This window comes from Microtus oregoni, unplaced genomic scaffold (genome assembly GCF_018167655.1).
Source record: "Microtus oregoni isolate MIOR12 unplaced genomic scaffold, Mior012 000049F_ref0000343, whole genome shotgun sequence".
NCBI classification, from domain to species: Eukaryota; Metazoa; Chordata; class Mammalia; order Rodentia; family Cricetidae; genus Microtus; species Microtus oregoni.
In genome coordinates this window covers 16766817-16907205 of record NW_024543223.1, presented here as the reverse complement: position 1 = coordinate 16907205, position 140389 = coordinate 16766817, and the positions used below count along the sequence as shown (strand labels likewise).

At 37.6% G+C, this 140389-nt stretch overlaps 1 protein-coding gene and 1 non-coding gene across 2 annotated transcripts; both read right to left on the bottom strand.

The window, feature by feature from the left end:
* Positions 1–33519: 33519 nt before the first annotated feature.
* Positions 33520–90054, bottom strand: LOC121436511 (slit homolog 2 protein-like). The gene is made up of 5 exons (XM_041636482.1): positions 89058–90054; positions 86346–86417; positions 85126–85197; positions 73951–74022; positions 33520–33671 (listed from the first exon to the last, which is right to left on the bottom strand). The coding sequence occupies exons 1-5, from the start codon at positions 89234–89236 to the stop codon at positions 33668–33670; spliced, it is 399 nt and encodes a 132-aa protein (XP_041492416.1). The 5' UTR covers positions 89237–90054; the 3' UTR covers positions 33520–33667.
* On the bottom strand, positions 57395–57501 carry LOC121436609. The gene has a single exon (XR_005972711.1). It is a non-coding gene; the product is annotated as a U6 spliceosomal RNA (small nuclear RNA).
* Positions 90055–140389: the final 50335 nt, after the last annotated feature.

Below are 140389 nucleotides of genomic sequence, written 5' to 3'. Positions count from 1 at the left end.
ATACTGGCTTTGTGGCAGCCTAGTCTATTTGGATGCTCACCTTCCTAGACCTGGATGGAGGGGGGGAGGACCTTGGATTTCTCACAGGGCAGGGAACCCTGACTGCTCTTTGAACTGGAGAGGGAGGGGGAGGGGGGGATGAGGGAGGGGGAGAGAAATGGGAGGAGGGGAGGAGGTGGCAATTTTTAAGTAAAATTTTTTTTAAATGTATAAAAACTAAAATTCAGCAAGTGAACAATGAAAAAAAGAAAAAAAGGGGGAAAACATAAATAAAGTATTCAAAATATGCTAAATAAATATACCTATTTTTAAAGGGTATGTTTAAATTTAGATTCTGGCCTGAGAGCTTGGTACTTTATTTTATGCCTTGTAGCCTCATATAAATGTTTAGAAGATATATGAGCCAGCTGTATGTATAGCATTGGTCAAAACACATGCCTACTAGTTTCTACATCTACAGACACGTAGATAAACAGTTAAGGAAAATGGCTGGGTGGGACTCCTGTTTGGGTGGCATATGTGATGGGTTTTATTTACCCTGATATCAAGAATTAAATAAACAACACACTCGTTTGTCATTGTTATTGAATATAGTAACATGAAATATTGGAAACTTACCTTTCTTCTCATTATGTTATTATGTATCCACTAATCAGAAACAGGACCTATGGAGTTTACTGCAACAATCATAGATTTTGGCACACAGTGCTAAGCAGATGTGAACATAATTTAATGACCTAGTGGGATGAAAACTTAAGGGACATTAACTTCCTAGAAACACGATTAATCATTAGTGTCCATGTGTATGAAAATCATGTCCCAATCTGTCCAGTTATATAAGAAATTTAACAAAAGAATTCAGCCCTCTGAAATGAACACAAGTCAGGTGTCATGGGGACTTTCTAACCTAATACCATAACTAAGAAAATCCATTTTGGATTTTGACTTCTGGAAACAAACAGACTCCAGTAACCAAATAGACCAAAATGTAATTTCAAACCAAAATGATAACATTTCAGTTTTATAAATATTAATTTAAAAAGAATCTAACACCAGTGCATTTATAAATGATTAAGGATTTGGTATCAATAGTAGAAGACAAAATTCAGATTATTTGCCTTACAACAATAAAAGACAAGGCAAATTCAATACTTGATGTAGCTAAGTATATAGGCCACTAATAGCACTAATCTCTCAAAAACCGTGTCTGTCAATAAAATTTAGTTGACCTTGTGGCAGGTGGTGTTAGTTTTCAACCTCTCACAACTTTTGAATGACAGGATGTTTACCAAAAAGCTAAGCCCTCAAGACTTCCCTGATACAACTTTTCCCCTTTCAAATGCCTGCACTTGGTGGCAGTTAGAGCAGATCAACTTGCAGATAGAATTCTTTGCTCTTTCCTCACTGCCCCAGGTTCCTGTGGAAATTAGCAATGACAAATGCCTCAAAGGAAAGTTTCTTTTACCCTTTTCAAAAGCAAGAATCATAGAATGCTTGTGAGAATCTATTGACAAAAGTCCAAAAGTTTCCATACACAAAACAATAATAAGTGCAATTTTGTACAGCAGAGACTAGCTGGCTGTATTAAGAAAACAGCATGGCAAACATTGAGTCGGTATAATGTCACATCCAGTTCTATCTTAAAGAACAAAAGACACATTATCTATGGGTACTGATGGGAAAAGCAATTCCTTTAGCTTTGGCTCAATTCCTGCTATTTATAACAATACATTTAAACACACATCTACCAAGAGCAAGGTCTTTACCAGTGAGGATCCTGTAGACTGTCCTTCCTTAATTCCCCTGTGCTGGCTGCATCTGCCATCCCTGAGTATTTGTATTTCTTTCTGCCTTAAACAGTGTGTTTATATTTCATACTCTTAGCCAGGTTGTTCTCTCCACTCTGTCAAAATTGAAATCAACTAACCAATAATCTCATTCTTCATTTTTTTCTCCCAGAAAACTATCATCTACTAATGTGTGTCAATACACAAAAATCAATATTATAAATATCAATCAATTACATAAAAATCAATGAGGGTAGTGCTGCTTGATGTTTTGTTCATTAATATTTTGCAAGTACCCAAAAGAGAGTTAGTACTGTAAGATTTTCAAAATACTATTTCATGAATAAACAATATGCAAATACACCCTTGGTTAAGAAGCGAGTCCTATAAATACACAGCAAACTGAAATAAACATTTGAGTACATCCAGGGATGTTTTGTTTGTGTGCTTATCATTTCTATCAAGAGACCAGAAGCGTATGAAAGACAGAGGTAGCACAAGAGGGACAAACTTTAATTAAGGGAAAGAAAGAGCAACAGAGTTCCCAGATACGCAGTAAACACTAAAAGCTATTGCAATTACTCTTGGTTGCTCACCAGAACTAGAAAGTCTCTGTTGCTGAAGACATGATAGACATAAACTATTTTTTGATTGTATCTAAGTTCTGCTCCTTGGTAAGGAATGCACATATGCTTGTCTATAAACCTGAATAAGATAGGATGTTACAGGATTTAGGTAGGAATTTCCTACTGAAGATTTGTTAAACAAGTATCAAACTGTGTTCTACATATGTGTGTTTCTATCCACAGACTAGAGCGGCATTCAAGTCTGGATCAGAAAGTTTTCTTTGGTGGCGGGCAATGACTAATATGGAGATCCAGAACTGGTCAAAGTGCTGGAAACAAAAGACTGGTGAGTCCTCAACCATATAAGGGGTCATTAATAATATTCCCTTCAGGACCCAGGGAAGACCACAAAATAAGGACCTAGGATCTTCGAAGACTTGAATCTTGGGGAAATTTTATGAAACCTTGTCATCTGGATATTAATTATGTCGCCATTTAAACCATAAACATATAATAGGGGGGATTAGGTTAGAAAGAAGGGATTCCAAAGACGTAGGAGAAAGGTGAGGAAGAAAAAAAGGGAGTGAATATGATGGCATGGTATTGCATTCCATTTTTTTAAAAGTTCTAATAAGAATGGGGAAAATAGGAAAAATTATCAACGTTTTGGGAGAGGGAGGTCTGTGGGCTTTGTATTTATAACACAGGATCAGCAATGAATTGTAATAATTTACTAATAAAGAGAACTACAGTAATTCTACATGAATTTGACAATGTATTATAAACCATGCTAGGGACGTTGATTCTTAGAAAAGTAATAATTACACCAAGACCCATAAGAGTACATCTGAACCTCAATTAGACATGACTTTCATTGCTTTCTAATTGTTACAACTTAGGCTGTTCATGATAGAAATCCAAATCAAGTGATTACAAGTCATTGCAGAATCAGAAGACAATTTGTCTTTCCATTAGAACTTGATTATTGTTACAACCTTCAAAACAATCTGTATTTCAACCACACCGAATCCTGTTCGTACCCAGAAAGGGCCTAGTCATCTTATCTTCTTTCAGTTTATACTTGCTGCTATGCTTTCTTAAGGTGGCCTTTGCCCCTTGCCTGCAGTTTTAAAGTACACGTAAATTAACTGACGATTCTTCTATACATCTATAAAAAATCAGCAAGTATAACTTTTATACCTATCATGGTATTAAATTCTGAGTCTCTTGAAGTCACTGCTTATTTTCCTGCCACTGAAATTCTTTTTGCCATGCAATGGCTTTTAACAAATATTTATTGAATGCATGAAGAAGTAGACTTCTGAGAAACTAAAATTCCTTATTCAATTAAAAAAATTAAAATCAGGTTCTGCTCCACTGTCATGCTAAAGAGTTGTTCATTGTTTGAATATTAGAAACATTTGCAATATATTAAGAATATATACTATATGTCATTTTGTCAAAATACACAATTAACCATAATGGATAGTCTATTTGTTAGACAAGAGAGCAATAAAATATTGGTACGGGTTCTCATAACAAAGTCATTGTATAACTAATGGAAGGACCTCTCCCTGTTGTCTTCAAACAATGCATGCATTTTTTTTTTCCTGGAAAATGCTCTGACAGTGGACTCAGGAGCCCAATTTCCTGAACATATGTAGCGATTATCCCAAAATAAGCTTCACTGTATGTGTCAGGGAATGAAGTGAATTTGCCTTGATGTAGGAATGCTTGTCCATTTCTATTATTTACCATGAAAATCTACAGAAGTGTGATGTGTAAATCATGTTAGCACAGACCTTTCATATTCCTGCCTAAATGGGATGCTGGGCATATCCTGCCCCAAAGCTGACATCAAAGAATCCTGTTCTGAATCTTTTTAGGGACAAACTGCAGCTTAATGTATTCTGATATTATCATGGAAATACTTTTCGGCATCAAAACCAGAGTCACTGTGACCAGCAACACTCTCTGTGGAGTAAACCTGACTGTTGTGGACTGGGTAGCAATAGATATATAAAAATACTTTCATCCTCTGTAATTCTAAGGTAATGAAGAAAAGGCCTTTACGGCAACCACAACCCTGTCTGGATGGGAAAATCTGAATAAGCTTAATTTAAAAATGTATGAGGAGCCCAAGATGAATCATTGAAATACACCCCCAAACTCTCTTCTGGTGAGTGATAGTTATGAAAAATTACCCAATAATTTATCCAAAATGAGTAAGCCCTTTCAAATGAGTGAAATTCGGAGGTTCTCTTCCTTTTTCCCTCAGGTTTACAGCTAGTTTGTTAATCAGCTCTCAAGTAAGTTTTCTAAACTCAAGGCGCTGGAACAACTAAAAAATAGTCATATTTAATAATACTGTTTTTAATAAAGTATAAAATAGCCCTGTACCTCAAATACTTTTGTTATTATTTTAAACAAAAGAATCAGAAAAGGAAAAGTCCAAAATTGAGTAAGTTGAGGAAAGAACCAGAAAGCCACTTGTTGACTGCCCAGATCAATCTCTTCACTTCTTGTCCACTCAGGTATATGTGAGTCAGAAAATACAGAAAGGTCCAAACTTAACTTGACCTTCATTTTAAAAAAAAAAAAGCAACACTAGCATCTACTTCCTATTACTGATTATTGAAAGAAATTCAGCAAAATTCTTTGAAAATACTTAGGACAGAAACAAGCATTAGTAAAGCTAAAAAAAAAAAAAGATCTGAAGTTTATAACTGCTTCCTTAGGGGCCAACTCCAAATAAGGATCTTATCAAGATGACAACTAAGAAATACATTTACACATATGTATGTGTGCATGTGTACTTATGAGATAAAGGGTGGGGGGAAGATGAGAAAGGGGAGGCCAGAACTTTAGTACAATGGGGTATTAATTCTTTTAATCAAAGATGCTTCAGATGATGGTTAACTAGACACAGTAATAATAGGGGAAGGAGAGCAGTTGAAAGGTTAGTAGTCTACCGGCAATCCATTCACAAAGGAACATATGAGAATTTTTCATGTTGTGTTCAGGGCATATCTATAGAAATTCACAACTCTAACTTCTAAAGTAGAAACTGATTAGACCTCATTGCAAGAAATACTAGTGAAGTTTCTCCTGGGCAACAGAAAAAAAAAAACATTAAAAACTGCATTATGGAGGAGAAAGAAAGAGCACTTAAGGGTTAAAAGCATTTTTTTGCTTTTGCAAAGGATCTGGGTTCTGGTCCAAGCACTCTCATGTATCAAAATCTTCTGTAACTGCAGTTCCAGGGGAGATGATGCTGGCTTCCAACCTCTGCAGTGACCAAGTATTCACATGGTACATACAAGCATATAGAAGGAAAACATTCTCAAAAATAAAAAAAATTAAAAATAGTTGTATAATACTGACAAAAAACATTTGATCTGTGTACAAACTTCAAAGTGCCTAAATGTTGCCAGAGAATGGAAAGTCATATATTGATTTGTGTACATGACATATAATTGACTGATGTGGGAGTGATTTCTTTCTAATCTGTTGCTTTCATTGGTTAATTAATAAAGAAACTGCCTAGGTCCATTTGATAGGCCAACCCTTAGGTGGGTGGAGAAAACAGAACAGAATGCTGGGAGAAAGAAGCTGAGTCAGTGAGTCACCATGGTTCTCCCACTCCAGACAGATGCAGGTTAAGATCTTTCCTGGTAAGCGCACCTCATGGTGCTACATAGATTATTAGAAATGGGTTAAGAGGCTGAAACTAATGGGCCAGGCAGTGTTTAAAAGAATACAGTTTCCGTGTAATTATTTCGGGTAAAACTAGCCGTGCGGGCAGCTGGGTGGCAGGAAGCAGCCTGCTGCCCCTATTATTTTTAACAATTGACATATAAAATATTCTTCAGGTAAACTCAGTATTTCACTTCTTTGCATGTCTCTTTGTTGTTATTGAATAGACCATGTGGCAGAACAACACTGATTACTAAGGACTTTAGTAAAAAAATCACTCAAGAATCAAGTTCTACACTCAAGGTCTTTGAACTTTGCAGAAGCTTCTCCAGGATATTATTTTCCCCAGGCTCACTCTTTCTTCACAGATATCACTTCTTGGAACTAGCTTTTTCTGAGTGTCCTTTCTAAAATACCATCTCCACTGATTATTTCTCTTCTTTTATCCTTTATTTATTTATTTATTTATTTATTTATTTATTTATTTTTAGTGGCATTTATATGCTGACTTTGCAGTATGTTGTTTTACATTTTCTTCTGATTCTTCTATCTCATTGCAGGAAGGTAACCATCATGGTTTGGGCTATTACTGCTTTGATGAAACACTAGGACTAAAGCAACTTTGGAAGAAAAGGTTTATTCAGCTTACACTTCCACATCACGTTTCATCATCAAAGCAAGTCAGGACCTCAACTCAAGGATGGCAGGATCCTGAAGGCAGAAGCTGATCAGAGGTCATGGAGGAGTGTTGCTCAATGGCTTGCTTCACATGGCTTGCTCAGTCTGCTTTCTTATAGAATACAAGACCACCAGCTCAGGGATGGCACCACCCAATATAAGATGGGCCTTCTTTAAATAAGATACTTATGTCAGGGGGACATAAAACTATCCAGCACAGTAGCCTATGTTCTACATATAAAAATGCCAATTACGGCTAGTCCTTAACACATATCAGACTATCAGTCTATCCTGAGATCACAAAGTCAAAAATAAAATCACAAGCCTCACTATTTCTCAAAGTTATCAGTGTAAGGTGGAATCCAGCTTATAGTGTAACAAAACCCACTATGGACCAGTCACTGCAGAGATTAAGATGACAGGTAAGACCTAACACCAAGAGCAAGAAGAACAACAGGGCAATGAAGGAAGTTAAAAAGAGCTTACTGCACTGCAGGAAGTAGTTGAAAGGGTTATAGAAAATTAGGGAGAAGCAATAACCAATAGCTTTCACCCCATTGGTCACTTACCTAGTCTATACTTCAGATGCCTGCCCTGGCAAAAACAAAGAAAATCTTGCAATTTATTTCAGAGTATGACTGTAGCTAGAACTAAAAGCCTAGGCTTGAAGTCTAGATCTAAAAGTTTTAAACATACAGTATCTCTGGTATATCATCAGTCCTTCAAAATGTTACCTTACTAGTAATTCCATGTTAGTTTTACTACCACGTACCAATCCTAAAACAAACGTTTTTCCAATCTGTAAGTCAGTTATGTATAAATTTTCAAGCTACTGAGCTTTTGGAGAGTAGAGGGTTAGAGTTTGACTGTCCCACCCTGGTGTAACTGAGCTGTCACAAAATTCTTTCCCAAGAAACAGGAAGTCTCCTGAATTGTTCAGTGCTTTACCCAAGAATAATATGGGGGCTGGCGGTCTCGTAAATCCAAACTGTGAATAACTAATCATGTTTCTTTCTTTCCTCCATTTCTTTAGAAAAGCTCTCTAACACTTAAAATACATTAATTCACATCACAATAACGGTAATAAATTACATAGTGTCAGATTTCTCACACATTCTTTTTTTTTTATTTTTTAAATTTATTTATTTATTAAGGATTTCTGCCTCGTCCCCACAACCGCTTCCCATTTCCCTCCCCCTCCCCCGATCAAGTCCCCCTCCCTCATCTGCTCGAAGAGCAATCAGGGTTCCCTGACCTGTGGGAAGCCCAAGGACTGCCCACCTCTATCCAGGTCTCCTAAGGTGAGCATCCAAACTGCCTAGGCTCCCACAAAGCCAGTACGTGCAGTAGGATCAAAAACCCACTGCAATTGTTCTTGAATTCTTAGTATTCCTCATTGTCCGCTATGTTCAGCTAGTCCGGATTTATCCCATGCTTTTTCAGACCTAGGCCAGCTGGCCTTGGTGAGATCCCAATAGAACATCCCCATTGTCTTAGTGTGTGGGTGCACCCCTCGTGGTCCTGAGTTCCTTGCTCGTGCTCTGTCTCCTTCTGCTCCTGATTTGGACCTTGAGATTTCTGTCCGGTGCTCCCATGTGGGTCTCTGTCTCTGTCTCCTTTCATCGCCTGATGAAGGTTAATATTCATGAGGATGCCTATGTGTTTGTCTTTGGATTCACCTTCTTATTTAGCTTCTCTAGGAACGTGAATTATAAGCTCAATGTCCTTTATTTATGGCTCGAAACCAAATATGAGTGAGTACATCCCATGTTCCTCTTTTTGGGTCTGGCTTACCTCACTCAGGATAGTGTTTTCTATTTCCATCCATTTGTATGCAAAATTCAAGAAGTCCTTGTTTTTTACTGCTGAGTAATACTCTAATATGTATATATTCCATACTTTCTTCATCCATTCTTCCGGTGAAGGGCATCTAGGTTGTTTCCATTCTTTATATATAAAGCCACTATTTTATTTTTCTCTATATAGACTCAATGTCTACTCTTAAAATTAAAGATTGGCATTCCTTAAGCACACTAAAGGGCCTGTTTGCCTTCTTTCCCAGTATTCAGGCTCCATTCCAACATCTTCTTTATCCATTTTATGTGAGTACCACAAGTTCCCTTTGATTGGCAACTTCAACTGTCAGCTTTATTGGACTGAAAGACAATTTTCTAAACGACTAGAAAATTAAAGAAGCACACCTTTGGTGGTTCTCTGCAGCCATTTCCGTAGAATATGAAATGAGTGGGTAAGAAGTACCCTTGCGCAGTGGTCCCTAACTAAAAAGAGAGGGGGTTTGGGAGGAGAGGAAAAAAATCCAGCTGAGCATTCATCTGTATCTACTTTCTGACTATCAAGATGTAAACAACCACCCTTCCAATCTCCTGCCATACCCACAGCTCACTCCTGCTAAGATGTCTTCCCAACAGGATGGACTATGTCCCCTGAAATCACGAGCCCAAGTAAGCTTCTCATCCTTTTAATTGCTTTTGTCAAATAATGGTCATTGAAAATATTGTAGCTAATATATTCATTACCTAAGGTTCAGTTTTCCAGTATAGTCCATCTATAAGATGTGCTACCGATAAACTTTTAAACACTTCCCAACTGTATTAGCTACTTCTATGCCACTGTGACTAGTGCCCCTGGCAGGAACACCTAAAGGAAGGAAATAATGTACTTTGGCTCACAATTTCAAGGGGCTTCAGTCAGGAAAGCGAGTGTAGCATCTTCGTTCCCGGCATAGCGGACATACAGAAGAGGCTGTTCCCATCATCCCCAACAAAAAGCAAGACATGAGAGGTACCATCTTCAGAGTTCTATATCTAGAAATGTATTTCTACCAGGTGGACCTCACCTCTCAAAAGTTCTACATCTTCTCCAAATATTGCTGCTCACTGGAAAAGAGACTTTGAAATCATGAGCCAGTGGGCAGTGTTTCACATTCAAATCAACACTGCCTTCTCAGCTTGCTTCCTTTCACTCAGGATTTTTCGGATTTGGTTTCTCCACATTTAGACAGTCCTTGCAAATGAAACATTAAATTCAGACTTATGAACCTCTGCACCAGAATTTTAATTTTATTCTCCATTCAGTTTCTTTGATGATTTTTTTTATTTTAATGGGGTGGCAAGGCACCTAATTTATAACTTAAGGTAAAATTCTTTCTATAACTAAGATTTACTGACAGGGTTCCTTATTTTTCCTCCACGTTTCTATCCCTCCCTCCCTTCCTTCCTCTCCCCTCTCTCTGCATATCCAAGAGAGCATTTTATTGATCAAAACTGCTAGATATACAAAACTGAATGACTGGCATAGTTAATGGGCTAAGCTAAAAGACTGAACTTGGGCTGAGTATATTGTGGTCAGTGAGTAAAACACTTGTTGTATACACATGAAGAACCAAGGTCCAATCCCCAAACCAATGTGAAGTCTATCATTACAGCATGGGTGTATAATACCAGTAGTTTTATAGCAAGATGGGAGGCCATGATTGGAGTACTCCCAGAAACTCATGAACCAGTCAATGTAGCATATGTAGGTATGAGATGCTATCTCAGAAAGGTAGAAAATCCAACCTGGAAAGCTGGCTTAGGACCACTGTAAAAATATTCATGTTTACTTATACACACACACACACACACATGCACACCAATACATGCACACATGAGATCATGCTAGTACACATACACACACTTGCACACCTTTACATGTGCACACATGTAGTCACACTAATACACACACACACACACACACACACACACACACACTTTTAAAAAATTGAGCCCAAGACTTTAAATAACTCCTGTAACTTAAGTGCTTGAGAAGCAGAGGTACTAGAATTAAGGCTTTGCAAGGTCATTCTTGTCTTCACACTCAGTTGAAGTCAGTCTAGACTATATTAGCACTTGTTTCAAAAAGAGTCTTGGGGTGAGGACATGGGGATGAGAGATTACTCAGAGGCTAAAGCATGACTTTCTCTTCTAGAGGATCTCTTGTCAATGTCCACATCAGAAAACTCATGAGTGTTGTAACCTTAGCTTCAGACTGGCTGACATCCTGTTCTGGCCTCTGCAGAGACGGTAAGTATAATAATTAATTAATAAAACCTGCATTCTTATTCATGGTTAATATATCTTTGTGATTCTATTGAATATTTATTTCTCTTTCTACGCTAAGAAACATGTGTTCAGGTGCTTTGCCCATATTTCAGGTGTACTCTTGTTTTCTCACTTTTGAGTTGTAGTAACTCATTATAAATGAGTGATATTAACTCCTAATCAGATGTGTGATCTGCAAATACCGTTTTTGTTTTACCTTGAGATTGTTAGTTATTTCCTTGGATAGGGACAAGCTTTTATGCTTGATACAAAACAATTCATAACCTTTGAAATTTGGGTGTTACCATTTCCTAACATCAGATCTAAGATAAACTTGAAACCCAGTATTATCTATTCTTCCTGCCATCATGAGTTTTGTTCCCTCTATAAAGTAATTTATTATGAGAACATATGAAAACTTACATTAAAAATTTTACTGAGTGGGCTGGAGAGATAGATCAGTGGTTAAGAGCACTGGTGGCTCTTTCAGAGGTCTTGAGCTACTACTATATGGTGATTCACAACCATCTATAATGAAATTTTGTGCCCTTTTCTGACATGCAAACATATGTGCAGACAAAACACTTTATACATAACAAAATATAATTACAGTATGACATTCAGTTTTTTAAAAATTATTGATAGGTCATTCTTGGAAAATCTGAGTAATAAGCTAGCTATGGTAGCACGCTCCTTTGGTTATTTGGGAAGCGATAGTAGCAGTAAGAGGATTAGTTGAATCTTAGTCCAGGAACCTAAGACTAGCCTGCCACGTTCTGAGATTCTATTTAAAACATGAGCAAATAAAAGTATCCCAAGAGGACTAGAGAACAATGCAGCAAACATTGTCTCAAATCATCCAGCTGTGGAAAAGCACACCCACTCTATATCACCACTTCATGTATTAACTCTCAATGCAGAGCTAAGCTCCCTTCTATGGGAATATAACAGTCTAGGATAAGTTGATTATATTTTTTTTATTTATCTTTTTGATAAATTCCTTTTATGTGCTTTAAAGACAGCTCCAGTTGGTAAACAGATTTTCCTATATGCAAGGGAATCAGTCTCATCCTTCACATTTGATATCCGCATATGTTGAGACTTCTTAGCTGTGCATGGTGGTACATGTCTTTAATCCCAGCCCTTGGGAAACAAAGGTAAGTGGGTCTCTGAGTTTGAGGCTAGCCTGGACTACATAGTGCATGTCACTACAGTCAGAGTTACATTGTAAGATCTAGTTACACAAAACAAAAACAAACAAAAACCAGAACTCTTCTTTGTGGAATGCTGGATTGCATGATCTAGAAAATTCTAACTCTACAAAGTCATGACTTGGTAACTTAACTTCTAAATGCTTTATATTTTAGTAAAAATATTCTTCAGTAGGTTGTTCTCTCATCACTATATTTGAGAAAATGAAAATATGCTTGCCAAATAGAAGAAATCCTTAAAGCATGAGAAATTATATTTAATACTAATAAAGACTAATAATTATCTAGTAAGAACATGTAATTATAGAATATATAACACTTCATGATTCCTAGGTGCTTTAAAGTGAAAAACTAGAAAGCAATGTTGTCATTAAATGAGGGACACAAAACAATGGAAAATAAAATAAAAATAGGAAAAAAAAGGCAAATGTAGGATTATGTTGGCCTTCTTTATCACCTGTTAGGAGAAATCCAGACAGTAGCCTGTCCCTTTAAGAGACAAGTTCTGCCCATTCTCAATCATTCCCTTCCTGCCAAGCCAAACTGGTATAGGCTCTCTTCCCTCTCTCCCCCTTTAATTCTGAAGTGGTTACTCTCTGTCTCTGTGCTCCCTCTGTCCTTCCCTGTTTCTCTCTGTCTCTCCCTTTCTCCCCTCCACAGCCCCCACTAATAAAACTTCACACTCAATCTCCATCCCCATGGTACCCTGCCTGTCCAAGGTATCCCACCCACAGTGGGACTTGCAAGGGTCACTCGAGCTGTAAATCTTTCATAGGATACTCCCTACTCATAAAACCTGATAAAACAAGGATAGCAGCAAGTAAAGACCCCGAGGAAAGCTGACTGTATTTATCAGGATGTTGAGTATTTGCTAAAAAAACGGAACCATCCACTAATGCAATTATAAAGTGAAATCTATCAGAGGCAAATAGTTAGCTCTTGTCTGATTATCCTCAGTTCACATGTGCACATGTAAATATCAAGCATTATTTTGTGCTCACCTGATCATGTCAGCTCAGAGTACAAGAGGAAGCAGAAAGGCATTTGCCATAAATGAGGCCGCACTAGGGAGCGCTATACAATATCACTTTTCATTGTTGTTTGTTTGTACATTTGTGTTTCCTCTCTGTGTGCAAACCACAGGTTAACACTATCAATTGTGATACTTCCTCAATCACTTTACTTTTTGAGAAAAAAAAAGTCTCCTGTTGAACTAGGAGCTAAGACAGGAATATAGACCAGACGGTTTCAACTTGTGGGTCACAACCCCTTCAGGGGTCAAATGATCCATTCATGGACCTGCATGTCAGATATCCTGCATTTCAGATATTTACATTATGATTCATAACAGTAGCAAAATTACCTTAATGAAGTAGCAACAAAAAAATTTATTTTGTTGGAGACCACCACAGTATGAGAATAATGCATTAGAAAGGTTGAAAACCAGTGATCTAGACAGACTAGGCAAAAAGAACTGAGAATTTTGTGCCTCTCCGCCCCAACATTTGGATGGCAGGTCTTCACCTTGTCTGATATTCATATTTAATGTGGATTCTAGGGGTTATATTCAAGTCCCTGAGACTGCAGGTAAGCGCTTTGCAGACTGAACACTGTAACTTCTCCCTTCCGTTACATCCAGGCTTGATTGGTATAGAACACAGACTTGACAGGCAGTTTCACTCAAATGCTCATACTGACTTTCAGTACTGTTCATCAATCCTTGACAAAAGCAGCCTCTACTGTGATGTGTTCTAGACAAAACAAGTTGCTGCTTCTTCTGTTCAATAAATATACTTTAAATGTGTTACCGTTAAGGCAATTATCTATTCTAAAAATGAGGTATAATTCTGTTGTTTAAAACTAAAGAAAATCATAATTATTCTAACAAGACTTCCACATGCCTTAATTGAATTCTTTTTTTCATAAATTGTTTATTATAAATCTTTTAACTTTACTGTAGTGTTTTTACAAGTATGTCTCCTTGAGGGATTATAAATTAGGAAATAATCCCTTTCTTTTCTTCTTTATACTCCCTTTATTAATACTGTCTATGAAACTGGAGGTACAGTTAACAACCAGTACTACTTTCTGAATGAAGAAATGCATGATTGAGGATTTCCAACCTTTACTACTTGTCTAATGGCTAAGCTCCCTTTTGTCTACCATGTCCCTGGAGATAATCAGGAATTCAACATGACTTACTCTCATCTACTTCCAGAGCTTTAATGACATCACCATGAATCAGTTAATCCAACCGTACAGAAGTCTTTATTCTGTTTTCTGTTTTCTCATTCTCCCTGCAACACACAGATAGACAGATCCACAGGAAAACACACGCACACACACACACAGGAACACTCACACACACACACACACACACACACGGACACAGACACGCACATACACACACACACACACACACACACACATTCTATCTTCTTTCTGGTGCCTCTGATTTCAGTTGAAAGCTCTGTTGACTGTTATTTTTTCATAGTAGAAGTGTCACCCGGGGCCACCACAATGACTGCTTACACTGCCTTGTTAATTGAATGGTGAATACTTCTTTGTAGAGTCCTTATGTACTCTTTATTAATCTACATTGTCTATCAGGATGACTAGTACATAAGAAATGCAAAAACAACTTCTGGGATTTTTTTTTCCGAAGCTCTATATGTTGACAGGATGTATTTTCAAATATATCTTCGAACTTACTTTTTATTGTAACAAAACTTAGCAGTTACTGCTCAGTGCAGATAAAGACTAGATAGGCCACAAACATATAATTTCTGTTTTCAACAACATTTTTAAATTTTAAATCATGTTTGAGGAATCCAGTATGTTACATTGTTTAAAATCATTTCACTTGGTGATAAAATATTTAATATAATTACTCCTCTCTAATATGAGTAATTATAGAATGTTCATTGTGAAGAGAAATCATTTATAAGTTTACGGCTCTGGATTCAAATCAAAGCTTTGGCAAATATTTACAGATAATGTTTACCCTTTTTACTTCATTTGCCTTTGCAATTTTTCACCTACAAAAGAAGCTTTTGAATAATGTTTTAATCAACACTTGTATGCAACTTGAATTAATATTTTTCTTACACTCATTGAAGAAACTAAATTAGAAATTCCCACTTGACTAGTCCCTCTCCTGCCTGGAGACCCCTAGAGTATTTCCAAGAATAGTTGTCAGACCTGGTCTACAAGAGCTAGTTCCAGGACAGGCACCAAAGCTACAGAGAAACCCTGTCTCGAAAAACCAAAAAAAAAAAAAAAAGAATAGCTGTCAGAAAACCTTGAATGGCCACTGTATCCTATATAGTTTTGCAAGATTCCTTAATAGATAATCTCTCTAAGCCAAAAACATTGTGTTTCATGAAATCAACAAAACACAAAGGCTCACATTCAGAAACAGCTTTCAGTTTATTACTCATTGAAAAGTTTCAATATATATTTAACAGATATCAAAGGGCTTGGAAGAAAGAAGTGCCAAATTGCCAATGAGATGGGTAATGGGAATAGTGTGGTAAGCAGGTATTTACTTCTATATTGATATGGGATATCTTTCTAAATATGTGCTACTTTTGCTTGATAATAAATAAAGCTGTTTTGGCCAACGGGTAAAGCCAGGTTGAAAATCCGAACAGAGACATATAGAGAGAGTAGGCAGAGTCAAAGTGCAAGAGCTAGCTAGGAATATGCCTAAGCTTTTGGCCAAACAGTGTTGGAATGAATATAGTTTCTATGTGATTGTTCAGGTCTGGGCAGCTTGGAAAGAAACAAGCAGTCTCTGCTTACAAGATGGCACCCAATGTTTGGCAACATACAACCACAGAAAGCCTCATAAAACTTAAAATAATGGCTTCTAGACTTACAAAAACTAGAGTTAACTGGAGCTTGGTAGTTTCATTTTTTTTTTTTTTTTCAGATAGGCTCTGTTTGTTGGCTGCAAGCAGAGGCACAGCTCCTTTAAGAAACAGCTTCCTGGTTTGTATTGGCAGCAGGAACAGCTCTGTCTTTTTTGGGAGTTTCAGCCTCAGACTATTTAAATGGGGATTGTGAGCAAAGTGCTACAAGTTGCTTAATGGTCACACAGACCCATTGTGCCCCTCAAGCTGAGGCAGTGAGTGTGGTTCACAGAGACAGTGAAGGTACCTCTGCTATATTGAATGGTCAAGAGAGGCATAGCCAGCAACCAGGGCTGCCATGAGCACACTGTGTATCATTTTAAAATACTTCTTGCCAGATAAGGATTTCAGATACACAATAGGACAGATTCAGACATAAAAGATCTCTAAACGAGAAATAATATGTTTAAAAAATGCATGTAGGCTTGGGAGAGAGAAGAAAACAAAGATAGTTATAAAAAAGAAGTAAATGCTTTTAAAAATAAACCAAAGTCTTTAAAGAGACAGTAAAAGTAATAAAAAAGAGTACAGATAATCATAGATTAAAGGAGGAAAAAATAAGTCACATAAAGATGGTATATACACAGACAATATAGTGTATAATTTAAAAATACAGATTAATAGATAGTCATCTATGATAGTTAAACTGTAGTCATGTTAGTTAGGTTTTCTGGATATATAAAAATATATTTCTGATGGAGAAATATTCTTCAATTCTTTCAAAGACATACAGAATACGGTATGTAAAATATTTTAAAAACTTAGACTTTTCTCAACAGTGAGACATGCCTCCTTCTGACAGTACCAATTACTTCAGAGAGGTTAATGGGTACTGAAGAAACTTGCTATGGAATTTGCCTTCAATGTGACAATGCTAGCTGTTTGGGCAAGAAATTGCTCTTGCCTGGACTGCTTGATGGTATGCTGTATGAACTGGACATGCTGGACCCTCAGAAAAATAACTGCTGAATTTTGCCTAAAGAAGGTGAGACAGTCCTTCAGAGTTCCTGGTTCATGAAAGAGTCTGCCAGACATTCTGTAGGACACAGAAGAAAATTACTTAAAAACTGACAATATAAGCAAAACAGTCTTTAAAATTTCCTGTTTCATGGAAAACTCTGCCAGATATTACGGGTCTGTAAGCTAAAGATGGATGCCCCAACATTACAGGAGAACTTTAGGTGACTGTCCAGAGAGCAATATGTCTCTGTCATTTCAAGAACTTTAGAAGTTACTTACAATGCACTTCCTGTTTATACAGGTACTATTATATTGTTCTGGAATCTCTGATGGAATTGAACACTAGATAATTATAGCTTTCCTTAATTATGATAAAAGATAAATTATATATGAAGCTCTAGATTCACAAAGAAGTATTTTAACTGTAATTCTTGCTTGATAACTGTTTAATTATATGTAATTTGCTATGTTAAAGTTAAAAACATTATCTTTTTATTTAGACAGAAAGAGAAGATGATGTAGGATATCTGACTGTATATGTGTTCTTTTATTGGATAATGAATAAAGCTATTTCAGCAAATGGCTTAGGAGAGTAAAGACAGGCATGAAATCCAAACAGAGATGGAGAGATGGAGAGAGAGAGAGAGAGAGAGAGAGAGAGAGAGAGAGGACAGAGTCAAAGAGTCAAAGAGATGCCATGTAGCTGACCTAGGAGAAAGATGCCAAATTTTACCGGTAGGTCACATCCTCATGGTGATACACAGATTAACAGAAATGGGTTAATTTAAGATGTAATAGCTAGGAATATGCCTAAGCTATTGGCCAACCAGTGTTGGAATTAATACAGTTTCTGAGTAAATATGTGGGTACTGAACAAGCAGTCTCTGTTTACACTATATGGTTTCAGATGGTTTCTATACTATTTTGATGTATGGAATTGGAGACATTAAAGGCTCAGAGGCTAAGAGACTCTACTACTCTTGCAATGCTCTCAAATTCAGTTGTCATTATCCACACTGAGCAGCCCACAATCATTAGTGAGTAACTCCCGCTCCAGGGGATCTAATGCCTTCTTCTTGCCTCAGGTGGCACCCACACTCAAACATGCACAAGCCCACGCATACACACATGAATAAAAATAGATCCTTAGAGAACTTGATATTCACAAGGTGCAAATCTTGGAAAGTATATTATTTAAATTGTTTATAATTTTTTACCTTATTTTTTAAACATAACACAATGAAGTTTTACTTATTCTCTAGTGAAAGGAAAGAAACCAGTTTTAATATTAAAGCTTTTTAAGCAAGTACTTGTCTTTGAATAATTAATCAAGGAATTACAAATAATGTTTGCTGATTCATTAAAGAAGGAAGGAAAACACACAGTCAGTGTTAATTTGAGTTTCATAGGCTGCATATAACAGCAACAAAGTCACATTTAGTCATTTTGTTAAATAATTTCTCTTAGTATTTTTGTTTATTTATTTATAGGATTTCCCCTAGCCTAGCTATGAATATTATATGACCAAACTCATTTATAGTGGATTATGAGGTTTCATTTTCTAACCAAAGCAAATTAGCTTCCCAGAAAATAAACAAGCAGTTAGCAAGAGAAAGGCATCTTTCCCAATTAGCCAGACCTCTGCTGGTTCATGTTTAATGTCATAATGCAATACAATAATCTGGCACACGTTACTGCTAGGAACGAGCTTCATTAGAAAAGTCGGGGGGAAGACTGTAGCTCTGCATGGCCTCAGCCTCTACTTGATAATTAAAGCCATATGCCTCAATCGATCTGGAATGAATATGAATAATGGGAGGAGAAACAAAGCCTCACTGAGAAACCTGTTGCTTGGGATGGTTTGACACACAGCTCCATCCAAAGCGAGGTTTCACTTATTTTTAAAATGAAGTTAATATGGTCCAGGGACAACTGCCATATTTTGCCCTAATAAAACGTCTGTTTAGGCAAACATAATCGATGTTCTATGCTTTAACCAAGAACCTAGGAGCCAATAATATTTAACAAGCATTCCTTCACCATACAGAACACTGAATTCTATGAACTGGGGAGAATAATAAAAGGTAAAATAGATACAATATCAGAAATCACTGTCAAATCTTCCAACTAAAAAGCCAGAACTCATTTCAGTACTTAAAGGAAAAGGAATCGTCCTTCAGTATGCATTTAACATGACACATAAATAAGAGGAAATTAATAACATAAAAATTTAGTAAAGAATTCCAAGGAGAGTTACAGTAAGAGTCACTTAGAGTTCATTATGTACCTCTGACCAAAGTAATTAGACTTCAGCCTGGTTTTGAAAGACAAGCTAGAATGAGAATCACTGAAAAGCAAAAACAAAGGAACAAATGAACAAACCTAAATATAGTGGAATCCTAAAGAATAAAGAATAAAAATTCAAAGTTGTAAAGGAGTGAGGCAGGCAGCCTTCTGTCTGGAGTGCAAGTATCCATAACAGAATGAACACAGTGTGTCAAATGTTAGGACTTAAGACAGGGTTTACGGGTGTTAACCATCCTTCAAAAGATCTACTTCATAAATAAACTCAGCCTAAATCAGACATATTTGGGCAGTCAGAAATATTTTCTGATTAGAAAGAAAAACAACCAAATAAGAAATGCTAGCCTGAAGGGATGTGTGACAGTCAAAATTATCTAAGCATATTTTAGACACGCTGCTAATAACTTTTCTTACAAATTGAATCATCCCTAAAATGGAAATATCCTTACAACTGTAAATGTCAGAATAAGCAGTTTATTTTTAAAGCTATTTATACGGCAGCTACTTCCTAAACAGACTTTTAAAGGGCACAGATAGGGGAAAACTGGAAAAAGAACAGTTAGTTGGAAGTGAGAGTAAGCTAACATAAACCAGGAACATTTGAATGCAAGTGGAACACTGAATTTCTGGAGGCCAAAGCAAAGCTAAATAAGGTAGCTTTCATTCATTCCTTTCTTTATTCCACCTTGAAACAGATATTTACCAAGAAAACACTAGGAAAATACGAGGAAGGTAACTGGTTCCAGCTTTGAACTCAAAGTGACTTTTACTGACATTTTAAATGCAAGATACTATAACAAGAAGCAATGTTATCTTTCAAAGTAAAAAAAAAAAATCAAGTGTTTCAGCTAGGGTTGGCGTCTAAAATGAAACCTCTGAGAAACTTAGTGATGCATGACTGGCTGGAATGGAGACAGACAGCTTTTAACCTGCTGTGTCAACATGTTCCATCATGGTGATCTTAAGTAGAAATGGGAAAGGATGAACAAGCATATAATACCTTAGGAGGACATTTACTGAGACCCAAATGAGACACTTCTTTGTTTTCTTTCTTTCTGTTTGCACTACTTTTCTATTCCTTCTCCTTTTCCTCTCCCCGCGTCTCTCTTTCTGTCTCTGGTTTCTCTAGGATCCAGGGGTTAAGTTTGTGCTTCCAAGCTTACGTCACTGGCTATAGGCAATCATATCAGATAACAACCCGCCTACAAGATTCCTGTTTCTCAGAGCATCATTCTGAGACACTCTTCCTAAGTTGAAGTTGTTCCCATAGAAAGAATTAAGATAAATTTGATGCCCTCCGAAGCAACCATGAACTACAATCTCTGAAAACAAAACTCAAATGAACTTTTTCTCTTTCATAGTTGTGTGGTATTTTGTCTCAATGGCTGAATCCCTCTAATACACAGAGTGTGAGAAAAGGGAAGAGAGTAGGAGGAAGTGAAGAGACAAATGAAAAAGACTGCCTGGTGTAAATCCCTATGGTATTTAAACTCCTGGTTCCATCTGCAGGCATCATGAGGCCTTGCAGCTTTTGCCCTTTAGTTGCACATCTCTGCTATCCTTTTAGGATCACTGAAACTAAGAGCCCATAATCATTTCCCCCATTTTAAAAATCCATGCAAGGCATGAAGTGATAGGAACTAAATAAGCAATAACAAACCAAAACTCAGTTCCAGCTCAACAAGACTGGCGTAATTCTCAGGATTCATGGAAGCAACCAAAGCTGGAGACATTAGCCCAAAATTATGATGCTGGAAATTCCACTCCAAGTAGTCTAAGCACCTTGTGATTTGATGCACTATCTGGTCTCTTTGATCTGTGGTGAGGAACCAACCCTAGAACAAATCCAGTTCAAGTTCTCTACCCGTAAACTCTTAATCTGTCTCTCCCTCTCTGTCTGTCTGTCTCTGCAGCTGCTACTAGTGTTTTTATGTGTCATCTCATTAAGTGTTTAATGTTTTTGCCTAGCAAGATTTTAGTTGACATTAATCATAGGTCCTCCATTATGCCTTCAGGATCATATTATAAAATTCCAATTTAATAATATTTAGGAAATCTATTAAATGATTCAGTAGGTAAAAACTGACCATATTATATGAGACATATACAGTACAAGGCATGTGGGAAGAACTGAAGAAGAAAAATTCACAACAGACAGTCATATCACAATTATTCAAGTGGCATAACCTAATTCAGCCTATAATCTAATCTTTCTGTTTTTCCTGTGATGAGCTTAGGTGTCACATGAAGACGATAATGTCTTTATGACAACATTAAGAAACATCTCCATCTACCGAAGGAAGTAAACTACAGGATATGGCAATGGCACTAGAGATACTTCAGCTATGTTATGAGAATGAATGACGGCAGATACCCAAAGATAGCACTGCTTGGAGGAGTGCACAGAATATGGCAAAGAAGAAGGCCCAAAAATTGTTGGATAGACAGCATAAAGGAAGACTGTGGAACTTTGGATATGACAGTAACACAAGAATCTAGGACTGCCCAGGACAGGAACAACTAGAGAACTGCCACAAACAGGCTGCCCATGCATGCAGGGCATAAATGATGATGATGATGATGATGATGATGATGATGATGATGATGATGATGATGATGATGAATTTACTGAAGAGAAATTCAAGAAAACAGTAAAGGAGAAAATTCTGAGTAGCACAAGTAAAGACCACAGTTCTTCCAGCTTCTCAGTTCCTTTTAGCGCTTACACAAACTGCATTGAGGACCATCCCTGAAGTCTTCCTTACAGGCTTCAGATGGAGCCTGAAGACCTGCTCCTCTAAAAATCCCTGGCAATACTCATGCTGCAATACATATAGGCATGTTTGAAAGTCACTGTACCGATGGAGGAGGGTCATCTGTCTATTTGTTACTTTCATTGGCCCTTTGATAGGACAGAAAATTAGGTAGGCGGAGTAAACAGAACAGGATGCTGGGTAGAATCCTTCCTGGTAAGCCATCACCTTGTGGTACTACACACATTAATAGAAATGGGTTAATCAAGATGTGAGAGTTAGCCAGTAAGAGACTAGAGCTAATGGGCCAAGCAGTGTTTAAAAGAATACAATTTGTGTGTTGTTATTTTGCGTGTAAAGCTAGCCTTGCGGGAGCCGGGCGGGACAAAAAGCAGGCCTGTTCGCCTCATCACTACAATGAACTTTCAGAAACATGAAGCTACTAAAAACTGAAACAAGATAATAAAGATTAAAATAGTTCACAGAAAGATTGATTTGGTAGATATTTTGACTAGAGGAGAAAAAGGGAAAATAAAGCAATATGTATGTATATATGCATGCATATATGTGTGTGTATGTATATGTGTGTATCTGTATATATAAATAATAAGGGCACTCAATTCACAGAGGCATATATATATGTATATATATATATATACATATATATATATGCATGTGTGTATGAAATTCTAAAATGAGTTGGGAGCATCTGAAATAAGTAGTAAGATATGTGAATAAACAGGAAGTAGTCAGCTCATTAGATCTCTTGGTTATGGGGACAGAATCTAGTCACTGGGGTCCATCACCCCAATTTGAGTTTACTTTTTTTTTTAATTTTTATTTTCTCAAAACTAAAAATGATGTGGTATTGGAGTTGCTATCTACAGAGTCAAAAAATCAAAGAATGATGAAGTGTAAGTATAGAGGGAGGGAAGGAAGTGACAGAGAAGTAAAAGGACATGATATCAACTGACTTTCAAATTCCTAACTGCTTGGTCTAAAGGTTTCTCTTCAGAGAAATTAAGATCTTTAACAGGAACAAGAAAACCAAGTGGAGGTAAGTGGATGTGCCACCCACCCTTGCCATTCCCCGACAAAAGGGAGGACAATATCAGTCTCAACATGGGAATTAAATGAGTTAAGTCGGGATACAACGTGGAGAAAGGTATGCAGATCTTTATAGCATGTATATAATTGAAAGCTTGACCTTGAAAAGTATGAGGAGAAACTGAAAGGAATCAAAAAGCACATAGGGATATACTTCTATTAAATTAAAATAAAAGTTGAAGAATAGGTCCCATGAAGGCAAGACAAGAGAAATACTGGAGCTGGAGAAGGCATGCTGTTGATGGTCATTGGGTTTAGCAACAAGCAAGTGACCAGTAAATTTGGAAAAGCAGTCTTATCCAACAGCCAGGAAAAAGAACGTTCAGAGAGCAAAGGAGGAGAAAGGGAACAAGAGAATATTGAGCAGAGAGATGAAGAACAATAGCAGAACCTGGAATCATAAGCATGCACAAGATTGGAAAAAATTTAAATAACAAATATTAGAGTTTGGTTAGATTAAAGGGCAAGTAGAGACAAAGTGGGAATTGGAAAAGCAGGCAGAATAAGTATAAAGAATTAAGTCAGAACACACGTAAGCCACCTCAATGAAGTCTCACAACCTGACTGCCATGACCTGAACAGCAACAACAGATAAGCCAAGTTAATGTAGGAAAGCCCAGGAGCCCTCAAGCCTACACAAAGAACTGCAAGCAATAAGGACAGCTGAGAGCAGTAGAAATAGCCTTCCCTAGATGGACAATACCAAATAGGCAGCCATGAAACCACACATACAAGTAACATTATACAGAATAAGCACATTAAATCTAGGAATATACATGTATGTGCACATATAACAACAACTAATAAAAAAGAGTCCATGATTTGAAAGAAAGCAAAGGAGGGTGCATGGGAGTGCTTATAGGGAGGAAGGCAAAAAGGAAATGGTGTAATTATATTATAATCTCAAATCAAAAAGAAAAATATTTAAAAAAGCACCATCTTGTGCTGAGGTATAGCTCAGAACTAGTTCAATTTATAGAGTTCCGCTTCTGATTCTCTATCTAGAGTGCAAACAAACAGAACAAAAGAGGGGATCAATATTTCTTAAGCTTTCCATGTATAATACTGGCAGATCATAAATATAATGTCTTATTAAATGGATTTGAAAAGCAGTACTTCATGTTGTAAATCAAAACAAAACAATATTATTCAGGGGAACTTTTAATAGCCACACTTGGCTAAACCATTATAAAGCAATCGTTTATAATAACAAGAAGAATATTAGTTGTCATGTTATATTAAGTATATGTTAAATAGATAAGATAAATGTTCACTCAAATTCTACCAGTTTAGTCTAAAGATTTTTCTTATTTTATATCAAAGGAGCTTGACACTCAGAGAAGTTGAGTAAATTGACTAGGTTGCCCAGCGGACAGGAGGTTGTGAAAGACTCAAATTGGCCTGGTGAGCACATTGTGACATTGGGATCCTCCTTATTGCTTACTGAGTGAGTAGCTCCAGTCTTGCAAACACAATTGAGGTGCACTGTGGAAGATCACAATGGAGCTGAAGGAGCGAGCACACTAGAGCCCTGCATACCTCAGAGAATGTAGAAAATAACTTCTGGATACAGGCAAAACACATCAGTAGTATAGCTGACATAGTCTCTTTCTGTAGCCACACGTTTCCCCCTAACAACACCCCATTTATAACACAGTCAAGGGGGATTGTGTGTCTCCACAACAGACCATAAGCCAACTAGAGTACCCGGTGACCACATCCCTAGAAACCAGCCTGCAGTGTGGGAAGGCCCTTTGATCACTGGTGGGGATCGAGACAGCTCTAAGTTCTCTCACGGCTCTCCAGGACCCACTGTGTCGTTATGTCTGTGCCTTGCTGAGAGACAAGAAACATCTTCATTATAAAAGAAAGATGTCCCAAGCCTGACTTCTTCAAAGATATTCCCAGGAACGTTTTCTGGCTTTGGGTATTTATTGTTGCTGTGTTTTTTTCACTTTGTGTGTGTGTGTGTGTGTGTTGTTGTTGTTGTTGTTGTTCCAAAGTCAGCAGAGCACTGCCTGGACAGAGTCTATAAAAGCTGAGTCAAGTCCTGAGAAGATGAAGAAATCCTTCTATAAATTTATTACTTTGGCAACGTTAGAAATTTCGTATTGAGTACCCATTAAGAGCACGAGAATGTCTCAGAAACTATCCTGACCCTGAAAGAATTCTACTCAGATTAAAATCAACTTTAAAGAACACAAATAAATATCATGTAGACCTATTCACATAATATAACTATTGTTAACTGCTTTCCTTTAAAGTGAAAACTAAAATGCTGTATCTATCACATTCCAAATTTAAATCGCAATATTATAAGCTGAATATATAATTTTCAAGCAAAGCACTTCGAGAACATGGGCAGTACATAGTCTAACATTTACATCTTGTCTCTGAATGCCTTTAGAGGTCTGCTCACACGTGCAGACCCAGCAATACTTCTATAATGGTGCGGTGCATTATGAAACAAACTTAAAAACACAAGTACTTTTTAAGAGAAATATTTAGATTGTGTCTAATTGAGATAGATAGTCCTCTGGGCAAGGACTATGTCTAATTCTACATTAGGTACAGCACATTGCAAAATGTTGGCACTCAATAAATGTAAAATAATAACAACACTCTCCCCCCCCCCCCTTTAAAGTATATAATTACATCTACCCCCTACTGGGAGCCGAGCTTGGTGACAGATCTTTTGTTTATTAAATCCACAGCCCTGAAGGCATATAGTACTGCAGCTTCAGTATGAATTGCAGCAAAGATCTCTCTAGTTTAAGCAAAGCCTTCAACGTCTACAAATCCCCAAAGAACATCTTAACTTAGCTGTCGACCACGCATGTAACTTTACCAAACGCAGGAAACCTTTTCTAAGTCCCCAATGTAGAATCTAAACGTGATGTGGAAATGTGTTCTCAATGTTAGTTTGGAAATATGTCATAGAATAAAATTCCTTTCGGCTAATTTACCATTTCTCTCTCCTAAAGAACTACATCAAGCTGCTGTGCAAACCCCTGAAGGCTTTCTGCAGGAAGCATTCAATAGCCCCCCCCCCCCCCCCCCCCCCCCCCCCCCCCCCCCGCCCTTGTGTTCAAAGTGAGCTATTATCTAAGTAGCCTGAGGAGGGAAAAAAAATGACTCATGTACAGCTTTATTTGAGACATTTGCACTACAATGAACCAAGAAAGCAACAGGTCAATTTAAAAAATATTGCAAGAAAACAACAGCAAGCCAAAGCACATTCACTGGGAATTTTGGAAGGGAAAGCACTTTTGATTCGTTTCATCATTATTTTCTTCTAGTTTGCCATGTTTGTGTTTGAATGCTCGCACTTGAACATTAGAGTCACAATCACCTATTCTGCTTTGGGTATTGATGAGGTTCAACATATGCTCAGCAATTCACCACTGCTAAAATAAGAAATGCAAATTCAGCTAAGTGTGCTCCAAGTCTAATGTGGAGCTACGGCCCCAGTTCCTTTGTAGTTTTCAAGGAGTATTATCATTAGCAGAGAAGGGTTAATGGCAGAGGCCTATGATTGCTTTCAAAATTCACATTACCAAAGTGGATTACATTGCATCTACTCAGGGGATCAACAATGTAAGCTTCCACTAAGCCGTTATTGCAGAAACAAAGCTTTCATTTTAAGTCCTTAGAAACAAGCATAAAATGGACAAAAGGAAAACTTCTTCTGTTGTAAGAACAAGGCGAGGACTACATGCTTTTCATCCAAACTCACAGTTTTAGAACTACGATGAATACACAGAAAAATGGACCATCTTCCCAAAGAGCGCATCATTAAATGAAAACACACCAGTGTTTTGAAGAATGCTTCTCTTTTATTGCTAGAAATCTGATGGGAATTCTTTACCTAAATGTCTTTTTATCCCTGTGAAGAACCGGCCCCAATATGGGGTTGTACACTCTCTAAATTGCTTCATTATATGTTCTTTTATCTTCTAATGAGAATGAAAGGACAGTTTGGGGAAATACATTCCTGGAGCCAGAATCATAGCTTTACCCTTCGCAGTCGTGACTCATTACCAATAGTTCTGTAATGTGACAATAGAATGCCAAACCACCAGTTCCTGGCAGCACAGACACCAAGCCTGGGCTGGAACCAGTTGATAACTATTCATTTCCCATAACAAAGTAGAAGTAGATTATTGGTATCCTAATTTGCAGACACAGAAACGGATGCTTATTATGTTTAGATAACTCTGTTTACACCATCTGACAGGAAAGCAATGATTCAAATTCAGGTATAACAGAAACTGCAGCATCAGCACCAGTAACCATTAATTCCCACAGAGGCCGCACACATACAGACATGTCTCTTCAGTGCAAGTTCTTTTTAAACAGCTACTTGCATAATTTGTTGTGCAAGAGGAGCTTACAGTAATTTTTTTTTGAAGTCTCACTCCTCTAATTCTTGCTTAGAAAATACCTGAAAGTGAAAGCCCTCAGGTAATTTTATTAGTAAATGGGAACTAAAGAATGAAAGGGTTTTTTTCTTTGTTAACTAGATCAAACTGTACTATGTCATGATTAATGGTGCATGATAGATAAGTGGGGTGAGGGGTGAGGTAGCTTCTTAACAATCTCAAGGGGTCAGAAAGCACTCTGTGTCATTTATCCACAAGGTAAGAATCTGACATCTTCATCTCCCCAGAAGCTGAAGGCACACGTCTCGACACATTTTCCCTGTGTGTTTTATAGGTAGCAGAATTCTGTGGCCCTCCTTTTGGATCTATCTGCGGTTTGTGCCAGGTTATCCTTGTACAATCTATAGAGCCTCTGCCTTCTACATATCATGGAATTGGTGGTTCACTTATTATCTGTAGATCTAAAATCTGTTTTAAGCAAAATACCAGTGAAGAAGCCCTTGAGGTTCCCACAAAACTTAGCAGGCAATAAGCCTTGGGATAGCTGAGTGAATGAATTTATACCTGTCTTTCCACCTTGGCCAACTCATCCTTCTTAAGAATGAAAAGATACAACAGAAATGGGTGTGCTGTGGCTGCTACAATCTCTGTTCCACTCACTTTGACTGAATAGCCCAAAATAATAGAAAGAAAATTATCATTATAGGAACTCCCACACATAATATTCCTCAAAACATTATGTGTTAATATGTAGATAATGACATTGTAGATTTTGGATGTGTTAATGGGTGTTGAAAACCTCTAGATACAGAGTTCTTGATACATTTCAATTAAACAGAGACTAAAATATCCACTAGACACCTCTTATAATGCAAATCACTACTCTAGATGTCTGCCCTGGCCTGCTTGTGGGTAAGAGCCATATCAGTGTATGCTAAAATAGGCAGCTTAATATTTTAACATCATTGTGGTTTTTTTTTATTTCAATACTACAAGTGATAACTGCTCTAATTCTGAATCAGAAGGACATAAAGGGTGGAGTCTCCCCATATTTCTTTAAGGGCCTTCTCACTGAAATGACAAATATTAAGAGTTTGATTAATTTCCTTGGCTTTTCTCTATGTTTATAAAACTGTGCCAAATTTGAAAAAGAAGGTGAAAATAGACTTTTTGAAAGTGTATGGGGAGATTTGGGATACAGCTTAGTTGGTGGGGTGCTCAACCCCAGAATCACACAAACCAGGCATGACAGGGAACACCTGTAATTCCAGTATTAGGGAGACGGAGAAAGGATGATCAAGAGTTCAAGATCAATGTTGGCTACATAGTGAATTTGAAGCCAGCCTAGGATACATGAGACTCTGTCTCATAAAAAAATAAAACCTGTGGGGTCATAGCAACTTGTCAGCAGGCAATCTTTCTTTTTTGTTGTTGTTGTTTTGTTTTTTCGAGACTGTAGCTTTGGTGCCTATCCCGGAACTAGCTCTTGTAGACCAGGCTGGCCTCGAACTCCCAGAGATCCGCCTGCCTCTGCCTCCGGAGTGCTGGGATTAAAGGTGTGTGCCACCACCGCCCGGTGCAACCTTGCTTTTTGACATAATAAATGAGAACAGACACTCACCTTGGGGTTGAACTCACTGTCATAGTATGATGTTGTATACTTTGCAAACACCAGAGTTTATTGAAATTCACTGGGACTACCGTTCATTTTTTTCATGTTTCTTTTATTTTTCCCTCAAAGTCACAAAAGAAGCTGTTTTGCCTTGGAGACATCTTTTCATGTATGGGTTACTTTGTCTTGTAATGGCTCTTGGTGAGGAAACCTAGCTTTTTCTTTTGTAACTCTTTTCTATCTCAAACTGCAATGCTGTGTAGTGTTAAAGACAGTTTTGCATCTTGGTGTTTCAAACTCACAACACAAATGACTGAAGTACAAACTGCTGAATCAAACCAAAAGTCTGGGTCTCTTTTAGCTGAAGCTTGACTAGGTGATGCAAGGTACGTTCCAGGAAAGTTTCACTCCAGATCTCTCTCTAGAAATGTGCTCATTTCCCTTGCATTTCAGTAATGCTGGGCAGTATCAACAGTTTTTCCTTTTACCAGTTTTATGAGAGAGGGAAAAAAAAGCGGATATCCTCACTTTTATTTGCATTTCCTTGATTGCTAGTGAGTTTGGGCAGCTTTCCATGAATTTATTAGCCAGCTGTGTTTCTTCGTTTGTATTTTACCTGCTAACATCATTTACTCCACTTCCTTTACATGGTTTCCCATTTTTTAATCAACTCATGAACATTGTTTTATATGAGAAATAAACGACATTCATTCTGCTCAAGTTTTTCTTTTATAAACCAGGCCATGAGAATCTGAATATATTATGAGTCAAGAACTTAGCTTGAAGGCTTTAAAGTAAATAGGATGGACAATGAAGGAGAGCTTACACGGCTAACTCTGATTTGTCTAGGTTTAGAGAAGAAGGTTATTTGCTTTGGTAAAAGACCTGTACAGATATTACATAGTATCTAAAACAGAACCTGGCCAACACAAGGTCTCAGTAAATAACAACCTACACAACAATAGAATATATAAATATGTTGCATATCTTATAATAACTAAACTACATGAATTCCACGGCACTCAGGCATTGAAGACTGATGTTGAATGATGAAACAGGAGAAAGAAAGATATCAGGATGCTACATCTTGCAAGACACTAAATGCTGAGAAAAGAGACTCCAGGAGAAAGCAGTTAATCAAATCAATGTGATTTACAAACAAAATTGTATAACCAGTCTAGAAACATTATCCCAATTGCAAATGAAGAAAAAAAACCTTAATCATGACAAGCTACAAACTCAGCATTTAGTGTCAGAGATATTCATAATATATAACACAACTATGCAAACACTTGAGGTTATAAGATAATTAAACAGTAATGAATGATGATAAATATATTAACATCATAAAAGGACATATAAAAACTTCAAAGCACTAAATGTCATGCTTTAGCATAACCCCCGAACAAAATGGAACTATACCAGGTTAGAATATTTTCCATAACTCTAAAATCTAGTACTTTGAGGTAAGTTAGTAAAACATTTCGGCTTTTAACTTTTGAATTGTATATCATAAAAAAAAGTGAGGATTATCAGTAGGCTATTACACATTTAGCTGTGTGTTTAAAATTAGCAGAAAGGGTAAGCTATTCTTGGTTAGTTTTTGTTGTTGCTGTTGTCAACATCTCTGATATTTAGACCCAGATTGCTCTCTTTGCATTATAGATTTTTATCAAAACAAGAATTTCTCATCTAAAAAACTGATACAGGCAGGAAGGAACAAAATAAGTGTTGGGGACAGACCAAAGGCCATCATGCCTGAAGCTGGACCCAAAAAAAGCCATTGCTGTAGTAAAATGCCACTGTGAAATCCATTGACTCACACCACGAAATGAAAAACCTGCTTCCCAATGACCACATGGCTTGCCATGGCAATTCAGAACCTGTGCTATTCATCTTTGGCACTTTCCTTTCTTGTCAATCTCCTTAATATGTGAGAAAACACTCATTGACAGACCGAAAACAAAACAAAACAACAACAACGAGTGTATGAAGGTCTAAGGTTGAGCACATAAACAGCTGAATAACAACAATACCATCTACTGAAAATAGGGTTGGAAAAGTTAAAATGAATTTCTGATAACACGAAGCCAAGACAATCATCAATAGCACATAAATTAAATTTCCACTTTTCACTTAAAGTGATGGGGATATGTAAGGAGAACTTTACTTTCAATGTTCATGTGATCTGTAAAATCTATTTCAACCTACGTGTCATTTCTCTAAATTTATAAAAAAGTTTAACATAGTGCTGATTATGTACTGAAAATGACAGTGTTAACAATCCACACCCTTAAAATTATGAAGCATTATTTTCTCAAAGGAGAAAATTTACCTTAATATGAAGTTATAATACATATGAGATATAATTTACCTTTCATTTCTTAGGCATATTAAGATTCATCTCACCCCCCATACACAATTTCCTGGTGATATAAAAATCATTTCTCAATAGTCTATGCTTTTATTTTAGGATATACTTGTTATTTATGAACTGGAGTTAATTTAGTAAGCCACCAAAGTGACTGTAATTGGAACACCTATTCCAACCATTGTTTCTGGTGGTCTTAAAGTGTCCATCTTTGTCTGTGAGTCTGTGTATATGTGTTTGTGTGTGTGTGTTTCTGCCAGTGGTTTGTTTCTTTTTCTAGGCTTTTAAAAGTTCTTTATGACAAAAGTGACTTTCTTAGAGACCAAGAATTTCAGTGGAAATTGTCAGTGTTGAAATACAAATAAATAGTCTTGACAGGGAAGCGTAAATTGTCATTCCGTGGACACATACTCTATCCTAAGAAGTGGCTGAGTTGCCAACTCCTCAAAGAAGGAAAAGTGTCCCAATCTGGTGTTGGAATTGAGTGTCACACCTCTGCTTAGTCCCCAACCATGCTCCTCCAGGCTCTGGAAAAGCTAAACTGAAGTAGAAAAAAGGGGATTTGAGGAAGAGGACAGCAAGCTCCAAAGACAGTCTGCAGAAGAGGAAATGGGGACATACTACACCACAATAAAGAAAAAAGTCATGATCACATCATTTGTGCCTAACAGTTCCAGATAATTATAACCATTAAACTTTTCTTGGGTCACAATAAAATATCTACATAGGTGAATAGACCTAATTTTCCACGCTGTAACTTAAAACTAGATATTTAACGCAGTTAGTGGAAACCCAATATCAGATTCTGTAAGAAAGAGTTTCGTTTTCCCTAAAATAACACTCGGAGAGACTGTTCAGAAAACACAGGCTCTCGTGTTGCACACCTCAACTGTCATGGTCATAAAATGAGACTAAATTCCTTAGCTAATCTTATTCATGAAATAGTTTATGAGCTTTTAGAAAACACCACATTGTGACTAAACACTATTATTCCATTATGCCCGGAAAACGGGGAAAATACCAATAGCTTATGGCAGCAACAATGTAAATCGCACTCCGTGTGTTGGAAAGCCAAACTTCTCACGGAAATAAAGTTAATTGTAAAGGTTCCCAAGCACTCAGTAAGAACCCATCTGAATACTAACTCAAATAACTTAATAGGTACACATTTAGAGTGTCTTAACAGAATCTATTTTAAAGAAAATTAAATTAATTCTGCAAGGAGTCAAGCTTCTATAATAGCATGCACAATTTAACAAGTCTTCTATAAATAATATTCGATTTCTTACCAGGATAGAGACACACAGAGTCACTAACTAGATGCTTTTCTGTTTCTATGAAATGTGAGTATTTATCAGAATAAAATCTCTAATCAAACTAGTACTATTTGGAGACAATAATGACATGTAGTGTAAAAATGAGGGAAAAAGTTAAAAAAAAATTATAGCAAAATTTATAATACTTTTGAATTCCTAAACCAATCATTTCCTAACCATTTTTTTTTACTTTCCAGGTTTTTTGTTTTTAATTTTTGAGATTTTAATGTGATTGGAACCTTTCTCCTTTCATTCCCTCCCTTCAAAGCTTAACTTTTATTAGGAAAAATAACAGGATGATGAGCGATGATGCAGCAAATTTTCTACTAAGTGTTCTAGAGAGACTACCTCATTCTTTATATAGAGTGCTAATATTCAGACATTTTTAATCAACATTTCATAATTTCAAAAAAGGGTATAAAATTTGCCTTTTGCACAAGAATATCTGTTGTTATACTTTGTTTTAACATCTTGATAATAAATGAGATGGGGTTTAAGTTGGGGCTGTAACTCAGTGGCAGAATGCACACATAGCTCATCTAGGCACAAAACTCAATTCCAAAAACTGAAGCAGAAAACAGTTTGCAAATTTACCCCATTTATTGTGTAACTTTAATTTCTTCATCATAATTGCAAATATGTGCGCTACAGTTTACAAAAATAAACAAACATGGATATGTGTTTAGATACAGCCATACATAGACAAAGGAACAACTTCCAGATTACATGGAAGAAAAGGTCACTAAAGCATACTTTGGTCTTCTTAAATAGGGTTTCAATGCTTTTATCCAATGTTCTTTAGACATTATTTCAGTTCATGGATCTGACCTTTCTCACAGGTACAGTTTTAAGTATTGTATATTTGGAGTTGTAGCTAAAACTTTAAAATGATATTATTCTTCAGAAAGCATTACCTAGAAGAAAAGAGCATGAGGAAATTTTAGAAAAAGCAATGCTATATCAGGAGGCAATAGTAATATATTTTTCTTAAAATAGTTGATAAAGACCAATACTCACCCATCACCAAATTTAGATGGAGATTTAAAAGTTTAATAACAACGCTAATTGGCTCAGGAGGAAGGGAAGAAATAATCACAGTGAAATGGGCAATTGTTTTAAAAAAAATAGGTAGTAGACACAGACACATGATTACAAGAAGCCCAAGTGTAGAGAGGAGATAACATCTTTCCAAATGGGGCTGGAGAGATGGCTCAGTGGTTAAGAGCACTGACTGCTCTTCCAGAGGACCCGGGTTCAATTCCCAGCACCCACATGGCAGCTCACAACTCTCTGAAGATCAGTTCCAGGGGATCTGACACTTCACACCAATGCACATAAAATAAGTTAAATAAACCATAAAAATATTTTTAAAAAAAACAAAGTTGGGAAACATCTAATGAACAGTTGTTTCATTCGATCTGATGGTGATGTATTGGTGGTTTTGGAGGTGAAGGTGGCACTAGTTCGGTTTTGACTATACAAACAGGCTGAAGAAAGGAGCTAATGTAAATATGCTAAAATGGGAGAAAATGAAATAGGAGATTAGAAAATTCTGTGGAAGTAACCAGATGGGACTGAGAAAGAAATAGATGAAGTAGGTATAAACAAGAGGCATTTCCTGTGCCTTCTACAGAAATTGAACATGAGGCTGCAGGCATGTAGAGTTTTTAGCCCAGGGAACGCTAAATTGGAGAAGTCCATACTTTATTTAGTGTTTTTACCTAAAAAGAATCAGAAAATAGCCAATTTGTTTTTGAAGGTCACCAGAATAGCTTCATTGTACAAGTGCACCAACCATTTTAACTTTAAAAGTGTGTATAATGTAGCTCAGGGCAAATATCATTTCAGTAGCAGAAAAAAAAACTAATGTTAATCATCCACTCCTGCAAACCAAAGAAACTGCACTCCTTGTCTAGCTTTGAATTTGAAATTCAGGATGCTATTATGAGTCTTATGATAAAATACTAAAATTGGGCATATTTTCAAAACATCAAAATAAGACGCCATGGAAAATGAAAATGGCAGAAAAGCATAAAGCATTTTCAACTCTTCTACTAGCTTTTCACTAAATTACATAGAGACATGTTTAAAAATAGACTGCTCTCTAGCTGCAGGTTTATGTGTATTTATCCCAGTCTGTAAGTATAACTAGAGCTGCATTCCAGTTTATACACCAATATATAGAACTTCATTATCGTCAAAACATAACCTTGTTTGGGAAACACTTTTATTAACTTACATTGGAATATAGGAAACATAAGCACAGAACAAAGCCCATGCTGACTAAACCCCTGTCCTGTTGGGCATTGGTTGCCTCCTCAAATTCTCACCTGTTTTTGAGGTAGTGATTTCCTCACTTAGCAGAGGTAGTGACTGAAGCTCTGACAAGTTGGCTTGTAGTTAAGATTAAAAGGTGTGAGATCCGGTGCCCAAAGCTTGTCTACTTGACTTCAAAGCTTATGTTTTCTGTACTGGTGATATACCCTCCCAGAATTGACCTACTGACCTTATGATGTCAGTATAAAGGACCTCTCTGATAGCCTATTTATAGACTATAAACCTCTGTGCTCACATGATTAAAGACAGCAGGTTTTCTACTGACACCTTGGAGTACTCTGGGGACTGTGAGTCTATGCTGAGGTGGTAGCCTTTCGCCCTTCATCGCACACACACAATCCCTGAGTTCCACTTGCAGCCAGTGATGGATTGATCATCCCTGCTGTGATGCCCAGTTTCTTGACCTCAGTCTCTTTGGCTTGAGTAGCCTTTCTGCACTTGCCCTTAGTAAACTAGCAATCCTCTATGATTTTTCATCTCCAAACTCTGATTTACATTTTGGCGTGACATGCACCTCTTGGCAGATATAACTAATGGTGTCTTTCTTGGTACCCATAAGATTTTTTTTAAGTCCTTATCACTGAGAATCATAATAATTACCTTAATCTCTCCCTTGCTGAAATGTAATCCTTTCAAAGACAGGTTAATATTGTCTTCAATGTGGAATCAATAGTTTTAAAGCCATGTGTGGCCCAGAGTAGATAATAAATAACTTCCAGGTAGCGAAAACCTTGTGATCTCTGGATGTGTTTGGGGGAGGGGCTGATCTCATTTTCAGTGCTGCCCTATGCTTTCACTTGAAGCTTGGGCAAGCTTCAGCCTGTGAGCTTCATGCCCTCTATAGTACTGGCACAACATTGCCTGGTTTGAAGAGTTGGAATGAGGGCTGCACAAGACCTGACATGAAGAGTCACGGAAACACACTTAAGCACTTGATGAATGTCGCATCCTGTCTTGTCATCCCTATCTTCCAGACTATCTCAATGTAACACTTGGAAGATTCAGTGAAAGGAATTGCAATTACGGTCCAGACAAACATCCAGCATTAATCAGAAGAGAAGTCATACTGCAGCCTGTGTGCCCAGAGGCTGGTATCTACATCCCTTTAAGGACAACATACATTCTACTTAAATGATCATTTTTTTCTGTGAACGGGAACTCATGCATCAGAGGCTGGCATTGAACTCCTGATCCTTTAACCTCAGTCTCTCAAGCCATGTTATTGTTCTTTTACTCTTTTAAATGTAGACAATTGAGTATATGGAGTCTAGATATGAATAATTCTATTGAGAATTTAATGAAAGATATTAGTATTTTTTCCTTGGGAAAATAAAAGAAGTAGTCAACAGCAAACTGAAATCAGAAGTCAATTCAGTAAATGATTCCAGCTAGGACTCATGGAAACACAATAAAGAGGATTCTAGAGAAAGATGCAATCAGGAACAAAGGATGTCTGTGAGGATGGAATGAGATGGTACTGATATTAAAACACAGAAAAAATTACATTAATGAACTCGAGCACAGAGAAAGTCTGAGCACTCCATTCCTTATCACATTTATAATCCACATTTGTCTCACTCTATCCTTCTTATTAAGACTGCCACACAAACGTACATAGGAGTAGAAAAGGGGGTCCAAATATGAATAGGTATTATATTTTGTGAGAGAAAATGGATCCTGCCTCGGATTTAATTAAGAAAGAAGCAAAAGTTATTTCTCTGAATGAGTAGCTTCTGCTTAATATTGAGGTTCATTATATCTTGCTATCCCCCAATGCAGTATTGTGAGAAAGGAGACGCAGGTAGCAATAAAGAATAGTCTTTTGGAATAAAACAGAGAGAACATTTCCTGAGGGAAGGTCGGGTCTCTCTCCACTGCCCAGCTCCAGTCCTCGGGACCAGACTAAATGTTTTACTGCCCCCTGCTGCTTTCAGATGCTGACAGAATCCTGCCTATCACCTACTCTCTGCCTCTTGACTTTTTCATCGCTTTAACTGTGGAGCATCCCCTTTTTGAGGATGATCAGGGTTCGATGATTTGTTTTGTGGCAAAACTGAGCTTTTGTATTCCTGAAGATGTAATAACTAGACAAAAATATGTAGGAATATGTTACAGTTTTGAACACCCGGTGTACACCTAAAAAATGCTCCATTCACCATTTACTTACAACTGCTCAACTACACGTTTTTCTCAGGAAGTGATCACTAATCCCACACACATCATTTGCCTTCACTTGATGGTAACCCAAACTTTCTCACTTAAGTACACAAGCTGTGTATATAATTACAGATTTCCCACATCTAATATTTCATAGTTTAGATTCAGCAGAATATAAAGTATGACTCTGGCTTTTCCTATGCTTCAAATATCTGTGCATTTTTATTTTAATTTTAGGTTGTTTTAACAGGTGGCGAAGGCCTTAATTTTCTTCTAACCACGTCCAGTTTGATAAGCACGTTTTCTTCCTTCTTGGTGTGTTGTGATGGCTTGGGGATTATTTAAGTGACAAAAATCTATGATAGCCAAAAAAAAAAAAGCAAATGAAGAAATAAAAACAATAGGACCCCTCCCCAAAGCATTCAGTCTTATAATGAAATGTAGCATATAAGTCAATCCTAAGTATGGCTTACTTCCAATTCTGCATCCAGCAGATGTTTTTTATATATCTGTTGGTGCTGAAATGAGATGATAAATACATATTCTTTTTCAGGAGTTCAGAGTCAAGTGCAGGAGCAAGCAGACCATTCTTTTTACATTTTCCATCTTCAGTGCATGAAGGTGTCCACCACCCCATCCACTTTCAAGTCTATATTCAAACTTTTCATGCTTCCTTTTAAAGTTATGCATTATTTTGTAAGAAATGACGAGAATAGTAATACCTTATAAAACTACAGTCTGTTATTTCTAAAACTTCTATGAGCCCCTTCATGCTTGGTTTTATGGAAGTGGGGTACTGAGTATCTGCAGTTTATGAAATTATGTAGATGTTGGTACTGACTGGGGTTCCAACTGTGGTATGGCTGAATCTCCATTCTCATCGATATCGTGTCTTGATGTTCCTCACACTGTAGAGCTATTGTCCTCTGAAAGACACTTTCCAATATTTACATCCTAGTAAAGCTACTGCTTGAACCTCACTTACTCACTTGGCGATATATCTCAGCATTGGTTTCAGGAGAGAGAAACAAATTTGGGGGATGTCTTTCATTGTTACGAACAAACTAGTCTACTACACTGTCCCACATTGCTTTACAATAAAGTTCCTTTGGATTCTTCTTCAAGAACTCCTTTAAATGCATTGTTTTATCATTGCCAAAGTCTCATAGTTAAAGATTCATTTTTCTTTCATCTCACTCAACTCACACCAACTCACTGCACTAGAATGTGACCAACAAAACTTAGTAAATCTTTGCCTCTGCCAACTTACCTCTGCAGGGAAGAATGTATGCTCTGTTCCTCAACACCATCTCAAATGTGAAAATCATATCCTCTTCACTTCAAGCATGATACACCACCTCGTTGGCATTTTCCATGGTTTTTCCATAGTAATAGATGAAATCCAAAGGCTAAACCTCCTTTTCTCTAGCCTTTCATGCTTCCTCTGTGGCCACTTCTGTTACAGTGCTACCCACTCTTTTTTGTAGGTGAGTGTGTGCATTCATGCCTTTCCGTACAGCTAGAAGGCTCTTTCCTGATTTGTCTTCAGTCCCAAGGACATGTAATCTTACTAGATCTACATTCTGTCCTCCTCTGCATAGGCCATTTGGGAACACACATCTACCTGTACAGATGAGGACCATGCCTCTTCCAGATGCTACTACATTCACTGTGACTCTTCCCAAGACAGTAGGTGTCAGTTCCTTGAGGGCCTGTGCTCAGGACTACAGAACCCGGCTCTTTCAAACACAGACATAGAGCAAAGGAGAAATAAAACCAGCAGTAGGACAAAGTGAGTGAGAGTTAGAGACAGAGAGTGAGAGAAGAGATTGTTCATTTCTGGGAAATGTTCTCTATCATGCATTATCCTGTTCATAAAATATTGGTATCAGATTTAAGACCTCTGAGACGCTCCAAAGAGAAGTATGTTCTAATGATGAATTGAGGGTAATAATAATTACTGAGTTAAAAAGTTAAGAAATAAAGTAAAAATGGAGACACCACACTTTAATTCAGCCCTTGTATCAAAAAGCCTTCTTAAATCCACTGACTTGTGGATGTAACTCTGAGTTAAACCAATGGAAATCCTAAGTCAAATTCTACATTTGTACAAAGAGAATGCAAACAGTAAATAGGTATTAAAATAAGACTTTCACAGTATAAAATTAAACATATCTTATGTGATACCATTTTAAAGAACTGGTAGTAAATCGTGGTGTTAGGGTATCACTGATGTTGTGAGATCTCAGTCACCAAAAAGCAGCAGAGCAGACATAAATAAATATTTAACAAGCAGATGAGTGAAAAATAGTAATAAAATGAAAACAAAATGTAACAACTGTATTAAATTTAAAATCAACATGTGGTCTCAGAATCATTTAAGTTTTCAAAAAGTTAAAGATTTATTATATATAGTGTTCAGTCTGCACTTATTCCTGCATGCCAGAAGAGGGCACCAGATCTCATTACAGATGGTTAAGAGCCACCATGTAATTGCTGGGAATTGAACTCAAGACCTCTGGAAGCTTCCAGTGCTCTTAACCACTCTCCAGCCCCTAAGTTTTCAAATTTTTGAAATGAGAATGAATAGCAAAAACCTATTTCATAGGAGCTACATTTCTATTGTGATTGTAAGACTTCATTACGCAAACAGGTTCCAAAATAATATAACAGGGAGTGATTAGATGCGAAAATAGTACTAAGAAAGATCCATATCACATGTAACCAGACACAAAGAACTGAGCATCCTATCAGGTTGCTGAATTTATGGTAAGAGATCTTATGAGATGGAACATGTTTGTTTAAAAGGTCGCCTAGTCCTCCCAAAGCCTCAGACTCTGTCTGGCATTACATAGTACACTTAATTACTCAGTCTCTCCTTTGCCCACTGACTGCTCATCACATCCCTCTCTATCTCCACCTTCACCTTCCTCCACTAACACACTGCATTTTCCCTAGACATCTTCAAGCCTCCCCTCCCCCCTGAGCTCCCGTAAATACTCTATCTTCCTTCTGACATCACCCAGCAGTTTCCATTTCAGTCCTCAAAAGGCTGACCCCTGCTCTGCAGAAGCACAGGTCCAAGTCCCTCCCGTAGGAACTATGCTTCATTCAATCAGAACATCCGCCATTGGCTGCCACACAGTAGATGCTTGACAAATGTGTGCAGCCTGTGATAATAAATGATGGCAAAAATGAAGTTGCCATCTCATCTTTGAATTTAAATAGCCATTTATTTAAATCAGGAAGGTTGAAATCCATACGGAATATTTCAGGTTTAGTTAATTCTTCATTCATAGGTAAAGCGAATAAATATTATGAACTGAGAAAATGTATATAAATTTTATTACCTTTAAAGTACAAAGCCTGATTACAATTTAACCCAAGTCAGTCAGTACAGCATAGATCTGTATTGGAAATGACTGGGTTGGACAAATGTCCCAATCACTGTCTGGCAAACTTGGTCATACTATTCCTTTGAGTAATGAAATATTCATCATTTCTAATTATGAGCAGTACAGTTGTCAAGACAACTTTTCTCATGAGGGATATGATTATTCTAATATGGCCTTCTACAACTTTTTTTAACCTCAATACTTATTTACAAATGAAAACCCATCATCTCTTACTGATACCACATTAATCAAAATAATCAACCACTTTTTAAAAACATGTTATTTTAAGGAGGTTTCAGTGGAGTTTTATCCCTTACTTTTTCTGGGGAACACGATTAATGATATGAAAATTTAACTTTTGTGTGGAGCAGAGTGTGGAATGGTTAGTGACAGGTCTAGTACCACTAGCTGGCCGCATTCGTGTCATAAGGACATAACGATCTTCTCAAGTATGAAGAGTAAGAGGAAGGTTGGGTATAATATGGATATAATTTTAGCCATTAATGTAGCATGACTCACTGCCAAATTGCCAAAACTGGGTGCCATCACACCAAAACTGACAGACAAGATCAGCTAATAATGTCTCTTTCAGTTTAAGATTATGCCCAATATCACTATTCTAAATTATAAAACTCTAGTACTATCAGTATGGATAAGCTCATCATTATAAAGTATTTATAATTGTAAAGCTCCTCCATACATGATGCGATCTGCCTATCACAGCTCTGAGTAAAGCAAGTACATGTATAATATACACGATCATGTCAGGTAAGTATTCACCTGTTCATTCATTCTTTCAGGCATGTATCGAATTTCATGAAGTCTTTGTTTCATGTGGGGCAAAGTGTCCCTATGCTGAAGAACTAACGAAGCTAGTAAGATTGGTGTGAGTGTGTATGTGCACGAGTGTGTGTGTGGTGTAAACATGTGTCTACACATGTGTGCAGGTGCAGACCCACATGAATGCCTGTGCAAAGGACAGATGAGGAGATACAATGTTTCCTTCTGTTATTATCTTTGATCCCATCAGGGCAGGGTCTCACTCTAATATTATCCTTCATAGTTTTGTTTTGGTTTGTTTTGTTTTTGACTAGGCTAGTGACCAGAAAGCTCCAGTGGTCCTACTGTCTCCACCTCCTTGTCCTTGGGCTGGGGGTACCAAGAGCACAACATAGTTAACATTTGGCTTTCTATTTGGGTGATGGGGATTTAACTCATATCCTGGTCCATGCAGAGCAAACACTGTTTTCATCTGAGGCACCTCGCCAGACTGAGATAAATCTTTCAATGAGAAGACTCTAAATGATAGAACCAATGCTTTAAAAATAAAAGTGCAAATTCACTCTGCTTTTGCATTTCAGTCTCCTGGTAGCATTTCCATATTTTAATGAAGCTCTTGTGGCAACTAAGTAAAAAAAAATACAGGAAGAAGAGCTCCCTAGGGGAGAAAAACTTAATAAAATTAAACAGAAAAGTATGATTCTTGCTCTTATAATGTAAAATAGTTAAACAATAACTAATCCATTCTCTAATATACAATATGAGTCCATTACTATATTAGCCACTAAATAGACAGCATATAAGGAGCACAGGTGGGTGTGCACAATTTAACAAAGCTGTGTGTATATTTTCATGTGTGAGAGAAAATTCAAAGACACCCTTTATATGTCATAAACCAGGTATAAACATATGCAGAATTCTAGGGAGACAAAGTTTTTAAAAATTTTTTTTTAAAGATGATGGTGTGTGTTCTAAACTGAAAAGATATGAGTGTCATGTGTAATATAGTCCGTATTTTTGGTCAAAATACAGTCAATATCTGATAGAAATTTTGTATATTCTCCATAAACATACCATATTAAAATACACACTTAGTTCAATAAATAAAACCATCCAGTTTCCTTACTGAAAATAAAACACAGAACTAAAGAATTAAAAAAATTCAATATCAACCCAAATGTTTCATTATGGTATATTTTGACCTGAGTTAAAAAAGTCTTTATTTCTTTCTGAGTAAAAGAAATGTATGTGTTTTTAAGCAATATAACAAATAATATTATTTACATTATTTTATATATGCAATTGGCAAAGAGGAAAAAGGGATTTATTATCGTGTTCATTAATTTACCATAACATACAATAGCTAAAGGACTTTGCAAGAATGAAAATGGTCTACATTTTCCATACTGATTTTTATTCTACAATTGTTATAAAATTGTGTTTATCTCAAGCAAACATATCCCACATTTTAAAATAATAACCCTTATTTTAAAGTTCCTGGCATAACTAACAGATTAATACATTTGGCATTACGGACTAGATGTTGATTATTACAAAATACTGCATCATTTCTTTACCATGTCTGTTACAGGGCCCTGAGGACAGGTAATGCAAATCAGGTAGCTTGGCTCTGACAAATGGGCAAATGTGATAATTCCAGGTAACCTCAATAGAACATGGAATTAGCTCCCCCTGTTGGGCCTGAAAAGTCCACAGTTGTGACCATTACATCATAGAACTTGTAAAAAAGAAATACATAATATAAACTAAAGATTCCCAGCTAATTGGATTTCTATGTGCTGCCATATTTTCTAGATGAAGAGAAGTCGTAAAAAATATACATCATGGGAGAAAGAAAAAAAGAGGAGTTTTCTCCTTCGTGTAACACAAAGTATTCCAACAAGAAGGGAAATCTCACAATGCTTTCCCTAATTTAAAAAAATAATCTTGTTGGGCAGTGATGGCGCACACCTTAAACCCTAGCTCTTGGGATGTAGAGGCAGAAGGATCTCTTTGAGTTTGAGGCCGGCCTTGTCTACAGAGCAGGTTTCAGAACAGCCAGGATTGTTACACAGAAACGAACACCCTGTCTTGAAAAAACAAAATAAATAAAAATAATAAATCTTATGAATAAATAATCTTATGCTCCTAGTATACAAGAATGTAAAGTAGTGACATCTTTGAAACAAAGCAGAGACAGCATTCTGGTAAACGTCCTTTTCTATCCTTGTTGATATATATTTCCAATAACATATTTAGAGTGTGCATTCTTACTGAGAAGCAGTTTGTATAGTTAGGACAGAGCTATGGTGAGTCTCTGATGACGGGTAGATTTTCCTTGACCTATTTGCTCAGCGGGTCTGAAAAGAACTGGAGTGCAAGAAAAGTAATCAAAGAGTCAAGTAAATGATAAAAAGTCCTCCACACTCATGCATACAGAAAAGTGAATGCCACTGAGAGAAGCATGAATTTACAATTGTGAATAATAGCAAATTTGCAGTTATTGAGAAACAAGACAGTATGTCTCAACTCAGAATATGAACAAAGACCTCACTACCAACCACACTCATACCACCTCAGCACAGCCAAAACTCTGCCGTCATCACAATGAGGACTACTGTGCAAAACAATTTTCTTTATAAATTGTAGTTTGATGTGGAGAAAAATAAAGAAAGAAAAAATAAGAACTAAACTCCAAAACTTTAAGCTTTTAGAAACACGGATGTTCCAACCATAGCTCTGTACAACCATAGCGTAGGCTGTACGCTTCATTTCATACAAACACAAGAGATCAGCATGGTCTTCACAAGTCTCATTAAAAAGGTTAAGATTGAGATTTAAAAGTAACAGATGATTAAGATTAAGAATCTCTTATTAATTAACAAAAAACTACTGTGCAACCCAGAATCCAGTGCAGCAATTTGCTTCTCAGTTGAAGAGCCATGAGTTTCGTACCAAATTTCTCAGTTCTGCCTCCCCCATAGCCACACGAGGCATAAAAGGAAAAACCAAATAATGAAATTGTTGCTGTTCTTTTCATTTAAAGCTCATACAGAGACATTTTTACTCAAAGCAAAAGGATATAGAACACACATCTTGTGCACTTTTCTATACATATTCCTTTAGGACTAAGTCAGCACTCAGGTGGACACTCGTACTTTTTCTTCCATGCATATGGGTTGAATATGTTGTGCACTGGGCTGGGAACTGAACCAATGTTTACAACACTGTTTCTATGGAAAAACACGTTCCAAGTTTTAAATAGCTTACAAATTTTTACAATAAACTGATCTAATTTTTTTCTAATAACATATATTACAAAGACAGGATATCAGTTATAATTGATGCAGTTATTTTACCTTAAATCACTTTTTAACCTTCCACTTCCTTTTTAAATTTGTCCAGAGAATGTAATTCTCATGATATATGCACAGGTATTTCATTTTTGTTCTGAAAAGGCCTATGGATGTTTTATATTAGCAACATGAACACAAAATAAATCTCTAACCAACATAATCTAATTCCATCATAAAGTCCCTATTTAAGTGAGCTATTTGCATGAGTAGATAAACAGTTTTTCTGAGGGAATCTAGAAAAAAGAGTTTTCCAAATTTTGCCAGTTGACAAACATATTATACTGACTAGGTTCCTCCTTTTGAGGAAAGACTCAACATCAGCTATCAAACAGCTTATTTAAAAATGTCCATATGCATGGAAGAAAAAGTTAGCATTCAATCTGAAGTAGAAAAAAATAATCCTTAAAAACATTTTGCCTCCAACTCCCAGACAATCATTAGAACATCTTAGAAGCATAATTTGGTTATTTAAAAAAAAAAAAAAAACACCTTCTCAATGAGCTCAAAGGCATCTTTCGAGGTTCCTTGTGTCATAATATTGTCAGGATTTTAAAAAATCTTTTCAAACTAAATTTAATAATTATTTTTTTCTCTTTCTTTTAAGCCTATAGACCCTTTGTGTATAAATTATGATTTCTGGTTCTATGTTTTTGTGGGATTTCTGAGTGTATTAATGAGTGGGTCTCGGCTGCTATAACTGTTTCTTGTGCCCTTCTTGGGCTCTTTTCCTTCTGCTTGTTTTGCCCTATGCCTATAAGCCAGTGTTTGTTCTATTTTATTATTATCCTTTAGCAACCTGTTTGTTTTCTAATGAGAGACAGAAACGAAGAGGATCCAGATGGCAGGAGAGGTGGGGAGGAGTAGAGGGATGAGAAACTGTATTCAGGCCATACTATGTGAGAAAAAATAGTTTCAATAAAAAGGGGAAAAAAACAAGAAAAAATCCATTATCTGTGCATATCCATATAAGTGTGTAATAACAGCTCGTGTAAAAGAGGCCATCAATTTAAAAAGAACAAGTAGAGATACAAGGGAGGGAAGAAAAGGAAGAAGAAAATGATGCAATTATGATAAAACCTCAAAAAAAGTAAAAGAAATAATTTAAGAATAAATTTCTTTAAAAGGAAAAAAGCACTTTCTTCAAAATTTTAAAATTTAAGAAAATATGACATTTCACATTAGGTATTTGTTTTAATTTTAAGTTTATTATTTAACATATTTTCAGGCCATTTATAATGGTTCCCACCTATGGTATTAACCATTTCAATATATTTTATTAAATAAATTATTTTATCAACTATTTCAAAATATGTTGTTAAAAACGGCTACAGTGCTGGGTTTTATTTTTTAAAAAAGATGGAAAAGAAATACAAAAGAAATGCATATGAAATGTTTTTTGAAAAATGTCCAGTCTGGTCTACAGAGCTAGTTCTAGGACAGCAGGACTACTTCAGGAAAACCTATCTTGAAAACCAAAACTCAAACAAAATGTTAGAAAAAAAAAAGGAAAAGAAATAAAAAGTAAAATGGTGAAAAAGAAAAGCCGTGGCCTAAGAGCAGGAAAAGAGTGACGCTCAGAAAAATCAAGACGCATTAACACAAAGTATACTGAAGGTCAACTCTGCAGGCCTCCGACTCCAAACACTGTACAGATACTGAGTACTGAGCAGTGAGCTTTTATTCGCATTAGCAGGGAAAAAGGATGATTTCACACTTGCCCCGTTCAGCCCTAATCAGAACATTGCAGTGTAGACATGGTGTCCTCCTAATTCCCCTTTACATGCTTTCAATTGACTTCCTGCAATCTGCACTTTGCTTGGCAGGGATTAAATCCTTATAAACAAGTAAAAAAAAAAAATTCCCCTTTCTTCATCTTATAGAGACCCCATCACAGGACATCAAGGTAGTCAGGCAGCCCAAAAGCAAGTGGCCCGTAGGTCAGTTAAGACACAATAATGTTACAAAATGCACAAAGCCAAGTAACTAATAAATATTTGAAGGCCTTTACTTCCTGAGGCTTACTTATTATCCACAGCCTAGCATCCCAGAATGGCATATCAGGGCACAGTGGGGTTGTTTACCTGTCAATCACTTGTCAGTCTAACAGGTCCTCTACAAACATCTGCTGTGGTTAAAGATTTCTTGACCAGTCTTCGTAATTAGAAATTTTAAACACAGCAATAGGCACATTTCATGTTTTCTAAAACTACTAAATTGAATCACCAGCACACACAAAAGGAAAGGTAATGCCATGGTAACTTTTGTGCCCCTGAGGGGATGAGAAACGAAAAACAAAACAAAAACAACAAGCGCTTTTTACTAGCTTCCAGAATAGATTTTAGTCTTATTTTGTTCGCTTGTTTTTCAAATAGTTTAATAGAACATTCAATTATCCACTACTTTCTTTCACAGTCTTTGCTATTATTATATGTAGGTGGAACATTAAAACAAAAAACCTTAGCTACTATCACTGAATTCATACATACAAAATATGAACTATTTATTGATTTCGTTTTCTTAAGTAGACTAAACGTTAGTGTGTCTTAGAAATTTATCTTATGTAAAAAGGTCAATGGATGGCCATCAATAGAAAATATAAAAAAAAAACAACATATGCCTGTCTCTTTGATATTTCCTTGAGTTAAATATATATCCAGGCTATGATTCAAATACAATGTAACGAGTCTCCACTGTAGCAATAGCAAGAAAGGACCACACAATCCAAGCACCAATTCAGTAACACTATCTGATACTCAGTCTTTCTTTTCTCTCATTTTTGTTTTTTTTTCAAAAGTATTCAGAAAAGAAAAGCATAGTCCATGAATTTAAAGATTTCTCTATAATCCGAACTTCTTGATTCATCATAATGTTTAAGACTTTTAGAAAGAAATAATCATTGTGTACAGTAAGACTCTTCGAAAGTGCCTTCTTGGAATTTAGGAAATCATCCTCCATAATATTTTGCATTGTATTCAGCAGCCCCTTGAGTATCTAGAATAGCTTTCAATAAGGGACAGCACAGTGACTGGCTAAGTTGTCAGCACATGAGAATCAAGGATGGGCTACTCTTAGGATAATAAATGGTCTCTGCCTAAGTATTGAGCTCACTGCGGATTTACTTAAAGTCACTGACAGAACAACAGTCGATAGCACAGAGAGACCTTGCTCAAATCAAAGTTAAAGTAGTATCTTTTCACTGAAATGAAAATTGAAAGCACATAATCACAGAGTTTTTCAAATTAAGATTGCTGAAACACATAGGGCTGCAAGATGGAGCCTAGAGAGATTTCAAGAGGAGGGCTATTTACCACCTTTGTTTCAAATACAGAAATCCCGGCAATACATATTATATGTTAATTTATATTGATAGAATTTAACAGCGGAAAACCTAAAAATTAGAAACATTTAGTACACTACTTTTGGGCACTATCCCATCAGTGAAGATGCTAGTACAGCATCCCCCGCCCCACCCCATTGTCTCTCAGAGCTTTGCAAGACACAAGACAGTCACTTTCTATGCCAAATTACTGTGTTTTTTTTGTTTGTTTGTTTGTTTTTTGTTTTTTTTTTTTTTTGGTTTTTCGAGACAGGGTTTCTCTGTGGCTTTGGAGCCTGTCCTGGAACTAGCTCTGTAGACCAGGCTGGTCTCGAACTCACAGAGATCCGCCTGCCTCTGCCTCCCGAGTGCTGGGATTAAAGGCGTGCGCCACCATCGCCCGGCTTACTGTGTTTTTACTGTGGTCTATTTTGTAAAAAAAGGCTATCTCAGCTGTTTGAACATTTATAATTGAATATTACACTGTTTGTCATCTTTTAACACTCCAAGTTCCTTCGGTCTATTCTAAGTGACTCTTTTATCTAGCACTTTATTCTCTGAAAACCCTTCACCTTGTCGATATTGCTAGTAAGTCATGAGTGACAGTTTCTTTATGGGTGAAGACCAGGGAAGACATGAATCCCAGTCATGAGTCTATCTTTCATTAGTCACGTTTCATTTTTCTCTTCCTGGTCCAGAACCTAAGGCATATAACAGTTTCCTCTTAACACAAAGAGCCCAAAATAGAAAGAAAGGTGAGTTTCCTTTCTCTCTCTCTCTCTCTCTCTCTCTCTCTCTCTTTCTCTCTCTCTCTTTCTCTCTCTCTCTCTCTTTCTCTCTCTGTCTCTCTCTGTCTCTGTCTCTCTTTCTCTCTTTCTCTCTTTCTCTCTCTCTCTCGTCAAAACCATTGGTTAAAATTAAACGCCAAACACTTAAATGCAACTAAAAACTTCTGGGGGAAAACTGAAATGTTAGTCTCTGTTGCAGTGGCATCAGCATATAAACTTCAAGGAAGGAAGAGAGACATAGCCACAGTGGAGACTCTGAACTTCTCTTGTCCTGACTTCATACAAAACATGGGGTGGCACCCTACATAGGCTGGTAGTAAGGACATCATATTTCCTGGGAAACGCCCTCAATGACAACAAATGGAAACATCCGGTGCCCTTGGAGTAGGTGGAATGCAGGCAGTCTGGAATCTCAGCAGAGCCTTCATACAAGGAGTCTGGAACCTAAGCAACAGAGAGAAGGGCAATTTCCCTTCCATGGTAGGGACTGTCATGAGCAAGACATACCATCTCATTGGCTCCTACTGCTTCAACTGTCTCTCACACCCTTGTCACAATGGAAATACTTTGATTCTACTACAGAAAACCGAGGTCACACCCTTTAGTGCTCAAACAGCGGAATAGGGAAGCACGGTGTCAGGGTTAAAGAAAAATGTGACTCAGAACTGAATGGGAAGGAATGTTTTATGAATTGTGATTTTAATTTACATGATTTTGTGATTAAAGCTTCATTTGATAATTATATCTAGTGTCTCAAGTAATCAAAATACTGGAGGAACCACATTATGCTTTGCTCTTTATACAGGTTTTCTTACAAATCTAAAATCATTCCTTCTATATGAAATCATCATATTATTAAGCAGATATATAATTTCACTACAAGGCATCTCTCCATAAAGCCTTCCTCCCTCTTCCTGGATGAAGACTTTCCAGGGTATTATCATGTATGTAACTGACCTCTAGGTTTGAAGTCACATCAGTTCAACCACAGTCATCCTAGATGCTAATTGTGTTCCTGATCAGACAAACACCACCAGTAGATGTCACTGAAGTCACTAACCCATTGGTCACATCCCTCAACAAGGCTGGATTCACATTTCCTAGACTATCTTTCCTGAACTGACTAGAGAATCATACGAACTTTTCTGCAGACACACACTGCAGCTTCCACCACCATCAGCTAATATTGATCTGTCCACATGAATGTCTCTCCTCTTCTTGTACATTTAGAAACTACAGAAAATCCCTTAAAATGAAATGTCAACGTTGTCATTCCAAATATACTAGTAAAATTCATCTCAGTCTCCAAGAGCTCTGGGTCTCTAGAGAGTCAAAACAGTAATGGCAGGAGCACTGTCTAGTTTCATTACTCAGCCACTTGACTGTGTCACCCAGAGTACAGAGGCAAAAGTAGGATTAGGGCCTGTCACCGTCTAAGGCCAAGTGACTTAATTATCCAGACATCTGTCCGAATATGAAGTCACATTTGACCAGCTTAGTAGACCAAAGGAATAGACCTTTCTTTCAATCAAACAGCTACGGTGCTATTACCACTCATAAACAAGAAAAGGGATGTCAGAAATTAACACTCAACAAACTGTATGTTTGGTACTATGCAAGCCATGTGAAAATGTTCCTGTTTGCTTCTTATAAAAAATGTGAGCAAATTAACACAATTTCCACTTTACAGAATGAAAAAAAAAAAAAGACTCACCAAGGCATAGAGTTACTTTACCTAAAGATCAGAATATGGCTGTATGATTCTAGTTAAGAAACTAGGAGTTCTGATAACTATGTCTGTCTTGAAAGTACCTACCATCAACTCTTCATGTCCCATGGCAGAGAATTACAATTCTGTTCTGTACTTCTGTTTTAGCATATGCTAATTCATGAGAGACGAGATGATTGGTCATAAGCTGCTCCTCTGAGAGGATAATTGTCAAATGATTCTGAAAGTAGCTGATTTGTTTTTCCAGAAAAGGACTGCTTTGTGATGGATTTGAACTGAACCGCAGCCACAAGCCATCCATTTTTCAGCATCCACTCGAACCAATGACAATCTCATGATTCTCACATGCGCACATTTGGGGCATACGGTGGCAATTGGGACTTGCCAGATGTCTTTGCACTAGCCCCATCCATCCCCTCCTGAAGCCTTCTGAGAAAAACATCAACAGAAACCTGCAAATCACTTTTATTTATTTATTTATTTATTTTTAGTTTTTCGAGGCAAGGTTTCTCTGTAGCTTTGGTGCCTGTCTGGGAACTAGCTCTTGTAGACCAGGCTGGCCTCGAACTCCCAGAGATCCACCTTCCTCTGCCTCCCAAGTGCTGGGATTAAAGGCATGCGCCACCACCGCCCGGCCTTGCAAATCACTTTTGAAAACTACTATTGTAGTTATCTTACTAATGAAATTAAAATTCTCTATAATTTATTATCAAGTGTCATAGTGCCTATATTTTTAGCAAAGCTTTCACCATTTGTAATTTGCTTACATGTTCATAAGTTAGTATTAGTTTTTCTATATGTTATGTATTTTTTAAAAATACAAACATTGATAGAAAAATATAATTAGAAATGGAAGCAGAAAACCCTAACACTTTCTTTCTCCCTCTATTTGTTATAGAATCTCACTGGAAACAGAAAGAAAGGCAGCCTCTTGGGGGGCCAAAACGATACAAAGAACAGGAGGCAGGTTTTCTGCGCCCCATTTTCTTCCTTCCCGGTTGCTTATATACGCTGTTAAATTTCCCTAAATATAAGATCACTGAAAAGTAGACTTTCCTGAGCAGCCATGACGGATGCATATACTACACTGAAGACACAAAATTAAATTATAAATATTTACTGAATGCTTTTCCAGAAATACACCAGACATCTGGGAAATATCACACAATTGTAAGGCATGCATTCATTAACTCACCCACTTCAAAAGTATCTCTGGTGCCGACTATACCAGGCTCTACAAACATCCCAGGATAGACAAACATCCCAGACTAGATTCTGAAACTACTTTGGAGAGACAGATGCAAAAAAACAGATGAGTAATGACAATGCGAACAGGATTCAGAGCCCTACAGATCAGTCTATAATCCAGACTTGAATGAGGAGAAGCTTTGGGAAGCAAATTCTATGTTATCTTACACTGTTCTCTAGTACAACAAAAATACCTTAGACTAGGTAATTTATAAAGAAAACATTTGTTTTTAGGGTACTGGTTCCAGAGGCTAAGAAGTACTACGAGTTATTGTGAACACATATTCAGGATCTGATGGTGATTTCCTTGCTGTACTAAAACTCCGTGTAGAGCATCTTTTGGTAAGACAGCATGTACGCCCAAGCTTGGATCTTTTCCTTTTGTTAAAAGGACATTTATACTGTTACAGAGTAGGGAGTCGTGTGTGTTGTTCATGACCACTGGCATCTCAAATCATGAGGTCATCTTTAATCAGAGAGTCTCACCTTATGAGGTAGGGTCTATCAGGATATACTTGTAGATTGAGTAGGGATGCTCACAAGACAAAGGCTCATGGGGCTCATGGGAATTCCACAGTTCATTCACATTCATGAGATCTTTATAAAGTTGATGCCCAAGTTTATAAACTAGCAAATAATATAATAGGACAAGTAAATGCCTTGGAGTCACTACGAACTCCCATAAACTCACTGACTCAATGTTCTAGCTGATTTTATATTAACTTGACACCATCTTAGTCATTTTGGAAGATGGAACATCAATTGAGAAAATTCCCCAATAGACTAGCCTGTGGTACATTTTCTTGATTGAAGATTGATTTAGGAGAGCCCAACTCACTGTGGATGACACCAACCACCATGGTGGTCCTAAATGCTATTTAAAAAAAATAGGCTGAGAAAGTCATGAGAAGCAAGTCATGAAGCAGCACCCCTCCTTGACCACTGCATTAGTTCCTGTCTCTAGATTCCTGCTCTAACTATCATGGAAGTTGGACAACAAGCTCAAAGGTAGAATAAACCCTTTCCTCCCCAGGTTGTTCTTGGTAATGATGTTTTATCACAGCAATAGGGTTTATAAGATACTCACCAAGTTGGACATACAAGGGACTTTTGCTTTGCCTGCTATGGTCTTCTCTATCTTGATGAACAGACATTTCTTTGCATCCCCCTGAAAATACTCATATAGAATTACCTGTAGACAGAAGTTTCTGTCCCAGCTAGTTGCTCACTTATTCAGTCCCAAATAAACACTAAGAGGCTTATAAGAACTATAAACTGGTTGGCCTATACCTCAGGCTTATTACTAATTAGCTCTTATGATTTAAATTCACCCATAATTCTTGCCTATGTTCAGTCACATAACTTGGTACCTTTTTTTTTGGTAAGGCATTTTCATCTTGTTTCATCTGTGTCTAGCTGGTGACTGACTGTCTTCCTTTCCTCTTCCCAGAAATCTCCTACTTTGGTTTCCCTGTCTATACTTCCTGCCTGGCTACTGGCCAATTAGTGTTTTATTAAACCAATATGAGTGACAAATCTTTACAATGTACAAGGGCATTATCCCACAGCAATTACCTAATCTTAATAATACCCTTAAGGCCCCATATTTAAATATTATTACCATATAAACTTAGGGGTCAAGCTTCCAATGCATGAACATTAGAGGATCATGTTCAAACCATAGCATAAGCTGAATCACAAGTAAGGCAATGAAACAGGATGAGAATTAGCCAGGAATGCAACATCTATCTCTAATGAGCACAGCTTTCTTTTATACAGGTTATTATTAGGGATACATAAAGAGATAATATGAAAACAAACCTTCCTTAACAATAAGCGCAATTTAGTAAGAAAAAATATGGAAGTAGGCTGACAAGACAATGTTTGCTGGCATTCATTCAATACATAATTATTGGATGACTAACATATGCTAGACACTGGCAAACCATTAGAGAAATGAGTAAACACTTGCTTGTTGTTAAGCTGTAGTGAAGATAGAGCATTCATACATAACCATATAAACAGAGATGTGTAGAGAGAGACACAGAGAGAGAGAGAGCATATGCCAAAGCCTGTGCAGGCAAGTAGGGAGGCAAACCTCAGGACCTACAGAAATTCCACAACTGGAGCTCAGAAGGGGAAAATAGGACTGTGGAAGCTGTCCAGAGTATGGCAGGTGTATAGGTCTCAGAGGTCCATTAAGAACAGTTTCATATCTGAAAATGCAAGAGTTCCTAAAGCCCTGTAGATCACATTCAATCTTTCCTCTCCCTTTCTCTTTCTCTCCCTTCCTTCATCAAACCATGGCAGAGCATCGAACCCTGCCCACCTGCCATTTCTGAGACCAAACTTTGTTGAGGCTGCAGCAGAGTCTTCAAGATGCTTACGTTTTAAATGAAGAAGCAGCCAAAATGGATCTGAACAAATTGTGCAGGTACTATCCATGCCAGAAAACTTGTACACAGACTAAACAAGTCCTTGAACAAATGGAAAATGCATGTCAAAAAGAGAGAAAAATAATAATATCTTTGTGTGTTTTCTCTTAGGTATGTTGTCATAATGCAAAAGTTTTGAAAAGAAAGTTATTGGAGAATATTATTTTCAGGGGTGTAATATTTGTCTACACTACATTTGTCTAACTCTACGAAGTTCTGTTACTGTGCCTATCTAAAACACCTAAATGTCCTAATAAAGACATAAATGACCAATAGCAAGGCAGGCGCAAGGACAGACAGGACTGGCAGGAGAAAGGTTACATAGGAGAAACTAGGAGAGAGGAGCAAGAGAACAAGGAGAGGAGGACATTCAGGGCCAGCTAGCCAGCCAGCTACACAGAAAGTCATGGAGGAAGATGTAAAGAAAGATATAAAAAAGTAGAAAAAAATGAAAGCCCAGAGGCAAAAGATAGTTGGAGAAATTTAAGATAAGCAAAGTTTGCAAGAAACTAGCCAGGCTAAGGCCAGGCATTAATTACTAAGAATAAGCCTCTATGTGTAATTTATTTGTGAGCTGAGTGGTGTGCCTCTCAAGAAAGCCATTATACAACAAAAAGTTGATGTACAAATGAGGCAACCAAAAAATGAAAGAATCTCTAACTAAGAAAATGAAACGATTACCATGGAGAAAATTTCTGAGACTCACAGAGATTTTTAGTAGTTAAAAAATAGTAGTCTACCCACTCCATGCAAAAAGAAGGCAAAAAAACTGTAATCTTAGGAAATGTAATTTTGTGCTCACAAATTAAAAAAATGTTAAATAAGAAGGCTGGCTCTAGTTCTTGACACAGAGTTAATCAATGCTTTTCACTTTAGTTTGCACGTAACTGAAAGCTATCCAAACCTCACAGGGCAAGCATCTCAGGGATGGAGGTCCAGGCACTGACTGTAGCATCTTTCTCATTTCTTCATCTTCAAGGTCAGCGTGTCCAACAGCTTCACTCCTGGACTCAACATGACCCCCAGTGTGACCCGGTTGCCATGCTTCCTGACTTAGAATAAGACAGAGAAAAACAAAATGGGGAAGATAAGCAAAAAAAAAAAAAAAAAAAATGAAGGGAGGAAAAGAAGAAGAGACAATACCCCTGGAGAGGATATCTAAGTCTCTTTCTTTTATAAGATGAAAGCATCATGAACTATAAAACTGGTGATCGAGAATTACCAAAGAAATGCAGTGTGTTGACTGACTTATACTAGGCAGCCCGCTACCATGAGCCATGAATGGATCAGGCACTGCATCCAGTTGGGGATCCCCTGGAAAGGGGAAAGTGGATGGGGCTGGACACAGAGAAGTTAGCTACAGTTAAGACTCGGGTATTTCAGAGAGTGATGGGAACATCCTCACTAGCAAGCATATGTATAGCACATGAACTCAAACGACTGTCAGGGTTGCTAATACCACCACAGTGAAAGGACACTCAAAATTTGCATACTTCACTGACACCATGGCAACATGTGGGCTTTTCAGTATCTTTGTAAGATAAGTGCACATTATGAACCTTTAATGGCTAGGTGAGACAAGGGCCAAATTCTCATGCTGAAACCAATATTTTAGCTCCTCCTGCTAGCACACAAATGCTGGGTTCTCTCTCTTGCATAGTAAGTTAACCTAAAAACTATTATTTTCTTTTTCTTTTAATGTTTTAGATTTTTTTAAGACAGGGTATCTCTGTATAATATCCCTGGCTGTCTTGGAAATCTCTTTATAGACCAGTCTGGCCTTGAACTCATAGAGATCTGCCTGCCAAGTGCTGGGTTTAAATGAGTGCACCATCATCACCTGGCTTACAAGCTATTCTTTTTCAAAAAAGTTTAAAATAAATTACCATAATACGTTCTCATGATAAAATGATGGCCATACTAACACCAACAGCCAGGAAATCAGTTGAGTTTTCAGTTTGACCACAATAAACATATTGTTATTTTTAAGTATTGAGCTGTTTTAAAAAATCATATGTAAAATTACTGAAATTGCATTTTATTCCACTTTATCCCATTTTTGATAGAAATTTGGGATGAGGGAAAAGAATGAAAAGTATTTTATTGTATTAATTAATTTTTTTCATTTATGTTACCTCCTGATCCTAGTTTCCTCTCCCTCATCTCCTCCCATTCCCTCACCAATCCTCCTTTCTACCCCCTACTCCTCCCCATCCACTCTTTTTCCCCTGCAGAAAGGGTAATCAACGAAGCATGGCATATCAACTTAAGGCAGGACCAGTCTCCTCTCAATGCTTTAAGCCTGGGTAAGGCAAACCAGCATAGGGACTAGGTTCCCAAAAGCTAGCTCAAGTGCCAGGGTCAGGTCCTTACGCTACTTCCAGGAGCTCCACAAACAAGCCAAGCCATACCGCTGTCACCCTGATGGAGAGGACCTGGGTTGATCCCATGCTGGCTCCCTATCTGTCAGTCCAGAGTCTATGAGCTCCCAAGAGCTCAGGTTAGTTGTCTCTGTGGGTTCCTCCATCATGACTTTGACTCCCTGACTTACACAATCCCTCCCATCTTTCTTCAACAGGACTCACGGAGCTGGTCATGGATCTCTGCATCTGCAAAAGTCTTTAATGTGTGTGTGTGTGTGTGTGTGTGTGCTTCAAAACAAAATTCAAAAGAAGGAAGAAAGGCTTTTGCTAATTTTATTTGGTGGGAGATGAAGAAATGGTTCAGTCATTGAAATTACTTGCTGTTCTTGCAGAGGACCAGGTCTGGTTTCCTACACCCACTCCAGATATCTCACTACTACCTGTAACTTAATCTCCAAGGAATTCTGGTCCTCTACTGGCCTTTCTAGGCACTGCATGTACAATGTACCCAAACAAGTGTATACACACACACACTAAAGACTAATATATTTTTTATAACTTTTTTTTTTCAAGACGGGGTTTCTCTATAGCATTGGAGCCTGTCCTGTAAATTGCTCTGCAGACCAGGCTAGCCTCCAACTCACAGAGGTTCGCCTGCCTCTACCTCCTGAGTGCTGGGATTAAAGGTGTACACCACCACCAGTAGGCAAGGTTCTTTTTTCTTTTTCTTTTTTTAAATATGGAATGCTCCATGAATTTGCGTGTCATTTTTACACAGGGGCCATGCTAATCTTCTCTAAATCGTTCCAATTTTAGTATATGTGCTGCTGAAGTGAGCACTTTCCTTTTTTTTTTTTTTTTACATTTTACAAAATTTATCTAGCTCATTCTATGTGATTGCTCCTATGACAACTTCTCGGGGAATCACAAAAAATAATAACAATCTGTAAACAACATTTTGAATACTAAGAAGGAGAGAGAGAGAGAGATGAGGGCTAAGCTTACTGTGAAGAGACAACTGTTCTATTGAACTATTAGAAGCACAAGTGGAAATTGTAGCCGTCACTGAAAATTTGGACCCTCAGATTAACCCCCCCACACACCTGAGCCTTGCAGAGGAAAGACACATTTAGATTTGAAATGTACTATCCTGAATTCATTTACTCAACAAAAAGTTCCAACAAATGGAACCAAACAAAATATGATGGTATAACAAAACACGACCTCAATCTCAAGATGCAAGAAGTATCAAGAATCAGTGTATCTCTCCTTCATATGTGTTTTGCATGCATGCCTCATGTGTGTATGTGTGTGTGCAATAAAAGGTGCTTTTATTTGAGGAGAGTAAAATAACTATCCTGATTGGATTTGGCTGGTGCCAAGTAAATTATGATGATGAACTGAGAGCCCTACCTGGCTATAAACTTCATCTGCCTACTAAATATATTAAACTGTCAATTGAAGTGTGAATCAGGAAAGGGCTACTAATATTTGCCACAATTGATGGACTTACCATCTTTCTAGGACTTAATCATGCCTCGCTCCTACTCTCTTGTCCTTCATGATGTGTCCTATGTCCCCCAGCAGAGCTGTCATGATTCACTGTTTCTGTGTGGCTAGATTTGCTAAGACAGATAATGACTTTTTATGTGCAAGCACTGTGAGTTTTCCCCACTCCCTGTACAAAGAATACAACTTAAGAGGATGGTAATAAATTGTTGGATTGAATACAGTGACCAAGCAGAAAAGACTAATAAAAATGTCACAAACACATGGTGTAGAATGGCAAAGAACATGGGGGCACATTGAATGATAAAAGCTTGTGCCTCAGCAACTCAAGGACATAAAACAATGAAATAAGAGTATTTCTCCCAGTTCCTCCTACCGCAGGATTAACTTCCATTTCGTGGTCATTTTGGAGAAAAAAAAAGATTTTTGCAAGTTAAATAAAATCAAGCCACTTTACTATACACATATACATATACACATTCCAAGTACTGGAAATAACTGACGACTGGGTGATCCAAATGGTATAGAATAGCACTCTTCGGGGGCTTTCATCATTTAGATATGCCAAGGAATTAATTAGTACAAAAAGTCTCTGGTGTAGTGTATGTCCATTGAACAATTTTCGGATTGCTATTCTCCTTAAATTGAAACACTTTGTGTCTCTTGGTAATATAATTTACACCCATATACTCTTACCAGCAATACTGCCTAAAGATGAGCCAAGCATGGACAACAAGAATAGATATGCTAAAGTGGACAGCAGAAAAGCCATGAGGCTTCAGTCATACACTGAGAACTATAGATAACTATAGGGAGTGTTGAGAGTGAGAGACAGTGTCTTCCTCAGGTAAGAGCACACCTGTTGGTCTTCCAAGGTCAAATGGTCAGACCTGACCACATATATACAAGTAATACTATAACAAGCGAGCAGCTTGTATTTAGGAATGAAACAGGGCCTGGTGAATAACAAAGCCAGGAAGGATTTCCATATCGAAGGAGCACGAATGAAAACATTCCAGAAGAATATAAAGAATTGCCTACAGACAGTACCTAGTAGGAAGGTCAGGGCAAGTAGCTAGTGGTTTGTCTCTGCAATGCTAGGCTTTTCATTCTAACACCAAGGAGGGCATGGAGAAAAGAGGAGAACTTCACCAGAAGCAAAACCAAAACAACAACAAATCATTCTAATATGATTGTAAACCTCTGAGTATTTTTCCTAAGCCAAAGCCATTTGATCCATGGATCATAGCTACCATTAATTGAACTCTGCTGCAGATATGCCTGTGAATCTTCCTATTATTCAGTGACAGCATTATTCTTATTTAATCTCGTCTTACAGCAGAGGACACTGAGACAAAAGAATGACCAAACATGTTCCAGGTCATATGGCTACTAACCACTGAAGTCAGGACTCAAACGCTGGCTAATGACTGAGCCCACATTGACTCAGTCAACCAATATTGCTTAGATAGAAGCCACTACTCTCTACCTTCTCCACGCTTCCATTCTAGTTTCGACAGATAACAGCATACATAAACAAATTCAGGACAGGTAGCAGTGTTGGAACTCAAAGAGAAAGCCAACACAGGGAAGAGGAAAAGAGTTTGGTGCAGTGTGTGCCTATGCTTCACTATGCAGAACACCTTAACTACTGCAAAAGGGATCATTTTAGCATTTAATAACATCCGAAAATATAATTTAAATATTGAAGGCAATTTGAAATGAGTTTTAAAACTTACCTTTGGAGATATACAATAAAATTACTTCTATTTATTTCATTCCTGTGTTAAATCCTTCATATCTCAGTTATCTTGTCAGCTAGTGCTAGAAAATTGTCTTGGGCACAATAAGGAACACATTAGCTTTGCAGTGATTTCAATCAGAGACAAATGCACATAAAACATCATTGTCTGGCAACATGATCTATGTGGAGTGGGTGAGAATTCATAAAGGATGCACTCAGCTCAAAGAATGTATAGTCTATTATAAATGTTTCCACAGCACACTCCAGGATTCCCAGTGACAAGGACAAGAATATACATTCTATAAGTGCCTCCACAGCACACTCTAGGGTTCCCAGTGTCAAGGACAAGAATATACACTCTGTAGGTGCCTCCACAGCACATGCCAGGATTCCCAGTGACAAGGGCAAGGGAAAGAAGTCAAGCTAAGCTAAAGTCATGACAAGTATAGCTGACTGGTTTTACATAGCCACCCATATGCACTTACAGATACACACACATACACATGCCCCTAATACAAATATGATTCCTAAGTTAATAATACTATTACATAAAAATCTAAGTTACTCTAACCTTCAGCACAATTTCAGAATGCAAAGGTCACCTTTATAGTGGTTAAGATAGACGAAGACTGCACAAAGTCATGCACCTCACCATGCTGATATCAGAAAGGTAATTAATTATATGCCTAAACTACCATGTCTAAAATAATTTCTAATTTAAAAATGCAATCAGAACTACTGAGGAATAATTAATTGGAAGAGTTAATAGTAGTCTTTCTTATTTGGGTTAACAGGAATAAATAGGGCAAATGAAGAAGGAGGAAGGCCATCCAGTCAAATAACTTTGTGAACAATTTTCTTATAAGATATATTTCTTGGACATTGGAGATTGATGTATAAGTGCACCAGAGATTGGTCTTGTATCATGTTCCATCCACTGGAATTTTCTCTTGGATCTTCAAGAACACATATAAGAATCACTTCATTAACATATTGTATGACATAAAATTAGTGTACGAAAAATATAACGTGTCAGAATATTATGTGCAAGAGAGCTAAGAAGAGGAGCTAAACAGAAGAAAGCTAAAGTGAATCATTCTAATGAAAGTACAACAGAAGTTCCTATAAAAGATGTCACAAGGATGACTGTATATAATACTGATGTGTAAGCAATGACTTTGTAGCTCAAAAAATCTTGTATCTGCCTATATTTGAATACTGTTCTTCAACCCAGTTTCGTTAGAAGAAGAAGCTCTATCTGGACACTATTGTTATGATGATTTGTTCTTTTTGTTTTTAAATTACACTAAGGCATTTAAATAAGAAGAGGTCAAACACATGATGTCCATATTAAAAAAAAACTCTACCAAATTTATAGTTAACTTTTATTTCTTTGTAAGATTTAGTGAGGTTGCTTCATCTAAATTTGACTAAGTATCCTTTCCCTTGGAGAGCAATGATGTTACAAGCTAGCTCATGACAACAAAAATCATTACAGTGCTAAGAGTCTGAAAGCCAGCTCTGTCATTGCCAAGAATGATGGAAACATTATTTTTTAATCTCCTTAGGTGGGGCTTATTAGTTTGAACTACAGATTTTGTGATGGTTTTTAATGCAATTACTAAAGCTACAGATGTTATTCTTGTTCATTCAGCTTCACTATGTCAAACACATCAACTACATTACAAGGGATTATGTACTTGGTGGTAAAACGAAAAAGGTATTTCTATTTATTAAATGTAACTGTGTAACTTTCTCCCCACCACCACCCATGGGTCTGTAAATGAAAGAATCCAGGGTGGTGAGTTGGAGCATCTGATTAACAACTTTGCTGTAAACTATCAATTAGGTGTGTAATTCATTCCAGGAGAGGGAGGGGGTGACAACACCATCTCAGCCAGGGAGATGCTCCCCTAGGAAGAACAGACCCCAGGTGCCGATTGCCTTCAGGTATGTCAATTGCTTTTCAAAAGGTTTGGAGAATTAATTGTCCAGGTGCACAATGCATCCCAAGTAGAAAATGACTGAGAACCATGGCCCTTTCTGTCAAGCCTGATGCATTAAAGATCATAACAAAAATGTGAATGTGCAAACCTTCATCAAGGGTATCTCTTATTTCATATTTGTTTGCCTTCTCTGAACCTTAATCCAGCTCTTCATGCTACCGTTTGTAGTGTTTGTTCATAGTGTTTAAGAGGAAGACAGCAATTGACACTGTCAGTTTTAGCCACTCACTGTATATTTAAGGATGATCAAGCATCAAGATAGACTGGTAATCACATAGAACCAACAAGCTTCCTGTATGTACCCCTCTTTATTAATCTAAGGTTTTCGATAATTCCCATTCAATAGAACAACTGTGCAAAATGTACAAAGGCTGCACGTATTTAACAAAAGAACCTTCCTTATTTTAAAAAATGCTAACAGAAGTGTCCCAAAATCATTCATAATCCTAGTTTCCAGACCTAATAATTCAACTCCTGGCTTGCTGTAGTGAATAATTCAACCAGTGTAATTCTTTTAAGTTCTATAAAGAATGCCTAACAAATTTATGAAAAAGAACCATAAAAATATCTTAGATACATTACAATCTTTTCCCTTCCCTCAATTATTCTGGACCATCCAGTAGAGTCTGGGAGTCTTTATTCAACAGTGTTCAATCTTCTAAAATCATGACATAATACAGCTAGCTACAAATTCCTTTCCAGAACCAAGCAATCCAGTTAGGAATATATATATCTTTTTTTGGGGGGGGGTTTCAGACAGGGTTTCTCTGTGGCTTTGGAGCCTGTCCTGGAACTAGCTCTGTAGACCAGGCTGGTCTCGAACTCACAGAGATCCGCCTGCCTCTGCTTCCCGAGTGCCGGGATTAAAGGCGTGCACCACCATCGCCCGGCTCCTGCAAAATATCTTAACGTTTGAAGTAAATTTACAAGTCTGTATTGGGCCTACTAGACCTCCTAAGCAAAGAAAGAGACATTCCAAAGGGTCAGTTGACTCTGCTCGGCATCCGTAGCTTGCGAGAAAGACTTCACGGAATGACGTTAGTAGAAGCAATTTAATTTCTCTTGAAACACTCTTGTCATGCAGCCTATTTATTTCCAAATTCAATGTACTCCTATGGTCTTTTTTCAATTCAATATCTGTTGGAAAGTATTTATTTATCGATCCTTTTTAGAATCCATATGATATATGACACCAAGAGAAAGGTAAGACAAGATTTTTTTGCAAAATTATAAATAAATAATCTTTGAAAGACTATTATTACATGGCACAGAAAGTAGCATTGGCTAGTTACATAGCATTTACTGTATTCCAAGCACCATACATACACAAATTGCAGTGTGTCCTTAGTGAAAAATTTACTTCACACAATGTAATAAGGTTCATTCTAAAAATGTCCTTGCTTTATACATAAACTTGAAGCTTGGGGCAGGTAACTGAGTAACATTTCCACAGTTATCCATTAAGTCTTCCAAAGCCAGTAATGCATAAAGAGTGAGCACTCATAACTGCTAGGTTATAATGAAAGTAGGGCGGGGAGCTCAGAGTTTTGAAAAGGCTTGATGGAGGTAAAATTCAGTGGAGGAGGCTAAATGTACTTCTGTGTTAGGAGGCAAGGTAAGAGCCCAAAAATGTGTGGGTAATTTCTAAGCAACAATAACACACACACACACACACACACACACACACACACACAACACACATCTGCTTGCCCTGAGGTGCAACTTGCAGCCATGATAATGCTAACAAATAATGGCAAATTAAAAGGTTGTGAGTCTTCAAAGCCTGAAAGAATAAATTGATATAGTAGTTCACATCTATAATCCCAGTATGCTCTAGGCAGAGAAATGGGAGGCAGAGACTGGTCCAGAGGTGTAGGAAGTCCTTCTGTCTATGTTTTGCTTTTATGGGGTAATAAATAAATCTGTTTCAGCCAATGACTTAGCAGAATAGGGCATTGCAGGAGTTCCAAACAGATAGAAGAGGAGGGAGTAGGTAGAGTTAGTGAGAAGCCATGTAGCCACCCGCAAGAGACAGACACAGTGGAAGCTTTCCAGTAAGCCCCAGCCACGTGGTTAATAGATTAATAGAAATTAGTTAATTTAACATATAAGAGCTGGCTAGAAATACGCTTAAACTATTGGCCAAACAGTATTGCGAATAATATAGTTTCTGTGTGATTATTTCAGTTCTGGGCAGCTGGGAACAAACAAGCACCCTGCCACAACACAGTGGGAAGTTCAAAGGCCAGCCTGCCTGGAGTACTCAGAACAGCAGCAACCAAGAGAAAAGCTGTATCAAAAAGTAAAAGAAACAACCAACTCCAACATATTCCTATAACCTTTCCACGCAGGTCATAGAAGTGCGTGTGTGTACATCCATACACACACAGATAGTCACATACCCAGACAGGTAACATTAATAAATACAACAACATTTTTAACATGGAAAGTCAGAAACACTACATTATGATAGCATGGTGATTCCTAGAAAACGTTAAGAAACATTTTACTATGTCAGTATACAATCTGGTCAAAACCTTCAAAGTTTCACATGTTCAGATGGAAATTCATGCCCAGATTAAATGAGAGAAGTTCATGCACATTTTTAAACGTGTCTTGAAAGTGTCAGCAAGCAAGCTGCAACTCCTCCCAGCACATTCTGTGCTTCCCGTGTTACCCATCTTGCAGACGACCATTCCTTTTTAGTCACTGGCTCATAAAAGAGCAAGAGAGAATTAAGATATCTGAGAGCTCTCGCTCGATATTTTAGTGAGGTAATTTAGAACTTTCAGGATAATGGCATTATTCTGCTCTATTGTCTATATATAACTTTCATCAAAGCATAGCTGTCTCCAGAGTAACTGCAATAAAATAATGTACTTTTTTGCCATAAAGTTTTCTAATATCTAATACCTATGTTGAGCCATACTTATGAAACAATACATCTACAGTAAATTAAAAGAAAAAATGTTTAAAAGTAACACTCCGAATTTATTAAACTAATTGAGATTGATTGATAACTTTGATGGCTTTGTAGTCAAAATTTTAGAAGGTAATTTAAATAAATTTATGTGTTTATAAGGTAATTAGTATTATTTTGTAGTCAAAAGTTTAGAGTCTAACTTAACCAGTAATGATATATTGACACATTTACAAACTTAGAAATCTTTACCCAAAATGTTTAATTAAGATATATTTTAAATTATCAGTCCAGAAACTTTTTAAATAAGCATTCCACATTGAAAATTGAATTTCAATTATTATTACAGAAAAAGAGGGGGTCAAGGTTAAACTGTTTGTCTTCCTTTAAAAGTTTATCATGTCTATTGTGTCTGTACTTAGAAAGAGAAATTTCAATGAAACTCGGATATTAAAACCTCCTAGGAAACCAACAGTGAAAGCTGCTAAGAATTTCACAAGGTTCCCCCCCCTTTAGGTGTTAATTAAATGATCATTTAACACTGCAATGTACACACACCATTTTCATCTCCTGACAGCACAGCCTGTTATAAATCCAGGGTAATAAAAGTCTCGGTGTAAAGGCTCTGAACTTAGTTCCCACAACACTCTTATGATGCCTTGTAGTGTCTAAGGTTAAACATCCAGACACAAAACAAAGCTTGCGCCTACTCGACTCCCAGTCCAATTTTCCCATCGCCTAGTGACCTAGGTAACACTGTGAGCAATAAAGAATAAATTTAATTTCTCCAGCATTTTGTGAGGATTAGGAACAATTGTTGGCTTGCAATGACTTTTTATCCTTGGATTCTTTTCCTCTGGAGCATTCCTCCGGTCCTAAACGAGAATTCTGGTGGTTTAAGACATAGAACAAACAGAACTTTAAATTAGGCTTTTTTTTTTCCAATCAATTGGAAGAGTTGGAGGGGCAGCGATCAACTTGTCTCCTTGCTGCTCTCAGCTATTCACATCAAGCTTTAATCTTTCACTTTAAGAAGAAACCTATAGAGACGGAGCAAAGCTATCTTCCCTCCATTCTTTTTCCAGACTTAGCTTATTTCTCCTTTCTTTCAGATTATTTTAAACACTTAAATCAAGTTGCTAAACTCAGCCATAAACATTCATTTGGGGTCATTCCAATAAGCAGGGATGTTTTCCTACAAACATTTTACACCACAAATGGTATGCCCTGGTGTGGATGATGCTGAAGGCAACCCTTTTCATCTCTCTCTCTCTCTCTCTCTCTCTCTCTCTCTCTCTCTCTCTCTTTCTCCCTTTTTTGTGACTCACCTTTTCAACTTCTGTCCAAAGATTTCCTAAATCACAATTTCTCAAAATATCGAAAGAACAACCCCCCCCCCAAAAAAAACGTCAAGGATGAAGAAATAGTGTGGTTATGAAACACGGGTGATTAGGGAAACACGGGTGATTAGGTACCACATACCCTGACTACAGTCTGTGAACAGTGAGAAATACCAGCATTAGGACAAGAGTAGATGAAACAAAAATATCTCCTGACCTTGATTCATTTAATTGTAAAACAATCTTAAAAAGAGTTTGAAAAAAAATTTTGAAAATACATTTAAAACCACATACGTTCTTTAAAATACATTGGGCAATGCCCCAGACTTTATTATCAAATCTTTATGAGAAAATACTGTGAGTGAAATACCATATTGTCTTAATTAAGATAGACGGTTTTACTGGTACTGAAAATGACCCTACAGCAAGAAACTGATGTGAACTGGAAGACATTCTTGGAATCTTTTCTGATATTCTTGAAAGACTTTACTCAGAAGACTTTCCCTTCACTTTCTTATCCAGAAAGACACATCATTAAAACAGCAGTTTAAATGTGCCCTAACACATTTAACTTGTTCCTACCCTGATCCATTTTATATTATGAAGTTTAAAACTACTTTCGTCATCAAATGGGAGAGCGAGATAAGAACTCATTAAGAGTATCCTGGTTATGACACACCTTCTGAAGCCAAGAGAAATGAAATAGTGTAGGTGTACAGCTTATGTCAGTGCATGATGCTGGAATGATCAGGTGACTTTGTATATCTACCAGTTACTGAACCGAAGATGGAGTGCAAGGTGAAGTGAACCTGGCCGAATGAGGGAAAATTACAGGGGCGAGTCTTATCTTCATTGTACTTAACAATAGAAAAAGAATTTTCACCCTTCTTGAAAGCGGACAATGTTCCTTTGAATATAGAATCTGAATGAAACTTGTGATATCTCCCAGAAAGTAGATAATATGGTCCTTCCAATTTCACTGGTAAGAAAACTTGACTCCAGAAGCAAGTGGCTTCCAGAGATAAAAATAAATCCCATATCTTCAGTGTAACCTATACAATATTTCAAAACACTTTCTTCAGAAGCAAATCAACTTGATTTCCATGAACTAAAATACAATGTAAACATGTACATACATTAAAACTCCTTCAGCGTTTCTATCAGTACATATATCTAGGATAAAATTTATATAGAATATAGTTCCCAAATTACAATCTTAAGATTGCCATGACAGCTTAATAATTTATAACCAAGGTTTAAAAAAATTACATATATATATATGAGAGAGAGAGAGAGAGAGAGAGAGAGAGAGAGAGAGAGAGATTATTTTGGGGAGTTGAAAACCAGACATGTAAATATATGCTTCAGGAAACCTTACGATTCTCCATGTGCTCCCTAGGTTTTAATTTACGTATTATTTAAAGTTGAGGCTTAAATATCACTTCCCATGTAAAGTTACATAACACGCCAAATTTTCCTCTCATATTATAGTGTTCTCCAAACCCAAAGCAGAATACCATGAGTACTTATGGGGGCAGGTAAAGTAATGATTAAAAGCATATGTATGGGCAAAGCTAACATTTTTTTAAGCAGATTTTCAACAACCTCCTTGCTCTAGGTTTTCTGGTGCCAGGCACGCTCTCGTAGATTTCACAGCCAGACTCCACGTGGCAGGTGTCACAGAACTTTGTTCATCACCACTAACAAAGCTACTAGCTACCTCTTTGAAGAAAAGCTGTAACATCAAGTTGGGGTAATCTTAATTACAGTCTTTAATTTCATTAGATTTGTGACATATAAGTCCTACAAATATGTTGTTTTTTAAAGAAAAAATCAGAAGTAGTACTTTTGAGTAATTTGGTTAGCATTGTTTTGTTGATCTGTGGCAATGGTTGCTCTGAAGTATATAGAGGTACCCTTATGTCATTTTCTTTTTCTACACACTTAAAAATTAGCCTTTGATATCTGAAATGGTGGCACACTCCCGTTAGTCACTGTAGTACTTGGGAGGCTGAGGCAGGAAGAGTGTCACAGTTCCGGGCCAGTCATGTCTGCATTGTGAATTTCAGGCCAGACATGGCTAGCCTACTGAGATGTCTCAATAAGTTAGCCAGTCAGTCAGTAAATAAATAAATAAGTAAATAAATATCATTTAAATTAATATTTGAATGATATTTTTTTTATCTTATATTCTTATTTATATCTAGTAGTAAAACCAGTCTCTCAGGCCAACTAAAAACAAGCAATATGTTACTTAATAAGTAATAAAGGGCTGGCATTTTAATTACTGGAAGTTAAGCCTTTGATACTTTCTGTCTTCGAGGCTCTTTGCTTTCGATCATAAGCAGTTAATGGGATCACTCACCGAAGTTTCAATTCACAACAGATACAATGCTTCCCCGATTGCACTCCAGGACAGATGGGCTCTTCCTGCAGAACTTTCACTCACTCAGCACCTGAGACTCTCAGACAGGCTCAGCAGTAAAGTCAGTGGTAGCCATCACTGCGGCTACCTCCAAGAGTAATGATCCCAGTCTGGACAATGGTAACCTTAGCAACTGTAACCTGCAATTCCTGCACAGCCAAAGTCAGATTTATTGTGGCAGGGGCAAACAGGCCAAGAGTAAAATGAAGCAGGAAACTATGGCACCTGACACCTCTAGTGGCCCACACTTTAATCAGAGCTGGCAGAAATTAATTCAAAAGGAATTTTTACACAGCTCCACTGTCGTATTCTGCCTTTATGGTTGACTACAAGAATCCTAATGAGACTCTCTTGACATCCCAAAACAAGGTTAGTCGTACATAAATATAACACTGCCTCAAAGTAAGGTATATTTTCCTTAAATGAAAAAGTAAAAGGGGTATGATTTTGATTGCACTGTGTCTACTGAAACCATTCAATGTTTAGAAAACCCAAGGGAACCAAGCATTTAATTAGTCAAGTTATCTCTTAAATTAAATTTGGTTTTCCATAATTCATAATGGCTTCCCAGAGTTACCACTTGCTCATGCAAGTTGCAAACTCGGAACCCAACAGAGACTTAATTCAATACATCAGTTATTGAGACCTCACAAGGGTCAAGTTTCACACTAGATCCGTGGGGATATTAAATCATTTTCGTAATATATTCACAGAGAATATTGATAAGCACAATTATAAAACAAAACTTAGATTATAATTTGCAAATATAAACATGGTTTTAGTTTTCTGAATATAAAAATTTTATTTACAACAGCATATTCTTTTCTTGAAACGACCAATGTCAATGAAGAATTCTGCTATGAAAGTAAGGAAAAATGAAATAAAGACAGCTTAGTTGTGTGTTGTTACACTAGAGAAATTGATTTGTTACCTTAGTATAACAACAACAACAAAGCCCAAAGTTTCCTTTCTAAAGTTTCCCTTGCCTATAGTGATCTGAAAGTATTCTGACAATTTGAGGTTTCTTAAGTGAAGGGTTGCCACATGACCAATCAATTTAAGCAGTGAAAAAAAAAATCTATTCATTCTCAGTAATAGTTCACTAGCCATAAAAAAAAGGAATTTGGCTTTAACATTTATAATCTCAGGAAGTTTGGTAGGCCTCAAACTCCTTGTGGAATAATTCCTAGTTTGAAACCACAAGTAAAACTTCTATTCAAAAATAGTGTAATAAAGTGTGCCATGAGGACAGAGGTAGATATGTTTTATTTTGTTGTTTTCGCTGGGATTTGGAAGATACTAGAGAAAGATGAGTTTCTGTAAAGTGCCTTGGACACGCAAATTCCAGTGAGATGTCTGGGTAAATATAGTAATACTCAAAGAAATAAACTGGAAACCACAAAACAAACATTTTCAATCACATGCTTATTCATGGTACCATCAGTGAAATTCCTCTCCAATGAGCCTGAATAAGCAGCTGCAAACTCAGCCAGGAAATGGAGCATAGCACACTTGCAAGCCACCTTGCAGGACAGGCTTATCTGCGTTTTACATATGCTGCTCATTGGGTTCAGTCCCGAGTGGCCACCCTCTTCAAACTTCACCACAGTCTGCTGCAGTTAACTAGCTCCAGATTGCCCTGAAAAGAACTCTCCTCCATTCTTAGGTGGATCATAAAAACGCAAAACCTCAGAATGAGCGGCGCAAAGGGGAGGAAAGGGTCTCCCTGTAGAAGGCAAGGAGCCGGTGCTGTCTCTTTTAACCTCCACCCTATCATCCTGTGCTTTCCCTCTCCTCACACCTCCCATCTGTCAACAAGGGCTTGTAATTTTATTACACTGTCCTGTAGTTTACACAGAGTTGGGATTATTTTACAGAGTTCTGTTAATGGACTGGATAAATGGTAATGCTATTTAAACTAGTCTCCTGCCCCAGCCAACGCAGCTGTGAGTGTACTACTATTTCTGAGCAAACATCTTGACCTGAACATGCAGTGCTCTTTCGGCCCTTCCAAAGAGAAATTGGAGCAGACAGCAAAGGGAAAGTGTGTTTGGCCGCTAGCAGCAATCAACCGTGTCAAATCATAATTCATATACAGTGTACCCCCTTTTGCTTTTATATCACATTTACAGCCTGCAAAACTGCACGTGTGACCGGCATCTCATTTTCAGCCAAAAGTCAAATGATGACTATTCTTTACAAAAATCTAACAGAAATCTATACAATGTCCAATGTATCAAGATAGTATTCCTATAAACTAACAATGCTAAAAACAAATACCAGCTTATAAACTATATTTTAAACTGGTTATCTTTCTTGGCTAGGAATACATAGTGAAAATATGTTAAACAAAATACACAATAAGTAAAAATAAAGAAGTAGATATTAATTAGCATAATTTATGAAGAAAAATAAATTCTACGAGAGATTTTTGCTGGTACTATATATATGCATGGCTCTAGTATGTCATTCAGCCAGGCAACAATGGATGTTTTTAAAGATACACATCGAGCCACTAGACAAATATTTTCTTTATGCTAATATTCCTTCCCTGTTATTTGTCAGAATTCTTATGTCCCTTCAAGTACAATGATTCATTCTGACGGAGCATTCCAGAGGCTACTTTTGAATGTGAATTTAAACTCATTTTTCCATCTACTACAATATTTATTTCAGGTGAGCAACTAGGCACCTGTATCATGTGATGCGAAAAAACAATGAACCTACATCCTTGGCCTTCGCAGATATATGAGCCCAGGGTCGGAGTCAGATCTTTTTCTTTCTGCTTCCTAAAGACCCTTAATGTTGGCTGTTTCGTTTTGCTGGTAGTATCATTTAAAAAGTTTAGTTCATAACTTTTCCTCTCAAGAGAAATCCAACATTAACAGTTCACCCACATCTATCTCATTCTTGTGATGCATAGGATCCTCAGCTCAAAGCAAAAATATTGCTGATGTGAATGTACAGGCAATACTCACACTCCTACAACTATGGTTCGCCATTATGAGACTGAAGCAAGAGAATTGGTGCGGATCAAAACTACTGAATGCTATATAATATGTTCTAGGGTGTCATGGCTTACAGGATGGAAGGAAAATGAGAGAGAAAGGGGAGTCCGTAGGAAAGACAGGATGGGAGGAAGGAAGGGGGGGGAAAGAGGGAGGAAAGTAAAAGAGACGAAAGTAAACCTCTATACTTCTATTTAAAGAAAATGTCCGTCATCACATAGATATACTCTGTCATTATTAATCATGATGTCATGCTAGGTTTATGAATAGTACAATATTTATATATGTATTATAACTATAGGTACGAATGATAAACATATTTAGCTTCTACATTCTCATGAGAAAATGATTTGTGCCAGACAGGCACAGAAATATCCCAAGAACATTTTCTCGCTGCCCCTTCCCCTTTTGGAACATGACTACAATTAATCAGGAAACTCTGTCACAGTCTTGTGGGGTCTATTCCTCTTCGGTTCACTTCTCAGAGCTTTCATATGTCCCATCATAATGAAGTTTCTGAAAAGTATAAAATCTTAAAATTTAAGGAGAATCTTCTTTGCTCCACTATGTGATATTGTCAAAGAGGTCTAACTGCCAAACAGTGTAATTTGCTGCTGGGGACTTCTCCAGTGCAGTAAGTCATGAAACAGTTCCTTGGGAAATCACTCCCAGCACTTCTCAAGAAGACACGAAACCCTCCTGTTTCTCGGAGAAAATGTGAGGCTACTTCTTACGTTTTTCATAGTACAACTGGTAAAAGACCACAGCCATTCCATTTAAGTTCATTTCTGCAGTATATAAGGAAAAAAATAACAACCAAAAAGCGCACTCCAAAGACACTGTGTGCTGCTTTTGTATGCACACTGCTGACAAAGTCACAGTCCTGCAGGGTCATGGGATGTAAGTTTCAAAATCCTTACAAGTTTCTTCATTACCCGCAACAATTAAAACATAAAGAGTGGTATTATTTAAAAAACAAACCTGGCCATTATGCCACTAACTGCAACTATTTAAATATATTTCAATTGCTATATATGTATGTATGCATGCACAATTTTATGGAAGGCTACATCCTACTTCCTGGAATAAGTAGCCCTTCAAGATCATTTGTTAAGAGAAGTTTCTTTGATTTTTAAAACTCCACTGACATAGTGCCAGTTAAATAGCAGAGCTCACAAACAGGAGAATTACAGACTGTGGTTTTGACTCTCCTAAAGGAAGTGATGTCAGAAAACAGAAGGTGTGTGTGTTCAGCTTGGGGGGGGGGGGTCAGCTGGAAAATATCTTTGTATTGTGAAATGAGGTATCAGGAAAACTGACCTCACAGACATCCTGTTTTCATTGGGGAGGAGTATGAGAGCCCCGCCCCCCCCAACACACACGCACACACATGCACTGCTGGAATTGATAACAACAATTTTGAACCTGTAGGCTACAAAGCTTTGGCTACAAAATCGAATTCGGAAAACAGCACTGTGTTCACTTTCTCTACAAACACTTCCATATGGGACTTCCCCAACATCCAGGTGGGGCCAGTCCAGACAACTTACTTACTCTATATATCCCAGCCATCATGTCACAGCAAACATGAACACCGATAGTCATTGGTATTTATCTTTTCCAACATTTGGAGTGTATCTGCCATCTGTGCAAAACCATGCACACAGCAGAACAGTCTAATTTTCAAAGCTTTCGGAAACGTGTTTTCACTATTACGCATTAGGTCAGTGATCAAGCATTCCTGGGAGGAAAAACTGATCCCACCTAATACTCACAATGTGCTTTTTGAAAAGAACAACTTCCCCAACAGCCTATGAGATAATCTGATACGAAAGCCTTGCCTTCCAGTAGTTCACATTGCAGAATTCGTAATTCTACCTAAAGAAACTCTTATGAGAGAATTTACATCTTTAAATGCTTTAGGATAGATAATATGCACAAACTAATAAACGCGGCTCCTCGAGTGCCAAAACAATTCCCAAAAAAAGCTAACAAAAAGAACCCAACTTTACAGGGAACACCGTCTAAATGAAAGACCAGTAGTAATATTCCTCTTAAAAATTTGGTTTCTATTGAGCACAAGGCAAACCCCTCTATCACCACATAATCAAAACCAAAAACTGCAATAACAAACAATTAAGCCACAAAATGCTACATAAACAAAGCCACTGGAACCACCAAAGATCTTCCATTTCCTTCAAAAAGCAAAAGGGCAAACTTTCAATCTAGGAATCTATTAACACATGGATTCCAGGAAAGCGCAAGAAAACACCCACAAATCTATTAATAAAACACAAGGTCAACCAAAAGCAACAGGGAACACTTGTGTCTACTTACAGCCGGTAGAGCTTCGCAGTCCCAAGAAATAGCAGCTCAGGAAACAACTGAAGGTTATTTCTGTTTAAACGCCTTTGGAGAAAACAAAGAAAAACAGAGCTTATGTTACACAGAAAATATGTAACGACGAGGCTGTGCTTTGGTAGTGTCGTGCCTTCACCTGCATTTCTAGAAATAGCGGAATGACATTCCAGAGAATCCAAGCATCATACACCAAAAGTTGGTTACACCTTTTATTACATGGCACTTTACACAGTTTCCCGTGTGCTTAGTCAAATGGTTACTGGGACCTAAATTCTCAACTCACCCTCCCTGCAACATAAGGCACACATGACTAAATGGGACTTCCTAACCCAGACACAACTTCAATAGAGGATATACATATTAATACAGTAAACTATGTTAAACGAATTCAGATTCTCAGAAGGCCAAGATTTTCAGCCAAGGCACGGTAGACAGAAATTTCAATTTTATCACTATTTATTTAACTGGGGATAGAGCCTGAGACAGTGTCTATAAGACTTTCTCTTCATAGGTGAAGTCAGAATTTAAAAAAAAAAAAAAAAAAAAAAAAAACAAAGCTGATCTACTTTCTGTGTGAGTGCGCTAAATGACTGCACCACTGATGCAAAGCTAGGGACTTTGGAGAGATGGCTCAGAGGTTAAGAGTGCTGACTGTTCATTCCAGAGGTCCTGAGTTCAATTCCAGCCACAACAACATTGTGGCTCACAACCATCTGTAATGAGATCTGGAGCCTTCTTCTGCAGAATACTGCATATATAACAAATCTTTAAAGAAAAAAAAAAAAAGCTCTAAACCTCAATCCACAGCTCTTGACCGATCACTGAGTTGATTTTCTTTCTGTGTGAGTAAGTAGCGTTTCAAATCTGATTTACTTTCTGTGTGAGTGCGCTAACCGATTGCGTTGCTTTTATTTTGGGGGTGTTTTAGATGCTTTGAGGAAGAATCTAATTGCAAGATTGTTTTAGATGTTTCAGATGCCTCTAATAGGAATCTAATTATAACTCTACCAAGACCCAATCTATTGTTAAGCTCAATGGGAGTGGGCACACCTACTAGAGAAAGTAAAGTAAGCAAAAGCTATCATTGGTAAACTAACAATCCAACCCTACCAGTTGTATGTAAATACTTTAATCAATTGAGTAACAACTGCCTACTTTTCTGCTTCTCCCAAATCTAAATATACTGATGGGAAGCTAGTACAAGCTATCTATACAAATGACGTACAAGTTGATTGACCTTCGAGACCAATGGCACCCTGAGAAATGTGGAAACTAGTCTTTAGGACAGAGGTTAAAGATGTCCTGACTTTTTTTTTTTTAAGGTTTATTAGGTGTAATTAAGAGGCTGCTTACTTAGTCTCCACCAGGCAGCAATGAGACCAGTGATTTTATTTTCTAAAAAAGTAGATATAACCCTAACCCTAATCAGATAATAAGGGATACTTTTGTCAAAGTCACCTTAAAGCAAAAAGAACTGCTTGAAGAAACTCTCCATCTGCAATTCGAAGATTCCAAGAAGAAGCTTTATGTATTTTCCTTTGCTTGAAAATGGCAGCCTAAAAGCAGGGTCTGCATTTAAGGGAGTTGCAGGACAGGTGAGCAGAAAAATGAGGGTGGTCAGTGCTGTGGTCTCTGAACATGCTTAGAAGCTGCTCACCTACAGAGCCGTGCTCAGCATGTCATAAAATACATACCAATAACAATGTGCTCCAAGGTCCAAAGAGGAGAATTAGTGGTGAAAGGGTGGATTTACCACCATCAGTGCACCGATTTTTATGAATGAACCACATAATAAAGTAAAACAAAAACCTTTTATTCTATTTTTTTTCTTGGGCATGATGCTGAGGGGATACTACTTTCACTATCCATCATGTTTCCACTTTAAACAAAATAGCTTCATTGTGACTTTGTGATGATAGCATCTGAGAAAGAGAGAAAACCAAAAAAAAAAAAAAACAAACAAAAAAAAAACTCATTCACAAACACCGAAAATTCATTCACATTTGGTAAGAGTGACGACAATTTATCCAGCAGTTCTTTGGGAGATGTATGCAGAGAATGCCTACCTAACCCGATTTCTAAAATGACAGACATGAAGTTGTCTTAATTATATTCCAAACACTGGCTTAATAGTCCTCAGTGATTCTTCAGCCCAAATAGGCATGCTACTTCTGCGAGAGGCAGCTTTCCATAGAGAGCTTGCCCTTCCCACCAAACAGTGCTTTCTAACATTCTATGTGAAACCCCAGCTATCCTCTGTAAACTCCGTGCCTCCCTTGGCTGTGTCCCCAGAGCGTTTGATAAGACCCCTTTGCACTGTATAATATTGACTCATGCGCTAGTCTCTTTCCCACTAGGCTGCGAGCTCCTCAAATGTGAAGACCCGCTCTTTGTTCTCCTTCTTCTTCCTCTGGCACTTACTAGGTTAGAGCTGCATTAAAAAATACAAAGCAATCTCCTGCTCTCATTCAGCACTCCCCAATCTTCCCCGGCATGTGGTAGGTTCCTATTGTGTTGAATGAGGACTGACTGCTCTCTTTGCATTTTGATACAGTTCAGTGAGGACCCAGTATATTCACTTGATATTAGGACCACTTTGCTTTGGCAGGCTCCCTAAGCCACCAGCCACCAACCAGCTAACTTGCTTGCATGTACCCTCAATATGGCCCCTGTTCTTCACTCACCACTCACTTTGTGAGCAACAGCTAAGAGCAAAAAGGAGTTTAGTGCATGTAAATAAACCCCAGCACATAAGTGATGACAGCTTGTTCTAAACCACTTAATACATTGGTAATACATTAGCAAAACGTCATAGATTATGAGAAAGTAGATACTGAAGTCCTGGTACTGGTAGTGTCTTTCTCTTTATGGTTGTAACCATTTTCACATTCCCAGCGTTTCTTAACTGACACCACAAACCCTATCTGATGCGTTTTAGACTATGTGGATCACTTCATACTTGTCCCAGCATCCTCACAGTAAGTAACACTCCACGTGATTTGGTAAGAAATCTCCAGCTCACAAGCAGAACTAGCATGTGGCTTCCGGTGGTGTGATCCCACACATCGGGCATCACCATGACTGTCTGTTCCTCACTTTTATTTCAAAATAACGTAATGCTGAAAGTCTCCTTGAGAAAACCAGTGCTATCTGGTCCATTTCGGAAACACCTTTGAGCTAATCAGATGAAAATATGACACTCAATTTAATATTTAAAAGACATTATCTACGAGAGATTGGCAAGATGGCTCAGTGGGTGAGGAGCTTGCCACCCAAAATTATAAGCCTGGCAAACTGAGTTTGATTCCTGGAACAAGTATAAAAGGAGAAAGAGAGATTGGAGAGATGGCCCAGTGGCTATGAGGACTGGTCTTTCAAAGGACCCAGATTCAATTCTTACAACACATGGTAGCTCACAACTGTCTATAACTCCGGGTTTAAGGGTTCCAACACCCTCACATGGACATACAGGCAGCTAAAACACCAACACACATAAAATAAACATAAATAAATCATTTTCAAAAGAAAAAATGTGGAAGGCAAGAAACGACACTACAAAGTTCTTCTGTGGCTTCCACATACACACCTTAGCATGCAGCTCTCCTTGTGTAGTCGGGCACACATATGAGCACACACATGTACACACATACTAATAACACTAAGAATTTTTTCTGAATTTAATTATTTCTTCATGACAGGGATTGTGTCTAAACTAATCATGATGCATTTTGTTTTGAACATGAGGCAAGACAATATCATAAAAATAGCAGGCGTACTAAAGGAAGAGGAATATATTTGGCTCTAGTTCTTTTCCATCATGAACATGAACATGTATACATAATAAGGTTAAATGGATGGAAACTTTTTCAATTAAAAAGTTACTAGAGTCCTTCAAATTCAATGAATTATTTAAAAGAAAAAATTCTTGTGAATATCAGAAATTAAATCCCTAAAGGGCATATTTTTAAATCTGCAGTTACTTTAGAGACCGTTAAGATACAAAACAATCACAAAACAGAGCTGGAGAACCAGCAATCCTGCTTCTAATACCACAAAGAAAACATCATAGTGACTTAAGGAGAGGAGTGTCACAATGTGACCTCGAATGCAAATGAGCTGACATTTAAAGTGATGGTCCCAGGACAAGACAACAGGAAGGGGTGTTGCATAGGATTATTGATGAGAGACCACACAAGGTACTCCATAAAAAGACACAGTCATGCCCAAGGACAGATGACAGAGCATAGTCACACCAGTTCTGTGTCATCACCCTGGGATACAGTCTGCCCACGAGATCCGACAACCATTTGAGGAGTCTCTGGATCGTGACTCATGCTTTCAGGAAGATATGTGTGGTGTGTTTCTCTGAGATAGCTTTTCTAAAACCCAAGATAATTAAAGATGCTGTTTCTGAGTATGACTTTCAGATGGATAAATGATCTCAGGGCTATCAAAACACTGCAGGCCTCTGACTACCTGGATCAGATGCTTTTTCTTAAATTATTATCTTCCATTTGCTCTGGTGATTTATCCTTTCACGGACACAATAGTATCTTACTTTTCTTAACTTTCATATTAGTTCAATGAATACTTTACCTCAAAATAACCTTCCATTCCATTGCATTCCAAAATGCAAACTTAAAAAAGTTTACCAAAGCCAATGAAAGAAACTGTGTGCTTCATATCCACAAATCAAGGCAAATATACTTCAGTATCATGCCTTATTCAGTAAAGATTGCCCTAAAAAGTTCCATTGCTCTCCTACTCTTCATACATAAATGATCAAACTCTCCTTTTTGACTCTTCAGATGAAATTTCTACTTGCCCATTTAAAGTATTGTTTCTTGACATTTGTAAAGCGAATGATTTTATCTTACATAATACCAAAGTTTACATTTCAGGCAGTTGTATCATCTAGCTTGTTTTAAATGGCTGAAAGATTTTTCTTTCCAGCAGCACTGGCAATGATCATTTCATCCTCTGTGCTCCATGTTAGGGAAGCCAACCCTTGTGAATAAAAACGCTGTTTCCTGCTGACATCCTTCACTTAATGTTACTCTACATATTAAGAGAGAATATAAAATGCTCTTTAAAAATCCTGAGAAAAATACTCATTTTCTTCATACCATCTGATCCCATGAAGAAACTCAAAGGGAAAGTAACAAATACAGATGGATAAACATAGTATATTCATACTTTAAGATATAAAATACCTTTAAATTCAACTTCAAAAATTCAAAATTCAAAAAGAAGTAGTGTTAAAAATCTGTAACTGCAGTTTTTTAAATGCAGTGTACGATGTGTTCTGAGAAACTGAGTACATTACCTCGCTGATCCCTGCACTGTTAATGTGTGACGGATCTTCATAACTATCTCTATTTGAAACTATCCCTACTGATAACACAAGCAACAATACATTAAATGAGTGCTTTGCATTGGTTAGCTAGCAGGTGATATTACAAGGCACCACAGAGCAGGAATTGTTAGATAATCCACATGAATACCATTATCACCACAGTCTAACAGAATGTGGCATTGCTTTTTCACTAAAGCAATCTTCCTGATTACCAGGAAGGATGGATGCTGTAAAGAGGGCAGGCAACAGCTTGTGTAGAAGGCGTCTTAAAAGGATACTTAGCACCCACAACTTGAAGTCAGCCTTTTTGTCCCCAAGATTTCATTATTACTAATGTCCTCTGCCGTTCAGCAGATGTAACTTGTTTTGAAAACAGGACAATACATGTAAAGTCCATAAAGAAAAAAAAAAACCTCCCCTTGTGTGCGAGCTTGTGAAACGCACTCTGGAAGGCATAATTCAAGCGGAAAGGTATCCAAAAGCATTGAAAGACAGAACTAGATGTAAAATATTTGACATTCGCTGTTTCCACGAATACACTGAAACAGTGCAAACTCAAACCTCATTTCAGGGGAAGCATAAAGGAAACAGCATCCAGCAAACAATGTCACAAAGGATGAGCCCAAAACAGATGTGGGAAAAATAAACACCCTCTGCTGCCTTGGAATTTATAAAATAGTCGGCAGTGGCAAAGGGGTCTTCTCGGCACCCTTTGACTTCAGTGCCCATAAAAACACACTGCAGTGAATGTTCCACTATACTTGCAGGAGCTCCCTCTCATGAAAGCTTCCTAAAACCACAGTCAGTAACAGAATTTTTAAAAGTCCATATGCTGCTTGGACATGCATCAGAATTGAGGCATTTAACAGCTATCAATAGCTTAGCAAAGTTTTACTTTATGTGGTATGCATACTCTGTATCTGATATATTTAAAAAAAAAGTGTCTACCAAGTTAACAACAGGGATTCTAAACCAATGTGTAAGATGACAGAAAAGAGTCCCCTGAGATGAACTTGGATTCTTTGCCACAGAGATTAGGATTGTGAGATGCTTTTTACAATAAGAAGCATGAATGTGTTCGGTTGCATATATGCTTTCAGGAATAGTGGGAAGAAGGTATCCTCTACAGCCTGGACAAACAGAGGGTAAACAGTGCTATCTTTCAGACCTGTTATACAACATTTTCTCCACCTGAACTCATGTGTTACAACTACAACCCAACCTCTGTGTGTGCCATAGCTCCCAGGGTCATATTGAGACTTCTTTATGAATGGTATGTTCATGTCAAAAGGAAGAATTCAGTATCATCTTACAGGAGAACATATCTTTTAAGTATTGGTTCATGAAATACAGTGTTTGCTCAAAGAGGGCCTTTATCCTAAAGAGATCTAAATGTCAATGTTAAAAAGTGATGAGTTCTACGATGATGAATTTGGTAAAATTTTCAAATATCTAAGTTATCATACTTATTTCCCGGGAACCCTCACATGGCTACTTCGCAATACTGTAGAATTATATTTTTTCAAGCAAACTATTTAGTGGCAAAGCCATTAGGACTAAAAGTGACCTTTAAATATGAAGAGAATAAAGGCAGACTAGTTGAATGAAGTTTTGTCTGAAAGACAGACAGTTGCAGTATTGATGAAAGAGAGGGGTCCTATTAACTAATTTGAAGAGGAATAAGTTTTTAAAGAGTAAGTCGTGTAATCAAAATTGCACAGGAGAAATGAAATTCAGGCTCTGTGGGAGTCTCTCTTGTCCAAAGTTTCCGAATTTAGAATGGAGTTGAACTGAACACAACTGACTATTTTTCACTCTTGATCCAGCAGAGGATATTAAAGGGTACCTAAATCTTTACTGGCTAGATAATTCAATCAACCCCATTCTCCTCTATTATTCTGTCTCTCTGTCCTGCCCCCATCAGCAAAGTCTAAAACAGCATCATATAGCCAGCACTCGGAAACTATCTATCCATCCACGGTGCTTTCCTATTCCTGTAATTACTATAATGAGTATGTGGTATTTGTGTTGTCCATACAGAGCCATGATGTTGTATTCCTGGATGCTGCTGCTCCAAAAACGTAAGTTAGACAAACATGTATTTCCTTTTGGCAATGTTGGTATATCAAATATGCCACTCACGTTGTGAGGGAATTTTCAAAATGAGAGGAATTGATTTTACCAGTAGAATGCTGAAGACCCAACTGACAGCCATAAAAAGCAAACGAGCAGAACAAAATGAATATAGCATGACCATATCTGTGGATAGAGAGCCAGTGAGCAGCATAGGTTTCAGCAGCCTCTGGAATTTCTGTGTTGGAAAAGGAAAGAAAGGGGGGCTAGTGAAAGAGGGAGGGGGAGAAAGAGACATAGGAAGGGTAGGAAAGAGGGAGGGAGAGAGGGAAGGAGAAAGGGAGGAAGAGAGGGAGGGAGGGAGGGAGGGAGGGAAGGAAGACAAAGATATTATATACTTGAATTAATAACTTTTAAGAGAGAACTGCAGAGCTACCCAGCCTTCTGTGACATATAAGAAAAGCAAACTTCAAGAATCCTAACTTTATGCTGTAACTTACAAGTATGTACTTTGATTATTCTTAATTGATTGGATTGAATCAGCTGGTAAAATCATTTCATTACATTCCTCTATAACTTTGCTATCAAACAACGGGAAGCTGTTGTATTGTAGTGTGCATGGTGAGTATTCTTCATGATCTCCCAACTCCAGATAAATAATACTACTGATAAAACAAAGCATTCCAGACACCCTGCCCATGCGCACGGCAGGCCTGGGTGTATGGCAGGAACTGCGCCAACAGGAAGTGTCATATGGGGCACAAGCTCCATTAAAACCTATCTTATTCACAGTAGCCAATACCCACACACTGATGAAATCGCCAGCATCTGATGCTGTTTTCTCCACAATAGCAAAAGGAAGAAGGAGAGAACAAGGAAAGAGAAAAGTTTTGCAAAGAAAGGAAAAATGTAAAGGAAGGAGGGCAGGAGGAAGAAAAAAAGAGGGAGGAAGGAGAAAAGAAGGACATCTTAACATGTTGACCGGCATTAGGTGAAAAATACCTTTCTTTTGTTCTAAAAGTGCTTTGATTTACACATACGGTAACTTTAAGTTAAAATGATCTTGATTTTACAAATTGAAAACCAATTTCATAAAAAGGTGCAGATATTATTTACTATTTTCAAATCTGTCTTTCTCTTTATTAAGTTATAAGTTCAACAACATTATGAGTATCTCTGAAGTTTTATTTCTTCATGTTGAAATGCTATTATTGTTATCATTTCAAAATGAAAACAACTCAGAACCATAAACTGTATGTCAATAAAGTTGTTATTTTTCAATTCTGTTTTGGTTTACCACAAAGAAAAAAAAACTGAAGTCATGCTTTACTAGGTGAATGACTGTTACAACATAAACTAATTCTAATGCATTAGCAATTTGGAGTTCAATTTGAAAATTTGTATCTAACTTATGAACAATCATGTAGATTTAAAAATCCATAGTTTATCATTAATCCATTAATTATTTTCTGTTTCTTACATTGACCACTGAAATTTTGTAGAAAACAAGCAATTTGAGAGACATTAATAAAATAGGAGTAGATGCTATAACCATAATAATTTGAATGTGGAACTCACAAGTTAAGGCTGGGTTTTGTATTTTTGTTTCTTAAAACAATAAACTGAACAAAATTTAAAGTAGTCTTTTTCACAACAATGTTGAATGCATGTCTTAGTAAAACTGTCTTGACATTTAATATATTTAAAAATAAATATTTGAAAACTGTATCCACAATGTTCCTAAGAAATGGCTTAGAATTCCAGAGTCCCAAGGAGATGAATTGGCTGTCAGATAACAATGCGCTTCCATCTGATGGACTTGGCAGTTGTAAACAAATGGAATTTTCTCAGCTTTTCCTCACAAATATGAAATATTTGCTCTCAGCCAACAGCTGGGGTGATTTAAAGAAGTCTTGCATATATATTAGTTTTCATTCAAAATTACAAACCCTCCTCCCACTCTGCAACATCTGACTTAGTCTTTCTAGAATAGAAAATTGTTCTGAGATGAAGTGACATTCTCAGGGGAAGTAAAAGTCAAAAACTAGTGTCCTCTTACAGCTCTAATCAAATTTCAGATTTTATGGCATTTATAGGATTGTTTTTAGGAAGAGCTAATTTATTTAAGATGAAAGTTCAAATGACATTCTGAAGTGGCTTTAAAAATATGAAAAAGTGTGCATTGTTATGTTCCTAAAGATTTAAAATTACAATACAAGTGAATGTGAGCAGCAGAAAACGTCATAGATGATCCTGTGATTGAAAGAGAGCTTCAGAACCACGCTATCAGGATCACTAGAAGACACTCTTGACCAAAGTCTAGCGTTTCAACGAACATTTAATTACCTATTCATTACATTTTATCAATGCATTTAAAAAATGTGGTCTAAAATATCTTTGAGAGTTTTTCACTAGGTAGGGATATTAGCTATGGACAAACATCTATGAAGCCGATAAAGAATAAATACTTTCAGAGTATTTTACACATTTAACATGGGTATACATCCAAACAATATTTATCTGTTCTCACGTCCTCAGAAAGTACCTCAGTGTGGCTAATACATATTAATCCACAGCTACACTGAAATGGACAGACTTTTAAGCTAAAATAAAGTAGACATGACCATGCTTTGCTTGAGGTAATAAAAACATAGTCCTACATATTCTCAAATGTATTACAAAATTACAAGGCAATTTTCCACTTCTAAACAAGGACAGACTTAACCTTGGTTTTGAACTCAGTGAATCTGAACGCACTCTATGTATGTTTAAAATTTTAGATACAAGCACCAAATTTATTTTTCCTAAAATAACTACTAGGACAGGCATGGAAACTTATTAAAATAATTCCTAGTGCTTTTAATACAGATTTTACCTGTCTTAAAAATGAAAACCCACTGAACTAGAATAATCATGACATGAAATCTTTAAATCATATTTCATAGTTCAAAGTCTATAATTTTTCTTATTTCAGATATAAATTTTGTCTATTATACATTTGTATAATTGAATAATATATATTATTGACAATAATAGTCTTGAAAAACATATACTTATGAGATGGTTATGTCTAAAACAACAGTTTTGAAAGTGTAAAATCTACATTTAAAATTCATGGAAAAAAATGTCAGTGGTGACTGGCGCCCCATAGCAACCTTAATAATTTGTGACTTATTTTTCCCAGCTGTTATATTTTAGAAGCTATTATAAAACAATTAACTAGAATTGGGAGTAGTGGTTGTTATCAGTGTTCACAGTTAAGTAGTAAATACCAAAAAATATAAATCATTGGTAACAACCATTATTTTTTAAAATGTCCTAAAGTATCAACAATGTTACAAACAGCAACAACATGGATGTTTATAAGATTCTTAGGCAAGCATCCCTTTCCATAAAGTATCATTAATGCAAATAAAATTTCCAATGGTCCTTTTCTGCATAAGCCACAGATAACAGATAGGAACACATGTACCTATTTTAGTGCCAAAACAATGACTATGGAGGAAATAAGTGTCTCAGGAAAGCCCTGAACGTTTAAGCCTTAATACAAGTTCATGTTCTTTACCTAGGGACTTGGTTTTTATGCCGGAAAACACTTAGTTGTACCCTTTCTTCTTAAACTTTAAAAGCTAGGCTATGAAACTGAAGACACAACCCTTGAAATCCAAGTGGTTTTAAACATGCAGACATGTTGTCATGGGTTTGGGACTGAGAATACTTACAGTCTCTCCAGCTCCTTCAGATCCTGGAAAGCTCCCCTCTCAATGGTGCTGATCTTGTTCTCCATGAGCTGACTGAAATGCAAAACAGAACTGGCTTCTAAAAGTCGCCATCTGAGGAGCTTCAACTTAGCAGCCAAAAAACCTGCAATCCCTCTCTCATGTGTCCATTGCATTTTGCTCTGAATTCCCAGTCACCAGCTGGAATTTTTATTCCTTTATTTTTCATAATAAAGCAGGTGAGAGAACTCAGAGGGAGAAGTAGCTTCCATACCAGACGTTTTTTTATTTAATTACTAAAGAAGTTTCGCAGAGAAGTTACTAATGAAAAGTAAAATCTAAACCTTAAACTGCAAAGCAAGTTGACAATAGAAACTATCCTTTAAAAGCTCGTTTCTTACACTGATTTCCCTGGTGTTCCTAACTAAGGAATTCAGTAGCTCAGCACATTCTGAGTTTAATTCGGACCTGGGCATGCACATCATGGATTGGAAAATGCCATAAGGACCAAAGTAATTCCTTAAAACTTAACTCTGGACCCATGGTAGTCAAAAATACACGGCCACTGGATGTAAATATTTACAAACCTGTGGGGCAACATAAATTTACAAATATTGACTCTCAGCTAATGGCTAATTTAATCAGCTAATTTAAACCCCTAACTAGTGTATTAAACATATTGCAATATTTTATGTCAGTTTCAAAACTACAAAATAGGGAATGTAACCCAAAGCGAGACCAGTATATTTGATATATAAATGTCCCCCAAAATCCGATGAAAAGATGATTGCATGATTTTAGTGTAAACGCTTTTCTCTACTTTTTTTCTGAAGGAAAAAATTCTGGACACTCTTACTTCAGTAAGATGAAAGAAGAGCAATCTGCTGAGCCTTCCCAAGTAAACTGTAAGTCCTCCAAGTATAGGACTTCTTCTGTTATTTACTTCTATTGTGAAAAGAATGATTCTTCATTTCTATGTAATGCCCTTAGAGTACAGATCTGAGGTCCTTTCTACCCTACTATCCCCATCATACAGCCTCTTAGAGGCACAATTGCACTAAAAGTTATACAATGGAAAACAAAAAGAAATACAAGAAGACCTTAAGATTTTTTTAACTGCTCCTGTCTTCAGAAAAGTTTTAAAATCTATGAACATATAGTGATTATATTCAGTATCCTATCTTAAAAACAAAACTGAAGACTCCGAGGAAGGAAACACTTACAGAACTCTGAGGTGCCTGAGACCAGCAAAGTCTGTCTTCGTAATCCTTGTGATGTTATTACCATTCAGATCCCTAAGAGACAACCAAAATAAATAAGTAAATAAATTAACGTTCCTTTTTTATTTCTATCATATTTGGTCAAAGTAAAACTCAAAGCATGTTGGAGCTTTAGGGGGAAAAAAAAAACCAAAAAACTTTAATTCAATTAGTGTGGCTTAAAAGTAAGCTGGGGAGCGAAGGAACAAGCCTTTGAAATAGTAGTTTATAAATGTCTCATGTTTACAAAATTCTTGCTGACATATGACAAGAAAACTAAGTGGTGATGTCACCACTAACCCTGGCTTTTGTTGTGTGTTTGTGGCCTGTGTGTGAGAGTGCTTTCGATTTGGGTTTCCTAAAGAATGTGGCTATTTATTTACTGAGGTATTCTGCAATGTCGCTTTTATTTTTCGCACAGCCCCCAAGAATTTTTTTCATGAACTTTAATGAAAAAAAAAAATTCCCTCAAACTATTCGAGAAGAAATTTTTTAAATTAGAACACTTTGAGGGAGCATTGTGGCCAAAATTCCAGAGGCAAAGAAAAGTGTGTGTCAGGGAGAGCAGGGCACCTCAAAAACCTTCACCCCCCCTCCCCTTCTAGGTTCCCTGGGTTAGCAGAACTCTTTATTGCAGCTCCTGCCCCACCCCACCCCCGACGCAGTGACTGCGGTTTAAACCACTAGTGGGAACAATAATTGGAAGTAGGATTTGGCCTTGACACGTTTGTTCCATTTCTGCGCCACTTTTTCTTCAGTCACAACCTTCTTTTCTGGTCAACAACTAAATTTGCATGGCTTCATTCATTCACAATGTAACTAGCCTTTGGGAGGTTTCCCTGGGTTCCTTCCTGGAAGTTCTATTACTTTCGACTTCCAAACTTCCTGCTGAAATCTGTATTTAAAGTGTTTACTTTGCTAACGGTAGAATTTTATAAACAAGCACCGAGTGTGTGGTTTCCTGAAAACTCCACAAATCTCTCATAAGGATTTTTTTTTTCAACCACTTGGTACTCCAATGCCTTTTCTGGAATCCCAGGGCTTTGACAAGTTAGTGTTTACAGTGTTCTGAAGGGCGTGGAATGACGAGAGCTAAATTAGAATTTCTCATCGTTTTCCACCCTTTCTCCCCCAACCAACTGCTCAGAATTGTCTCTAAAGTTGTGGGAGTACTTCATGGGCTATTTATCTCCTGCTTTCCGGACCCCAGCATCACATCCTGATGAGACACCCGCGGTAAGGCCCAACTAGCTGGGCACTGGGGGCTTAGAAAAATAATCAGGGAGAGCCCCGGTGGAGCTGGAACAAGGCAAACCTTTTCGGAAAAAAGAAAATCCTGGACTTGGGCCCTGAAACTGAGAGTGGGGGTGTGGATTGAATCAAGAGGAAGGCAACTGTTGTTGGCCCTGATGACACTGAGTGCAGAAGTGCCGCCCTAGAGTCTTCCTTTCCAGACAGCTCAATGCAGCAAAGAACCGGAATCTCTCCACAATCACCCACGCCACACCAGTCCAGTTTATACCAGCCCAAGTCATGAGCGCCTGCCTGACCCAAGTGCAACTGGGAGAGTCCGGCGCTTCCCGGACTCTGTGGCCGGCTCCGCTTCACAAAGAGCCTCTGCGCTTTGCTTCCCTAACTCGGGAAGTGCCCCACCAGGAGCGCGTGGGCCGTCAACCCGGGATCTGCGTTTATTTCTTCATTAAAGACTCGCGCAGACAGGGAGGCGGGGATGTCTGCGGGCGGCAGAGCGCGAAGAGGGGCAGACAGAGCAGCTGCCACCACGTGAAGGAGCTCACAGACTGCCAGCAAGGTGCCCAAGGGCACACTGCCGCAGCGGGAAGGGCTGGAGGGAGCAGCCCAGGGCCACAGGGTCACCAAAGCGATTGGACCCGGCCCAGTAAGTTCCAGACGGAGAACTATGGCTAACTTTACTTAAGCCTTGGGACACAATCATCTGGCAAGTCTCCTACTAAGTGTGTTCGCTTAGCTACTGTTGCCGCTTCCTCCCTGTAAATGAAAGGGGCTTTTAGAAAGTCAAGTCCGGGAGACGATGAGTGTTGTTACTGAGCCTATTCTTGCACTCATCCTTCATAGATTATGAAAAGATCCCCAGGGTACCCCCAAGATTCCACACCCCCTCCTCGGCATTTAGAAGAGTACACAAAGCCTGGGAGAGAAAGCTTCTCTTCTTTGAACAGCCTGCCACCTCCCTTTGCCACAGTCTGAAGCAACAAGGTCCTGAAATAACCCATGTTTGCAACACCGCAAGGTGACTCGTTTTGCAGAGTCTGGGAAACCCAGTCACACCTCCCTTGCCCCGGGCATCCTTGAATTGTAGTCCCAGGCGCCTTTCTCCCCAAGCCAGAAAGAACTGGTCCACAGTCTAGAAGCAGTTTCAAGTGGCGATGGGGGGGGGGGGGGGGGGGGCAGGAAAAGGACACGCAGCTGCCAGTGATCCGCCCCTCCTTGGCAAAGGCTCCTCCCAGTTTAGTGCCCGCCAGTCTTTTACCTTTTCAGAGGGCCCACCCCCCGGGGATGTGCGTGCTGGAGAGCCTCTGAGAGCTGCCCCAGGAACCGGTTTCTACCACACGCGGACTTTCCAGGCTGAATGCTTGGGGATATTCTACCTCGATGGGAAGGAAGAGAGAATGGGGAGGGCGAAGCGCCCATACTCACAGTCTCTCGGTGTTGCGGGGGATATTCCTGGGCACGCTGCGTAGTGCCAACCCATGACAGTCCACCGTGCTGCCTGAACAGGAGCACTGGGCCGGGCACGCCTGCGGCGCCACCTTGTTCAAAATCGACAACACTAACCCCAGCGACAGGGACAGTGTTTGCCAGCCAATGCTGCTCATCTTCCCCAACAGGATCCTTGCTTTGAGGGACTTCTCTTTAGCTCTCTATTGAGTGAGAACTGGGCAGTGTCCGAGGCTCGATGCCTGGCGCTGGGCACAGATAGTAATATGGAACAGTAATATAAAGCAGTAGAACTGGCAGAAGCACACGCCTTTCCCCGACTCTCCACGCTTTTTGAGCAAAGCAGATCGGTGGGCAACTTCAGGTCCTGAATATCAATAGGCCCGGGTTAGGCTACGAGGGGACCCTGATGCAGCTGTGAGGACAGAGCGCGTTTTCAACTTGGCGGTAAAAGAGTTCCTACTCGAAACGACCTCAAAGATGCAGGGGCCCCTTGCCTGAGGATGAGCGAGGACTTCTGACCCCAAGGACCCTCTAGAAAATCCGATTCCAGTTGGCAAAGTGCAAGGCTGAGGAGGGGACTTCGATAGTAATGGTGGCCCTGATCAAAGTGGGCTCCCCCAAGCTAAAAGGTGCAAGAGCCTGGCAGGTCCAGAGCAGAGCCCTCGAAAAGACTGGGCATGGCGCACGCGGGGGCGCACCGGTTGTTCACGCAGTCCTGGGGGCGCCGGGCGGCGCTGAGGGGCTCAGCTCACTGGGCCTCTCCACTCCTGCGGCACAGCAGCAGCCCCAACCCGTCTTCGCCGCCTCCCGACAGCCAAGGATGTCTTGCACACACACATGCACTTCACTGGAGGAGATCTGGGCAATCCCGCCTCTCTCCCGGCGTCCTTGGCGACGCTCTGCACCAGGGCCTGCCCCTGAGGTCACACAGAGACAAAAGGGCACTCGGACCGCTGCAGCCCTGAAGAAAAATCCACTAGTCCGCACCTCTGCGGAAAAAAATCCAGGAAGCCAAGTTTAGTTAGGAAAGCACGAGCTCCTAGGAAGATTGAGTGGGAACTGGCTAGGGCAAGACTTGGAGCCAGGCAAGCCAGGAGGAGCAAAGGAAAGGCTAGGTGTCCGCGATTCCAGTGATGTTAGTATGCCCTGATGGGTATACTAAGTGATAGGCGGGAGAATGGGATCTGCTACCCAGGTAGATCACAGTCGACAGCCGACTGGCAGTCGGGTGTCCGCGCTCTTGTCAGCCGCTCTGGTCTCCGGGATACGCCGCAGCTCTGCCGCACACACCTGACGGCGCAGGTAGAAGAAACAACAGCGATGTCCCGAGGTGCACGGCTTCTCAGCCACCCCTCTGGCAGCTCCTGCAAGTGGGTCCTCAACCTCAAAGTGCAGGAAGTTTCCCCAGGCGTTGGATCCGGTCTCCCACTGTCACGGTAGGAGTCCAGTCGCGAACGTTGAGACGCCGTTTAGCCACGGACGCTGCACCTGACTCGGAGACGGCAGTCCAGGCAGCGCTAGCTTCTAGCCCCTTCCCCTCTCGGGGAGGCTTTCGGCGCCTGCGGTTCCCGGGAGGAAGGTGGGGTGGTTGGGGGGAGGGAGAAGGCGGAGACAGAGAGCAGGGGACTGGCGCTCCGGAGCCCCAGGCAAGTGTCTAAACAATAGGACGGACGCGGCTGCCTAAGTCTCGCCGGGCTGCTGGAAGGTGGGTTGTTGTTGTAACTGGAGTTGTCCGCTCTGGCTGCTGGGCGCTGAGCGCAGCCGAACAAAAAGACCCCAGCCCGCGCTTCTGGAGTCGCCTGTGGGCCCCCGGGACGTTCCCCTTTCTCCTCAGTACTCCCGCAGCCCCAGGAAAGCTCGGCAGCTCTGGCCTGCGCCCCGAAGCCTGGGCGCTTCCATCCCTCGCCGCCGCCGCCTCCTCCTCCTTTTTTTAACCACCGTCTGCAGCAGCCACAGCCGCCGCCTCCTCCAACCCCCGCCGTCCAGGCGCTCCGCAAATAAATAAACCCAAGTCCGAAGTTAACGCGGTGGCCGGGCTTTATATAGCAGCGGGAAGCACCCACCCCTTGGCTCCGCCCCCGCGAGCCCCGCCCCGCCCCCAGGACGCGCGCTGCAAGCCCGCACCTCGCTCGCCTGAGAGAGGTGAGGCCCTGGCTGCTATCGCCCGGTGGGGGGAGGTGGCGGCGCGCGTTCCCGTGCGCCCCTGCTCCAGTGAGCCCCGACTCCTACGCCCCGGCAAAGTTTGCCACTAGAAGGAGGCTCCCGGGTCCCCGCCCCGCAACTCCTTGACCCTTGAGGTGACCCGAGATCCGAGACCGAGGTTCCCAGAAAGAGACTGGGGAGAGGGGCGGCTTTGAACGCTGCTCATAAATAAATGGAGCCGGCAGCGCCTCTGCCGCAGCCTTTTGAGGAGCGATCCTAAAGGGAACCGCTCTGGGTTTGCAACGCTGCTGCAAGAGAGAAACAGCGAGATTATGATTTTAAATTAAAACAAAAAATTCTACTGAAATAAATCTGCCTTTGCGGATCTCTCTCTCTCTCTCTCTCTCTCTCTCTCTCTCTCTCTCTCTCACACACACACACACACACACACACGTGAATTTTGGGAAACTTAAAAGTTCAGAGTTTTAGCAAGTTTGAAATAATGTTTTCCAACCTTCTTGCAAGCCTTCCTAAGCCACCCTCTTAAATTAACCCTTTCTTTATAGTCACTGGAAAACACCAGGCCAGGGGGTAGCTTGTTTATGCGATGCTACAAACTCACACAACTCCAAGGGTTTGAATGAGTCCCTGTGGCAACAGAAAGGGGAAATAATCGTAGAAACACCCATTATGTTGGAAGCTTTCCCTTGTTTCAGTGCCTCTCTGGACACCTCCCCCACCCCCACCTTTGGCACCTTTTGGAAAGTGGATTTCCTGGTTTCTTCTTGCCTCCTCAGTGTGATGTCTGGCAAGAGTCACCATCTCGCGCTCTCTCAGCAGAAACGAAAGCCTCTATAGGTTTGGAATAGCATCTAAATGAGTCAGCTTCTTTACTTCATCTTAAATTCCTCATTTTCTTTCTAGTCAGGGTCCACTTTGGAAGTCTTTGAGCAGAAAATTGTGCAAGCCCCTCCCATAAAGTCAGTTTTGTAGCATAGTTTGTGTATTATGTGCTACCCCTTGACCCCCCCCCCCCCCCCCACACACACACACAAGTCTGTCCAGTTCACTTTAGCAGTTTTGGTATTTAACATATACCTGTCACTTAGAAGGTTCCCTGAGAAGTGTTTCACTCAGGAATATGAAAACTGAAATCTTCCAACATCTTTACTTTTGCCTTTTTAAATTGTTCAGGATATCTTTTCCGGGTCATTTTGCCTGTAACTCAGATCCAAAAACCCTTCGGAGGCTCCTTCCAAAGGCAGGGTGGCCCCTCATGAACCAGACAGAAATTCTTGGGATTATTCATCTGGCTGTCGTTGGTTTGTAGGGCACCATTCTTTTAAAGGCTTCAGAACATTTGCCATCCAGGCATTCATTTGTCCTTCTAGATTTTAGCTTAAAGGTCTGTTACATAACTTACTTGAGGAGAAAAATGATGCCATAGTCATATTTCCTTATGACGAGACATAGACCACATGTCAGTTGCAAAACTAATTGTCACTGAAAGAATCCCATCACCAGTGAACTTTTTTATAATAATAAATTAATGTGGTTGAGGCATGTTTTCAGATACACTAAATCATGTGCTGTCACAACTTTGACACTTCATTGATAGTAAGATAAATTTTGTGTGAATTTAGCCACCATACGTGATTCACTTTTTCTATGTGTATTTTAATTTTAAGAATGTTATCCACATTCAAAATATTATCACTGGAATTAGATTGTAATAATATGAATTCACATTTGATTCGCCCCCACCCCCGGATTGCTTTTCATTCTACATAAAACCTAGAGTAGGTTGAATAGTATTCACACTGGAATGTCCCTATGGAATCATTTCAATTAAATGAAATTTATATAAGAAGATAATGTCAGTGAGTTTTTATCAAGAAAATGGGTTATAAGCAATTCTCGATGTTTGGGGCTAGTGAATTGTTTGGTGTATCAGCTGCTTTCAGCTAAAAAACCAACACGAATGACAAAGTTTCTCATTTTTAAAAACATTACTACCTTCTTTTAACAATACCACTTCAGGATGCTCACTAATAGCCTTACATGCATCCCTAACATTCATTTTCAAGGCTTCATTCTTCCTAGGTTTTGTTGCCCCCAAGAAAACCATCCCCCAAATCACAGTTCCAGAGAACCTAGACAACAATGAGGACTCTAAAAGAGACATACATAGATCTAATCTACATGGGAAGTAGAAAAAGACAAGATCTCCTGAGTAAATTAAAAGCATGGGGACCTTGGTAGATGGTTGAAGGGGAAAGGAGAGACAGGGAGGGGAGCTGAGAAAATGTAGAGCTCAATAAAAATCAATAAAAAAATGAGCTCTGAGTTGCTCTTTGATTGTTGCAGCCAGCCTCAAGAAAGCCCTCTGTGGTGCCTCTTGTCACCACACGAGGTCTCCATAAATCCTGACCTGGATTAAGGAAGTGGAATCCACCCAGTTAGCAAGCAAGTCTCCTATTATTTTAAGAGGAAATCCCATTGGTGAAAGATGGTAGCAATAATTTAGATACTTTAAACAAAAAAAAAAAAAAACCATATAGTTAAAAACTGCAGTGTAAGATCAAAGCTTTGTGACATTGTGGCTTATGGGAAAGGGAAGTAAGGAAAGAAAGTTGTTTTATAAGGGACGTAAGTATTGGTTAGATTTTAGCTGCCTTTTACCAAAGTGATCAGTACTAACTAATTGCGCTGATTAACTTTGTAAAACTGCATAGAAAAATTCTTTGGTTTTTAACTGTTTTCGTGCTGTTATTTTCCATTGTTGTAAAATGTGCTTAATTTTCCAATTTTCTTATGGTATTTTTATTGGAAATGTGAATATAAAACCCGAATATTACATAGATTATGATTGGACTAAAGTTTGTCTCATGCTTGCTCACTGCCAAGCTGCATGATAGAGTATGTCTATGAGCACTGCTGCCTTCCTCCCTTCCCCTGTGATGATGTTGTTCTTCTATGAGGGCAGAGTGTACTGCTGCCTTCCTCCCTTCCCCTGTGATGATGTTGTTCTTCTATGAGGGCAGAGTGTACTGCTGCCTTCCTCCCTTCCCCTGTGATGATGTTGTTCTTCTATGAGGGCAGAGTGCATTGAATGTTGAGCAGTGGCCAGGACTTAAATTCTCTGTCTCCAAACTCAATTGCTTTTCTTTTTATCCCAAATGTGTATATCCTCTGAAACTGTGAAGTTTAAGGAATGTCTAACTCTTTCAGAAAGAAAACCATCATAAATCAGATGTGTCCCACTCTCTGTCAACTCTATGGTCCTCTGAGAATGTGATAGAGAGGTCTGGTTCAAGGCGTTACAATGTTCTTGAAACCTAACCTGTTTACACCAAGAGCTTTGGAATGGTTCTAGATATCAGTGGTTCTCAAAACATGGTCCTTTAATGAGCAATGTTAGGCTCTCCAGGAGTAGGTGTGTTTGTGAATTGAAAAGGTCAGTACAAAGACTCAGAGTCAGACATTTGAAGACTGTAGATCAGAAGTCTGTACGATAACAAGTCCTAAAACTGAATTTGGCGCTTGCTAACATTCAAGAATCTTTCCTCTAGAGCTATGCTTTGTGGTGTTTGAATAATCTAAGCATGGAAAGAGGCAAGAGTGATAGATAGCTCCTGCTAAATGGCCTTCGATTTATCTGGTTCCCAGGGTTTGACAGGTGTACATCCCTGATCACCTCTAGAGGGCACCAAAATATTTTCCTCTCCAACCCCACAGAAACCACAGACTCCAATTTCAATCCATTTCCTTGGGACATGTCTTTTAGAACTGGAAAGATCTTGTTAGCAATCTTCCTTAATTTTAATGTCTCCACTAATTAACTATACCATATTTATATACCATATGTATCTTGTTTATTGTTACTTATAATGAGAACAGTGGTCCCTAGTATTCATGATTTTTGTGAAGATTAAATTAATACCTACCAAAGAGCATGAGCTTCGTACAATTGAGTACCTATTAAATAAATGGTTGTGTCCCAATCTGTTATTCTATTAATATCACCATGTGAAATATTTGTATTAGAAGAATAGGTACTTAATCCCATGAGCAAGTTTTATAATCTTGTCCTTTGGGAGGGGGTTGTTTTTTTTTTTTGAGACAAGGTGTCACTTTGTAACCTTGAAAGTGTTGAACTCACAGGATATACCTACCTCTTTCTTCCAAGTGCTAGGATTAAAGGGAAGTGCCACCAAGCCAGAATCTTGCAGTATTTTTTTACTGAGGCCTGGGAAGTGCTGGAGCAGAAGTTATCTTCTGAGGAGCAAAAGAATAAGTCACCTTAGAATCATGAGGCTCTGCTCAGCCTTAGAATTCATGAACCAATGAGTAGAAATGGAAGTGATTAGTTTTATGAGGCTTATGTTTCACTATATTTTGAGTGGGGAATTGATTTCCCACTGCCATAATAAAATAGCCTGCTGCTTGTGCAGTTAAAAGGAGATGGGCTAACCCTGAGTGTGCCTGCTCTGTGGGGACCCTTAAGGAACCTCAGATATGCCACTTGGATTTTCTGTTTTCAGCTAATTTGTTTGTGATGTTGAGATGAGACCAGTTGAACCAGAAAGCCTTTCAAGTTACCACAATAAGGTGACTCTCCTGAGAGATGCCTGTGTTCAAACACTGGGCTGGCCACACTATAACATACTAGCTCTCTCTAATCTCACAATAATGCTACGAGTTAAAGAAATTTTTCTTAATTCTGCCTGAACAGTGGAGAAAACTGACACTCAGGCATCCGTTCAATTGTCCACATTTATAGAGACAGAGAGCAGCAGGAAATCAGAATTCCAATTTGATGTCAAAATCCATTCTTCAAATTTGTCCTAATACTCTGCCTCTCAAATTCTAAGATGTGAATACATTTTAGTGATATGTTCATTTATGTTGGAGATATATATATATAATGGGACTTGAGAAAGATCAAGGGGCAAATGCATCCACTGAGCAAATCTGAAACCTTGGGTTTAATTTTTTTTTCTGATATTCTGGAAAGAGACAGTCAATACCGCAAAGTTATTCTCTGTCCTCCACTCTCAAGCTATAGCAAACACTAATACACATCATACACACACAACACAATTATATTGTATTAAATTTAACAACATAATAATGGAAAATTGACTAGAGAAAGACATGATGGAAATACTTGAGAAAGAACAAAACATGTTTGATAACAAAGAATGCAATGAGAAAATAATAAAAGGAAAGATACTTCAAGTGAGTCAGGTGTGGTAGGCAGTTCACCATGCCTCTAATCCCAGAATTGGGAAGCAGAAGCAGGTAGTCAACAAAGTGAATTTCAGGACAGCCACAGTTATACAGAGAAAGCCTGCTAAAGAGAAAGAGAGACAGAGAGATAAAGAGAGACAGAGAGATAAAGAGAGACAGAGAGAGAGAGAGAGAGAGAGAGAGAGAAAGAGAGAGAGAGAGAGACTTAATATTCAAAGATTCATGGTTAATGAGTGCATTGCCATTTAAAATCCCATGGGGGAAAATACAACAAAAGTAAAGTAAATTTTCAAGATTTTTGCTATTGAGGAAAATGAGATACTATGTTGGAAATAGCATTAAATTGCTTGTTCTTTTGACTCTGCTAGGTTAATCATGTCTCCTGCATATTCAGAGAAGACATAAATCTTTCTGTGTTAGCAAGGAAGGGATTGGAACTACACCACCTGTGGTGGTCTTAAGCTAGTCTGAAAGATGCTGTTCTTCCTCATGTAGGGTCATAATACTAAGCTACAATTACAAAGAAATTCATTCTTGTCAAACACAAGATCAAAATCAATATTGTTTTTAAACTCTAAAGATAACATCATATGTTTTTGATACAAGTCACACAAATTAACAAAGCCAGTTTATAACCACTGTTGGAAAAATAATGGTTCAAGGTGAATGCCTGCTTGGTGGCCAAAATGATATTTTTCTTTAAATGGTCACATTCAATACTTAGTGCAATAATTGGCAAGCTTTTTGTGTCAAGAGACAACTAATATTTTAAGTGTTTCATGTCATCAGGCAAAATCAGGGATACCTTATAGTCATATAACGAGAAAACACATGTCCACAAATGCCTTATTAATGAAATTAAAGTATAAGCATTTGTTATGTAGTGCATGCATATTAGATTTATGTAATTTTTCTTTGTAATGACGACAGATATGCAAATGGGGTTCAAAGTAGCCATTTCCTGTCATCAAGCTGATAATAAAACAGTTGCTAACAATTCCTTTTGAGATCAGGGGCCCAACAAAATTAGGCGCAAGCGTGGTTTGGTTGGCCACACGGTTTATGGCTCCTTGCCTGAATCCAAATGTATAGGGTCATGTTTTCTTATGTTAATGTGGAAAGACTGTTGTGAAAAGGGGCTTTGAGCCCCCAAAGTGACCTCTCCATGGCAAGAACTAAATACCTTCCTCAGTATTATCTACCAGTGCTCCATTTCTTTGGTTCTGAAATGAAATTCTGCCAAAGCATTTTTAAATAACTAAATTTATTTCATTTTCAATACAAAATACATTAGTGTAAGATGTGTGGATTATCCATTTCCTGTGCACAGCCTCTGTTTATCTATTTAACCTAATGGGCCTCCTGAAAAACCGAGTTTAACAATAAGAAACGTTAAGTATTTTTTACGTAGAAAGTATTACCAGAGTATGTCCTTTGCTCTTTCTATTAGCTGTGTGACCATGGAGATAAGGAAGTGAGAGACAAGGAGAATGAGGGTAAGTCAACTAATGTGGGAACGACAGAGTAGGATCCTAACCCCAGAAGCACTGACCAGAGAAGTGAAACTCTCTAACTCATGAGCCATTATTGGAACTTTATGATTACAAAAGAAGTTTCCATACATAGTTATGTGTATGTGAAATACTAATCTCTTCTTTTTACAGAATTTATGGTTATTACTTTTAATTGAAGATTGTGCCTGTGCTGGGGACTGGTGGCGCACGTCTTTAATCCCAGCACTTGAGAGGCAGAGGCAAGTGGATCTCTATGAGTTAGAGGCCAGCCTGGCCTACAAAAGCTAGTTCCAGGAGAGGCTCCAAAGCTACAAAGAAACCTTATCTTCAAAAAACAAAACAAAAAACAAAAAAAACAATAAAAAAGATGGTAACTGCAAGAAAATTCATAATAACCCTCATTATAGACTTACTAAAATTCACTACAGTGAACACAAACCTTTTCTACCTTTCCCCTTTGTTAATAGTATTACTTCTTTTCTGTCAAGACTCAGGAAATACTCACCTTACTGACATAAAACCAAGCATAGAAGAAATTCTTCAATTTTTGAGAGATAAGTGAGGAAGAAGTCAATGTGAGTTGAGAAGGGAAATTTTAAAAGGAGTGTGAAAACTGTTGGGAAATTCAACTTATTAATAAAAACATAGTCCAAAGACATAGAAAAAAAATCAGAGTCTAGTGTAAGAATAATTGAATTGTAGCTAGAGGCTAAAGAAGTAGTCCTGAAACACTCATGCTAAACCTAACACACTGCCTGAAAGCTACAAAGAAAGAAGGAAAGAAAGAAAGAGGGAGGGGGAGGGAGGGAGGGAAGGAAGGAAGGAAGGAAGGAAGGAAGGAAGGAGGAGGCTGGGACTTAGTAAAGCTATAATCACTAGAATCTTCTAATAAAATCATTAACGTTCCAAAGATATTAATTAAAGGACGGACCCAAGTAAACCACAATGAGAAAAGACATCCGATGGGTACCAACCATGGCCAAACAGATGTTGGAATAGAGTATCAAGATTCGTAGATGAAATAAGCAGGGAGCTAGCAGACCCACCCTCAATGGACAAAGGTTTCTTTCAAAAAAAAAAAAAAGGAAATGGAAGAAAGACTCTTCGAACTCCACAAATGCAGAAAAAACACTGAAAGAGAAAAACTGTTGGTCAAGACAGCAGGCCTCACTCTCTTCTGCTTTCCTAATTATCATTTACAACTGAAGCAAAATTAAGTCTTATAAGTTTATTAATGCCTGTGGAGGAAAAATTGAGGAAAACTGCTATAAATAAAAACTATTATAAATGCATAGGAATAAAAGATAAAAATAGAGGTAAAATGTCAACACCAGCAGATTATAACAAATTATGACTTCATAGTATGCCTTAACAATTAAAACAATCACAAAATGGTTTTAAAAAAACAAAGATACACTCAAAAGCACTAGAGGTAACTCAAAATGGAGCTCTAAAAGATGCTTAAATAATCTACAGGAAGCCAAAAAAGCTAAAATAGAAAATAAAAAACCACAGAAAAGAAAACCAATCTAATGGCAGACCTAGTCTCTAGTGGATCTTTTATTCCATTATCTGAAAGGGAATTTGTCGTGCCAGTGACGAGACAGGCAGAACGGCCTGAAAAACAAGGTCACATGAAATATAACATTGTAGATAAGTAAAAAGAAAAAGTATGGAAATGATGTGTTTTATGCGGTTCTGTGTGGTCTCATTTAGATGTTACCATCAAGGAAACCAGTAGTGGTTCTACAAATATCAGGTATAGTGGATTTTCACAACACAGACATGAACAAGACATAGACATGCCTTTGTGGTTAAAAGAAAAGGACAAATGGATGGATCCATGAAGAAGACATGCTTTTATAAAATATACAAGCAAATTTATGGAGACTGAAATAGATTAATGACTTCGAAATAGACTAGGAAAGAGCATGGGAAAAGTTTTGTTTTACTTTAAAGGAAAGCATTATAAACTTCACATCTTGAATCTCAGAAAATGGAAAGTGGGGGCATTCAAAAGATCTTGGTCTACATAGGAAATTCAGTGTGAGTCAAGTATTTGAGTTGCCTGAGAATCTGTCTCAGAAACAAACAAAAAGAAGATAGTATTGTAGTATTGGAGAGGCTTGTAGAGAAGATGCTACTAAATATTTTGATTCTTTTTATTTGATTGGTAAGATGAAATCATACACACACACACACACACACAAATGGGTACATAAGTAGTGGAATATGAATAAGTCCTGTGCATTGTACCAAAGTCAATATCCTAGTCTTGAGACTATGGTAATGCAAGATGCTAACGTTGGGAGAGTCCGAGTAACAATTACAGGAGACTTCACTGGACATTTCTTTACAACTTCCCATGAGTAGTTATTTTAAAATTCAACAATAAAACATTAAGCACCAAAATTATCCACTTTGTTATTGTATAATTATTAAAATCATTATAAGGAAAAATAAAATTATTTCTTTCTAAGCAGTATGTAGGAAAAAGATTGCGTGAGAAGATGATGGGGTGTAGGGAGAAGAAGATCTGTATAGTGCCCTCAGTGTGTTTTCAGCTTATGGACTGTGTGAGAAGGGAGCTGATGACCCTGAAAAGACAACTGTTTACGGAAAGTGGGAAAATTTTTCATATAAATGACTAAGAGTAGTAAGACGAAGAAGAGGAGTAAGCCTGATTCGCTACACACACATACCCCACACATGTGTAGGGGTGGGAGAGGGAGAGAGAATTTGTGGGGAGAAAGAGAGGATGAAAGAGGAAGGAAAAGAAGAAGAGGGTAAAGTCTTGCAAGGACAGATTTAAACAAAGCAGAAAGGACTTTGGCCTTTATGAGTGAAAACAGAAGAACTGGAGTCACACAGAGGAGACCTGAGAGAGATGTGTACCCCAAAAGGATAGTACTAAAGAGAAGTAAGACTGTGTGGTGTAGTGATGTGGGGAGGATAATTTTATACATGAACCCAACACACCTGTTCTTAATGAGCAGTCAAACTCCATCAGGCCATTTAAGTAGCTAGCTGAATTTTGGCTTCAGTCTGGAATGAGAACTAGATGGTTCATAATGTCTTTCAAGCTAGTAACATCTATGATTCATTTTCACAATTGTGATTTAAAAAGCTAAAGATTTTATATGCTTTCATTTTATGAATGTTGATAGTAACAACTGTTAGAAGTAATGTATATTTAATGGTGTAGGAATATTTGCTTCAGAGAAAGGAAAAAAAGTAAATGATTAGTAAAAACATTGCTGCTAATAATTAAAAAGAAAAGCAGTGTGATTCTCAGTTCCTAAATATTTAAAAAGCAACAGCTTTATCTGCATAAAAACAGTGGTTTTTGTCTTGCAAAAGTAATAAACACACTTTCTTATGTGTGTCATCCCTTTGTTGATTCTGCAATGAGGATATAAAATGATCTTTGTTATTTGTTATATAACTGTTTCATGTAAATTGAAACTTCTTTCTAAGAAGAAAGGAGACTCACAAAATTCAGGAGGCACAGGAAACCTGCCAAAGGGAAGACCCACAAGGCCTCTTGTGAAGGTTATATTATATAAGCAGCGTAATTACGGCTTGAGAGGAGAGTCTTCGATGGAGCAGCCTGTATGCTGTACAGGGCATGCCACTAAAGCAGCAGGAATAAGTCATTGTTGATGCTGGGGTGACTTTTTCAGTAATGCAGCCCTTCACCAAGGCTCACTTGTGATCTTACCAGCAACCTGAAGAAAGTCCTTGACTCAGCAATCTGGATCTGGATGATATCATTTCTTTGACCAGTTTTTGGTGTCCTATCTGGTAGGCAACTGTTAATGAGGCCTTGGGGAAATTTTATGCAGCAATAATACTATTAGGTGGACAACACTGAGAATTTCTTTCACAAGTTGTGGGTCCGAGTTAGAGTTCAAAATCAGTTATAAGCGAAGCCAGGATTACTGTGCAGGTTTCTTAATTCATAGAATCACTCGAACCACTTACAAACAAACATAAATGCAGAGATACCATGGAAACCCACTCTGATGTATTACTAGTTAGTATAACAACCAAAATAAGAATAGTTACAATAAACGTTTTGATGATTATGTGGAAACTGGATTAACTATGCCTAGTTTGAGAAACTAAAAAGGTACAATTACTGTGAAAAAGTTTATTGTTTTAATAAAGCAGCATCAATAAGTATATACTGTCCATACATTTTAATAATCACATTCTTGAATATTTATCTCTGTAAAATGAGAATTTATGTTCACACCAAAAGTACATATATACTTTATTTATCATAGTCAAACTACAAACAAGCATAATTCTTTACTGAGATACATCAACATTATGGATGATAATCAACAGTGAAAAAGAAAAACAAATTGATTGACATCATCACCTTGATGAATTTCAAATATATCAAATGAGTAGCAAAGAAAAAAGTAAATATCATAGGAAGCATACATTTTATTACTGCATTTAAATGATTTACCAAATGGCCAAACCGTAGTGACTGAACACATTGGTTGTTGCTAAAGATATGTTGATTAGAGATGGGACACACAATTACATGGTTATAAAGGAGAATTGCACACAGTAAATGTTACAGTGCTGGGCAGTTCTGAGTTTGATTTAAATGGTGAGTTTACAAAGCAATGACAATGAACTATATACTCCCAATGTAAGAAGTGTGTCATATAAACCTCCTGACTATCTTAGTAACAGCATCTGTTAGTTGAAATAATCAATGAAAGGAGAAAAATGGCCTATCTTTTCCACAACTCTCAGAGTCCGTGGGGAGTGAGTGAAGTAGTAGGTCATGGGGAAATACAGAAATCCATACACTGTTAAACAATAAAAAGAGCATGTTCAATAAGACTTTACTTGTTCGTTATTTTCTTTCAGTTCAATATGACTTAAATCTGGAAACACAGCTGGGAACAAGTATGAAATCCTTGCTGTGAACTGGTTAAGTGAGTTCATACCGCTTGCTTCCCCATACAGTGCAATCAAACTGATTATGGTTTCAGATTTTTTTTAAAAACATACCTCCAAATATTATTTTGTACTCAGCATATGCACATAGCTTTACATTTTAGATCAGTACATTTCATGGTTTCCAGTATTAACTAAGAGTCTCTGCACAGATGTCTCACTGGTAACAGGGACTACTATATAATTCATATAGCATGAAATGTACTGATCTAAGAATATAATTTTATTCTTCATCTTAGTTAATTATATTTCATAGTATCATAAAATGTTGTATTTGAAAGGATCACAACATAACTAATACAAATTGCACTTTCCTGTTTTCCAATAATATGGGCAGAAGTTTCATTCTTATCACATGGCTTGGGATAACTCAACTCATGATGTTTCTTCTAAAATTAAGAAATTCCAGTTTTCCCCTGAAAGATAGTTTTTTTCTGGTGAATATTTCACTTGCCAGCATCATTATTCCTGTGCTTTGAGGCCACTGCTGAGTAAGTTAAGGAAAGACATGGACACAGGCACCGAGATATGCCCTGGACAGTGACTAAGTGACTCAGAGACGATTTGTGTAACCAATGCAGATGCACTGGACAAGAGGATCACTGAGTTCTGTGGAGTAGACAATAGCTTGGGAACAGTTTCCACCATGCTACTCAGACTGTGAATAACTTAAAACTTACGAATTATTTCTTTGTTTTTCTATTTTAAAAGATTCACACTGTTTTACTGAAGGTGAATGAAATTATAGAAAATGAAACTGAGCATAAAGTACCAAAATTTACATTTATGCTTTTTGCTTATTACTTGTACATTAACTTACAGTGGTATTATTTCAAGGAATTATATGCCAGATATCTTTATAAACTTAATGTAGTATATTTGAGTTTTCACCAATATGAGATAGCTCCACCTTGTATTTATTTCTAGCAGTTGTATGAAAACATTTTTATTTATAGCTATAAATCACAACCTATAAACCCCAGAAAGTCAGATAAGGAATATAGAATAGCAGCCTAGGAGTGTTTAAAATCTTTTTAAAAACTCTAATTACAGATGAGGTGGCTTCATAAATTGAAACCTGGTTAATTGGCAATTAAAGCTGTAGGACAATGTTGTCTCTCCGTATTTTCAGAATTAAGTTCCAGCTGTTTGGAGAAAGCAACTAGAAGATTGAGAGAAACTGCCAAGGATCCTGGGGAGAAATTGGGTGTAAAGAGCCACATTAGCTTCCATTATTCTAAAGCATCCCCGCCTGCAGAACTGTGAATCCTGTAGGTAGTAGAGTGAAAAACTGTGGCTTTAAGAGCCAGGTTCTGCCATTGTTCTTGAGTTCTCAGTAGTCCTCATGGTCCGCTATGTTCAGCGAGTCCGGTTTTATCCCATGCTTTTTCAGACCCAGTCCAGCTGGCCTTGGTGAGTCCCCAATAGAACATCCCCATTGTCTCAGTGTGTGGGTACACCCCTCGCGGTCCTGAGTTCCTTGCTCGTGCTCTCTCTCCTTCTGCTCCTGATTTGGACCTTGGGATTTAAGTCCGGTGCTCCAATGTGGGTCTCTGTCTCTGTCTCCTTACATTGCCTGATGAAGGTTAATATTCAGGAGGATGCCTATATGTTTTTCTTTGGGTTCACCTTCTTATTTAGCTTCTCTAGGATCACGAATTATAGGCTCAATGGCAATGGGTTTTTGATCCTACTACACGTACTGGCTTTGTGGGAGCCTAGGCAGTTTGGATGCTCACCTTACTAGATCTGTATAGAGGTGTGTAGTCCTTGGACTTCCCACAGCGCAGGGAACCCTGATTGCTCTTCGGGCTGACGAGGGAGGGGGACTTGATTGGGGGAGGGGGAGGGAAATGGAAGGTGGTGGCGGGGAGGAGGCAGAAATCTTTAATAAACAAACAAACAAACAAATAAATAAATAAAAATAAAATTAAAAAAAAGAGCCAGGTTCTGTTGCTCATGGCAAACAATACCATTTTTTCTTTTTCAGGTCCGAACTTCACCACGGAGTCAACAAAATCGGCTCAGAACTAAATTCGAGATAATATTTGTGCTTTCAAAGTGGATTTGCTGCTTTTACAATAAAGCAATTCTAACATTCATTTTATTTGGAGACCTAGTGTGTTTTTCTGAATGGATCAGATGGGTAGGTTCAGTGACACAGATGCAGACAGGGAAGCCTGGGCTGCAATTTCAGTTAGCAAGTCCTGTCTCAATAGAACTCACAACCAGAAGCATTTCTCACTAAAGAGTCTGTAGGAGGTGGGCTATGATTTTGTGACTGTTATGAATTTGTGCTAACGGAATGGTTGCTGCTCATCATGCAATATGAACCATCCTGAAAGTAACATCCCATTTTACATGTGACCCCCTTGGTCAGAGCTTGCCCCTAGATCATTCACATGAAAAGAGGAATAGACATATCATATGCCTAGAAGGCCAAAGGATAGACACATTCAGTGAACTGCATTAAGGTTTAATACTTTGTACTATTGATGCCATCAAATACTTATCTCACTCTGTCTCTCCTATGTGATGTCAACTGCAATGTCCACTTTGGGTAGCAGACATGCGTTTCAACAAAAGATTTCAATGCGAGTTCCCTAGCTAAGGAAAGCGATGCACTTACAAGTCTAGTTACTTTTTCTTCTCTCACAAGTACACTGTAGTAGAAACGCAGTAGGAATCCAAGAAATGGAATAACTACATTCTTAAACACTCCATCTGCAGAGAAGACAATTAGAAAATGCATAGAAGACTTGAATCTGACTCCTAGTGGTTCCGACATCTCATCAGGAAAGCACAAAGAGAACTTTCTACCATGGCAGGAAGGAATGGTTATATGCAACCCGAGTTTTCATCACAAACTCAGTCAGGGAAAGTTTCTAATCCAGTCTATCCATTCTTCCTCTTGCAATTTGATTCTGTCCTGATTTCCCCATATGCAGTGAATGGAGAATAAGAAAACATCTTCCTCTGGGGGCTTTCTATATTTGCTTCATTCCTATAACACAACAGAAGGGTTTATTTAAAGTCTTTCATACTCTTAGACTTCATCCTTTGGATTTATATTGTATCTGTTTATATAACATTTGTAGAGATGTTCTTTGATTTCTAACAATTGTGTCCAGTGAACAGAGTATGAACATGGATTCCTACATTTCTAGATCTACAGTTTAGATGGGATATAACTTGCATAATTACAAACATTTCCCTTCCTTTTCAACATAACTGTGGTTAACATGGGCTTTCCAGGAGTAAGATAGAGAAACTCATAATTTGTTTCTTATATAAGTTTATATTGTATAATCATAAGCTACAAATATAACCTACTACTATCCACTCAGAAATTTTAACAAAAGGCATGAAAGACTAACCTTAGATAAGAGAATATGTAAGTATATCTAGATATTTAAAATCATGGAGTTAATAAATTATTTAATGAATATGCTGTATTCTTATATTTTTCACATTACAATAGGACAGTAAAATTGAATGGTATGTTTGAAACAATGGTTTTTGTTTTATTGAGAGGTGAAACATATCAAACACAACCACAATGTCCAAGATCACTGAGATATAAAGAGAAGACTCTTCCTAAGATTCTACGGGATAAAAGAAACACACGAGATAAGCACTAAAGACTTAGACAATCTAGCCAATGAAATCATAGCAGGAAATATCCCAAGTTTAAAACTAGAAGTAGAAATTAAATAATAAGAGGTATTTAAAAGAATCTCAAAAGAGAAAGTGAGATTAGGGAGCACTGGTGTTGTAAGGAAGGCCGTTTGTTGGTTCCCAACCTCTCAGCCCTGAAATAATCACACAGAAACTATATTATTTAAGTCACTGCTTAGCCCATTAGCTCTAGCTTCTCATTGGATAACTCTAACATATTAATTTAACCAATTTCTATTAATCTGTGTATCGCCCACTGGCTGTGGTTTACCAGCTAATGTTCCAGCGTCTGTCTCCTGCAGGGCTACCTTTCTTCTCTCTGACTCACTGGGGAGGGTGCATAGAAACCTAGGCAATGGAAACCTCCTAGAATCCGAGTCTAACCCTAGTGAGGACTCAGAGTTAGGGAAGATCCAGAGTCTGAACTAGCCATCCTTTGTGGCTGGGTAAGTATTCCAGTAGTGGGACTGAGTTACATTCCTTTGAGTTGTAGGGCCAAGAGTTCCTGTGGAGAGCTGCAAACAACTCAGCTACTGCTAGGTGAGAAGGTTGCTCTCTGAAAACAGACAGCTGTGTGCCATTACTGAAGATAACATCAACACAGTTTACTGAATTTTCAGAAATCAAACTGGTGCTTGCATGGAGCCTTCACCCCAATATTCTAGTCTCTTTGGCCAGAAGAGTTCTGCAGGTTACAGAAAGAGAAATTGTAAAACCAACCCAGCCACAAAACCCTCCACCTACAATCAATTTGTCTAGCTTAAAAGATGTGCTGGGACAATGGTGGCACTGAAAGTGTGGGAGTGGCTAACCAATGTTTGCTTTGACTTTAAGCTCACTGCTTGGGAGAGAGCCCATGCTCTACTCTGTATGGATGGCCATGAACTGATAACAGGATAGGCCACAGACCTAGGATTGTTCCCCGTCCATTTGTCATCAGAGAAGCTTCCTCCTGTAGCAAATGGGAGCAGATGCAAAGACCTACAGCCAGATATTGTTCAGAGAAAGTCTCAAATGGAGGTGTCCATCAGGTCCCTCCCCTCAGAGATCTGGGAACTCTATAGAAGAGGGGGAGGAAGAATAGTAGGAGTCAGAAGCGATGGAGGACACCAGAAGAACACGGCTCACCAAATGGACTTAGCAGAACACACATGGGCTCACAGAGATTGAAAGGGCAAGTATGGGGTCTTGATGCATCTGCACCAGGTCCTCTGTTATGGATGTTAGCTTGGTGTTTTTGTGGGAGCCCTAAAAGTGGGAGCAGAAATTTCTCTGATTCTTTTTTCCACTCTAAAGACTTTTCTCCTTGTATTGGGTTGCCTTGTCCAACATTGGTAGCAGCAGGAGAGATTTTGCCTTATTTTTCCTGTTTGGTTGTTCTCTCTTGGACTTGCTCTTTTCTGAAGAGGAAACAGAAGGGGAGTGGGCCTGGGAGTGAGGGGAGGCAGTGGAGTGCATAGCTTAGAGAAGTGGAGGAAGGGGAACCGTGGTCAGGATATATTGTATGATAACAGACTATATTTTCAATGTAAAAAAGCAATCTGAGTCCCAATTCCACAAGACCACTCCACTAAATAGCATAGTCCAAATGCTCATTTGTCCATAGTCAAAAAATGATCAATAATAATGACAATGATGATGATGATGAGGGTGATGATGAAGCACTATAAGTGGAAAGCAGCTCTCAGTTCACTAAGGCAGCACCTACATAACATTACCAGTTCCCTCTGCAGCCTGCAAAGCAATGCAAGTGTGGAATGATCTAATAACTTCCAAGATTGCCTTATCCAGAAAAGTTATATTTTAAAATTGGTGTGGACCAAAACTAGCTAAAATCTAAAACTGACTTCAGTTTTTCTTAAAATTTGAAACTGAAAAAAAAAACCCATAAAACAACAACAACAAAATCAATGTAAAGTTGTAGTAATAAACCTATTTAAACACCAACAGAAACTAAGACAGTTCATGAGCACTAAGTCAGCAGTACAGATAGGAGAGAAATACTGTACACAGAAGAAGGGCCATCTCAGTCACCAGATCATGAGAAAGAACGAATGTTGAGAGGACACAGTTGAATGAGAGACCTAGAAATTAGCAAAACCTGATACTAAGTGAAAAGCAGAGAATCAACAATCATGCAACCAATAAGGGTTTTGGCCAAGAAAATGGCAGAAAGTAGTAACATTACACAGTTATAACTTTAAATGGTGTCAGCACAAGACATGGAGACTGACAGTCTTGACAAAAAAAAAACTTGACCCAATAATCTGTTGTCTCAAAAATACAACACCCCCAATACATAACTGGGAGAAATTACTCAATGAGTAAAAGTCAAAGAAAAGAAAAGAATCAGTCAAGAAATCAGAAACTATATATATATATATATATATATATATATATATATATATATATATATAAATTTCAAAGCATAATTAGTCACAAGAGATAAAGAATGCCAGTATTTGTTAAAGTAGCAATTTATTGATAATTTGGTACATACACATCAAATTTGATGCTTCAAATTTCATAAAACAAACATTAATATACATTAAACATCATATCTGTTCTGATAGAATAATGAGTAATTTATATTCTCTCCTCTTAGTTCTAGATAGTTTTTCAAGACTGAATTAGAACAGAGATTCACATTATTCTTTGGATCAAATAAAATAAAACACACACTCATGGACACACATGTGTACCCAAAAGATACAGTGTACAAATTCTTCTCAGCTGCATGTGGAATTTGTACTAAAACAGACTACTTTCTAGAAAACACCTTCAGTACTATGGTGGAATACAAGATTAGCTCAGAAAATATCAGTAACCCTCCTCCTATATACAAATGATAAATGAGTTGAAAAAGAAATCAGAATAACATCATCCTTTACAATAGCCACAAATAATATAAAATATCTTGGGTAACAGTAACAAAACAAAAAAGACCTATATTGCAAGAACTTTAAGTCTTTGAAGAAAGAAATTGAAGAAGTTATCAGAAAATGGAAAGATCTCCCATGCTGTAAGATAGTTAAGAGTAACTTAGTTAAAATGGCAATCTTACCAAAAGCAATCTACAGATTTAATGCAATCTCCATTAAGATCCCAACATAATTCTTCATAGACCTCCAGTGAACAATGCCCAACTTCATATGGAAAAACAAAAATCCCAGGATAACTAAAGCAATCCTGTACAATAAATGAACTTCTAGAGGCATCACCATCCCTGACTTTAATCTAGAGAGCCTTCTTGGAACCCACATAGACCCTTTGTTTGTGGGTAACAGTTGTGTAGCTTGGCTTTTTTGTGGGGTTCCTAGCAGTGAGACAAGAATCTGGATTCAGAATGGAGCTTGATCCTGCCTCACCTTGATAGGCCATGCTTTGTTGACTCCACATGGGAGGACTTACTCTTGAAGAAGAGTGAATGGCGAGGGGTAGAAAGGTTGTAGAGGAGGAAACAGGAGGAGATGAGGGAGGTAAACTGGGGTTGGTTATAAAATAAATAAAAATTAAAAACAGAAATTTCTGTACTTCCATGTTTATTACTACATTATCCACAATAGAGTAGATATGGAGTATGCCTAGGTGTTCCATGACAGATTGCTGAATAAAGTAAATATCTATGAAGTTTTATTCACTCTTAAAAAAGAATGAAATTTTGCTATGTGTAGGAAAGTAAACAGAACTGGAGACCATGTTAAGTGAACTAAGCCAGATTCAAAAAGACATGCAGAATCCAGATTTTAATTCTGTGTGTGTATAGCAAGTGTGTATGTGTGTGTGTGACATGATAGTTGCTATTTAGGAAGGTGGAAAGGAACAGTTATACAGAAAAGTGAACATGAATCATGAAATTACATAATATACATATATAAAATATCATAATGAGGTAGTAAGATGTCTCCTCTAGGTAAAAAAAAAAATACTCTTGTTTTGCAAGCCTGGTGAATTGAGTACAGTTTGCAAGCCTGGCGACTTGAGTCCAGGTCCTGCCACATACTGTGGAACAAGAGAAATGTCAAAAGTTGTCTTTTGACCTCCCCATAAATGAAAATAAACAAGTTTAAACATCACAGCAAACTGAATTTGATATGCAAATTCTGTGCATGTTGGAGCAGGGTCCAGGAATAGAGCCCTATGAGTAGTATTACAAGGGCTTGTTACAACACCCTAAGAAATCAAAACAAAAGTGTTGTGACCTCAGTTTCTTCAAGACACAGAACTGTTTTTGGAATGTATTTTTATGCTCCTCCAAGATGTAGCACATAGGAGTAAATTTTCTTCAGATTACCCATTATTGCTTACTGGTGTAATTCAGTTAAATGTTTAAACTATTTTTATATGCTTTTATAGAAAAACATGTTTTGCCATGTGTGGATTATTTTGTGCTTGTGTACAGCTTGACCTTATGAGAATTTTACTGAAGTGACTTCTCTTTAACACTCAGAGTATATATTGTCTAAGACTTTGAATAAAGTTGACTATTAAAAGAGGCTTTAGTCTGCATCATTATTAGCTTCACTCTTTCAGGACGCATCAACTCTAGGGCAGTGAGAAATTCATTCCTCATCAAAATACCAATGGTATTCCTCAAATTTTTGATAACTTATTAATACTAAAGAACAGTCAAAAATCAAATATAATAAAAACACATATTTGGTATTAACTTCACGTTTAATCTGAGATCATATTACTTTAGACTTTTCCCCATGATGTGGGATTTCCCTCTGTATGCTGTGAACATTATTGGTTAATAAAGGAACTGCTTTGGGACTATAGAAGAGCTATAGGGGAACAGAGCTAAACAGGAAAACTAAACAGAATGCTAGCAGAAAGAAAGACAGAGTTACAGAGAAGCCATGTATCCCTGCCAGAGCCAGATGGAACTTTAGCCTGTAAGCCACAGCCACATGGTGATATACAGATTTATAGAAATGAGTTAAATTAATATGCAAGAGTTAGCCAATAAGAAGCTAGTGCTAATGGGCCAAGCAGTGATTTAATTAATTTAATTAACACTGTTTCTGTGCAATTATTTTAGGGCTAAGTGGCTGGGAACAATCTAGCAGCCTCCTCCAACATCCCCCAGTCTATCCAGGACCCTCAGTTGGTCATTTACCCTCTTAAGGCTCACATACCATTTAGTAATGTTCTTTCATTAAGCATATTTTAGTGTTTTATGTGTATTGGTGTTTTGCGTATATGTATATATTTGCACCAAGTGCATAATTGTGACTGTGGAGGCAAGACGAGGGTGATGGATACCATACCTGGTATTGGAGTTGGAGGTGGTTGTGAGTTGCGGTGTGATTGCTGGTAATTAATCAAGGATTCTCTACAAAAACAACAGTACCTATTGCACCAGCTATAAAAGAACTCATATTTACTTTTCTTTATTGTTTGCTTTGCTTTGGACTTTTATAATATTTCATATCCTGAATACTACCAAATGTTCTTAGTGGTGTTCAATTACCTTTATAACTACATATCAAGTGTGCTCAGTAGATCTATATTTCAACTTTTTAAAACTATTTTTTGGCTTTTATTGTGCTATACATTTTTATCTGCTTCCCTCCTTTTGTCCCCTTATCTTCCATTTCTAATCTTCAAGCAGATAAAAAAAATAGGGCAAAAACAAACAAAACAAATAAAACAATCAATCTAAAAGGCCTGTATGAAATATTTTTTTTCTAACCAGTATTATTTGTGTTAGAAAATGTTGACATGTCTTCAAGCACCACAACCTCACTATATTCTATCCATGTTTTTGATAGGTTTTCATGTTCTGACTGTAGACTAGACATTTAAACATTATACAGGATGACAACATGATCATAGCTATGGAAAATCTTTTTGTTTGTTTGTTTTCTGTTTGTTTGTTTGTTGAGAGAAGGTTGCTCTGTGTAACAGCCCTGGCTGTCCTGGAACTTACTTTCTGGCCTCACAGTCAAAGAGATCCACCTGATTCTGCCTTCTGAGTGCTGGGATTAAAGGCATGCAATACCATTGCCAGGCAAAAAATCTTTTATGCCAGACATGAAGACTGAAAAAACTCTGTTATTAAGTTAGAAATTATACATTTCCTAACAGATACAAACCAATAAAAACCAACTTATTTATTTATTGTGAGAGTTCAGCCATGCTTATCATAAATTTCCCTGCTCAATATATAGCCTTTGACAACTGGCATAATAAAATTGAAAAAAAATCATTTACAATTTCTTGTTTTATTTTACATGATTATTCACTAGTCTAAAAGCTTCATCTTTATCTTGCTATCCAAAACGTGAACATTTAATTTGTCAACTTTTATCCATTTTATATAAACAACTATGCTTGCTACAAATTATTAACTGCTTTCACAAAAATTTATCTTTTGGCTTTTCTTTCTTTCATTGCCATCCTTTAACTATCATAAAAACATCTTTATGCTGTTGTTGAAAATATTTTCTACATTGGTATTTAACTTTATGGATGCTTCTTATCAGTTCATCAAATAAGAAAATTTGGAGTATTAGCAATGCTACTTGTGTTTCATTGCTAGTGTGTGTGCATGTGTGTGGTGTATGAACAAGTGAACAAGTGTGCATTGAGGTCAGAAGTAAATATTATTTGTTTTCTCAATCATTTTTCACTTTATTTTTGAGGCAGGCACTCACTGAATCTACAGCTTTATTATTTGATTAGACTGCTTGGCCTTGAACAACAAACAGGGTCTATGTGCCTCTACTTCCCAGTGCTGGCACTACAGGAGCATAACACCAAGGTTCCCTTTTACATAGATGTTAGGAATCTGAATTCAGGTTTCCTTGCTCACACTGCATGTGCTTTGCCATTTAAATCCACTCTCTGGCATCTATTAATACTTTATATTAGGTTTTTCCAGGTCTGATACTTTCATGAGTCAAAGTTGGTCTTGGATATCAATTGGGAAGCATGCAAATATATCAGGAGCATCTTTTGCCTTCAATTGAGAATACAAATTCCAAGATCTGAAACTTTTTAAATTTAAAATAATTTTAAATAAATTTAAATATTAATTTTTCAACCATGTATATCCAATGAAAATACATTGCAATTTAGATGAGTCAGATTGTGTTTTGTTGCAAATATCTTCCTGCTATCAGAGGATAAGAAAGATATTTTCCATGACCAGAATCTAAAAAACAGTAAGAATATGTCAAACTGCACAGACTTCGCTTTTCTGTCTCCAGCTCTTCCCTTTTGTCACTGTTTTTCATTATTTTGCAAGGGGAAGTCAGAGAGTCATTTATTTTATCCTTGGGTGTGATTGTGATGTAAATAATTCTCTTTTGTAGTCTCATTGTTTTGGACGGTGGCTCACATTTTCAATATTTAAAGAACAGAAAACTGATAAGATTAAGCATGCTGCTTAAATGTCTACAGAATGGGGAAAATTGTTTACCAATTATAGATTTGATAGAGGGTTAGTATCTAGAGTATACAAAGAGCTAAAAAACTGAACATCAGGGAAACAAATAAACCAATTTAAAAATGGGTTATAGAACTAAACAGAGATTTCTCAAACAATGGTTATAAACCATTTAGAACTGTTCAATGTCCTTAACCATCTGAAAATTAAAAATTAAAGTTATTATGAGATTACATCTTACTCCACCCAGTCAGAATGTCCAAGATTAGTAAAATAATAGCAGCAGATTCTGGCAAGGACTATGGAGAAAAGGGAAAATTATTTTGTTGCTCACAGCAGTGATGAAAGTGCAAATGGGCACAGCTCCTATGGCAATCAATGTGGAGGTTCCTCAAAAATCTGAAAATAAATCTACCAGAAAGCCTGGCTATACCACTCTTCAACATATACGATAAGGGCTCTACATTTTACTAAAGAGATAGCTCACTTTTCATTCCTAGTAACCATAAATTAGAAACACATTAAATGTCCATCAACTTATAAATGAATGGATAATGAAATTTAGTAAATTTATACAATGGAATATTATTCAGCTGTTAAAAAATCAGATTTGCATGTAAATGTGTGGTGCTAGATACGATTATCCTGAGTAAAGTAACTGGGACTCTTAAAGACCAACATTCCATGTTTTCTCTCATGTGGAAGTTACCTTTTAAGCTTTAGATATGTGTCTTTCAAGTAGAATAATCAAAGGTTAGGTAGCCAGTAATGGGGTGGTGCAGGGTGGTGGGGGGTCATCAGTGTGCAGGAGGAACCTATCAAGGAAGAGGAAATAGGATATTGAATTATAAATGGAAAAAGGAGAATGTTGACGAGAATTAAATAGGGAGGGAAGAAAACTAACACTGAAGGCATTTTGGAAAGCTTCAAGGAGAACTCATAATGTAAAGCTTCCTAAAATATAAACATAAATGAAAGAAATTTAAATGGAGTCAGTACAGTGCCCCAAAGAAACATTTTACGTCCCCAAATAAAGGCCTCTTTCCAGTAATGAGTTACATCTTTTCTTCAACTGCTCAAAAAAGGGATTTCATAGACCACTTCCAAAGATCGCAGATTGTCAAAAGTATTGGTTACTTTCAACCACATGACAGTATTTAGGGCCGTATTGTTGAAGGCACCACTTGTTTTTGTCAAGGAGAAATTGAGCTGATGCACAACTAGAAGCTTCACTCCTATTGACTGTCATTCATGGTGCTGGATGCTGCTGTTGTTTAAGTTACTCTCCTATTGTGATGAGACAGCATGATCAAGGCAACTGAGAGAAGAGAGTGTTTACTGGGTCTGACAATCTTAAAGGTAAGTCGAAGACCATTATCCTGAGTACGGTAGCAGTCAGGCAGCTGGCCATGCATGGAACTGGGGCAGTAGCTGAGAGCTTTCATCTTATCTAACTTAGGGAGCAGCACATGGACCAAATTAAGCCAGATTTTCTTTCCATGAAGCTTTAAATATGACCAGAAAGCCACAAAGACAAAATATTTGGTGCTCAATGACAGAGAGGCGGTATCTACAGAGTCAGTCTTTGGTTTACAATTTAAAGTTGCAAACTTCAAAATTGACCAGAAAGCCACAAAGACAAAATATTTGGTGCTCAATGACAGAGAGGCACTATCTACAAAGTCAATCTTTGGTTATGCCTACCTTTTGGTTGTATTTGTTTTTTGGTTTTTTTTTTTTTTTTGTATTTTTTGAGACAGTGTTTCTCCATAGCTTTTGGTTCCTGTCCTGGAACTAGCTCTTGTAGACCAGGCTGGCCTCGAACTCACAGAGATCCGCCTGCCTCTGCCTCCCGAGTGCTGCAATTAAAGGCGTGTGCTACCACCGCCCAGCTTGTATTTGATTTTTTATATGCATATCTTTGTAAGCTTTCCCTTTTGATTATTTAAGCTATGCTCTGATAGCCAGTCCCTAATGAATGTGACAATAAGTTTGCCAGTGTTTTCCTTACTCTTCTCCCATGATAGCCAGTCATTTCGTTGATACTCTATTGATATTACTCAGGTAAGTGAGAAGGCAGAAGTGTTAGTAGATTTGTTATGAGCAGAATGTGCTTGTATGCTAATTGTTTTTACCTCTTGTGCACCTAAAAATTTCCAACATGAATTTGACCAAGACCCAACTTGTAACTTTGAAGCACACCCAGCCAAGAATAGCATAGCCCATTCAATATTCAATTTCTCTTTAGCTGTGTTGGTCAGGACATATGTTTGGGGTTCTGAGAAGGACACTAGGATGTCATAGCCAAAACTATTAGTGTTAAAACATGACAATTACAACCAATGTTCCTTGAAAATAACTTATATTGCCATTTCTTCAGAAAAGCCAATACTGCAGAGGCGTACAAGGCCATTAAAGCTATGCTTTTCATTTGAAACAAAGTTTTAAACCTCAGTGTGAAACTCTGTAATGATCTGAAAAAAACTGGCTCCCATAACCTTAAATATCTAAATACTTGGTCTCCAGTTAGTAGAACTATTTGAGAAGGATTAGATGGTGTAGTTTTGTAAGAGATGTTCCAATGGGGTCAGGCTTTGATATTTCAAAACCCCATAAAAGTCCAGTCTTGCCCTCTAGGGCTCCTACTTGTAAATCAAGATACAAATCCTGAGCTATTGCTGCAGTTTCCTGCCATCCTGCCTGTGGCCATACTGTGATGGTCATAGACCCTGTAGAGGAGTGAGCTCCAAATGAAATGATTTAACGTATAAAATGTCTTGGCCACGCTGTCTTACCACAGCAAAAAGAAAGTCATTAAGATGGGTTTAAATCATTCTTGTGTGTCCAAGATGACTGAATGATTTGATTATACAAAACATTTTATTGTTATGTCTCCTTTTAGATCACAGTTCCATCTCTCACTCAGAGTCCCATTACTGTGCTGTGAGAAAGTAGCGTGGGGTCTGAGAGCAATGTCACCCTGAAAGAGTACTGCTCTGAGAAAGCTCACTTAGATCTACCTTCTGAAGCAAAGCATGATACTATGGTGCATTTTGGAAATGTGCAACTTGGAAAAAGAGGCGAGCAGAGACTTTAAATTGTTTTAAAAATGTGTGTATAGCAACATTTAGCTAGGGTAATCCCATGCTAATTCTATTGCTACATTTTTAGAGGCCTGAGTGTTCAGAAACTTCCAAACTTCTAAAGCATTAATATTTTAAAACAAAGCAGTATTTCTTACTGAAGAAATGAAGATTAAAGACTTATTAGAGGAAAATATATTCATATATCATAGATTAGAACACAGCTAAAACGTCTATAAATAATGTAGACCCAACCTTATGATACTTATTCCAGCAATGTTTCCTTTTCAAAGGTATATCACTTATTTTCTTTTAGGAGGAAGTAATAATCTACTGCTTTCTATGAGCATAAACTATTTGTTGTATTCCACTTGTATTTCCTGATTGAGGAGTATAAAAGAAATGTATACAGCTGATATTGACTTTTTGAAGGGACAGGGATCCATGGATAATGTTATTGTGTTTATCTGTAGAGTTCACAAAGTCAGATTAATATATTCGTTATATACAAATATAGGTTTTCCAAACTACAGTTTCAATGAAGGTATATCAAAGAAATCTATGAGAGTATTATTATTACCTTGAAAAGCCAGTGTAAATTTTTATTAATTCTTAAATTTATGTTTCTCTATTTATGTATGTGTTTGACAAATAGAATGCAATTAAGTTACACATTTCTCTCCAAAATTTTCAGATAAACCATTTACTAAGCTTCAGGGAGTTCATTTTGGTCTTTAAGTAATTTTCTGTGTCCCTAGCAAATTCCCCAAAGATACTCACTTCTGGTTGCTTTTAAATAGACCTGACATGCCTGTTCTCTAAACTAGCTGCTCTTAAACCTTCAAACACAGCAATGCTCTAAAAATGACTACATATGCTTCTTGGATATGAATAAACATCATCATAAGCTCAGTAGTTCAAAACATTTCAGATTATTATCTTACAGTTCTTGGGGTCTGAAATACCAAGACAAATTTATTTGCTAAAATTTTTGGGTTGGTCACATGCGTTTGCTGACTTGTGCCCCATCCTTCATCTTACGAGTAAACAAGATAGCATGGTATCATCTTCAAGTCTCTCTCTTTTCTCCTTCTCCTCTCCACCTTCGCGTATACGTGTTTCTATGTGTACATGTGTGTATACATATGTGTGCCTATGAGCACAAGTGGAGGTCAGAAAATAATTTGTGAAAGTAAGCCTCTTCTGCTACCACCTGGGACCGGGGAATCCAGCTCAGGTTTCTGGGGTTGGCAGCCAGAGTCTTTTTTTTTTAATTTTATTTTTTATTGCTTTACAAATAATACCATTCAAAATTTCCACTTCCTCCCCTCCTCCCATTTCCCTCCTGCTCTCTGATTCACCTACTCCCCTCCCCTTCCAGTCCTAAGAGAGGGCAGGGTACACTGCCCTGTGGGAAGTCCAAGACCTTCCCCCCTCCATCCTGGCTTAGGAAGGTATGCATCCAAATAGACTGGAAACCCTAAAAGCCAGAACATGCCATAGAGACAAATCACAGTGCCATTATCACTGGCTTCTCAGTAGGCCCCATTTGTCAACCACATCCAGAGAGTCCGGTTTGATCACATGCTCGTTCACTTCCAGTCCAGCTGACTTTGGTGAGCTCCCATTAGATCAGGCACACTGTCTCAGTGGGTGGACAAACGTTTCGCGGTCCTGACTTCCTTGATCATCTTCTCCCTCCTTCTGCTCTTCAATTGGACCTTGGGAGCTCAGTCCACTGCTCCGATGTGGGTCTCTGTCTCTATCTCCAGGTCTTTACCCACAGAGCCATCTCACTAGCGCTCCATATATTTATTTTTATTTTTTAATTTTTGAGAAAGGGGTTTCCACTGAAGCCAAAGCTCATTGATTGGCTAAACTTGGCTGGCCAAAAGGCCCTGGGATCTTCCTCTTTCCTCCTCGCTCCTCCCAGTCTTTGGTCATGGGTGTATGTCATTATGCTGTGATCATACCTTTGGCACAGTGTTTGAGCACCAGGAACTCTAATAATTTGCCATCTTCCTAACCCCAATCTTTCATAGAAAATAAAGGTTTTGAAAGGATGTATCAGTCACATTTTCAGAAATTTTGTTGCCAACAATATTTATAAATAACTTACTTTTAAATAAGAAAATAGTTTGAATCACACACATACACATATATACATACACACATATATACATACATACATATATACATACATACATATAATGTTATATATTCTCATAAAAAGTTACAATTTCTTGACTGATATTCATTGAGATGTAGAATATCACTGATACTGGCTGATATTATGTTTGGGGGTACTTCTATAGAGAATGTGAGTTCTTATGTTCCTGACACAAGTAATTGAGCTAGCACATGCTGTTATCATTTAAGTAATGGTAATAAACTCCCAAGGGGAGGAATCAGGCCAGAGGCAAGAAAAGGTTTGGCAATTCACAGATGATGGAGGTTTTTAGGCAACATGGTACAGTGTTTTTGAATCATTCCATGGGTTTTAATATGCATGTTCAATCTAGAACATGGCCATACAACTGCAGAGTTCCCATGTGTTGTTAGTATCTTATCAACACACACTGGTGTGAGTTCTAGTATTACTCTGATAGCATGACCTCAATGTACCTATATTTTCTATTGCTACTGCATGACACCATGTCCAAGATAACTCGTAGAGGATGTGTTTAGCCTCCTTTCTCCCAGAAAGTAGAGCACAAATTGTTCAACTTACTGATGCTTAATGTTTCTTGCTGACCTCTAAGCACATCAAGAATGCCTCTGTTCTTGTTCTTGTCCTTGTTCCATTAGTAAAAGCCTTCTTCTTCCAAAGGAGATGCATAACCTGTTTCTTCATTTCTTTTTGTCTTTGCAAACTGTTATTCTACCTTTGATGCTTTTCCTAACCATATCCAATATAGTTAACCTTCTCTCCTCTCCTCTCCTCTCCTCTCCTCTCCTCTCCTCTCCTCTCCTCTCCTCTCCTCTCCTCTCCTCTCCTCTCCTCTATGTATGTATGAATACTTACATTCTCAAGTGCTTGGGCACACACACACATTCACACACTTGTTTTTTTTTTTATCAAACTTATTTGATTTTATAGTATTTACTATATGGAACATTCTCAGTTTTTCTTATTTTTTCAATGTATATATCTTCCCAAGAGAATAAAAGGACTTATGGTATTCTCAGTCTAATACACACACACACACACACACACACACACACACACACTCACACGCACACACACATATATATATATGTATATATACGTATATATATACATATATATACGTATATATACATATATATATATATATATATATATATATATATATCCATAAGAGTACCTGGAACCTTGTAGCCACACAGGAAATAATAAATTTTGCAGAATAAGTCAATGAGTCATGGATCAGAATTAACAAAGTGACTCAAGTGCTCTGAAACACTCTCTTGGGACAGTTTGAAGGTCAAACCTAGCAAGCTGATGGTGCAAAGGACATAATGAGCATCACATTTTGAGGAGGAACCTTTTTACAGGAACTATCCATCATTATTCAAGCTTAGGCAGAAGATGAAGTTCACCAGTCAAATACTTGCATAGCTTGCATGATTTGCAGTATGATGGTGTATCCTGGGTTTGATTCCCAGGATTTCATGGAGAAGCATTCTTTTAAAATCAGAACTCAGCAAGTGCAGAAAGGAGAATCATAAATTCAAAGTCTTTGTCAGCCACATAGTGAATTGGGGTAAATGAAATGGCAGAGAGGAAGGAGGAGGAGAAGGGAGATTAAGATGAAGGAGAAGGAGAAGAAGAGAAGCGAAGAGAAGATAAAGAAGTGAGAAATGAAAGAAGCAAGAATGGAAGGCAAGTTTGTATACATCTTAGAAAGAGATAAGCACTAAGTTCACAAGATTGGACTGATTTAAATCTAACTCTTCATAAAACAGTGACCAAAGAAATGAATAATTGATTGAGTCCTTCCAAGAGAGAAATAATAAACTTTCAACTTACTGAATGTGCATATTATTTTACAAAGATCTATTATTTTTCAGAAGATTTAGAAACATCCTATACTTGAGAAACAAAATCAGAAATGACTATCTGGCAGACATATTGAAAATTGAGTGACAATCATGTATTTTTTGTTTGTTTCAGATTTTACTCTCTAGTCTATTTAGTTTAATATAAACAATGACGCAAATTATTATAGTATCCAAGACAGACTATCAATCCTTTGATTTTCGAAAAATAGCATCAAACATTCAGAATGGATGCTATCTCTTAACTTGTAAGGGAAACAGGCTTTAAGAGAAGAGTCTTACTGTTTTGTTGGCTTTCATTCTTTATGTCATCTATTTTGGCATTTGCATCTTCAGTCAGTAAGATGATTTGGAATATTTTGGAATCAGGTGTTTTTCTTTATTTGCACACTTATTTATTAATTTGGTGCAGAGTTAGAAGCACTGGAATTTTCCCTTGTGTATATCTGAATCATTGCGAAATGTAGGGTCTAATGGATATCTGTGATCAACCACAGGGAGATAGTTTTACAGTTTCTCAGAAATAGTTTGTCTATGTGTGTGTGTGTGTGTGTGTGTGTGTGTGTGCGTGTGTGTGCATGTGTGTGTGTCTGTCTGTCTCTCTGTGTGTACATACATTCATCTATATGGAGTTGTGATAATATTATCATGAAACATTGTCCATAATCCTTCTGTCATGAACCTCACTTGTGGATTGTCCCGAGCTTCAAGTCCCTAGAACATGTAAATACATTCCCTAACATACGACTGTCCTGAAGGTTTTTGTGCAGCAGATCATCAGACATGTTTGCAGATTCTTCATTGTGCTGGAACCTTGTTCTCCTACATCTTAAATTTTGCAAATATTTCTGGCTTAGTCAATTATTTTAGAGCTTTTATAGAAAAAGAAATGAATGAATAATTTTAGAACTCTCCATCTATGTACTATACATCAAACTAATATTTGGTATTAAGATGAAAGGTTTTTTTTTGTTGGCAGTACTTTCTAGAAAACCATTGAATACATTTTGAAGAGCAGCTCTCTGAGTTTCCTGCTGAAATTTGCTTTTGCAAAATATGTTCTCATCTCTATTTAAAGTTAAGTATTCTGAGTATCTAACAGAAAGAAATCTACGTTCTTTTTTTCTACACATGAAGATTCTTTTTCGAAAACAGATTATAAAGTTTGATATAAATATTGTCTTAAAACTGTGTTTACTAAGCAAAAATGGCTTTGATAAATTGTGCTCAATTTTAACTTAGGGAAAAGTTACATAACATTCTTGATATTGGGTGGCCTCTTTTGTTGAGACATACTAGCCCTGACTATAAAAAAAATTAGCAAATAGCTCTACTGACTAAAATAGGGTAAATCAATTACTGTCAAAAATGGGAGAAGTAGAACTATCAATTACCTTTGCTATGGTGGTCCTTATTTCCTGAAAATCTCTCTTTTCTCTTTTCATACAGTCCAATTTCTAATAAGCTAAACCTATTTCAATGCATTTGATAAAGCTCTCTCTCTCTCTCTCTCTCTCTCTCTCTCTCTCTCTCTCTCTCTCTGTCTCTCTCCCAACCATGTGTTTATGTAGTGGTGTGTGTGTGTGTGTGTGTGTGTGTGTGCGTTTGTGTGTGCTTCAGGTCAACGAAAATCAAACACATTTCCCAGATTTATAAATATCCATTTCTGTTTTAAAGCATTTTATTAATGACAGAAATTTAATATGCTGACATATTCATTGGGTTGAATTTTTAAATAATTTAACTTTTTGAGATTAAGCACCAATTACTCATCCTGACATTATAACAGATGACTTCTTCTAAAATCTCCTCCTACTAAAAAATATGTAACAGAAATGTGTTTTAAAGAAACTCTTTAACTTGCAGGAATGATCTGTCCAGAAAGTAAAGGAATTTCCATAAATGGCCGAGGGGTAGTAAGAAAACACAAACAAATCACATTGTGAAGCATTATTGTATAGCAGCTACTCCAGAAATGCCAAAGACATACTCCCACTGGAGCTAAAGGTCAGGAGCCTGGCTTGGACTCTTGGAGGATGGGCAGCCACAGCTCAGAATACCATGAACAGCTAGCAGTTCAAGATGCTGAAAGCCCAGTCAAGGAGCGGCTTGGAGAGAAAATTAGAGGTGTAATGTTGGAGATACAGAGGGAAAAAAGAGAGGAGATGTCTATCTACTTGAGAGACAGAAGTACCCCTGTCATTGACCAATTAATGAATCACATTTTTTTTTTTTACTGGTGAAAATGACAATCAAGTTTGAAATTGTTGTTTTTTAAATTTATTTTTGTATTGTGTTTAGGCAGGACCTCACCAATCTTGCTTGCAACTCGATATTCAGATAGGTTCACTTTGAACTCAAGAGATATTTCTGTAGCTACCACCATCACCCTGGACACCTGTGCTGAGCTTGCAGGCATGTGCCACCATGCTCTACTATGTTAGGTTTTCTTAATACAGGAATACGCCTATTTGTTGCTCTAAAGAATCATTATATACATGCTGAGGTTCAAAAGCATGAGCACAACATACAAGAGCTTAAGGCGCTCTATATGAAAATCTATGGGGTCAAATAGCAGAGATTCGTGAGAGAGGAAGATGTCAGAAATTAATGAGTAAGCTAGCAGAGTTTTCTGGGATTTGTTATCATGTTCAAGTTGAGATAAATACAAAAACATATCTCAGAGGAGAATTGGAGGGCAATGAGGAGAACTATTAAATAATTATCCAAAGAAGTTCTGAATTATCATGGTCCTACAAATATCTGAACATATTTGTAAATGGTAAAAATAGAAATGATTATCAACTAAACTGGGAAATATTGCTACATTGTAATATTGATATTATTATTGATGTTCTCTCATTTTACAAGTGAGGAAGCTGAGGCAGTCAATAATCAGTAAAATAATTTCTCATCAATGTCAAGCTGCAGTTAGAAGGCATGGTCTCATAGTAGAAAGTGGGATTTTGTTTATCTCAAAAATTAAAAGTGGAGAATTTTAAATTTTAGATAATTAATTTATTCTTTAATAATTAGTATTCTAAATGATAACTGCCAAGAATATTCAGGTTTGGGAAGCATAATATTTCAAGGGGGATAAATAAGATACTTATGACTAAACTCATTAGAAAAATGTCCTGCTAAATTCCAAAACACAGATGTGGAAATATGACAGAACCACGGGGAAAATAATATTCTTTTTATTTCAATTTTAAAATTTTGTTTTAATTAATCAATTAATTAATCTTACATCCTGGCTGCAGTTTCCCCTCCCTCCTCTTGTCCCAGTCCATTTCTCCCTTCCACTGTGTTATTACCCCTGATCCATTCCCATTCCATTTTTGTTCAGGGAAGGGCAGGTCTCCCATGAGTATTAACAAAACATATCAAATTACAGTAAGAGTATTAAGCTCTTCCCCTCATATTAAGGCTGCACAAGGTGACCCATGATGAGGAGTAGGGTCCAAAACGTCAGCAAATGAGTCAGAGACGGTCACTATTCCTGCTGTTAGGAGTCCCACAAGAGGACCAAACTACACAACTGTAACATATTCAGAGTGCCAAAGTCAGTCCCATGCTGGTTCCCTGGTTGTTGGTTCAGTCTCTATGAGCCCCTGTGAGCCCAGGTTGGTTAATTTTGTGAATTTTCTTTGGTGTCTTTGACTCCTCTGTCTCCTCCAACCCTTCCTCCCTCTCTTCTGCAGAATTACCTGAGCTTGGCCTAAGTTTGGCTGGGATCTGTATCAGTTTTCACCAGTTGCTGGATGAAACCTGGATGACAACTGGGCTAGGCACCAACCTGGCTGCAGGTGAGAGATCATTCAGGCTATGTATCCCCAGGGAAATAGAAAAGATTTCATGAGTGGATAAGGGCAGGTAGGGAAGGGAACACAAGCAATCAGATCAGGGATGGAAAACAGAGGGAAAGATTACTGAATGACACTACTGGAGGGGAAACATTTTGGGGTCAGATAGAAACCTGTGATAAGGCCATGTCATAGGAATCTACAAAGATGATCCAAGCTAAGAGTCCTAATAATAGCAACAACAACAATAATAATTTAAAAAATTTAAAAATAATAATTTAAAAAATAATATTCTTAAAGCAGACTAGCAAGAGAGGTAAAGGGTAAGAGTTCTTGCTGCCAACTATGAGGACCAGGGTTTGGTTTTTGAAAACTCCAGTATGGAAGGAAAGAATTCAATCCTATTATAGGCTGTCTTCTGACTTCCATACACATGCCCTCACTCCCCCACATAAATAAATAAACACGAAAAAGTGACATGCTTAGTATCCCAAGGAAAAAGAGTTGATACTGTAGAGCTGGCAAACACTGTTTTAAAAACAAATACAGAAACAGCCATTTCAGAGGAATAAAACTTAAATTTCTAAAGGAATGGATGCATTTCAGAAAGAAATCAGAGGGTCCTCAAGGAAAGGGGTGTGTGGTCTTTATTTTAAAAAGTTAGTTGAGAAAGGAATTTGTGACCATGTGAAGTGGTTGGGAAAATGTCGGGCTGGATGTTACGATAGATGGAGAAAGGACCGAGGAAAGGGAGAAAGAATAGAAAATTAGACTCCATTATTTAATCATGTTGTCCAGGATATTTGAGTCTGACTTTGAACTCCTATTACCCTGCTAAGACCTCCACAGAACTGAGATTACAGGCCTAAGTTGTCTTGCCCTGTTTCTACAGTGAAGGAGGCTTCTTCATACTTGTGGGACAAATACTCTACGAACAGAACAAAGCCCCAAGTTCCCTGATGAAAGTTTAAATGTTTGCTCCTTTTTCTTTTTGAGGAAGATAATTATCTTAATTTATGTTAGGCTAAACAGATAAATTTGCAAGTTTAAAACCCAAACAGAAGAGAATTAAGAAAGGAGCATAGGAAGCAGAACGTAAGATGCTGAAAATAAGCATGGAGATAGCAGTGATTACAAAACCTAAATCTGAGAGCTCACTCATGTAAAAGTTAGAACAACATTTTTTTTTACTTTTTTCAGTTTAACATATGCACTTCTTTAACCAGAGTTTCAAAATAGTTATGAGAGAAATAATACAAAATGATGTGCTAGACAAATGCTAAATCAGATAAAGCTGGCATGGCTTGTTAATGATGCAAGGGTCAAGTTACCAGAAAGACACAAGAATCAGGAAGTGATATATCAATGTAATTGGAAGTCCAAACATTCTAGTTTCAGAACTGTACTGATCAAGGAGATAAAAACAGGAGTCAATGAGCTTAATCAGGTGTATAGACATGTTTGACTCAACACAACACACCTGGACAAGATTTACTCTTTTAGGCTCATAATTTTGATATTGACCATGCTCCTGGGGACAGACTGCAGATCAAGTCTCAAATAATTCATGTTATTAGTGTCATTTAGACCCCTACTCTCTATTCATAACCTGATTAATTTAAAAAATAACGAACTGAAAATGTGAACATCAAACTCCTATGCATTTGAAAACTGACACCTCACTCCTAAGACCAAGATTAACTAGGCATTTTAGAGAAAACAGGAATAACCAATAGGCATATGAAAATCTGGCTTATGTTACAATTAGGAAATACAAATGAAATTTCCTGAGAATACCCCTTTAGACTCTATATATATGCTTATTATAAAAGGTCTGACAATACCAAGGTTCATGGGGGAAGGACCTACGTCACGGTGCCTGTGGATGGGTGTGCTTATTGGCATAAATGCTTTGGAGACTAATTAGTGCCATGTGGTAAGGTTGAGGACACTCCTGAGTTCATTCCCTTGAAGTTTTTTACATCTGCAAAGGACACACCATGAGTATCCACACAGCATTATTTCAAACCATCTGTTCACAAGTAACAGAGTCAATATATCTCAAAATTAATGGGAAATACTTTGCAACTTTGAACAAATCAATAAGTAATAGAAAAATGCATTACTATTGGGGTGTTAGTTTGTGTTGATTTATAAGCTTTCTTCATATTCATGATGCATTAAAATTGAGTCCCCTCTTGATTTGTCCTTCATTTTACATTAAGATACTTTTCTACAGAATTGCCGAAATAGTTTAGACTAACATTATATATTTAAACATTTGTATCTCAACCTTTAAAATTTATTTAGGATGTTGGCACAATGTTAGATCTTTCTCAGTCCCCAGATTTTTTTAGTATTTGGCAAGATTTTTCTTCCTTCAATCTTATGATGTCTGACCCTATCCTATCTTTGTTGTTGTTATTTACAACCAAAAGTATAATAAACATGCATGTGTGTATGCATGTTTGTTTTTGTATATATGGGCACATGTGTATGGCTCTGTGTGTATGTATGTTTACACATATGTGCATGTGTATGCTTGTGAATTTGTGTGCATGTGTAAGTATGTGCGTATGACTTGTGTGTATGTGTGCATGTGTCGATGTACATTTGTATATAACATAAGTTTGTGTGTATATGTATGCATGTGTGTGTGGGTTTTTGCCTCTATATGTGTGTGTATTTGGGCATGTGTGTGTGTGCATGTGTTGTTGCTGTTGCTACTTTAGTAATTTCTTGAGACAAGGTCTATGTATCTCAGGTTGGCTTTAAATTCATGATCCTTATACCTCAACTTCCTAAGTGCTATATTACAGGTGTGTACCTTTATACCTGACTCTAAAATATACTCAAATAAATAATAAAAGAGAAATCTAACTCCACTTCCTTTCCCTAAGAAAGAGTACACTCTTTTCCAACAAGTTGCCTGTCATACTATTTAGTTTTAAACATTTATTTTTATAGTTACATAAGGTTTTTCAAATATTTAAATAAAAATCATCTTAAAATATTTTTTGTCAAAATATATATCGCTGTTTTCATATTTATCCTTACAGATGATTTCTTAAAATGATTTGTCATATTATAAACATACTTGCATGATTTTCTTTTATATTATATTTATACAGGGGAGATGTTTGTGTATTTTATTGTATTGACATTTTAGCAAAAAATGAAAGTCTTGTTTATTGAAATTTTATTTTTTGTCTTTTATAAGAGATTTATAGACATTTCTCTTTAGAGAAACAAGCTACTCTTATATTTATCACCAGACATACTTTTTGTCTTTTTTCTATTATATGTAGCCTATTATTTCATTGTGTTTTTTGATTGGTGTTTAAACAATCCACTTATGTTATTTTGTTTTCTATCCATCATGTTTCTAATTCCAACAAGCCTTTAATTGACTAAACTGATGTCTTTAGATAATTGTATTTCTGGCAAATTATGACTCTTATTTTCAACTTCAATATGTAACAACAATAGCAAAAGGATTTCAGAGCAATGTCTGAACCTGTTAGCCGCTTGTCTCCTCAATGGAAACATAATGCTTTTCTGATTCCATTAAGTTTGTCACTGCCTGCTAGTTTAAGTTTATAATATGTAAAAAAAATACTTGTATTCTGCTCAGAAAGTGCAATGAAATTATGCAATGTGCACTATTTTGGCTTCTTTTATGTTGATCTACTATCATAGTTCACCTTCGACTGTTTGTAAACCAAAAGTCACTTAAAAAGAGGGAACCGCAATTGAAGATTTGCTCTGATCAGACAGGTCTATACAATATCTGTGAAGCATTTTCTTAATTATTCACTGGTGTAGGAGGTTCTACATTGCATTTTCTTCCTGTAATATTCATGACACTTCTGCACTAGACTCCGACTTTGGCCTCTTGATATTCAGGTTTTCTTGCATCTGTTACTTGTAATCAGGAAATTAGCCCTGATATTTTTGCCTTCTGGAGTTTTTGATTTCTGGTTTTGAATAAGACATCTTTCTGGAAGTCTATAATTTACTCAAAAGATCTGCTTTGTGTTTGGAACTTAAAAAAATAGTTAAGGAATATAACCTCTTTTGCCTGAGTCTTCCTCCTTGGTCTTGGGATGTGAACTGTCCTGTGTCATTGTTTTTAAGTTTGTTCTGTAATTACTGCTGTAGGAAGCGTCTGAGCCTCCTGATTTAGTTGCCCATTTCCCAGCTATTTGCACTGGTTCTTGTTGCCCACCTATGAAGGCTTTTCTGAGAACTCCTCTGGTCCGGATGTATTTATGCCACTTTCAAAGATAGACCCTACTAAAAATTGACCCATGCTTGACAATCCTTCTATCTTCGAAACTTTACCTGAATAGAGGCAGAGATGAAATCCTTTGATTCAGTTGCATAGAGTTACCAGTCACTGTCTAGATCATCTCTTTAATGTATTGCTGTACTATCACATTTTCTAGTTGGGATTGCTGTGATTTTCAAGACGTCCTGAGAGAGTCTTGTGGTTTGAATTTGCATCACATTATTTTGTCTGTCCATGAAGTAGAAATGATTACTGTTCTCAGATACAGAAGAAATGGAACCATAAGATAAAAAGCCTGTCTGTATTCACATAAGACCTCCACATTAGTCTTCTATTGAGAAACGGGTCAGATCCAAAAAGTGAGGCCCTAGGCATTCATCCCTCAAACAGATCAAGAAGGCCAGAAAGTCACAGATGCTGTGTCTGATTATGTTTAATCCACTGCAAAGAAAAGGACCACAAGTAGCTGTCCACATTACTCATGCAGAAAACTCTTGACTATAAACCTTGTTTCTCTGGATGAGGGATGGCTATGATGTGATGCCAGAATTTTTTAATACTTCCTGCCATTCTGCATCATTTTCTTGGAAAGAGTACCATAAGTCTGTCATTCAATCTGTCTCCATCTGTAGTACACCAGTCAAAATTCCTTGACATTTGTGTCTAACGCTGTTCTTTCATTTCCCTACTGATTAAAATGTCCTGCACCTTCCCTGTCTTTGGCTTCTTTGCTTTGGTTTTGGTTGGGGCATGGGGTGAAGCAATTTGGAAAGGTTTAAAGTTGCTGTTGAAGCTTCACACTTGTGGTGGAGGATGCAGCTCAGTGGTAGAGCACTTGCCGGGCATGCTTACAAAGCTGGATTCTCTTCCTAGTCCTTTAGAAAATGACAGGAAGAAAACATCTCTAATCTTTAGAAACCTTGATTTTTTTGTGAGCATTTTCTAACGCCACTATTACAAAAATAAAGTTCTTCATTAATTAGATATCGCTCCCTGATGAACAAAATGTTACTTATTTTTGTCTCTCTTTTGTTCTCTCATGTACTTGCTCTATCTGTTGTTGTATTTTACTAATGATTTTTGTAAACTTACAGAAATGTTTAATTTGCATCTCTTCATGTCTTGTTTATGTTATATTCTTGGAAATTGAATTACTGTATCAAAAGTTATCAGTCTTGCCGGGCGGTGGTGGCGCACGCCTTTAATCCCAGCACTCGGGAGGCAGAGGCAGGCGGATCTCTGTGAGTTCGAGACCAGCCTGGTCTACAGAGCTAGTTCCAGGACAGGCTCCAAAACCACAGAGAAACCCTGTCTCGAAAAACCAAAAAAAAAAAAAAAAAAAAAAAGTTATCAGTCTTTTACTTTTAAATAAATAATGTTATATTTCTTTTCAAGAAGATATTTTATTTATTCATATCATCATTATATGAAAACAAAACTGTCATTGGAATAAGTGCTATGTTTTAATTTTTCTAATTAGTGTTTGATTTTTGCTGTTAGCTTTGGAGACCGCATTGAGACTGTGTACCTGGCCTCTAATTTGTTTCTCACTTTCTTGTGTGCCTATGCTGTGAATATTGATTATAATCTCTCTGTATGTGGTCATTGGTTGGCCTTCACTTCTTCAGTACTATGCCATTTGGATTCATGAACTCCTACAACTTTAGCGGATACTTTAGTACCTTAGATGTAAAGATTCCCAGATTTAGAACATTATTTCCAGCAACTAACTATCATTCAAAATTCCCTATAAACTTCTACATAATTTTGACAGATTATAAATTAATAAAGTTGGGATTATATTTTAATATGTTTATAAGTATGTATAGTGATTCAATAAAATAGTGGAGCAAAAGCAGTATCCGCTCAGCTTCCATCAATAGAGAATTGCTGACTAAGTAATAAGTGCAGTAAGGAGTTTTATAAACCGATGTCTTAAAAGTTGTATAGTATTTATGGTATAGTGGATGTTACCTTAGGAAGACATTGGTGTTCAGGATCAGAATTGAATATGAATTTTCGTGATGTTTTAAACTGTTTTTAGGTTTGGAAGAAGTCTTGAGAATTATGAAAGTCTTTGAAATGTGACTGACGTGTTCAATGTTGAGGTCATCAGCAACATGTTGCATGAGTAAGAGCTAACCTTGGTTGTGTATTTACTAAATGCCAGAATCTCCTCCAAATACTGTACAGTCAATCAAACTCACGCAAAGTCTCCATGTGGTTGCTACCACTTGGGCAGCTCAGCTTCCTAAGAAACAGTGATGCACTGAAATTAAGTCTTTGTTTTTAATGAGTGCAGAGTTGAAAAATGGCCAACAGACTGGAGAGTTTATATTCTTACCACTAGGTTAAGCTTGCAGATGCACACAGAAGTGATCCCCCTCCTTTCCCCTTACACTCCACCACTAGCAATCTAAATAACAAATCCAAAGAAACAAAACTAGTCAAAGCAGTATGTTTCCATCAAGAATTCTGTGGAAAAGAACATAGACAGACTGCATATGAATACTTTTAAATCTCATCTGGGACATCTTCAAAGTTGCAGATTTTTACATTATCATCTGTCTGTAAAGTGATAGTAACTCTATTTACATGGTCCTGAAAGGATTTAGTAGCTTGACTTTCTACATTTCTCAGTGCTCAGCTTAAGCTGCTTCACAAAGAGAGAGAACCATGTGGTTACTCTTGCTTCACAGAAATCTAACATATGTTTATAAATGAACAAGAAGAATGGATTTTTATAGACCTTTTCAAGTGGTTCATCTAAGCAGTTTTGTTTCCCTAGGACTAAATTGTTAGAGGCTCTATTTTTTTAAAGATATATAAAATATTTTATTATTATTACTCAAACAAACTGTCTGTTTGTATTAGTAAAATCTTTCAAAAACCAAATAATGTTTTAAATTTGTTAACTGAAAGAAATTTACAAAAAAACTACATCTATTAATTTGAAGAGTAAATCTAACCATACAGACTTGGTTTCTGAATCTATATTTTATAATAATAATATATCTCTAAATGATAATTAATAATGAAATTTGATTGTGTAAAAATAAAAAAATATAATGACTGAGATGTCATTGATCAATTAATAACACTAAGTGGTCATACAATAGGATAAATGAAGTCTATTCATTGGAAACTCATTGTACAATGTACCAGCCCAATGGTACATAAATGATATGTTTCAGATGAATTTCTAAGCTTGGACAGACTATTCAATCACTGAAGAGTGCAAGAGAGAAACTTTTACCATACTCATTTGGAGAATCTAATATACATAATCTGTAAAACTGGCGGTCACTGGAACATTGACTGAAGGTATTCAGCATTGCCTTCCCCAGCTGCACAGGCTACAATATCAAAATTACTAACACCTTCTGATGTGAGATGACCCACTCTGTATGCTATGAGCATGATTAATTACCATTTGTGAATAAAGAAGCTGCTTTGACCCATGACAGGACAGAATATAGGTAGGTGGAAAAATTAAACTGAATGTAGGGAGAAAGAAGGCAGAGTCAGGAAGATGCCATGTAGCTGCCGAAGGAGAAAAATGCCAGAACCTTACCAGTAAACCATGAGCCTTGTGGTAAAACATAAAATAATAGAAATGGGTTGGTTTATGATGTAAGAGCTAGTTAGGAATATGCCTGAACCATTGACCAAACAGTGCTATAATTAATATAGTTTCTATGCGATTATTTGGTCTGGGCAGCTGGTAAACAGTTTAGTTACTTTCTATTTACAACTTTCTCTTACAGGTTTGCTTTGACATATTGGGCACCACTCATTGTTTCTTCAGTGCCTTGCAGGTAGATGTGCTTTTCCAATGTTCTTCATTAGTATTATCAATTGTGATTAAAGCATCTAATTGCCATTGCAACCCTTTAGTCTTTGCCACTTCCCTTTTTCCAAATTACTGTTTCCAAAACCAAGTACTGATACTGACCCATTAGTTTTCTGTCCACCATGAATTTGTCAGACATGCAAACTAGATGTAGTTCCAAAAACCCAGGATAGTTCTCCAAGTTGTCTCTATGCGATATTATCCACATGAACTCAAACAATGTGTTTATGCTCTATATTCTTGTATGGAATGGAAAAAATAATCAAATCACATTTGTTGTGTTACTTTGGACATTAAAGAAAAATGCAACAATGTTTAATATAGTGGCTGGCATTAAAGTAAAACTAAAAACATTAGCTATCTTTCATTTATTCAAATTATAATTATCTGTTTTTTATGGACTGGACACTCTTTTATGCATCTAAGATATAATAAGGAAGAAAACAAAAACACTTTAAAAATCCAATAAGTTCATAGCCTAGAGAAGGATACAGAGTTTATTCAAATAATCACAAAATAAATAAGAAATAATAACAGTGTTGAGTGTTTCGAGGTGTTATAACTGGTATAATATGAACCCAGAAGGAAAATTTAATTGGGTTAGTAAATAAAACGATTGTAAATGAATGTGAATATTATCAGAAAATCTAAATAATGGGATAACATCATCACAGTTAAGATGAGAAAAAATACAAATAAAGGTAATGTGTTTAGAGTAGTGGGGTGGATACAGGCAGACCTGGAATCTGAGTGGGCGTCATGTAAATTCTGAAATGCGGCTGGAATCTCAGGCGGGTGTTGATGAGGAAGGTCTTGACAGTAAAGTTGCAAGCAGTTTCTTTATCAGAAGCCTGTAATAATACATGGAATTGAAGAGCAGTTTGTTTGACTGAGGGTAGAGTTATAGGGATCATTTTAGCCTCAAACTCATGAGAAAGACAATGGAAAGTTGTATTAGAGTTGTAGTGATAAAGATGAAAGAGATCTGGGTGAATTTTATAACTGGCATCACTTTACCAATGTGGGAGAAAAGGAGGACAAAGTCTATTTCATGCGAGGGGGTTGACCTGAAGTACTCAAACAGAGCTGACTCTAAAGATAGAAATACATGTGCATGGTAGGAAAGATCTGAACATCATTGGTACTCTTTTGCCTTCCAAAACCTCCTAAGAAGTATTTATTTTCTAACTCTGAACCTCATAGATGACCAGTTCCCAGTGTTCCCATTTCTGTCCCAGTCTAGGCGTTTCCCCAACTTTGCTTTTCTACAGTTAAGATGATCTAACCACTGAACAATGAACTTGTTTGCTCTCTTTCTCATGTCATCCTTATTTTCTTTCCTTTAGAAATGTGATTAAAAATTAATCTTCATTTAGGCTTGCACTCCCACAGCAAAGTCTCCCACTGCCCTTCCTTTTGGCTGTTCTAGCGTTTAAGCTCTTAACTTACATGTTACCTTGCACTTACTAACACCAGGCTTTAGAAAAATCATTCTTCCTTCAGTGTTTATGAACGTTTTCCTCTTACTTAATGTATGCTATGGCTCAGATGAAGGAACAAGTTCTGTATGTATTTTCTATTTGTCTTTTACTTGTTAGAACTAATAAGAGTTACTGGAACAAAAGAAAATACTTTATTGTCGCTCCAAAATTTCTAAGTTGGGTGGGAAAGGGAAAACGGCTGACTAATGTATGATTTGTTCATTGTCTTAAAGCCACAAAAATGTCTCAGCATTCTTCTTCATCCAGTGCCCACTCCAACAGCCTATTCAATGGAGGAATTCATGCAAAAATTCCAAAATATAAAGTCGGTATGTGGAAAGAGAGTGCATATCAGCTTTGAGAACTGACAAGAGATTTTATTCATCTCCTTATGGCCTTAGATGTGTCATCCAACCTCTCTGAATTGAAGTCTCCTCATCTTAAAAACAGAATTGTTAAGACAATACACATAGTCAGGTTAGTCTTATCTGCCCCTAGTGTGGCTGCATTTCCATATATAGGATGGTAAACCACATACATTCTATGTGTTTCCAAATGAACTTAGGCTGTTTCTCTATACCGGTATTTGCAGAAAGCAAAATTCTAAACAAAGTTTAACTCAAAGATGTTGGGAAATAATGCTAAAGCATGACAGCTATTTCAAAACTTTCTATAAAGGTCAGACAGGCATTTAAACTGCCAACACATTCTAGGATGAGAAAGCGACAGAGCTATCAGAACACCCACGGAGAAACCTGTTTCCACTTTGTAGTAAATATTTTTTTTTTCCTCACAAAAAGCTTGTTGCTTCAAATGGAAGAAAACTGCCAAAAGTTAGAGGAAGTTAAGTAACACTGGTATTCAATTAAAGGCAAATTAGCCAGCATGATGATGAAGGAAGGGGATTTCCATGCTGCCCTTGAGAAATTGAGGCAAATGACACGATACTGCCACCGAATAACAAACTTGCCTAGGACTTTCTAAAAAGAGCCTTACAAGTTCACTAAATAGATGACACTCCACAGTGGCAATTGTATAAGCTATAAATCTGAACACTCTGTGTTTCTGTTACTAAATCACCAATGCGAGAAAGTCCAGAATATTTTGAGTTTAAATATATCATCAATATTTGAAAAATTTTGCTGTCAAAGCAATGCAATGATTGGAACAAGATTTCTTTTTTTTTTTAAATTTATTTATTTATTAAGGATTTCTGCCTCGTCCCCACAACCGCTTCCCATTTCCCTCCCCCTCCCCCCGATCAAGTCCCCCTCCCTCATCTGCTCGAAGAGCAATCAGGGTTCCCTGACCTGTGGGAAGCCCAAGGACTGCCCACCTCTATCCAGGTCTCGTACGGTGAGCATTCAAACTGCCTAGGCTCCCACAAAGCCAGTACGTGCAGTAGGATCAAAAACCCACTGCAATTGTTCTTGAATTCTCAGTATTCCTCATTGTCCGCTGTGTTCAGCTAGTCCGGATTTATCCCATGCTTTTTCAGACCTAGGCCAGCTGGCCTTGGTGAGATCCCAATAGAACATCCCCATTGTCTTAGTGTGTGGGTGCACCCCTTGTGGTCCTGAGTTCCTTGCTAGGAACAAGATTTCTTTAACCATCTAAGGACCAATTTTTTTTAATACAGACATTGTATTCCAAATGTACTTTATGGTCCTAAGGAAAATTTTAAAGGATGATAATAGTGTTTTAACTTTGAAAAAAACAGCTGAATCATATCATCTGTGTGAGGGTTGCTGAAATCCAAAATGTTTAAGAGTTTCTTTTGTGAAATTCTCCTGATATCCAGGGGGAGTGTTCAGTACTTTTAGCTAGGGCAGAAAGTAATGAATGTTGGCAAATGCCTCCATCTCTCAGTTATCAGGAAAGTAGCCTGTGCTTGTCTTCCCATATACCCTCATCTGAAGTTTAGTGATTTAGAGCTTGTCCTGGGAGATGGGACATTTCACTTCTCTGCTGACCTCTGTATGTGCACTGTGGTGTGTAGGACCCCTCAAATTCCACAATAAACAAATGTGTGTAATAGAAAGTGGGAATCTCCTTTTGGAACACTTTTCTCTTCACACAGAAATCATATTTAAAATAAGTAGATCACTGGGCATTTGCCCTCAAAGGACATATTGGAACTTCATCACCTCTTCTGTTGTTTTTGGTTTCCATCAAGATCAGGTGAACAGTTTCTTTTTCCTTGTGCTTCATCCATGATATGTTACTTCACCAAAGGTCCACAGACAATATAGCCAAGTGACCAGGTATTGAAGCCACTGAATCCATACACTCAAATAAATGACTCCTTTTTGAAAGTCATTTTTTCTAGTATTTATCACAATATTAGAATTTCAACTAACACATCATTGCATATGGAGGGAGATGTTTTATAATATATAACTGGTGATTATGAGTGTGCTATTTAGAGAAGACAATGGAGATGATAGACTGAGAAATAATTCTAATAGATCGCTGTTTCTCTTCTTTCTCCTCCATTATCACTAAATTAACATTGAAGTTGTTATTATGTGACAGATAACCTACCCAGGAGGAAGACCAGAAAAATACCAGGAGAGAAAAACTGAAGTCCCAAAGAAGGTAACAGAAAAGTTACTGAGATCTTGAGCAACTGAAGAAGTGCTGTTTGAAAGGTGGACAGATGGTTCTTTTTATGAGATAAAAGGAAAGTCATCAATACAGTCAAGAGAAGGCAGATGATTGCTGCAAAGACTTCTTTTCTTATTATTTCTGTTTTACTCTAAAGTTGAAGAGATTTCCAGTTGGGAACTCAATGAACAATGGGGATGAGTAGAGATGAGAGGCAATGAGGTAGAAGAGTGTAAACGAAAGGATAAGAATGAAATTTTGTGATCTCTGGGAGAAAGTAAAAGAGAAAATAGAAGAGTTTGCAGAGAAGATCTGAAGAATCCATTAAGATCTGGGGACATATAATTTAAAATGGTATTTACCTTTCTGGCTCATAGAAAGTTGGAATCATCTGTAAAATTATTTCCCTAATTATCAACTCAAGTAAAAATGAGGAGACAGTTATTCCATAACATGTGTCTGTAAGTATTTTTCAATATTTCAAGAACTGTGTCTGCAGGATAAGCATAATAAGGCATGCTCAGAAAGTCAGAATGCTCCTTGACTCTCATTGCTTCCTGAATCTCCTTGAACTTTCACCATATAAATTTTGCCACCATCTTATTCTAGAGCACCCAGGCTCACATATTCATTTAATCTTCGTAAGAGGATTTGAGCCAGCACATGTTTATTTTATTTATTTATTTTATGTAAATATGGTAGGAGATTTTGTTTGCACATAAGTGCAGGTACCTGAAGATATCAAAAAAAAAAAAAGATCAGATCTCCTGAAGCAGGAGTTAGAGACAGTAGTGAGATACCAGATGTAGGAGCTGGGAACTCAGCTTGGGTCCTCTGAGGGCACACTTTTAACTGATGATCCAACTCTCTATCCCCTGACTCTCAAATTCATGTTTTAAATTTTTATCTCAAACACAGTTTTATGACAAACAGAAGAGAATTCTGAAAATTAGAAGCTACCGAGAAATCAATGCAATGATCATGATGAAAGGCAAATGGTGATTTAGAAAATAGAACCAGATACACAGACAGAAAAATACTTTGAGATCTGTCTTCTCATTCCTTCCAGCCCTTACATGTAGACACTGAGTGCTTGGCGTACTATGCTTTAGTGGCACATGTAAGGTTTATACACAAGAGACAAAAATCATTCCAATTATTTAGAAAAGCATTGTAACAGGTTGTTTAAAGTTCATATGGACTCACTCCATGAAAGTATACACACATAGGTGAAGATATTTGGTGATCAAGGGAATCCTTTGAATTATTCATTGTTGTGCCACTATAACAACAAGTGTAAATCAAGAATGTTCCCAACAAACTTGGATGTTCATCCATAATGTTTCTCTATGGCAGATGGCTTGCTTAAAAGATAAAAGGGGTAGTAGTCTATAATCTTTCTACTTACCAATGATGACTCCAAGAAAATCTATGCTTGTCATTATTCCATTAGTATACTGGTCACAATGCTATGTTGAAATAGAACCAATGGGGAACCGGCTTACATGATTATGAAAGCCAAATCACAGGGTCTACAATTAGAAAAGTGGGCAGCTAGAAAAAACAATGATATATTCTATAATGTGAGCTAGGGACAACAATAAAGTAAACCCGAGACCAAGATCAGCAGAAAATGTGCACATTCTAAGCAGGCATCCTGGGACAAAATGAGTATTGCCTTCCTCATTAGCGTGTTAAGAATTAGAAGATGTTTATGTAAAATGGAGAGTTATTAGCTTTACTTAATCTCTTGATTCAAATATCATACCTTTAATAGCATCCAGAATTAAACTCACAGACACACCTAGAATCAACCTTTACTCTGTACACTTTCTGCCTGAGGTTATTATACAGTAACTGTTAATTTTTAACCATGTATACATAATATTATAAGTTTTTTTGCTATAAATTTTTACTATGTAAGAACAAAATATGAATACCATTAGATCAGAAATGATTTAAAGTCTTTCTGGCTCAGCAATTTAAAACCAGTGTAGTCCAACTTTTATGAACTGGGGAGTCAAGAAGAACTTGAGTTTTTACACCTCACCCCCTGCCAGGTACTTTGTTTTCTAATATAAACTTTTTTGAGAATTTCATACACGAGAATGTATTTAAATAATTTCTACCTCTCCCCCAATATCTCCCATGCCCATTTCCCTTTAATGTAACTATTTAATTCTCACTTTCTATAACATGAAAACTAAACTAGCATATATCTCTGCTTACAAGGTAAAAGTAAATAAAAGCGAAATGAAAACAGCAAAATAATTTGTTGATTTTCTTCTTTAGTTATGCACTCCTTCATTCACTAAATGCTTGCTGACCTTCCACCATATGATAGGATAGATGTGCTCCTCAATGGAGGAGTTATCAATGGAAAAGGAAACAAAACTTCTGCCCATGGGAAACTCACAGCTTTGAGGAATAGGCAAGGGAATTCCACATAAGAAGCAGGTATATTGACTGAAGCAATGTTGATGTCCATAGACTAGGCTACCAGCTGGGGCCATATTGTCTCTGAAGGCTGTGTGGATGTCTGTGGTCTGTTATTGCTCTCTGAAGTGACATTGATGTTTTTGGGGCAGACTGCCACCAGGAACCATATTGATGTCTCTTCCCTATGCCCTGGATGCCATGCTGTTTGTAGCCTGTGCTGTGCCTGGCCAAAAGCTGTGTTGAGGACCATGATATGCATTGTCACTGGAGACCATGTTGAGGTCTGTGGTCTGTACTGACACCAGGATCATGTGAATGCTCATGTTATGTGCTATCGACAGAAACCATGTAGAAGTCCATGATTTGTGCTGCAGTCTACTGTAAAAGGCAAGAAAGTTTCTTTTGCAGTGGTATTGATGACTGGAGACTCAGGGTTGAGAACAGAAGACATAGGAGGCTCCCGGGATAACCTCCTTCCCTGACCCCCCAGCAAAGAAAACGTCTAGACATAAAGTCATTGAAGAAAATTCTTAAAAATTGACATAGGGATGCTGAAAAGTAGTTCTCCACAGTTGATGGCTTCTGGCAGGGGTGGGGAAGGATTCAAGTTTTCTTTAAGAAATGGACCAATATGAGCTGACCGTGTTCTATAATTATATGGCCTAAACAAATTGGACTTGAGATTTTTCTTTTTCTTTCTCTTTTTTTCCCCTTTTCAAGAATGAAAAGGCACAGGGGTTG

Coding starts and splice junctions, on each gene's coding strand:
- LOC121436511 (XM_041636482.1), bottom strand. CDS start 89,236: ATGAGCAGCATTGGCTGGCAAACACTGTCCCTGTCGCTGGGGTTAGTG. Junction 86,418..89,057: donor CCCCGCAACACCGAGAGACT/GTGAGTATGGGC, acceptor GTTGTCTCTTAG/GGATCTGAATGGTAATAACA. Junction 74,023..85,125: donor CTGAAGGAGCTGGAGAGACT/GTAAGTATTCTC, acceptor TTTTCTCCAAAG/GCGTTTAAACAGAAATAACC.